At 43.0% G+C, this 134,025-nt stretch overlaps 9 protein-coding genes and 1 non-coding gene across 26 annotated transcripts in view; 6 read left to right on the plus strand and 4 right to left on the minus strand.

Annotated features, from left to right (window-relative positions):
* Nucleotides 1-3,350: 3,350 nt before the first annotated feature.
* uprt (uracil phosphoribosyltransferase (FUR1) homolog (S. cerevisiae)) lies at nt 3,351-8,716 on the plus strand. Of its 3 annotated transcripts, none has more exons than XM_024394147.2 (8): nt 3,351-3,934; nt 4,480-4,522; nt 4,621-4,690; nt 4,828-4,890; nt 5,121-5,282; nt 6,051-6,149; nt 6,295-6,382; nt 8,592-8,716. In XM_024394147.2, exons 1-8 carry the CDS (start codon nt 3,645-3,647, stop codon nt 8,674-8,676), a joined length of 900 nt encoding a protein of 299 aa, XP_024249915.1. In that variant the 5' UTR covers nt 3,351-3,644; the 3' UTR covers nt 8,677-8,716. The 3 variants fall into 3 exon arrangements, with proteins under 3 accessions (XP_024249915.1, XP_024249918.1, XP_024249916.1); XM_024394150.2 differs by lacking the exon at nt 8,592-8,716 and adding an exon at nt 6,757-8,506 and having other exon boundaries at nt 3,357-3,934; XM_024394148.2 differs by lacking the exon at nt 8,592-8,716 and having other exon boundaries at nt 3,358-3,934; nt 6,295-8,506.
* A 7,111-nt stretch (nt 8,717-15,827) lies between these two features.
* Nucleotides 15,828-54,085, minus strand: rb1 (retinoblastoma 1). The gene is made up of 27 exons (XM_024394145.2): nt 53,794-54,085; nt 52,552-52,672; nt 52,243-52,346; nt 50,167-50,301; nt 49,881-49,919; nt 49,640-49,689; nt 49,275-49,385; nt 48,895-49,040; nt 47,245-47,322; nt 46,459-46,568; nt 46,274-46,348; nt 44,948-45,035; nt 44,703-44,819; nt 44,166-44,222; nt 44,041-44,072; nt 43,806-43,882; nt 43,306-43,523; nt 28,629-28,744; nt 18,671-18,816; nt 18,409-18,554; nt 18,196-18,300; nt 17,901-18,014; nt 17,608-17,756; nt 17,347-17,377; nt 17,103-17,245; nt 16,943-16,989; nt 15,828-16,743 (listed from the first exon to the last, which is right to left on the minus strand). Exons 1-27 carry the CDS (start codon nt 53,898-53,900, stop codon nt 16,673-16,675), a joined length of 2,733 nt encoding a protein of 910 aa, XP_024249913.1. The 5' UTR covers nt 53,901-54,085; the 3' UTR covers nt 15,828-16,672.
* On the plus strand, nt 29,856-32,209 carry LOC112228650 (lysophosphatidic acid receptor 6). The gene has a single exon (XM_024394146.2). It carries the CDS (start codon nt 30,478-30,480, stop codon nt 31,783-31,785), a length of 1,308 nt encoding a protein of 435 aa, XP_024249914.1. The 5' UTR covers nt 29,856-30,477; the 3' UTR covers nt 31,786-32,209.
* A 516-nt stretch (nt 54,086-54,601) lies between the features above and the next one.
* slc6a7 (solute carrier family 6 member 7) lies at nt 54,602-62,446 on the minus strand. 2 transcript variants are annotated; one of them, XM_024394144.2, is made up of 14 exons: nt 62,179-62,446; nt 59,888-60,116; nt 59,196-59,327; nt 58,837-58,960; nt 58,335-58,473; nt 58,059-58,193; nt 57,789-57,892; nt 57,576-57,700; nt 57,208-57,320; nt 56,958-57,095; nt 56,788-56,887; nt 56,521-56,639; nt 55,840-56,013; nt 54,602-55,576 (listed from the first exon to the last, which is right to left on the minus strand). In XM_024394144.2, exons 1-14 carry the CDS (start codon nt 62,245-62,247, stop codon nt 55,382-55,384), a joined length of 1,896 nt encoding a protein of 631 aa, XP_024249912.1. In that variant the 5' UTR covers nt 62,248-62,446; the 3' UTR covers nt 54,602-55,381. The 2 variants fall into 2 exon arrangements, with proteins under 2 accessions (XP_024249912.1, XP_024249911.1); XM_024394143.2 differs by having other exon boundaries at nt 58,837-59,044; nt 62,179-62,444.
* An 8,678-nt stretch (nt 62,447-71,124) lies between these two features.
* Nucleotides 71,125-79,384, plus strand: LOC112228646 (ribonucleoside-diphosphate reductase large subunit). Its single transcript, XM_024394142.2, has 18 exons — nt 71,125-71,287; nt 71,915-72,003; nt 72,115-72,292; nt 72,524-72,684; nt 72,782-72,821; nt 73,012-73,174; nt 73,340-73,481; nt 73,706-73,789; nt 74,007-74,168; nt 74,351-74,430; nt 74,523-74,724; nt 76,856-77,005; nt 77,131-77,352; nt 77,501-77,577; nt 77,715-77,850; nt 77,996-78,091; nt 78,251-78,439; nt 78,713-79,384. The coding sequence occupies exons 1-18, from the start codon at nt 71,269-71,271 to the stop codon at nt 78,899-78,901; spliced, it is 2,379 nt and encodes a 792-aa protein (XP_024249910.1). The 5' UTR covers nt 71,125-71,268; the 3' UTR covers nt 78,902-79,384.
* LOC112229151 lies at nt 73,836-73,914 on the plus strand. Its single transcript, XR_002950127.1, has one exon. It is a non-coding gene; the product is annotated as a small nucleolar RNA SNORD83 (small nucleolar RNA).
* Nucleotides 79,385-86,010: 6,626 nt separating the features above from the next.
* Nucleotides 86,011-91,243, minus strand: zgc:110224 (uncharacterized protein LOC550335 homolog). 3 transcript variants are annotated; one of them, XM_024394129.2, is made up of 9 exons: nt 91,180-91,243; nt 89,776-89,917; nt 89,490-89,645; nt 89,172-89,341; nt 87,601-87,686; nt 87,215-87,480; nt 87,029-87,116; nt 86,736-86,899; nt 86,011-86,614 (listed from the first exon to the last, which is right to left on the minus strand). In XM_024394129.2, exons 1-9 carry the CDS (start codon nt 91,222-91,224, stop codon nt 86,373-86,375), a joined length of 1,359 nt encoding a protein of 452 aa, XP_024249897.1. In that variant the 5' UTR covers nt 91,225-91,243; the 3' UTR covers nt 86,011-86,372. The 3 variants fall into 3 exon arrangements, with proteins under 3 accessions (XP_024249897.1, XP_024249898.1, XP_024249896.1); XM_024394130.2 differs by lacking the exon at nt 91,180-91,243 and adding an exon at nt 90,916-91,172 and having other exon boundaries at nt 89,780-89,917; XM_024394128.2 differs by lacking the exon at nt 91,180-91,243 and adding an exon at nt 90,182-90,324.
* LOC112228645 (RING finger protein 121) lies at nt 90,397-100,448 on the plus strand. 12 transcript variants are annotated; one of them, XM_024394138.2, is made up of 14 exons: nt 90,397-90,510; nt 91,948-91,985; nt 92,226-92,367; nt 92,643-92,797; nt 93,323-93,430; nt 93,642-93,762; nt 93,851-93,984; nt 94,708-94,809; nt 97,629-98,686; nt 99,001-99,066; nt 99,197-99,241; nt 99,326-99,391; nt 99,601-99,730; nt 99,940-100,448. In XM_024394138.2, exons 1-9 carry the CDS (start codon nt 90,439-90,441, stop codon nt 97,747-97,749), a joined length of 993 nt encoding a protein of 330 aa, XP_024249906.1. In that variant the 5' UTR covers nt 90,397-90,438; the 3' UTR covers nt 97,750-98,686; nt 99,001-99,066; nt 99,197-99,241; nt 99,326-99,391; nt 99,601-99,730; nt 99,940-100,448. The 12 variants fall into 12 exon arrangements, with proteins under 12 accessions (XP_024249906.1, XP_042165686.1, XP_042165688.1 ...); XM_042309752.1 differs by having other exon boundaries at nt 97,629-98,352; nt 98,557-98,686; nt 98,932-99,241; XM_042309754.1 differs by having other exon boundaries at nt 97,629-98,352; nt 98,557-98,686; nt 99,001-99,241.
* A 3,955-nt stretch (nt 100,449-104,403) lies between these two features.
* nlrc3l1 (NLR family, CARD domain containing 3-like 1) lies at nt 104,404-110,279 on the minus strand. The gene is made up of 7 exons (XM_024394127.2): nt 109,993-110,279; nt 109,585-109,875; nt 109,316-109,429; nt 108,990-109,064; nt 108,657-108,774; nt 108,283-108,523; nt 104,404-108,067 (listed from the first exon to the last, which is right to left on the minus strand). The coding sequence occupies exons 2-7, from the start codon at nt 109,788-109,790 to the stop codon at nt 106,452-106,454; spliced, it is 2,370 nt and encodes a 789-aa protein (XP_024249895.1). The 5' UTR covers nt 109,791-109,875; nt 109,993-110,279; the 3' UTR covers nt 104,404-106,451.
* A 12,980-nt stretch (nt 110,280-123,259) lies between these two features.
* The window catches only part of LOC112228640 (connector enhancer of kinase suppressor of ras 2-like), a 49,109-nt gene continuing 38,343 nt past the window's right edge, over nt 123,260-134,025 (plus strand). Inside the window, exons 1-2 of the mRNA XM_024394125.2 lie at nt 123,260-123,724; nt 129,959-130,122. Coding sequence (XP_024249893.2) covers nt 123,661-123,724; nt 129,959-130,122 — 228 coding nt within the window. The 5' untranslated portion in view covers nt 123,260-123,660. The remainder of the gene's footprint in view (nt 123,725-129,958; nt 130,123-134,025) is intronic.

The raw sequence follows: 134,025 nt of genomic DNA on the forward strand, positions 1-134,025 counted from the left end.
TCCTCGGCATACACATCACAGACAAACTGAATTGGTCCACTCACACAGACAGCATCGTGAGGAAGGCGCAGCAGCGCCTCTTCAACCTCAGGAGGCTGAAGAAATTCGGCTTGTCACCAAAAGCACTCACAAACTTCTACAGATGCACAATCGAGAGCATCCTGGCGGGCTGTATCACCGCCTGGTATGGCAACTGCACCGCCCTCAACCGTAAGGCTCTCCAGAGGGTAGTGAGGTCTGCACAACGCATCACCGGGGCAAACTACCTGCCCTCCAGGACACCTACACCACCCGATGCTACAGGAAGGCCATAAAGATCATCAAGGACATCAACCACCCGAGCCACTGCCTGTTCACCCCGCTGTCATCCAGAAGGCGAGGTCAGTACAGGTGCATCAAAGCTGGGACCGAGAGACAGAAAACAGCTTCTATCTCAAGGCCATCAGACTGTTAAACAGCCACCACTAACATTGAGTGGCTACTGCCAACACACTGTCAATGACACTGACTCTACTCCAGCCACTTTAATCATGGGAATTGATGGGAAATTATGTAAATATATCACTAGCCACTTTAAACAATGCTACCTTATATAATGTTACTTACCCTACATTGTTCATCTCATATGCATACGTTGATACTGTACTCTATATCATCGACTGCATCCTTATGTAATACATGTATCACTAGCCACTTTAACTATGCCACTTGGTTTACATACTTATCTCATATGTATATACCGTACTCGATATCATCTACTGTATCTTGCCTATGCTGCTCTGTACCATCACTCATTCATATATCCTTATGTACATATTCTTTATCCCCTTACACTGTGTATAAGACAGTAGTTTTTTTTTTTGAATTGTTAGTTAGATTACTTGCTCGTTATTACTGCATTGTCGGAACTAGAAGCACAAGCATTTCGCTACACTCGCATTAACATCTGCTAACCATGTGTATGTGACAAATAAAATTTGATTTGATTTGATTTGTTATAGTTCTATTTAAAATTTAGATATTGTTTAGTCATTATTCATAATATTCCTAACAGTTGGCTACTCTCTTGGAGTGGCAGGCACATTAAATACACTACAGCTCCGAGCTGTACTGCTGGCCCTGCAGTCTTTTCTTCCACATCTGAAGGGAAGACATGTCCTGGTGAGAACGGACAACGCAACAGTGGTGCCTTACATCAACCATCAGGGTGGACTGAGGTCCCACCATCTTATGGCACGGGAGCTCCTTCTCTGGGCTCAGGGCCATCTAGTGTCTCTACGTGCAGCGCACGTACCTGACATCCTGAATGTGGCAGCAGATATTCTCTCCATGGAGGGCCTGCCACCTTGGGACTGGAGCCTACATCCCCAGGTGGTGCAGCACCTGTGGGACAAGTTCGGGAGGGTGCAGGTGGACCTGTTTGCCTCCCTGGACAATGTACACTGCCCACTGTGGTACTCCATGTCGGAGCCACCAGGGCCTCTGGGCTTGGATGCTCTGGCTCACGATTGGCCAGAGCTGGAGCTTATGCATTCCACCCTTTTCTCCTGATCCAGGCTGTGCTTTTCAGTACCAGGATGACGGAGCATCGTCTGCTGCTGGTGGCCCATACTGGCCCAGACGACCCTGGTTCAGCCTTCTCCTGTCCCGGTTGTCTGGGACACCTTGCTGTCTCAGGCCGGGGGAACTCTGTGGCATCCGAGACCGTACTGCCTCAGTCTGTGGGCTTGGCCGCTAAACGGCACCAATGGTCCATGTTAGGACTACAGGAGGGTGTAATGTACACCATGCAGATCGCAGGGGCACCGGCTACAACCGCGGCATACCAGTTGCGCTGGCGGCGGTTCTGCTCTTGGTGCACTAGTATTGAGGTTGTGCCCGAGTCATGCGGTGTACAGTATGTCCTCCAATATCTGCAGTCTCGCGTGGATGAGGGCCTCAACACAGAAGGTATTTGGCCACTATATCTGCCTGCCATGTAGGGTGGATGGACATGCCAGTGGGGCACCACCCCTTGGTCTCCAGGTTTATGAAGGGGTTCGTCGCCTGCGTCCAGCTAGGATCCACTCAATAGCGAGCTGGGATCTGGATGTGGTCTTGGCAGCTTTGGCAAAGCCGCCTTTTGAACCGTTGGAGTCTGCCTCCCTGAAACCCCTAAGGTGGCTTTCTTGGTAGTGATTGCTTCCATGAAGAGTGTGGGTGAGCTCCATGCTCTTTCGGTAAGTTCTGAGTGCTACTGGATGGACCCCGGTGGGAGGAGTATATCTCTCCGCCCCAACCCTTCATTCTTCCTGAAGGTCCTCCCTCTGTGGTTGGTTTGATGTAGAGAATGTGTGTCGCAGCCATGAGGTCTATATATAGGGGCGGACCCCAGCTGTGGACACGGGAGTAAATCTGCAAATCCTCATCTCGGATGTATCCCTCGGCTGCGGAGTGATACCAATATATTGGAGTGATCCATATAGCTCACACAACCATGGTTAACCATTTTGTTGTAGGGTTCTTGGATAAACAGCAAAAATAAGTGGTTAGTAAACACAGGCTTAGAAGATCTATGTTTTGTTATATGATATAATCTTCATCAGTTAACATCACTTGTTGTGAATGTTAAAGCATTTATGCAATCAAAACAAGTACAAAAGCTTCATAATTCATAAAGGTCAGGTTAATGGACTGATATCATCTCATAGAACAAAACTTGTAAAATCTCCTAAACTGTGTAAACCTAAAACCTTATTTTCAGTGTTTATCCCAAACCCCATTCTTTCCCCCGTAGGAACAGTCATGTCTAGATGGGATACAGCTTTTCAAATTGGCTTGTTTTTCTTTTTTTTTGTTGTTGTTGTGCATTTTAGCTAAGCACAACCCTTTTCCTAACCTTAGCCTAATTATCCTAACCTGCCACGTTAATTCCCCTAACCTGCTACGAAAAGCCAAGTTTGACAAAAGCTGTACCCTTCTAGACAAAACCCATAGGAATGACTGAACGAACCATAGGTAACTAATTTTCGTTTTTTAGGACTACAAGCTGGGGAGCTCTGTTAGGGGTTTGTGAATGGTGCTAATTTTTAAAAGAATGGCACTTGACTGTCATTGAAAATAGTCTCAAGCGCTGACAGAATGCTCCCGGTTTCCACTAGATGACACAGTCAAACTTTCACATAAGAACTCATTCATGCAATATATGACTCTGTGGCTGTGTTAACTAGTGTCGATCAATGAGCTCTTAAGCGGTACTAGACCTACATCATTCTGACCATTATGAGGCTAGAATCCGGTGTGACGTTACTTCCTGTTACAAAGTTTATGTTCCTGTAGGTTTATACTAACATAGATGTATTTATAATGACGAGATACTCGTCTCCGCCCTAACAATGAGTCGTTGTCCCAAAAGCGGGAAGGCAGGCGACATGGTCCAAAATAAGCATATAGAAACGCTAAGGGAAACGCTTCTATTGAACAGATTTAGGCGAGAGTGAACCCTCTCGTTTCGCCTCTTCCTCTCTGGTTTTTGCAGCGGCCACCCAATGGCCGCGACCCAGAATCAGAGAAGACAAAAAATGCCCAACAAGACATTTAGCTATATGAATAGCAAAACCGCAGAGCGCCTAAACTACTCAACTATTTAGCGTTTTGTTAATTCTATGGAAACGTATTTTGAGAGCGGAATTGGTACGGAAATCAAAATGCCTTGTCAAAATCAGCAGCTGAACAACAATGACAGACAAGAACACACGGCAATGAGCAGCACCAAGCAGGTTCGGTTTGCTAGCTGCGGAAACAGCGTTCTGACAGAGTCCAATAGAGATGCAGAAGTAGCCGAAACTTGTGAAAATGTATTCAACAGTGAACTACAGAGGCAGATCGGATCGCAATTAAAACTGCTTCCTTTGAATGACCAAATACGAGAATTACAGACCATCATTAGAGACAAGTGAGTCATCATATTTTGTCAAAGATAGCAACCACATTATCTGACAGATAATGGACCTGTATTATAATGCACCAGATAACTGTCTAATGATGTGGAATTGAATGATGCATTGTAAACCAAGTGAATGGCCAATCGACGCCATGTTACTATTTATAACTGTCATATTACACTGCACTTATATGGTTACGGTAGCGTTATCTGGGATCTTTGTTACCCAGAACTGTAAATACACCTGGTTATTTCTATGAAGACCTAGGCAAAATGTCATTGTAGTCTGCCCCATTAATCCGTAGTAGCGTAAACGTGGCCACAACTTCCTTGTCTAGCATGAGGTTTAATTTCAAATCATGTTAGACCTACTGACAACAATAGACGATAGTGATAACAGAACATTGAATGAGTACACTAATCACAATTTGAGTTTCTGTTGTAAGGTGATACCACGAATAGGCCTACATTTTTGGGGGGTGAAAGTGGATCATGCATTGATTTCCTCTTATGTAGCCCTTACTGTAAGCATACATGTTATTCTTGTTCTTTTACAGGTCTACTAGCAGGGGAGATTTTGTATTTTGTGCTGATAGATTGGTAAGAAACTGTCTTGGTTCAATTGACACTGTTGTTTTTATTCTAGGTTAAATACTAATATATTATGTTTTTAATTGAATGACTCGGTTTGTCCACAGATCAGACTAGTGGTTGAAGAGGGACTCAATCAGCTGCCATACAGCAAGTGTACAGTGACCACTCCCACAGGTTAGACCTATTAGATGAAATTCGTCAGAAATGATAGAAATTGGGCGAATACTATGTATTACAGGATTACTGTTACATTTCTCACCAAGAACAGAACTGTCTATTTCAATCGCTTCCCCCTTCCCCCTCTTCTTCAGGGCATAAATATGATGGTGTCAAGTTTGAAAAAGGCAACTGCGGTGTCAGCATTATGAGAAGTGGTAAGGCACTGATCATATAGGATATTAAAGGAAGATTCATCTGAATTGGTCTCTGAATAGAATCCCTGGCTGGTGGACTTGCCTATACCTGACATACCTAGTGCTATCCACTCAACTGTTTGACCTATCAGTTTGACTGTTTGACTTGCTCACCATTACTACATCTTGTATGAGGTTTCCCTTGAATTAATTTAGTTTAATGCAACATCTATTAATTGCTGTGTGTGTAGGTGAGGCCATGGAGCAGGGCCTCAGAGACTGCTGCCGGTCCATCCGTATCGGTAAGATCCTAATCCAGAGTGACGAGGACACCCAGAAGGCCAAAGTCTACTATGCAAAGTTCCCCCCAGACATCAGCAGGAGGAAAGTCCTCCTCATGTACCCCATTCTCAGTGAGTATGGATATACAGTACTTGTGTACCCCATATTCTCAGTAAGTATGGCGAGAGTAGTACTCACATTCCCCATCCTTAATCATAGTCCATGGGGATTACACGCATGTAAACAACGAATGTCTTTACATGTCTTTAGGCCAAGTACGTTGTAAAACCCTGCCGTGGAAAAGCACTAATAGACAGTCTCAATACAGTACTAACTCCTCTTGAGGACAAAGAGTTCAGGTGTAGTGTTGCCCTGCCCTGGGCCTGAAGAACTGTCTCTTTTTAATGAACCAGAAATGAAGACTTAATTGCTCCCGTTAGCAAGACAATAGTGTAATCATAGGCATCCTCTAAGATAATTGTGGTAAGGTGTCTTTTATTCGGCTCTGATAATGACCTTAGTAGTTAGCATGCTGCATATTTTTCAGCATAATTTACCCCAAGAAAATAATTACAAGTTTATCTGCTTGGAGTAAACCATGAAGAGCTCACTGCAAGGCCATGAAAATGATAAATAGGACAAATGAAGCCACCGAGAGAAGTAATGTTAATCTTTTTGTCCTCTAACTAACATCCCTCTCTGAAAGGATGAAAAACTGCCTTGAGAAATCAAAATTACATTTTGTTCTTTTATAGAAAGTAGCAGCAGATGAGTCATAGTAATGATCACAAGGCTAGTAAGGGCAGACTTTTCTTCAATACTTCTATAATGTTGCCTGTTTTGTCAAGTCACTGATATCTGTCCTGTGTTTATGCTATCTATACATGTTCTGCCTTCAGGTACAGGTAACACAGTGATTGAGGCTGTGAGAGTTCTGACTGAACATGGTCTTCAGCCCAAACATATTATCCTCCTGAGTCTCTTCTCCACCCCTCACGGTACGCCTCACCTACAGTTCCTTGCTTAATATCGAAGTAGATTCTGTAATGTTCAAAATTATGGGGTTTCATACTACAGCATGTTTTCCATTCATTCAGTTTTATTGAAAGCATTGCAAGTCTAATGGTTGTGTCATCTCACCAGGTGCCAAATCCATCATTCAAGAGTTCCCAGAAATCACCATATTGACCACCGAGGTGCACCCTGTGGCTCCCACACACTTTGGCCAGAGGTACTTTGGGACAGACTAGTCAGCCCTCTAGGGCCATTCAATGGGACACCATACTATGAGAACCAACCATTGAATGGTCCCTCTGTCAGTTTGTCCACTTATTTCAAAAGGAGTTGTTACCCTGCTGAAGATTCTTGCTTTGCTGTGTACTCCGCCTTAACCTGTGCTCCTCAGTCTGACAAACAATGCAAAGATTTTCCTGGAAACAACAAAAAAGCACATTCCATGTAGGTCTTTTAGGAACTAGTCTAGCGAGCTTGCATGTACTGCTGCCGTTTTATTTATTCAGTAATGGTAGTTCATTCTAGGTTGTTTTTCCTCATTAGAAAGTCTAAATAATTTAAATATATTTTTTCAATATATTCTATTCAAAGTATGTGAGCGGAGTTGAGCAGACGGAAATCCTGCTCGTCGCTTATGGAGCGGTGCTCCACGTCCTTTCCAACCACTCCGCAACAAACCTCTCCGCTCTCACAGGGGGAAAAATGCCGCTCCAAATTCTTTCCAGTCATTAAAATCACCATTTAACCAACACGCATCTATTTTTTTGACTACCTGGACCTAGCATTTGGTTTTGAAGTATTGAAACCAAACCATATGATTTGAGTAAAAAGTATTATAATAAACATGAAAAGGTGAATGTAAGAAGTGCTCATCATTTCAAATAGGCCACATGTCATATTAAACAACATATAAACACTCAAAAGGTCAGGAGCCTAAGAAGGAACAAAAAAAATATTATTTAGGCTATATTATTTCAATTATTACAAAGAAATACATTGTGCGGCATTTGCGAGTGCAACACAATAGGCTGATAGGGACAAAGCGCTCAGCATTTAAACAACGTTTAGTTGTATTCAATCATTAGTCTATAAATTGTGCTTTTAGGCTGTGACTTAGAATTAAATGAAAACATTATTAGGCTCAGTCTACAGTGCCTTTGAATTTATTTTTTTAGAAACATCAGTTTGTGGCTTCATGCTCATGTGATGATGCGTGGAGAGCAGGCCAGCAGCAGAGAATATCCTCTCTGCACTTGCAGAGCCACTGGGGATGCTAAACACCCTTTTGGCCACTCTTGCCAGGCTGGGTAGTGATGCAGACTTGTATATTTATTTTTCTATCGGTAGGCCTAAAGGTTTTTAGGCAAAGTAACCCAATCAAAACAGAAAGTTCCTTGAATGTTGGAATATGCCAGGCTTATTGGGCCAAAATCAATTATGGCCTATTGTGTGTGTGTGTGTGTGTGTGTGTATAGAGCTAGATATATGTAACAGAACTTTTAAGATATCTTATTTTTAGTTTATAAATACTTTGCTACAATGACACACTTAGTTCCTTTCTTTTAGCATGTGCACTTAATAAGTACACCATCGTGCTTTCAGGATATGTTTTCAGTTTCCACAATGATTCTTTAGTTGTGGACACTACATCACCACAATCCCTCTCTTGCTCATCATCTTTGTAAGTCACCTTGATTTTGCACCTGTGTGTTTTATCAGTTTCTTTATGAAAATATTTAGTGAGCTATAGCAGCACACAAGTAAACTACAAATGCATGCTACGCCAGCCATGTCCTTGAAGTGAGTGCTACTTGAGCGAAATTGGAGCGGGTGAGAAGGCCGACGTTCCAGCCTTTGGGAATCTCGCTCCGCGCTCCAGTCAAAAGGGCACGCTCCGCTCACATACTCTGATTCTATTGTCTTGTCTTTTTTTCTTTCTTTAGTGTTGTCATTATTATTGCCACAAACAGTTTTAATGTATCATAACACTGAAAAGAAACAAACCAATCAAGAGAAACTCTGACCAGATCTGAAGTGCAATTTGATGGAATATGCCATTTGGACATTTCAGAGTGGAAAAGGCTGGAAAAAGAAGCTCAGAAATACATTGCCCTTATGACATCTATGTGTAGTTAAGGAATCATCAATCCTCCATCGTTAACACAATGGAAAGGTCAAATGCTTTATCTAAATGTTGAAAGTGCGTGGGCGACAGAGAAACAAAACAAGGCAGTTTGAGGCCGTGATGGGGGTGTGACGTTGAGGTTTCTGTGTGTCTGTATGCTGTTTGTACGTTTTGTATCATTCAAGAAAAAAATAAAGAATACACAGATAAAACCCATATACAAAAATAAGTGATTAACTACATTGTGATAAATTATTCAGTCTATTGGATGTATTGACAAAGCATACCCCTTTTCTTTCAGAGTGAGTTTGAGGTTGGAATGTATCATCTTTGTATGGGAAGAAGAGTCATCTTCACATATGCCTGCCTGGCCCAAATGCTGTTGAGACAAACAAGTTACTACTAGCTAATAACCACAAAGAAGTAAAGGTTTGGAACATATTCCTCATATCATGCAAACACTTAGAATAAAACATTATTGACACTGACAGAGAAGTCCCTCACCAGATTCTACCAATCCCACTTCATAGAATGTCTTTCTCCCTATGACTCACTGGCTCTGTTATTGACATCAGGGAGGTCTCTCAGAGGTGCTGAAATCATACAATAGATCAAATGTCAATACTCCAAACACAGACAGAAACAACACAATACCTCTGCAAACACATTTCAGTCCCCCAGTTCCTTGTTTTCTGAGAAATTATTATGCACTTTGTCAGCACTCACCATGACAAACCTTATGGCCACTAGGTAGCACTACACCTGCACATGTTCTGGTGGCCTGGCATGATTTTCATGCACATTACATTGTGTTGAATGTCATTCTTAAGTCTAAGTGGCAAGGATAGAGAGCATGATTGTTTTTAATCATCAGTCGCCAGTTCATCATGCACTGTGACAATTTGACTTCTAAGGAGTCTTATCTGTCTGGCATAAAGTGAGAGGAAAATAACCACTTAATCAAATTAAGAGTGTACTTTCCAAGAGCTCAGAGAGAAGGAGCCGTCTCATCCACAGACCATTTAGCAAGGCTGCCTGTCATCATACTAACCAACCTATCCTATTTCAGGACTGCTTATTACATGTAGATTACCAATAGGTACACCAGTGAACAAACATGTGGTGTGTCTTTACAATGATTGAGTGAGTTCCCGTAATTAGTTTATATCAATACGTACCTCACAAGTCAATGAGTGAGTGTGGTTGTTCCTGGACTGCTGGTAGTCATACACTTAGGTTGATGAATTAGACATTAACAACGAACATGATGATTTCCCAAAACAAGGGATCAGATTCAATCAAGACAAAGGCCCATTAGAATAGCTTTAAATATTCACCAATGAGAGACTGCTTTTATATCAAGTCATTTTTTGGTTCCGTGACCACCACCAAGGTATGTCGTCATTGTCAGCGCAACTAGTCTCTTAGGTTTCTACCAAGTACTGTATTAGCCATTAAATCAGGGAGAAAAGCATAACTTCCAGTTGCCATAGACACCTAGAAACTGTTTACCATATTATCCTTCCTATTGCTCCAAGGGCTCACTAAATGTAGAAGCCATTCACCCAATCACAGGCAGATGAACAGTAGCTGGTTATGTAATCCTGGTTGCAGTAACTGTGAAGTGTTTTATTCTATTCTAATGACTGGGACGGTTTCCCAAAAGCATCTTAAGGTTAAGTTCATTGTTAGAGCTACATGGTTCTAATGATGAACTTAGCCTTAAGATGCTTTTGGGAAACCGGGCCCAGAGTATCACCTTGGATTCCCCTGGCCTGCTGGGTTCGACTTACCCAAGCTCTCCTCTTCAGATCCTGCCTCCCTCTCCCTCCACACCCCATTAGCTAACAATGGATTGTGGGATTCATTGTTGCTCCTGGTGGGAAAATTGTGTCTGTCACCCTGGCTGGGAAACAAACACAGAGGCCAGATTCAAGATGGAGGAAGGAACACAGCCTGGAATGATACTTACTAAATTGTAGGTATCAGAGGTCCTATTTCCTGCCACAAAGAATATTCAAATCAAATTGTATTTGTTACATGCTTCGTAAACATCAGGTGTAGACTAACAGTGAAATGTTTACTTAAGAAGGGTAGTTCCAAAAAATGCAGAGTTAAAGGTAATAATAAAAAATAAATAGTGAAGAGGAATAAATACACAGTGAATAACGAATAGCAATAACATGGCTATATACAGGGAGTATCAGTGCCGAGTTGATGTGCAGGGGTACAAGGTAATTGATATAGCTACAGTACGTACTGTACATATATGGGGCGGCTCCCGAGTGGTGCAGCGGTCTAAGGCACTGCATCTCAGTGCTAGAGGTGTCACTACAGACCCTGGTTCGATTTCAGGCTGTATCACAACCAGCCGTGATTGTGAGTCCCATAGGGCAGCGCACAATTGGCCCAGCGTCATCCGGTTTAGGGTTTGGCCGGGGTAGGCCGTCATTGGAAATAAGAATTTGTTCTTAACTGACTTGCCTAGTTAAATAAAAAATATATAGGTAGAGGTAGTGACTATGCAACAGGATAGATAAGACAGTAGCAGCAGCGTATGAGGTGAGTGTGTGTGGCGTCAGTATGCATTTCTGTGTGTGTGTTATGTGTTCGGGGTGCTGGGGTGTCAGTGTAAGTATGTGTGAGTGTATGGGTAGACTCCAGTGGGTGTATCCATTTGATTAACTATTTAGCAGTCTTGTTTAGCAGTTTATAGGCGTAGGGGTAGAAGCTGTTCACGGTCCTGTTTGTTCCAAACTTGGTGCACTGGTACCGCTTGTCGTGCAGTAGCAGAGAGAACAGTCTATGGCTTGAGTGGCTGGAGTCCTTGACAATTTTTGAGGCCTTCCTCTGACACTGCCTAATATAGAGGTCCTGGATGGTAGGGAGCTTGGCCCCTCTCGCCACCCTCTGCAGTGCCTTGCAGTTGTCGTACCAAGCAGTGGTGCAGCCAGTCAAGATGCTCTCATTGGTGCAGCTACAGAACTTTTAGGATCTGAGGACCCATGCCAAATGTTTTCAGCCTCCTGGGAGGGGAAGAGGTGTTAATTTCTTAGTGATGTGGACATCGAGGATCTTGGAGCACTCGACCCGCTCCACTACAGCCCCATCAATGTGGATGGGGGTGTGCTCGCCCCTCTGTTTCGTGTTGTTCATGATTAGCTCCTTGGTCTTGCTGACATTGAGGGAGAGGTTGTTGTCCTGGTACTACAATGCCAGGTCTTGGAACCTTCCCCCTCCCTCGTCGTCGTGATCAAGCCCTCCACCGTTGTGTCATCAGCAAACTAGATAATGGTGTAGGAGTCGTGCACGGCCTCACAGCTGTGGTTGAACTGGGAGTTCAGGAGGAGACTAAGCACACACCCCTGATGGGTCCCAAGTTGATAGTCAGGTTGGCGGACGTGTTGTTGTCTATCCTCACCCGCCTGGGGGCGGCCCATCAGGAAATCTAGTATCTAGTTGCAGAAGGTGGTGTTCAGTCCCAGGGTCCTGAGCGTGGAGGGGACTGTGGTGTTGAATGCTGAGCTGTAGTCAATGAACAGCATTCTTACATAGGTAAACCTTTTGTCCAGGTGGGTGAGGCCAGTGTGGAGTGCAATAAAGATTCCATCGTCTGTGGATCTGTTGGGGCGGTATGCGAATTGGATTGGGTCCAGGGTGTCTGGGATGATGGTGTTGATGTGAGCCATGACCAGGCTTTCAAAGCATTTCATGGCTATAGGTGTGAGTGCTACGGGGCAATAGTCATTTAGGCAGGTTACCTTGGCATGGGGACTATGGTGTATTTCGTCTGGCCTGTGGCCTTGAAAATGCTAACCTGTTTAAAGGTCTGACATCGCTACGGAGAGCGAGATCCTACAGTCATCCGGAACAGCTGGTGCTCTCTTGCATGGTTCAGTGTTGCTTGCCTCTAAACGAGCATAGAAGGCATTTAGCTTGTCTGTTAGGCTTGCGTCACTTGGCAGTTCGTGGCTGGGTTTCCCATTGTAATCTGTGACAGCAAGCTTTATTTCATTTCTTGATTCAATTATTATGTCATACTGTAAGGTGTAATGGAGGGATGTAGCTGTAAATAAAAATCAGTACGATGCAAGAAAACTAACTGCATATCATGACTTTTGGCCCTAATAGCCAAGCACACCTTGAGAAGGTAAGAATGAACCAGGGCATCTTATCTTCTCCAAACACCTGGAGGAAGTTATCCAAGAGCCCAATGTTGAAGCCATTCCTGTCAGGAAAGAAAGGAGCAGAGTGGCTCTGAGGGAGGGGAAGAGAGCGGAAAGAAGACGATGAAGACAAACACACCGTTCCATAAAACAACACCCAAACCTCTGCATGTTGTGAACCGATAAGAACATGTAAAAAATCTATAGCATGCTTAAAACATCTTTGATTCAGCTAAATGTTTATATCACATATCAAGCTGCAGTTGAGTGTAGCTGTAAAGGCAGAACACTCTGGGTATTTATACTTACCCAATGTAGATTTGTTCCTGGTCACCAGTCAGCAGTGGTACCCAAACAGGAACAGAGTCGCCAAGAACATCAGAGCTACCAGCATGAGGAAAAGGAACATGTAACTTAGCAGGCCTATTAGGGAGCCCCCTCAGAGAGAGAAACAGAGGGAGAAAGAGAAGAGAAAAAAGAAAGAGCCATTAAGATGACAACACAGAGCCATAGATGGATATTAATGCAACGGTTGCTCTGCCTTCAGACAAACATCCTCAAATCACTCGCCACCCAGTACTTAAAAATCAAATAGAGTAACACTGTTGCAGGTGAGGAACAGCAGAAAGAACTTGGAGAATCCTACACAGTTGTTCAACCTGGGGATAAAACAGGAGTGAGAGAGGTGACAAACAGTGAAATTACAATGAATGACTTCCTCTGCAGTTTGAGTTTCTAATAGCATTCTGGAATTACACTATATATACAGAAGTATGTGGACACCCCTTCAAAATAGTGGATCCTGCTATTTCAGCCACACCTGTTGCTGACAGGTGTATAAAATCGAGCACACATCCATGCAATCTCCATAGAGAAACATTGAGAGTAGAATGGAGAGCTCAGTGACTTTCAACAATGCACCTTCATAGGATGCCACCTTTCTAACAAGTCAGTTCGTCAAATTTCTGCCCTGCACTGTAAGTGCTGTTATTGTTAAGTGGAAACGTCTAGGAGCAACAATGGCTGAGCCACGAAGTTGTAGGCCACACAAGCTCACAGAACGGGACCCCCAAGTGCTGAAGCGCATAGCGCATAAAAACTGTCTGTACTCGGTTGCAACACTCTACCAAGTTCCAAACTGCCACTAGAAGCAACATCAGCACAAGAACTGTTCGTCGGGAGCGTCATGAAATGGGTTTCCATGGCCGAGCAGCTGCACACAAGCCTAAGATCATCATATGCAATGCCAAGCATCGGCTGGAGTGGTGTAAATCTCGCCGTCATTGAACTCTGGAGCAGTGAAAACACGTTCTCTGGAGTGATGACTCACGTTTCACCATCAGTCTGATGGACAAATCTGGGTTTGGCGGATGCCAGGAGAATACTACCTGCCCGAATACATAGTGCCAACTGTAAAATTTGGTGGAGGTAGAATAATGGTCTGGGACTGTTTTTCATAGTTTGGGCTAGGCCCTTTCGTTCCAGTGAAGAGAAATCTTAACGCTACAGCATACAATGACATTCTAGATGAGTAAAGCCAGTGTGTCTATGTATACGGACGACTCATCACAATACAAGTCAGCTAGTACAGCGACTGAAATGACTGCAACCCTTATAGGACTGCAGTTAGTTTCAGAATGGGACTATTTAGAACTATAAAAAAAAAACTAAAAGCATTGTATTTGGGACAAAATCATTCACTAAACCTGAATTAAATCTTGTAATGAATAATGTGGAAATTGGGCAAGTTGAGGTGACTAAACTGCTTGGAGTAACACTAGACTGTCAAATCAAATGTATTTATATAGCCCTTCTTACATCAGCTGATATATCAAAGTGCTGTAGAGAAACCCAGCCTAAAACCCCAAACAGCAAGTAATGCAGGTGTAGAAGCATTGTAATCTGTCATGGTCAAAACATATTGATACAACAGTAGCTAAGATGGGGAGAAGTATGTCCATAATAAAGCGCTGCTCTACCTTCTTAACAGCACTATCAACAAGGCAGGTTCTACAGATTCTCCAAGTTCTTTCTGCTGTTCCTCACCTGCAACAGTGTTACTCTATTTGATTTTTAAGTACTGGGTGGCGAGTGATTGGAGGATGTTTGCCTGAAGGCAGAGCAACCGTTGCATTAATATCCATCTACGGCTCTGTGTTGTCGATTTCAAGTCTCATAGCAAAGGGTCTGAATACTTATGTAAATATGGTATTTAAAAAATCTTTTTTATACATTTGCTAAAAATCTGGTTTTGCTTTGTCATTATGGGGTATTAAGTGTAGATTGATGAGGGAAAAAATGTATTTAATCAATTTTAGAATAAGACTAACATAAAATGTGGAAAAAGTCAAGGGTCTGAATACTTTCCCGAATGCACTGTGTGTAGCGCCCGCTGGCGGTGAACAGAATTGGTATGATGACATACTGGAGCCAGTACAAAGTATAAACATTTCATATATACACTGAACAAAAATATAAAACACAATATGTAAAGTGTTATTCCCATGTTTCCTGAGCTGAAATAAAAGATCCCAGAAATGTTCCATACGCACAAAAAGCTTATTTCTCTCAAATGATGTGCACACATTTGTTTACATCCCTGTTATTGAGCATTTCTCCTTTGAAGACAAGCCATCCACCTGACCTATCCAGACAAGCCATCCACCTTATCCAGGTGTGATATATCAAGAAGCAGATTAAACAGCATGATCCTTAATTACACAGATGCACCTTGTCCTGGGGACAATAAAAGGGCACTAACATGTGCAGGTGTCACACAACAGAATGCCACAGATATTTCAAGTTTTGAGGGAGTCTGCAATTGGCATGATGACTGCAGGAATGTCCACCAGGGCTGTTGCCAGAGAATGTAATATTAATTTCTCTACCATATGCTGTTTTAGAGAATTTGGCAGTATGTTCAACCGGCCTCACAACCGCAGACCATGTGTAAAAATGCCAGCGCAGGACCTCCACATCCGGTTTCTGCACTTGCAGGATCGTCGAGAGACCAGCCACCCAGACAGCTGATGAAACTTAGGAGTTTTTCTGTCTGTAATAAAGCCCTTTTGTGGCAAAAAACTAATTCTAATTGGCTGGGCCTGGCTCCCCAGTGTGTGGACCTGGCTCCCAAGTGGGTGGGCCTATGCCCTCCCAGGCCCACCCATGGCTGCACCCCTGCACAGTCACGTGAAATCCATAGACTAGGGCCTAATTCATTTATTTCAACTGTATGATTTCCTTATATGAACTATAACTCCGTAAAATCGTTGAAATTGTTGCATGTTGCGTTTATATTTTTGTTCAGTATAAATACCTACGTAGTAAATGTTACTGGGTTTGCTACTATAAAGAACTCAACTGACAATTCATATTTACCCAAAATGTTATTTATTGGTGTCTTTGGGATAACTTCCAATATAACATTTGAGTAAATACCTGGTCTTTTCTGTAAAATAAAGTGCTACCAAGTCCCTTTGAACTGTAAAGAATGTCCTTAATACAAAAACCAAACATTCCTATGTAGCCATTCAACAGTCAATGTGAAGAGATATGAATACAAGTTTATGGATTTGATCTAATGAAAAGGTATTGTTGCTAATGATACAAGACTGTCACATCTTTAATGCTCCCGAAAGCAAATTAAGTTCCAGGGTATACAGTCACATCACAAGATTTAAAACATGTCAGATGTCAATGAAGGTAAGGTGTGTTGATTGTTTCTGTAAAAAAACATTACGCAGGTCTGCCTGTTCAGAATCCTTGAGGTTATTTCAAGTCAGGTTCCTACTTCAAAATAGACCAGGAAGAGATATGTAATACATATTGCATCAACCACCCTGACTTTATGAAACTCCAGAAGACCAAGTCAAAACAACAATTTCTTATAGCATACCTTTAAAACTAGTGTCCCTCTATAAAACATGGTAATACTCGCTTGATCTTTTTTAAATGTATTTTTTTAAACACTCCGTTAAAGAATCCACACTGAACAACAAAGAGAAACAAGACTCCTCTGTATTCACAAATTACTCTCAAAAGAGTATCGCTTAAATATAAAACAGGCCAAACTAAAATATAAAAAAACAAAAAGCACAGAAAAAAAAGTATTCCTTTTTTCAAGGGATGGTTGGGGGTCTAGCATGTCAGGGGTAGGGAGTAGTCTCTGGCACCTGTACACTCAAACAGTGCTGGACAGTAAGTCCTTCAGTGAAATTCAAGGCTTGTCCTTTTCGGACTCTGCATCATCCTTCATCTTCTGTTCCTGCATACGGGTCCGAGTGGAGCCTGAAAAACAGAGACAACCTTGAGTTTCATGGCATACATACAGAACAGACAGTTGACAGACTACGGCACTTGAGGCAGATAAAAGCAAAGTCTATTGGATTACAATGTTTGAGGGATGGTAAAAGAAACGTAGAACTGATAATATACGAAACGAAGGATGATGAAAGCAGAATTCAGGTAAAGCCAGAAACAAACGTACCTATCTCTGCAAGTTTCTGTATCAGTCTCGACTCTTCACCAGGTTTGCTGTGAGGAGAGCAAGATGAGAACAGCAACTTATTTCAACCGTGCCTCACCTCTGCATGAACAGAACATTCTGCAGCCTAGTATAACCAAAATTAAAGATAGCCATCTCCTACCTCTCATCAGCTTCATCCTGTCCTTCGACATCAAAGCGCAACCTCTTCAGGGGCTTGGGGGCAGAGCTCATATCCAAACTCCTCTTCAAGGACCTATCACTGCTGTTCACCATCGCATTGATCTTCTGGAACTTATCAGAGGTCTGCAGAGGAAACAAGACAGAACATCATTTTAGTGCACTGGACACAATGCCCATTTCAGGAAAGAATATTTTCCACTATGTTGATGAAAATGATCACTTACTCCAAACGATTCACCGATCGATACCAGGATTCTGTGGAGAACAAAACACAGGGTTTACATTTACTAGTTAATAACGCAAACAATTTAACAGACATTACCATAACAAAATAGGAGAAAAATTCACAAAATTTGCTAATATCTTTGCCAGTTTGGAACTGAAACATCCAGATAATGAAATGTGCCTCAGCTATAAAATCGGTTCATCACTAAGCGCATACAAAACAAGGTGTCAGCCTGGTTCATGGGTGGGAGGGTACTGACCTGGTACGTGGGGTCATGACTGGAGACATGCGTGTTGGGCTCTTCATGGGAGAGATATAGACGTTGTTGCTGCCAGGCACTCTCAGGGGGGAGTTGGGGAACTTGTAGGGGCTGCGGGGGATGTGTGGGATGGGAGACAGTGTGGGGGGCTGGGGGAGAGAGACCGTAGGGAGTGTGTCAGTAGAGAATACTAGAACATTAAGAAGGCAAGCATTTTGAAACTGCGTGTGAGAGATCAGGACCATGTGAAGTATGTTGCAGTGCCACATGGGAACACTAACTGTCCGTCTCACCCTGGGAGAGGCGTACTGCAGGATGTTGGTCTTCAGTTTCTGCATGAACACCAGGTTGTAGAAGACAATGATGGAGTCATACTGGCCCTCCCGGATTAACACGTGCTTAAATGTCTGCAAGAAAGACAGGGAGATGAGATGTTCTGCATCTGTGGTAATCCTTCCTCTCATCTGACTTAATAAAGCCTGCCACACTAGCCATATGGAGCAAGTCCTTTTCAGTCCCTCATGTCTACACTACAGCTCCACAGCAGGAGTAGATAGTTCATACCCCTGTGTACCCCTGTGTACTCACCTCTTGGTTGGTGTTGGGCATGTTCTTGTAAGCAGTGACGATGGTCTTGAAACGCAAGTCCACGTTCTTCACCTTGCATATGGCGTACATGGCCGACATCATCAACTGTTTGGGGATAACAAGCCACAGGTGTCAAAGTTGTACATGATCATGTACAGAGTGTTTTAATCGCACAATTTGCATCAGAGTACGTGTGTGAACACAGCACAGTACCTGGTCCAGGTGGCGGTCTCTCATCAGTTCATACTCATTCTGCAGTGTGTGCTGGAACAGAGTCCACATGATTGGCTCCAGCTCAGGGTGAGAGGTCAAAAGTTGTGTGTAAAGCATCTTCAGCCTCATGTAGGCCAGCCGGTACACTACAGGAAGAACACAGAACGAGTTAGAAACCGGGTTACAAAGACAGACAACCAGTCATACACAAACAACACCCCACCGACGACTGTAGACCAACTACCAACTCGTGAAATCTTACATTTTTTGTAGAAGAGGCTGAGAGAGTTGGACTTTGGGTGCCTAGGGGTCTGATGGGGCGCCGGGGCAGAGGGCTGAGAGGAGGGTGGGGCTGTAGATTCAGGGGCCGGCAGGGTACGGCTACTGGGCCGCACAGGGGAAAGATACCTGCCAGAGAGGAATAACAATATTAGAGAAACCATAGTACAAGCTTCAAGCATAACAATGAGATGGATCAGTGACGCACAATTATTTCTTAAACCATGTTCTAAAAAAAGGTTAAATGGTCAATATCCTGGAGAGATCTCAACAGGTTCTCAACCTAACCTCTGACCAGTCTTTCCCAAAGCCTAGGGCTTTGATATCAGTTACTGTTGGTCAGTGTTCATGTGGCTAGACAAGCCCATTATCCCCCACCCTGTTCACTTCACCCATTCACAGACTTAACATTCCACAACTACTTAGTTCATGCTTTGTCAGGGTTCCGCAAAACAACTTCGATAAGATACATGTTGTTCCTAAATGCAGTTACAAGAAGACAAGGCTGAAAGTGTACCGTGCTTTTTTTGTGAGCATTCAAATGCAAGAGCATACCAATCCAGCTTAATATCCTCAAATTGGTGGTTATCAATCCATTGGGCAGAAGTACAACTTGCGTGCCTTCCCAAGCCTGAAAGGGATGCCATTTGAAAAACAAACAACATTTACTACTCAGATCTCTGGCACCCATCCATGCTTGACCGGATCTTACTCCAGCTTTGTAACAAAAACATTGTAACAAAACAACGGTCAATGAAAATGGGGTCATACACTCACAACCTAAGGTTGGGCAATATTACGATAGCATCGTCTATTGATGATGCTTGACATAGATCGTCGATGATGACATTGAGAAGTGACAAATTGTACCAACTTCTGTGTTCATGCAAGCGACCCATTGAACAAATCCTCACTTATCAGTATCTGCAATTTGGCAGTAAGCCCAGACCTTGTTTTGAGAACAAAAGCGATCAGTTTCAAGGTCTCAAAATAGAGAGAAGAAGCCTCGTGAGGTATTGGTCGGTCACAAGAATGAAGCAAACGTTAACCAATTATGAACGATGAATAAGCTAAATCATGCAAATTTGACGTATACTGCAGATAAGGGAATGGGACTGCCCCATTCAATGGTGCATTACGTTTGTTGGAACCTCTCCAGCGTGCTGACAATTATTAATTTAAGATGGACTTAGAATGTCCCTGTGTAAGAATTTCCACAGCAGCTTTCTCACAATGAATCTAAGTTACATCTCAAAAGGTTGTTTGAATATATATATATATATTTGTAATAATGACAATTACAACAATACTGAATGAACACTTATTTTAACTTAATATAATACATAAATAAAATCTATTTGTCTCAAATAAATAATGAAACACGCTCAATTTGGTTTAAATAATGCAAAAACAGTGTTGGAGAAGAAAGTAAAAGTGCAATGTGTGCCATGTAAAAAAGCTAACGTTTAAATTCCTTGCTCAGAACATATGAAAGCTGGTGGTTCCAGTTCTTCAATATTCCCAGTAAAGAAGTTTTAGGTTGTAGTTATTATAGGAATTATGGACTATTTCTATACCATTTGTATTTCATATACCTTTGACTATTGGATGTTCTAATAGGCACTTTAGTATTGCAGCCTAATCTCAGGAGTTGAAAAATGGCACCGGAAGAAATGGCAGCAGTTTTACAGGAGCCCAACCAATTTTACTATTATGTGTTTTTTTCCCCGCGTTACTTGTAACTTATTTTATATATAATGTTTCTGCAACCGTATCTTACGGCAGAAAAGAGCTTCTGGATATCAGGACAGCGATCACTCACCTCGGATTAGACAAAGATTTTTTTTAACAACAAGCAAGACTCACATGATATTCTCCAAACACCCGGCAGGCCAGACATCCCAGTTATTTGCAAGAGGAAGCGACGCAAGTACAGCGGACGAAGAGCCGGATGCCTCGTGAGGACCCGCAGAAGGCGAGTAGGAAAGCTGCCGTTACCGTCACTATTACTAGCCAACGTGCAATCACTGGACAATCATTGGACGAGGTATCCTACCAATATCCTATGTTTCATGGAATCGTGGCTGAATGATGACATGGATATTCAGCTAGTGGGATATACGCTGCACCGGCAGGATAGAACAGCACACTCCGGTAAGACGAGAGGGGGGGGGGGGTCTGTGCATATATTTGTAAACAACAGCTGGTGCACGAAATCTAAGGAAGTCTCTAGATTCTGCTCGCCTGTAGAGTATATTGTGATAAATTGCAGGCCACACTACTTGCCTAGAGAGTTCTCAGCTATACTTTTCATGGCTGTTTATTTACCACCACAAACAGATGCTGGCACTAAGACAGCACTCAGTCAGCTGTATAAGGAAATAAGCAAACAGGAAACCGCTCACCCAGAGGCGGCGCTCCTAGTGGCCGGAGACTAATGCAGGGAAACTTAAATCAGTTCTACCAAATCTCTATCAACGTGTTAAATGTGCAACCTGAGGGGAGAAAAATAAATAATAATAAATGAAGATCACCTGTACTCCACACACAGAGACGCGTACAAAGCTCTCCCTCGCCCTCCATTTGGTAAATCCGACAACAAGTCTATCATCCTGATTCCTGCTTAAAAGCAAAAATTAGAGCACGAAGCACCAGTGACTCGGTCTATAAAAAAAGTGGTCAGATGAAGCAGATGCTAAACTACAGGACTGTTTTGCTATCACAGGCTGGAACATGTTCCGGGATTCTTCCGATGACATTGAGGAATACACCACATCAATCACTGGCTTTATCAATAAGTGCATCGAGGACGTTGTCCACAGTGACTGTACGTACATACCCCAACCAGAATCCATGGATTACAGGCAACATTCGCACTGAGCTAAAGGGTAGAGCTGACGCTTTAAAGGTGTGGGACTCTAACCCGGAAGCTTACAAGAAATCCCGCTATGCCCTGCAACAAACCATCAAACAGGCAAAGCTTCAATACAGGGCTAAGATTGAATCATTCTACACCGGCTCCGACGGTGCATTCTACACCGGCTCGTTGGATGTGGCAGAGCTTGCAAACTATTACAGACTACAAAGAGAAGCACAGCCACGAGCTGTCCAGTGACACGAGCCTACCAGACGAGCTAAATCACTTCTATGCTCGCTTTGAGGCAAGCAACACTGAGGCATGCATGAGCATCAGCTGTTCCGGACGACTGTGTGATCCCGCTCTCCGTAGCCGATGTGAGTAAGACCTTTAAACAGGTCAACATACTCAAGGCTGTGGGGCCAGACAGATTACCAGGACGTTTTCTCTGGGCATGTGCTGACCAACTGGCAGGTTTCTTCACTGACATTTCCAACATGTCCCTGATTGAGTCTGTAATACCAACATGTTTTAAGCAGACCACCATAGTCCCTGTGCCCAAGGACAAAGGCAACTTGCCTAAATGACTACAGATCCGTAGCACTCATGTCCGTAGCCATGAAGTGCTTTGAAAGGCTGGTAATGGCTCACTTCAACACCATTATCCCAGAAACCCTAGACTCACTCCAATTTGCATACCGCCCAAACAGATCCACAGATGATGCAATCTCTATTGCACTGCCCTTTCCCACCTGGACAAAAGGAACACCTATATGATAATGCTGTTCATTGACTACAGCTCAGCGTTCAACACCATAGTACCCTCAAAGCTCATCACTAAGCTAAGGAACACCTGGGACTAAACACCTCCCTCTGCAACTGGATCCTGGACTTCCTGACGGGCCGCCCCCAGGTCGGGAGGGTAGGTAGCAACACATCTGCCACGCTGATCCTCAACAATGGAGCTCCCCAGGGTTGCGTGCACAGTCCCCTCCTGTACTCCCTGTTCACCCACGACTGCATGGCCAGGCACGACTCAAACACTGAGCTAAAGGGTTTGCAGACGACACAACAGTGGTAGGCCTGATCACCGACGAGACAGCCTATAGGGAGGTGGTCAGAGACCTGGCCGGGTGGAACAACAACCTATCCCTCAACGTAACCAAGACTAAGGAGATGATTGTGGACTACAGGAAAAGGAGCACCGAGCATGCCCCCATTCTCATCGACGGGGCTGTAGTGGAGCAGGTTGAGAGCTTCAAGTTCCTTGGTGTCCACATCAACAACAAACAAGAATGGTCCAAACACGCCAAGACAGTCGTGAAGAGGGCACGACAAAGCCTATTCCCCCTCAGGAAAGTAAAAAGATTTGGCATGGTTCCTGAGATCCTCGAAAGGTTCTAAAGCTGCACCATCGAGAGCATCCTGACCGGTTGCATCACTGCCTGGTACGGCAACTGCTCGGCCTCCGACCGCAAGGCACTTCAGAGGGTAGTGCGCACGGCCCAGTACATCACTGGGGCAAAGCTGCCTGCCATCCAGGACCTCTACACCAGGCGGTGTCAGAGGAAGGCCCTAAAAATTGTCAAAGACTCCAGCCACCCTAGTCATAGACTGTTCTCTCTGCTACCACACGGGAAGCGGTACCGGAGTGCCAAGTCTAGGACAAAAAGGCTTCAACAGTTTTTACCCCCAAGCCATAAGACTCCTGAACAGGTAACCAATTGGTTACCCGGACTATTTGCATTGTGTGCCTCCCCCCAACCCCTCTTTTACGCTGCTGCTACCCTCTGTTTTATCATAAATGCATAGTCACTTTAACTATACATTCATGTACATACTACCTCAATTGGCCTGACCAACCAGTGCTCCCGCACATTGGCTAACCGGGCTATCTGCATTGTGTCCCACCACCCGCCAACCCCTCTTTTTACGCTACTGCTACTCTCTGTTCATCATATATGCATAGTCACTTTTTTCAAATGTCTTTTTACTGTTGTATATCTTTACTTACCCACCCACACACCTTTTTTCCCCCACACTATTGGTTAGAGCCTGTAAGTAAGCATTTCACTGTAAGGTCTACTACACCTGTTGTATTCGGCGCACGTGACAAATAAACTTTGATTTGATAGGCTTGAAGTCATAAACAGCGCTGTGCCTCAAGCATTGCTAAGAGCTGCTGGCAAACGCAGTAAAGTTTGAATGAATGCTTACGAGCCTGCTGCTGCCTACCATCGCTCAGTCATTCTGCTCTATCAAATCATAGACTTAATTATAATATAATAAACACAGAAATACGAGCCTAGGTCATTAATATGGTCAAATCCAGAAACTATCATTTTGAAAACAAAACGTTTATTCTTTCAGTGAAATAAGGAACAGTTCCATATTTTATCTAACAGGTGGAAACCCTAGGTCTAAATATTGCTGTTACATTTCACAACCTTCAATGTTATGTCATAATTATGTAAAATTCTGGCAAATTAGTTAACGAGCCAGGCGGCCCAAACTGTTGCATATACCCCGACTCTGTGTGCAATGAACACAAGAGAAGTGACACAATTTCCCTAGTTAATATTGACTGCTAACATGAATTTCTTTTAACTAAATATTCAGGTTTAAAAAAATACACGTCAGTGTATTGATTTTAAGAAAGGCATTGATGATTATGGTTAGGAACATTTGTGCAACGATTGTGCTTTTGTTAAATCATCACCCGTTTGGTGAAGTAGGCTGTGATTCGATGATTAATTAAACAGGCACCGCATTGATTATATGCAACGCAGGACAAGCTAGTTAACCTAGTAATATCATCAACCATGTGTAGTTAACTAGTGATTATGTGACGATTAATTGTTTAAAAAAAATAAGTTTAATGCTAGCTAGCAACTTAACTTGGCTCCTTGCTGCACTTGCATAACAGGTGGTCAAGCCTGCCATGCAGTCTCCTCGTGGAATGCAATGTAATCGGCCATAATCAGCATCCAAAAATGCAGATTACCGATAGTTATGAAAACTTGAAATCAGCAATGCCGATTAATCGGTCGACCTCTATTTTGAATAGCCTAAAAACGTAACGTAGCCAGGGGACTAGGGCTGACCCCAATTATTTGACTGGTCGATTGTTTGGTCAATAGGCTGTTGGTCGACCAAGATTTTTTTTTAGTCGAGAAGTACCGAAAATATATTTTATGGGACAAGAGACACCCATCTCATTCACACCCATTTCAGTGAACTAATCTGAGGCAGACTAATCTATTGCAGAGGCTGCGGGGATGGCACAGTCCAAGAAAGGGAGTGTGGCTGGACAATGCAGGTCTCCCTCCAGAATTCACTCTCCCCCACCAATTTGTGCACATTCATTGTTTCATAACTTCATTGTGTAAATTGTTTGCTAATTCCTAATCGACAATGTTTGTTTGGTTACGGTAATGCATTCAATACATTATTCCTTTTACCGTTCTCATTGTCAGAGGGAGTGGACACGTTTGCAGAGCGCACAACCTATGCTACACCTGTGAGAAACAAGTTTTGGTTTATTTCATTCTTTTTATGAGTTTTGTCAATTTAGTCATTGTCATTTGTTTGGAGCCTCCAGTCAATGTGGAGTAAGGATGCGCACATGATTATGCATAGAAGTAGGCCTATAGGCTGCCTGGTCTGCGTGCAAATGTAGGCAAAAAAAGTGTCCATTTGGGGATCTGATTGTATTTCTGATTGGCTTAATGCACAACCACTAATGAGCTGTGGGGCTTCTCAAAGTAATGTTTTCTTCACCTCAAACAGCAAGCAAAGTTGGTTTTTACAGCCATTGAGATTTTTTAAATTTCACCTTTATTTAACCAGGTAGGCCAGTTGAGAACAAGTTCTCATTTACAACTGCGACCTGGCCAAGATAAAGCAAAGCAGTGTGACACAAACAACAGAGTTACACACATGGAATAAACTAACGTACAGTCAATAACACAGTAGAAAAAAATCGATATACAGTGTGTGCAAATGAGGTAAGATTAGGGAGTAAGGCAATAAATAGGCCGTAGTGGCAAAGTGATTATAATTTAGCAATTAAACACTGGAGTGATAGATGTGCAGAAGATGAATGTGCAAGTAGAGATACTGGGGTGCAAAATAGCAAAAAAATAAATAACAATATCGTCATGAGGTAGTTGGATGGGCTATTTACAGATGGGCTATATACAGGTGCAATGATCTATGAGCTGCTCTGACAGCTGATGCTTAAAGTTAGTGAAGGAGATATGAGTCTCCAGCTTCAGTTATTTCTGTAATTTGTTCCAGTCATTGACAGCAGAGAACTGGAAGGAAAGGCGGCCAAAGGAGGAATTGGTTTTGGGGTGACCAGTGAAATACACCTGCTGGAGCGCGTGCTATGGGTGGGTGCTGCTATGGTGACCAGCGAGCTGAGATAAGGCGGGGCTTTACCTAGCAAAGACTTTTAGATGACCTGGAGCCAGTGGGTTTGGCGACGAATATGAAGCGAGGGCCAGCCAACGAGAGCATACAGGTCGTAGTGGTGGGTAGTATATGGGGCTTTGGTGACAAAACAGATGGCACTGTGATAGACTGCATCCAATTTGCTGAGTAGAGTGTTGGAGATTATTTTGTAAATGACATCGCCGAAGTCGAGGATTGGTAGGATAGTCAGTTTTACGAGGGTATGTTTGGCAGCATGAGTGAAGGATGCTTGGTTGCGAAATAGGAGGCCGATTCTAGATTTAATTTTGTATTTGAGATGCTTAATGTGAGCCTGGAAGGAGAGTTTACAGTCTATCCAGACACCTAGGTATTTGTAATTGTCCACATATTCTAAGTCAGAACCATCCAGAGTAGTGATGCTGGACGGGCAGGCGGGTGCGGGCAGCGATCGGTTGAAGAGCATGCATTTAGTTTTACTTGCATTTAAGAGCAGTTGGAGGCTACGGAAGGAGTGTTATGGCGTTGAAGCTCATTTGGAGGTTAGTTAACACAGTGTCCAACGAAGGGCCAGAAGTATACAGAATGGCGTCGTCTGCGTAGAGGTGGATCAGAGAATCACCAGCAGCAAGAGCGACATCATTGATGTATACAGAGAAAAGAGTCGGCCCGAGAATTGAACCCTGTGGCACCCCCATAGAGACCGCCAGAGGTCCGGACAACAGGCTCTCCGATTTGACACACTGAACTCTATCTGAGAAGTAGTTGGTGAACCAAGCGAGGCAGTCATTTGAGAAACCAATAATGACAATAGCTCCTCAATGTTTTTGGAAAATCTTTCCTTTCGATAACCTATGTAATGCTCAGAGCTAGTGGAAATATAACATAGGCCTACTTAATTAATTATTATCCCTTGAGCAAATAGCCTACAGCGGTGTCAGTCCCGAGCTCACTGGCACAGGAAACTGAAATATTTTTTTTACCTGCAGGCTGCAATGTTTTCATTTGTTGGCTTTATAGGCTATTTTTACATAGTTGGAAATAGATAGATTAACCAAATGAAATTGATTGAGATACAAAGACGTTGTTATAAATTAAATGACAATGTTCCACGAAAATGTTCATATGAAAACCACAAGAAGTGGCGCACATATCGGTAGAAATGGTAAGATAAATTGGCATTCCACATGAGAAAGTTTACCGACTCCTTGTGTAGCCTATTACCGGCAACTTCAGGAGAGTAATGGCAGAATCTACAAAAGCCAGTAGGAGCGGGAGGAGAATGGTCAGGACAGCTTCAGTTCTCCCTCTTCTTGTTATCTTGATCTCTGGTTCCTTCTAGTCATTTGTGTCTTATTTCATCAAACAGTGAGCTTAAAGCATCAGACAAGCTCAATGCATATATAGTTGATTTTATACACATAGGGTGTAATATGTTTTAATTTACAGTAAACTTTTAATCTCAGATTTTTTTATTATATATAATATCAAAACAAAATGTATATATATATATATATATATATATATTATTAAATTGTAGTGATTCACATGATTTCAGGATAAATCCAGCAGTTCCCTATGCTGGGTAGTGAGTATCAAAGCAAACACTCAACCATGAGCACCACGGAGCCTTCAAAAGAACTCCGGGACAAAGTAGTGGAAAGGCAGATCAGGGGTTGGGTATAAAAAGATTTCAAAAGGCCTTCAATTAAGAAGTGGAATGTGTATGGCACCACCAAGACCCTGCCGTCTGTCAAAACTGGATGACCGAGCAAGTAAGAGACTGATCAGAGAGGCTACCAAGAGTCCAATGGCAACTTTGAAAGAGAGATCGGCTTTTATTGCCAAGACCGGTCAAAATGTGCATGTGATAATATCCCAAGCACTCCACCAAATCTGGTATGTATGGTAGGGTGGAAAGAAGGAAGCCATTACACAAGAAAGCCCACCTTGAATGCAGTTTGAATTATGCAAAACAACACTGGAGCTTCTGTAGCCATGTGTCAAAACGTTGTGATGAAACTAAAATGGAACTTTTTGGCCTAAAAGCAAACGTTACATTTGGCGCAATCCCAACACATCACCCAAAGAACCCAATCCCAACACATCACCCAAAGAACCCAATCCCAACACATCACCCAAAGAACCCAATCCCAACACATCACCCAAAGAACCCAATCCCAACACATCACCCAAAGAACCCAATCCCTACACATCACCTAAAGAACCCAATCCCTACACATCACCCAAAGAACCCAATCCCTACACATCACCCAAAGAACCCAATCCCTACACATCACCCAAAGAACCCAATCCCTACACATCACCCAAAGAACCCAATCCCTACTGTGAAGCATGATGGTGGCAGCATCATGTTATGGGGATGTTTCTCATCGTCTTATCAGGATAGAAGGAAAAATGAACGGAGCATTATACAGAAAGGTCCTTGAGGAAAACCTGCTACCCTCTGCAAGAATGCTGAAACGGGGACAGAAGTTCACCTTCCAGCATGACAACGATGTCTGGGGTGTAGACTTTTTATAGGCTCTGTAAACTACACATTAACAGTCAGTCTCCCCAGACATCATCATATTTCACAATGGGGACTGTGAATAAGGTGCGTTAGTGTCAGATGAGGGTGGGGACTTACAGGTCCGCTGCAGTGTGGTTGTGCTGTAGGGGCTGGTTGAGGGTGGCAGGGGGCTCTGCCTGCTCCACTGGACCCTCCTCACGGGTCCGTTTCAGCAGCTCAAACAGTGGCGAGTCCTAGGGAGAAACACACGGAACAGCATTCATTAGACAGGCACTACAGCATTTCACACATGCACCGAAGCACTACAAACACAACAGCAAGTAATACCAATTTCATGGAACTTGTTCCTAAAGCTCAATGTTATAATCAACACAATGTACATTACACTATGTGCCTAAACGTTATTACATTATACCTCCATTATTGGCAATGTATTACATTATCAGAATTTATTCCAATCGCATTTTATAACATTTGTTGCTACAGGGTTAACATCCCGTCCTCATGCCACTGGTGATATTGGGTTTGACCTTTGGAACATGGACACTCCCTAAGCCTCTATGTATTAGATCTTATCAGACACACGTAATATTCAATTCAACTATATTCATACAAAAGGGTGGGTGTGTTTATGAAAGCAGGCCTATATGGTTATCTACGCTAAGACTTCACCAGGAACTCCACATTCAACACTTTGTTGTTCCCCGTGCTATATGCAACATAAAAGGCAGACAAACTTCCTGTGGCTGTATGACATTTATTGAACACTCACATGCACGCCCACACTTGCACACAAATAGACGCATACAGCACGGCTCTGTATCGGAGTCAGTGAAAACCGCACCTAGTCGCCTGCCTCATCACGTTAGTCTGCAGGCTCAGGCTTGCCATCACTGGAACCTTCCCCTTCCTGTCATTCTGAGGCAGCTGCTTCGGTGACGCCACTGACTCCAAAACAGCTCAAGAAAGTACACTGGGCTCTGGGGCTGACATGAGAGTATGACTTAACTGATTCCTTTCACCAAGCAGAGCCAAATGAAGGCGTGCTCTGTTTGGGAGTAGGATAGCTCTTAGATATCAAACAAAATAAAGACTAAATAATACACTACATTTCATTGCTTGATATAAATGTGATATTTTCATGAGATCCTGACAGCATGCTAAGGGCACAGAAAACAAGCTAACATATCTAGAGTTACTTCAGCCTGGGGATATAAGGGGTTAAAGATGACATTTTCAAAACAAAACATCAAGAGAGAAAGTGAGCGAGAAAGACTGTAGGTCTTTCAGCTAAAGCTGTGGGCTGGGCTTGGGGGCGTGGTGGCCTACTCCTCCCAGTGTGTGAGCAAACAGTCGGTTAAGCTTCAGTCTAAAGGTAGAGCTTCAGAACAGAACACTGACTCCACTGAACTTAAGGCTGCATCACCGGTGGACAGGCAGGCTGCAGCAGAGCCGCTGTCAGTTTCCAAGTGTAGGGTCAGTAGGAACACCATGCCCCCAAGGGCTGCAGCAGGAAGAGACTGGAAGAGGGCTGCCAGAGGCAAAGCAGGAGGCCGGGAGAGAGGGAGGGACCCAGAGGGGCAGCAGAAAGCCTCTCAGCTCACAGACCCGAGGAGAGGCACATGACTCCCCCCTCTTTCACTGGAGCAAGGAACACCACTGACTCTGGAGTGAGAGAAGAAACTCTCCAGACTCAGAAAAGACAACCTCAAGGCTGTTCACAAGAAGACCACAGGACATAAAAAACAGACCTGGGATCTTACATCTTACTCCTGCCAATGGATTAACTGAGAGGACTGTTATCTTTTTGGATACTAGCACAGGTATTGACAGAGTTGCTTGCTGTTCTTTTTAAAACGCTGGGCTTTCTGAAAAAGCAAGTTGACGGTGGTATTTGCATCAGAGCACATTATTATGCTTAAAAACCATTGGATAGAATGAAAATGGTGTACTTTTATGCTTGGGGATGAGGCTAAAGCTTAACTGGAAATTACATAGATTACATCAACGGATGTGTACCCCTGAAAATAAGGAAACTTATTTTGTACTCTATTCTTTGGAATTATCTCGTACAAGTGATTGCTGCTTTCCACAGAAACGTTCCCATTTTTTTTTTGTATTGACATTCATCAACACTCCCATCCTCCAAACCCTACACCACTCCTCCCGAAAGATGTATAACAGCACTCTGGAGACTGATAGCATCAGTTCTCTGGGCTTGAGCCAAAACAACACGAGCTGCTTTAAGAGTGACGGCTTCAAGTACACCATGTACACTTCAGTCTTCAGCCTGGTCTTCATAGTCGGGTTGCTCTTCAACATGGTCGCAGTCTACATCTTTGCCTGCACGCTGAAGCTGCGTAACGAGACCACCACCTACATGATGAACCTGGTGGTGTCCGACCTGCTCTTCGTCCTCACCCTGCCCTTCAGGATCTTCTACTTCATCAACAGAGACTGGCCGTTCGGCAGGGTGCTCTGCCAGCTCTCAGTCTCCCTCTTCTACACCAACATGTACGGCAGCATCCTCTTCCTCACCTGCATCACCGTGGACCGCTTCCTGGCCATCGTCTACCCATTCCGATCACAGGCGCTGCGGACAAAACGGAACGCCAAGCTGGCCTGCTGTGCCGTGTGGGTGTTGGTGCTGTCTGGCAGCCTGCCGACGGGCTTCCTCCTGGACACCACCTCGCTCAGAAACGAAAACTCCAACTCCTCCGTCAACTACTGCTTCGAGAACTTCTCCAACAACCAGTGGCAGTCCAGTCTGTCCAAGGTGGTGGTGTTTATTGAGACAGTGGGATTCCTGATTCCGTTGTTACTCAACGTCTTCTGCTCGGTCTCGGTCCTCCAAACACTGCGCCAGCCCCAGGCCATCAGCCGTGGTGGCCAGCTCAACAAGACGAAGATTCTGAGGATGATCGTGGTTCATCTCCTCATTTTCTGCTTCTGCTTCATCCCTTATAATGTCAATCTGGTGTTCTATGCCCTGGTCCGCACCAAGCTGCTGGAAGGCTGCACTGTGGAGTCAGTGGTGAGGACCATCTACCCTATCACCCTCTGCATTGCGGTCACCAACTGCTGTTTTGACCCAGTCATCTACTACTTTACATCTGAGACCATCCAGAACTCCATCAAACGGAAGTCGATGGCAGTTCGCAACAATAAGATGTCCGTGAGGCTTCAGACAGACACGCTGAAGAGCCACAGCACCATGCAGAACAACCTGACAACTCTGAGAGAAAAAGTATTTCACAATGAATCCACTGTGTGACGTCACCACCTTGATGAGGCATCAATATTTCAGGTGACTCTGTGTTGGTGCAACACACCCAGATGATCTAAAGCAAAAGATGGGAGATCGGTGGTCTGGAGTGGATTCTATAAGAACCATAGCATCACAGGAAGCAAGTGCAGTTGCATTAAGGGTACCCACTAAGTCCACTGACTCAGCTCTGAGTGTTGTCGTGTTAAGGGCAATTCCACGGTATCAGTGACACTAACTAGGTTTCCATTCAATTGGCAAAAGATTTATGCAAATATTCTAAACATCTGCACAAATAAAATATGTGAATTTACCCACCAGTGGTGCGTTTCCACCAAACAAACTGGTGGATAGATAGATATCTATCTCTCTCTGTGTAATGCCATACTGCACACAAAATGTAATTTCTCTTCATTTTCATGTACCGAATAAAAATCTAAAGTTCAAAGTGTTTCCATCGCATTTTCAACTCCACCGATAGTTGTCAAAAACTGTTGCGTTAAATAGCAAATGTGTCTACTCTGGTCTTGGCACTTGTGCTACTGCCAACAGCTGACAGAAACAGTGCGGTTAGGCTAGTCTTGTGAGATTATTCTGGATAAGAGAGAATATTTTTTGTAAAACCGGCAGTCAAGCAACGGTCATCATGTCAACAGAATAAGAGCCGCAATATTTACTGGAAAGAAGCGTGAAGATCAGGGTGCACTTTCACCACACTGAAGTTAATCATTTATTTTAATCTGTAGCCTAATAAAACTTCATGGTTTCCCGAGTCGTAGTGGGAGGACCACACATTATCTCGACTCCAAGTTTACTTCGACATGATGGTTAATTATATCAACATTTGCGCATGAAGGCATTTCCACTGCCATTTCTCATATAATTCATTTTACAGACAGAAAAAGATCACCACGTCGAATGAACAAATTAAAATTGTTACCAAAAAGTTGTTACCAAACTTCGTATCTACACGGTTCTTCAAGTAAATGTGTTTTTGTAAAATGTTCAGTGGAAATTGTTAAAAGTAGTCCTTGTGCATAGTTGTATGGTTTGTTTAACTTGGCAATCGTTGGTTTTTGTTTGACAAAGATTTAAAGTGAAAAATATGAGTCTCAATATCCCTCTGTTACCATGGAATTGCCCTTAAGGATTGCATCAATAGCGGTGTTGGCGGTCAGGATTTTCCTACATGATACAGGTCTGGCGGGGAACCCTGGACTGTGGTGCTACAGATTTACAAAACAAAAAGTGTGAACATTTACCCACAACACACTTTGTGACTTGTCAAACAGTGACTCAGGTGTCTAAATGTGGCTCTATTGAAATACTTTATACCAGGCAGTGGTCAGTATTTTCCCTGCAACAATAAGTACAGAATATTGTATAATAAACTAAAATAATGAAATAGCACTTTATAGAGCAACACATTTTACTTGCACCCCCCGCCCCCCCAACAGTGATTGTGACACCAATTTAAAAAATAATAATAATGAAAGCAAACAAGTTCTCATCTATTTTGTTGAGTCACCAGAAGTGAACAGTCGGTGGTAAATATGTATGATATTACCCAGGTTTACCTTTGCACGCCATATATTGATTTGTAGGTAATAAAACAGAGTGAGATATTTAGAGCATTTTACAAAGACATGTGGTTATCAGTCCTTCAGGTTTATGACGCCACCTCACTAGCTTAGCGATAACGTTCTCCTTTGCTCATATTAATCATACAACTGAACGACTAAATAGCTAGTGCACACAGAAACCACCTCAAACCATTGCCAAGCATGACAAAGAACGTCTGGCTAGCTGATGACAACTGAGTTAAGAAGGATTTGTTTGCTGTTGATGCAGTTCATCATGCGTGTGTGAAATCATTTTTTAATTAAGTTGAGTGTCACACCACAACTAAATCTCGCCTTCGAGACCATAAAATTGAGTTCAGGGGGTGAAACAAAAACAAACGGAGTAAGAAAGTAGATTTAAGACTGATCTAATGAGTTGCTGGGTGGTTATTTTAGAACAAAAAAAAAATGAAATAATATATATTTGAGAAAACCAAAGAGAATAAGGCTGTGAACACATTCTGGCCCTGTTCAGCAACATAGAATAGCTAGACTACCACAGCCAAGGGCTGCTACCTGAAGAAACATTTACTTCGACAGCATCAGCCATGAAGGAAATGTGAGAAGCATCTGGCCTCTGTTATACAGCCAGAGGACAGAGGTATGTGAAACCTGTGACACTGACTAACTATGCCAGTGGTGGGTGGCCAAAATGTACCAAAGTCAACCAAAGTGAATACAACATTGATTCAACACTCAATGATTATGGAAAAGAAAAACAGCTCAATGCTGTATTTTAGGGCATCAACATCTTATTCATACACTGAACAAAAATATAAAAAAGGCAACATGCAACAATTTTACTGCATTACAGTTCATATAAGGAAATCAAATCAATAAGACCCTAATCTGTGGATTTCACATGACTGGGCAGGCGCACAGCCATGGGTGGGCATAGGCCCACCCACTCGGGAGCCAGGGACACCCACTGGGGAGCCAGGCCCAGCCAATCAGAATTAGTTTTTCACAACAAAGGGGCTTTATCACCGACAGAAATACTGGGTGGCTGGTCTCTAGACGATCCCACAGGTGAAGCCAGATGTGGAGGTCCCGGGCTGGCATGGTTTCATGTAGTCTGCGGTTGTGAGGCCGGTTGGACTTACTTCCATATTCCTTAAAACGAAGTTAGAGGCATCTTATGGTAGAGATTAAGAGATTAAGATTAAATTCTCTGGCAACAGCTCTGGTGGACATTCCTGCAATCAGCAAGCCAATTGCATTCTTCCTCAACTTGAAACATCTGTGGCATTGTGTTGTGTTACAAAACTGCACATTTGAGTGCAATTTTATTCTCCCCAGCACAAGATGCACCTGTGTAATGATCATACCTTTTAATCAGCTTCTTGATATGCCACAACTGTCAGGTGGACAGATTATCTTGGCAAATGAGAAATGCTCACTAACAGGGATGTAAATAAATTTGTGCACAAAATTTGAGAGAAATAAGCTTTTTGTGTGTATGGAACATTTCTGGGATATTTTATTTCAGCTCATGAAACATGGGACCAACACTTTACATGTTGCCGATTATATATTTGTTCAGTATAGATTGGGTTTTAACTGGGTAGTTCTGTACAATAATCTTTTACCAAACCCATATCAGGGTTTCTTATGAACACTTTGTAAGGGGGGGGGGGACTCCATACAGGGCATTCGGAAAGTATTCAGACCCCTTCACTTTTTCCACATTTTGTTCCATTTCAGCCTTATTCTAAAATGTACCCTCAAAATCTATACACAATCAATAGCCAACAATGACAAAGCAAAAACAGTTTTAGAACTTTTTGCAAAAAACTGAAATACCACATTTACATAAGTATTCAGACCCTTTACTCAGTACTTTGTTGAAGCATCTTTGACAGCGATTACAGCCTCGAGTCTCCTTGGGTATGACGCTACAAGCTTGGCACACCTGTATTTGGAGTTTCTCCCATTCTTCTCTGCAGACCCTCTCAAGCTCTGTCAGGTTGGATGGGGAGCGTCGCTGAACAGCTATTTTCAGGTCTCTCCAGAGATGTTCGATCGGATTCAAGTCCGTGCTCTGGCTGGGCCACTCAAGGACATTCGGAGACCTGTCCCGAAGCCACTCCTGCATTGTTTTGGCTGTGTGCTTAGTGTCATCGTCCTGTTGGAAGGTGAACCTCCGCCCCAGTCAGAGGTCCTGAGCACTCAGGAGCAGGTTGTCATCAAGGACCTCTGTACTTTGCGTCGTTCATCTTTCCCTCAATCCTCACTAGTTTCCCAGTCCCTGCCTCTGAAAAATATTCCCACAGCATGATGCTGCCACCACCACCATGCTTTACCTTAGGGATGGTGCCAGGTTTCTTCCAGATGTGACGCTTGGCATTCAGGCCAAAGAGCTGAATCTTGGTTTCATCAGACCAGAGAATCTTGTTTCTCATGGTCTGAGAGTCCTTTAGGTGCCTTTTTTCAATCTCCAAGCTGGCTGTCATGGAAGCCACTCATTGAAAGTCACGTCTGGCCACTTTACCATAAAGGCCTAATCAGTGGAGTGCTGCAGAGATGGTTGTCCTTCTGAAAGGTTCTCCCATCTCCACAGAGGAACTCTGGAACTCAAGAGTGACCATCGGGTTCTTGGTCAACTCCCTAACAAAGACCCTTCTCACCCGATTGCTCAGTTTGGCCGGGCGGCCTGCTCTACGAAGAGTCTTGGTGATTCCAAACTTCTTCCATTTTAGAATGATGGAGGCCACTGTTTTCTTGGGGACCTTCAATGCTGGAAAAGAGCGTTGGTACCCTTCCTCAGATTTGTGCAGCGACACAATCCTGTCTCGGAGCTCTACGGACAATTCCTTCGACCTCATGGCTTGGTTTTTGCTCTGACATGCACGGGAAACTGTGGGACCTTATATAGACAGGTGTGTGCCTTTCCAAATCATGTCCAATCAATTGAATTTACCACAGGTGGACTCCAATCAAGTTGAAGAAACATCAAGAATGATCAATGAAAACACCTGAGCTCAATTTCGAGTCTCATAGCAAAGGGTCTGAATACTTATGCAAGAAAGTTTTTTCTGTTAAAAAAACAACAAAAAAACAGTTTTCGCTTTGTCATTATGGGGTATTGTGTGTAGAGTTAAGAGGATTTTTTTTTCTCTCCATTTAATCCATTTTAGAATAAGGCTGTAATGTAACAAAATGTGCAAAAAAGTGAAAGGGTCTGAATACTTTCCGAATGAATTGTACATTTGAGCAATCTATGGCTTTAACTCAGTGTGTTGTAGTACTTGAGATCGGTCTTGGTCGAGACCACATTGAGTGTCTCGGTGTCGGATACATTTGAACCCGGTCTTGACTCTGTCCTGGACAGTGAGGAAACGTAACTTCTTCCAGAGACCAGCAGAGTTAAAAAAGAAAAATGATCCGCTTCCGTGCAGTAAGAGCATAAACCCGCTTCCAAATAGATACACTCCTTTCTTGAAACAATACCTATTATAGACATGTTTGCACAGTGGTGAACCTATTGGACCTCCAGTGTGTGACAAGTTTGTGATGCTTAAAAGGACAGCGACGGTAATACCAGCCACTCATGTGAGAGTGCACTTTCTGTAAAACACAAAGGGCCAGTGGTGTATTGGAGGCTATACTTTATGGGCATTGCTTAAACTCACTTAATCCCCACTGATACACATCAAAGTAGTGTAGTGGAGGTATATGACTTACCAATTATGTAGTACATAAGTGAAATCATGCACAAAGTAACCTACATGAAATATATTCACGTGTGCTGCACACGGCCTCGTTTCTGCAGAATATCATCTGCAGGCAGCAAGAGCGCTCAACTGGTTTTGGCATGGAGCAGCTCACAGAAGAATGACATTGGTAGCAGGTGGGGTAGTTATGAAAGACATTTCAACGTACGATATTTACCAGTAATTGCTAACTAAGGCAACAATGGGTACGCAAACCAGGTATTGAAAAGGTTTAGTCCTAAATCTTGGTTAGTAGGCTATTTGTGATGTCCAATTCAGTCATCATGCCTGGTTTGCATCAGAAGCGTAGGCATGGGTGGGCACAGGCCAACTCACTGGGGAGCCAGGCCCACCCGACCAGATTGGGCAAAAATAATATAAATTCTTCCCAGACCTCCAAAATGTTCTCCTGGTGTAGTTTAAGCATTGTGGACTTAAAAAAAATGTTCTATGTTGAAAAATATAGCATATTTCACACAGGGTGCTTTCCTTCACTGGGGAGGCTGTTTGGGAAATTTTGGGCATAATGTTTGTACCCATTTCTCCAGGCACCACTACATAGCACCAATGGAAAGACAGCAGGCACACACAGCATGATGTTCAGGATAAGCAGTCCATTCACTCTGCCACTAGGTCCCGGGAGACAAGGGGTCCAAGGCAAAGTCAAGACCAGAAAAAATGTGAGTCCAATAAAAGACCATGATTGTAATGTTGTCAAATCACCACCACAAGAGTTCAAAATGTCCAGTATTTCTGAACAACATATGGATTCTTTAGACATTCAGAATAGTGAATAAATGCTGCTGAGGAACAATAGAGCCACTCTACAAATTATTACTAACCCAAACACGCATTCAGAGAATGGCTAAGGATTTATAAAATACTAATTATATTACTTTCGATGATGTTCTGATTTAATATCTTGTTGTTGGATTAAGGATTAACACCGAAGAGAAAAAAGATCCAATAAGGATTTTTCTTCAGTGTTCTCTGGGGAGCTAAAATCAGCCATTGGCTAGACCATCAGAAGTAGTGTAGTGGAGGTAGATGGCCATACCAGGCAGTGATGCAACCAGTCATACCAGTCATAGATGCTCTCGATGGTGCAGCCGTAGAACCTTTTGAGGATCTGAGGACCCATGCCAAATCTTTTCAGTCTCCTGAGGGGAATAGGTTTTGTCGTGCCCTCTTCACAACTGTCTTGGTGTGCTTGGACCAGAAGGAGAGCACTGTATGTCTGTCAGATAGGGCACTGGGGGTTAACAACCAATCAGGAAAGCAGGGACTGTTTGTTGCTCACACTGACTGCATGGTGCTCTTATAGCTGAGAGCAGTGTTGGAACCCTCGACTGGTCTCGAGACCACATCGAGTGTCTCGGGGTCAGACACGTTTTTACTCAGTCTCGACTCCGTCTCAGACAATGAGAACATGTCATTTCTTCCCAAGACCAGCGGAGTAGAACTCATACAGTAATTATCAGCTAACATTCAGTCAACGCATAAAACCATTTTGCCAGGCCAAATATATATCTTATAGCTTATTGAAACCTGGACCTCCTACTTAAATCATAACATTTACTGTTCTTTACTTTTTGTTAAAAAAAATATCCTCAAACTTTGTCATGCTCGTCAGAATTTCCTTGGTTAGCTGGTAGGGAAGAGTGGGGAAATTATTTGAAAGTTGCATGCTCACTATTCGTAAGGTGAGACCGAGGGAAATGGTAAGTCGATCTATTATTATTAGACCTTCAGTGGGGGGGGTGGAACATGTACCAAAATCATTTCACTGTAATGTCTACTACACCTGTTGTATTCGGCACAGGTGACTAATACAATTTGATTCTCTACTCATCTGATGGGAAGGATTGTGAAACAAAAGCAGACGAGTGAGCACACGTCCGCGTGGGGAAAGTATGCAGACTCTAGTTTGGCTTTGGCACCAATCCTCAAACATACAAGGTGAGGTAAATCTGATACAAGTCAAATAGGCCTAAACATCCATAAATAACACTGGAAAAGTGATAGGTTGTTTCAGTCAGGTACAGTACTCAGATAACAGCCTTATTAAAACACTGACACTTTAACTACATAAAACTGACACTTTAACTACATGTAGATTGAGATAGAAGATCAGGCAATTTCCCTCTGGTGCCTGTTATGTGGAGACTTTACTAGCAAGCTCCAGGATATTGACTTGCATCAATGTAATACCATACCACTTAACAGGTCAACGACACCACGGAGGTTGTCTGGGATTTGGGCTAGTGACAGTGAGGTTAAAGAACACTATTGATTCAGTGTGACCAGAGAACATTGAATTAGTGTGTGTGTTGGAGAGATTATTTTTTTACCTTTATTTTACTAGGCAAGTCAGTTAAGAACAAATTCTTATTTTCAATGACAGCCTACGAACAGTGGGTTGCCTGTTCAGGGAAAGAACAGATTTGTACCTTGTCAGCTCGGGGATATGAACTTGCAACCTTTCGGTTACTAGTCCAACGCTTTAACCACTAGGCTACCCTGCCACCCTGATAATGAATGTACAGTATGTATTTGGTATGTATACACCACTGACCATCAGTCTAACGGAATAAGAGAATTTGGATCACAAATTTTCTGAAACATAAGGTAATGTGCTCCTTTCCTCAATATCTGTTCAAAGATGACTCTTTACACACAATTCCTGTAGCCTCCTAAAAAATTGGAAGTGTCATTCAAGATTGTTTTCCTGCATGGGATTTATAATAACTACAATATACAAATATAAATAACATCTCTGAGGAAACTATTGAGATGTTGCACAGCTAAGAATATCAGGCTGTAGAGGCTGTAGTCTATAGAGGCTGTAGTCTGTAGTCTATAGAGGCTATAGTCTATAGAGGCTGTAGTCTATAGAGGCTGTAGTCTATAGAGGATTGTGTAAGAATTCCTTTTCCAAGGAACTAGGAAGGAGAGACACTTGGGATAAGGGTTGTTCTCCAGGTTAACATGGAGTAACCACATCAGCATTTGTAAATATTTTCTCTGCCTGGAGCATGTGCTTCAGGATCTCTGACCGACACACAATACAATTGAATGGGTGAAATGTCATGTAAGTTCAAGTAAAACATTGACATTTTTGTTACTTCCTACATATACATTCCGTGACTCATCTATCCACTTAAACATCTATTTTTCTTATACATTATAAAACAAAATGCACTCCAACATTAAACTCACCAATAATGTAATACCTTATAAAATAAATGAAAACAAGACTAATGTGTGGAAATGAATGAGTGCAGTCTGCACTAGAGTAATGGTGCTTGATCTGCAGTATGGACTCTAGGCTGCACTAGCGTAATGGTGCTTGATCTGCAGTATGGACTCTAGGCTGCACTAGAGTAATGGTGCTTGATCTGCAGTATGGACTCTAGGCTGCAGTAGAGGCTGTGTGCCTCTGCTCCACTGACTGAAAAAAAAACATTAAAAAAAAACAATTCCCTCTAGATTACTACACTGCTCAAAAAAATAAAGGGAACACTTAAACAACACAATGTAACTCCAAGTCAATCACACTTCTGTGAAATCAAACTGTCCACTTAGGAAGCAACACTGATTGACAATACATTTCACATGCTGTTGTGCAAATGGAATAGACAACAGGTGGAAATTATAGGAAATTAGCAAGACACCCCCAATAAAGGAGTGGTTCTGCAGGTGGTGACCACAGACCACTTCTCAGTTCCTATGCTTCCTGGCTGATGTTTTGGTCACTTTTGAATGCTGGCCGGTGATTTCACTCTAGTGGTAGCATGACACGGAGTCTACAACCCCATACAAGTGGCTCAGGTAGTGCAGCTCATCCAGGATGGCACATCAATGCAAGCTGTGGCAAGAAGGTTTGCTGTGTCTGTCAGCGTAGTGTCCAGAGCATGGAGGTGCTACCAGGAGACAGGCCAGTACATCAGGAGACGTGGAGGAGGCCGTAGTAGGGCAACAACCCAGCAGCAGGACCGCTACCTCCGCCTTTGTGCAAGGAGGAGCAGGAGGAGCACTGCCAGAGCCCTGCAAAATGACCTCCAGCAGGCCACAAATGTGCATGTGTCTGCTCAAACGGTCAGAAACAGACTCCATGAGGGTGGTATGAGGGCCCGACGTCCACAGGTGTGGGTTGTGCTTACAGCCCAACACCGTGCAGGACGTTTGGCATTTTCCAGAGAACACCAAGATTGGCAAATTCGCCACTGGCGCCCTGTGCTCTTCACAGATGAAAGCAGGTTCACACTGAGCACGTGACAGAGTCTGGAGACGCCGTGGTTCTGCTGCCTGCAACATCCTCCAGCATGACCGGTTTGGCGGTGGGTCAGTCATGGTGTGGGGGGCATTTCTTTGGGGGGGGGCCGCATGGCCCTCCATAGGTAGCCTGACTGCCATTAGGTACCGAGATGAGATCCTCAGACCCCTTGTGAGACCATATGCTGGTGCGGTTGGCCCTGGGTTCCTCCTAATGCAAGACAATGCTAGACCTCATGTGGCTGGAGTGTGTCAGCAGTTCCTGCAAGAGGAAGGCATTGATGCTATGGACTGGCCCGCCCGTTCCCCAGACCTGAATCCAATTGAGCACATCTGGGACATCATGTCTCGCTCCATCCTCCAACGCCACGTTGCACCAAAGACTGTCCAGGAGTTGGCGGATGCTTTAGTCCAGGTCTGGGAGGAGATCCCTCAGGAGACCATCCGCCATCTCATCAGGAGCATGCCCAGGCGTTGTAGGGAGGTCATACAGGCACGTGGAGGCCACACACACTACTGAGCCTCATTTTGACTTGTTTTAAGGACATTACATCAAAGTTGGATCAGCCTGTAGTGTGGTTTTCCACTTTAATTTTGAGTGTGACTCCAAATCCAGACCTCCATGGGTTGATAAATTTGATTTCCATTGATCATTTGTGTGATTTTGTTGTCAGCCCATTCAACTATGTAAAGAAAAAAGTATTTAATAAGAATATTTCATTCATTCAGATCTAGGATGTTTTATTTTAGTGTTCCCTTTATTTTTTTGAGCAGTGTATATTCAATGAGGACATTGTGCAATATTTAGATTCTAACTAATGTCTGAGTCTTTAAAGGAAATTAAGTTCATGTATATATAATTTGATATACAGAAGAATATACATAACTGTCTTATGATTTAGATTATCTTGTTTAGTACAGGAGGAATTTGACTGCCATCTTCTGTCCCAGTAAATCACTGAGACACCAAAGTCCTAGGTGATCCCTTTACAATACAGATGATTATCATGGAAATTAAAATGCAAATCAACCACTAAAAGGAATGATTCTTTTCTACAGGACATTGAAGTTAATTACACACCTTACAGGCACAGTGTGTTTTATTAGGGAGAACAGTTACTGGGATGGAAATTACCCTGATATAGCCCATGTGTGTGTGCTTGTGAGCTGTAGACTTTTCACGTCCCATCCGGCACATTCAACACACCACAGCTGTGCCAGCAGACCGCTCTCAAGATCACCGCTCTCAAGATCACCGCTCTCAAGATCACCGCTCTCAAGATCACCGCTCTCAAGATCACCGCTCTCAAGATCACCGCTCTCAAGATCACCGCTCTCAAGATCACCGCTCTCAAGATCACCGCTCTCAAGATCACCGCTCTCAAGATCACCGCTCTCAAGATCACCGCTCTCAAGATCAAGATCACCGCTCTCAAGATCACCGCTCTCAAGATCACCGCTCTCAAGATCACCGCTCTCAAGATCACCGCTCTCAAGATCACCGCTCAACCTGCTGGGCCACACCCTGACCCACGTAGGCCTGCTGCCCAGCTGTGGCCTGGCTCGGACCACCAATGCTCTGCACCCAGTTGTGTTGTCCCTGGCCAGCTCCAACCGCTGTCTCAACCCACTCACCTACTACTTGGTGCATAGGGAGCCTAACAGCAGCACAGGCAGCTGCCAATGATGACCAATGCTGGGGCTGCCCCCAGAGAGACTGTCGATTCTATTACAGTACGATCTATAATCTATACATGCAGAAACAAGTCCCCCTGACATCCATAAAACCAAGAACTGCTCTGGTAGCACTGGCTTGGAGGTGTTAAACTGCTGATAGAAAGTGAATGCAACCTGTCCTTGAGTGCTGCAGTTATGTCATAATGTAACTACGTGGTGATAAGACTTGCTGTGTGACCTACCTCCCTCCAGGCGATGGTCTCCATGATGAGGTGTTCGCAGCGCTCCAGGTGCTTGACGATGTCTTTGCTCAGGCTGGGCTCAGCCTTGATGAAGCTTTCGATGACCTTGTAGAAGTCAAATGCTGTCAGCTGGAACACATCCAGGATCCATGGGAAGCACAGGTCCGTCTCCACAGGAACGCCACCGTTGCTGTAGCCACCATTCTTGAAGGTGCTCCCTGATTGGAGGACAACAGAGGCAGTGAAATCATGACTCATAGCTCATCAGTGTTATATTGATTATGATCCTGTTTAGAAATGTTATTAAAAGGGAAGTAGTTACAACTAATGACAGACTGCATTGTAACATATATGCATGTTGCTAATTCTATTAAATACTATTAGAGTGTCCTGTGAGAAGTGAGTATATGGAAACTAAAGGGCGGTAGAATAATCTATACGTTCATCCAGACGACTGCATCCATTAGCAGTGAGTGAATGTGGCTTCTGAAGAAACTCACCACCATAGGTTGCCATGACGACCTCCAAAGCGCAGGCCAGGAGCGAGGTGTGGAATGTGGAGTCATTGAGTAGTTTACTGGAATGGAAATCACATGATTTAGGTCAGGGAAATGGGCAGTACACTGCGGTATAAATTCTGCAGCTATATTATTCAAATGTTTGCTTGTTGAGGGTAATTAAAGAGCAAATCCTTTTAATTCTGGTGAGAGGAGCACAGTTTGTTCTCTTGCATACCTGAAATTCTGCACAGACAGCCTTTTTTCTTCCTATTTGGGGAAAAATAGATTTTTCAGAATATGTCAGACATTTCAGAAAATATAGAGGTAGAACCGAAATAGGAATAAGACCAGGTCATTTACCGATTTCAGCATGGACTCCATGACTCTGTAATACAACCGGATGCCAAGGGTGAACCTCTGATGAAAAGAAGGAAAAGACATGAATGAGTTTAGGACTACACAGTATCATATAGTGTTGTCTGTCTGCACTGTATCATGGGGTGAGTTTAGGACTACACAGTATCTTATAGTGTTGTCTGTCTGCACTGTATCATGGGGTGAGTTTAGGACTACACAGTATCTTATAGTGTTGTCTGTCTGCACTGTATCATGGGGTGAGTTTAGGACTACACAGTATCATATAGTGTTGTCTGCCTGCACTGTATCATGGGGTGAGTTTAGGACTACAGTGTCCTATAGTGTTGTCTGCCTGCACTGTATCATGGGTTGTGGTGTATCAACCAAACATTATACACCAGTTTCACAAGGTGGCATGATAAGTATTTCTGTCAGGTCTGAAAGTGGAAAAACCCCTCTGTATGAACAGTTTATACCACCCCCTTGTCTCAAGTAGTGCAATTCCTCTGTATAGTGTGCTGTATTTAAGCCAGGTGGTACCTGTTTGCCCAGCCCCACACAGCGTGGTCCCACAGCCTGACCAAACCTCTGGCTGAACAGCAGACCCAGACTCTCCACACGCTGCAACACCTCCTCTGTTGGGTCCACTGTGCAGTTCTGTCACAAGATGGGAAGGAGGAGAGTGTTAAAAGGGCAGGAACATGCCCCCAAAATGACTTGAGCTATATGATTCAATGGTAAGGCAGGTGTGGTTAACCTTTAAACACAGGCGTGGTGAAAAATACCTTGAAATACACTGCCAGGTTGGAAGAGGGCTGGTCGCCAGAGGTGATGAGATCAACCCTCAACTGTGCGATGGAGTTCATGGCAGCTCTGCAAAGACATGGGGTGAAACAGACATGATTAATATAATGTTAGGACTCTACGAGACAGAAACGGTTTAATCAACTGACATGCTGATTAGAATGGACACACGCATGCATCCACGTGCGCATGTTAATTTTGTCGATCCACAGACGCGATCAGGACACTGGTTGAAATATAAAAACAAACTCTGAACCAACTATATTGCTAGCCAAGTTGTCCTGGAATGTAAATAGTGTTATTAAGATCTTTGGATCGTTGTAGAATTATGACCCATTTTGAGTCCTCTACTTCGACAATGAATCCACAGATAAAAGGGGAAACCTAGTTCGTTTCTAGTAATCTCGCCTCCATGAGTCTTCTTCTGTGGACTTTATATGGTGGTTGGCAACCAACATGAAGGTGCATTACCACCACCAACTGGACTGGAGTGTGGACCTCAGTTCATTTTCCAATCACCCACAAGTTCTATTTTAGAGTCTGGCTACGCAGACGCTCGTTGACGTGTGCGAGAAGTTTGGATGAAATGATTATCTTGTACATTTATTTTGCAACGTGGCCAACATGTGACTTGTATACCTTTCTAGGGACACAAGATTTAACACTAATTTTAGAAAACCTGAAGTTAGCAGGAGTGTGAAATATCTACACGGGACTAAAATCCAAAGCCATGAACTGAGTCATTTGTGTGTGATTTTCAACCCCTGACCCTTCAGAGTGATTGACAGCGGTGTTGGTTTTTTCACCTTGTCGGCTCAGGGATTCGAACCAGCATCCTTTCAGTTACAACGATCTAACCACTAGGCTACCTGCCGCACAAATGAAAACACGCGAGAGCCACGTCAAAACATCAAAGCAGATCTCTCCTTGTGGTATTCAGGGTCACGTGAACTGATACATATAGATTTACAGACTCAACGCACACCCATACAGGTAATCCCATTTATAAAGAGAAGAGGTGGAAGTAATTAAGAACCCATTTCATATCACCAGGGTTTTTCTATCAATAGTTTCTGATTAATACACATGACTTTGAGAAGGCAAAACTACCTATCAAACATCATAGGTAGGTAAGCCTCGTTTGAGCCAGAACAACCCATAGGGCAGGAGCTCCTTGTTCTGTAGTGTGAAGCGGTTGATGTGCAAGTACACCCCAGTGGACAGGACTCTCAAACATTATCGGAGTAAGTATCTGTTGGTCCAGGTGAACACGCTGTTCTAGCCAGTGGAGGTCAGAGGGGGCTCACCTGACAGGCGTCTGTGGGGGGATGAGAACAACATCTTCTGGCAGGTTCTTCCTTGGTGTCCTTTCCACTGGCATTCTGAGAGGTGAGGGGACATTATACACTCTGAAGTACTAGGTATAGCGAGACTTTGTCAGAGAAAATACTTCAAAAATTATGTAAACATCATTACTTGTGGTTCTACTTACGGTTCTACTTTGGGAGTGAGAAGGGTCTCGTCATTATCCAAGAACAGCCTACTGTCAAAGTCTCTACTCTTGAAGTAGAGTTCCTCATACTGCTTGCTGAGGTCAGTCGCCTGAAACGTCAACAGGAGGTCAAGACAGGCTCTGACAGGAATTCAGTAACATCATGGGTATTCCAGGTAAATTTCACAATTACACAGAAACTGCAGCAGTTTAGTATAAAGGTGTGGCTTTGTGTTTGGGGGGTGGAAAAGACCTCTACCATGACGATTTAGGCAGACTGCCACCATGAATCATAATACCCATGACCGGAGACCATTCGTTATCGAGTCGTTACGACAAAACAACATCACACGTCAAATGTAGCTACTGTCCTGGCAGAGATCGGATAAATAGCACATTAAACTGCCGCCTTTGTCAATCCTTGTGACTGTTTCCCAAATCGTTGTCAATTCAAAGTCTATATTAAAACCTATTTCTTCTCCATACCTGCCCCTGTAATATACTGTCCTGAGATACAACATCTAATGAAAATCCAGCTGCCAAACATTGCAGTACAAACACACCCTGACAGAACAGCTTTCAGACACGCACACTGCCTGAAAAACACTGATCTGTTTTGCGATGGCTGTCATATAGTTATGAAATATGGTGGGTCTGCTAGAGATATTACTACTAGCAACTTGCCATTGATTATTGAACAAAACACCATTGTTATTGAACTTATTTTCTATATAACCTGGGTCATAGCAATAAGCTCCAGCATTTAATGTAGTGTGTGGTTCCTACCTGAGGAAGGTCCCGAGTCCCAGAGAGGCTCATGGAGTCCAGGAAAGCAGAGAAACTAGTCTGGTACACGCTCTTCACCTTGAACACAAGTACAACAGACAACCAATGAAACCAATGAGATGACACCCAAACAAACACAGCCATGTTAATTTACAAGATTTCTAAAAAGCTTTGTCATTATGGGGCATTGTCTGTAGATTGGATTAAATAATTTTCTCATTTTAGAATAAGTCTAACATAACAAAATGTATAAAAAGTGAAGGGGTCTTCACATTCCGAAAGCACTGTATTCTTCACATAGCTCATTCTAATACATCTACTACTGTACATATCATTCTTTGTATATATTTCTGCTGTATATAAGCATGGATTACATTTGGATTACTGATACAGTTTTGTTTGGGTTAACTAAATTCACCCTGACATTTGTGATTTCGTGTTTCTATTTTTGATTATTATTATATTACTTGTTTGACTGCACTGTTAGTAACAAGCATTTCGCTGCACCAACTATAACATCTGCTAAACTGTGTATGAGACTAATAAACGTTCATTTGAATTTTGTCCTTAAGTGGATTGGGTGTTTGTTTATTTGGATCCCCATTAACTTTAACAGATGCAGCAGCTATTCTTCCTGGGGTCCACAAAAAAAAACACATGACAAGTAACAAAATATTGATACACTTAGACAAGGACAGTCACACACACGTAAAATGGCAGGGCTCTAAAAAGGCAGGGCTCTAAAGTAGGACCAATACCATATATTTTGCTGTGCGACCAGGAGTTTTATTTTGGGAGCACTGTGATAACAATCTGCCAGATAATACCTGTTGTAAATAAAGGCGTCGCTGTACCGTTGTTTCCAAGTGCCCAAGAGAAACAAGCGAGTGCAGATTCGTTAGCGTCATTGTTGTGCAATTACTACAGCAAAAACGGCTTGCTTCTAGCCCGACAAGTTCATATGATCTGACCCATAGTACCAACAACTGTATCTTCCTATAGCAGATCGCCGGGGACGATTTTACTTTCATAAACCGTGTCGTGGGCAGTTCTAAAACCCCCGCATTAACCATTAGTTTACACTTTTTTCAATGTTACCTCATTGGCTAGCTAGCTAACAACTTTACCAGTATATCCAAATATTATTTGGGGACACCGAAAGAAAGGTATAGCTTCTTCTTCAGGAGATCAATGATCATAGCAATAAATAAATGACAGATTGCTTGCATGTCGTCACCACAAATTTGATGTTTTTAAAGAGACTGTGCACAATTTTCAACATGCACCTCAAAAAGGAAAATAGTGTTTTTACACAATTTAGAAACCTAATATTCCACAAGTGACTGTCATTTCGATGACAGGTATTCATATCAACATTTTAGCTTTTATTTAAAGAAAAAAAATGTATTTGATGTTACATATTAGTGTCTAGGGCACAACATGTGCTTTAAAAAGTAGTTACAACTTATATTGGGCCTCAATTAATTCTATCTCAAGCAATGTAAAAAATATTTTAAGTTGGGAGCACCAGTGCTACCAATTATTTTTTATTTAGAACACTAAAGGGGTAGTGAATTTTGACGACTGGGATCTAAAGCTACAACAAGCTTGACAAGCCACGAGTGTAAAGAGTGAAAACGTTGTGTGAACCTCTTCCACGCTGCAGTCGTTCTCTTTGCAGAGGGTCTCCAGGAGCTGCACATCCACCTCTGGCGGGGCTTGACGGGGTTTGGCTTTGCTCTGATTGCGACGGGAGGTTCTTGTTGGGGGGCTTTGGGCTGTGCTGATGACCGATTCTGAGGGCAAGGGTTAAAAGGTTAGATAACCATTCATCTACAGAACGTATCAGACCTGTGGTAATAGAACACACTGAACGTATGTGTTATGTTAAAAAGGTAACTTTCCCGTTTTTTGTTGAGTAATGAGAGTGATAATATATTCATAGGGGCAGTTGACCAATGCAAACGGAAGAGCATGTCTATCCCAGGGCCTGAAGCTTGCAGTAGTAGAGGGAAAGGAGTCGGTCTTACGGTAAAGTGGTTGCAGAAGGCTGGGCGGGCAACGCCTGATGAAGAACTCCAGAACACACACCATCAGATGGAAGGATATGACCAGGTCATCCTCCATCTGCAGAGCCCTTCCTGCAGACAGTAGACACAACGCACATCAGGAGCAGTATCATAATACCGGCCAGTCTTATCAGCGTCATGGGAGAAACAGACCGATGGCCAGAAACCTGCTGTTTATCTCGCCAGAACTATTGAGTAGACATGGAGAGGGAAAACATAACGAGTGGAAGATGGAAACAGAGCCCTACATCTACAAACGTGTATGTTGTTCTTCGCCTTGGAAAAACCCCATTTACAACGGTAGTGATCAACAAGTGCTGACCCACCCTTAGCCAAAAGGAACATTGTCCAGCAGCTCCGCAGTATTTCTTTCCCCCTGGAACAGAGAGCATTATTGACATTACACAACATGTTGGGAGCAAACTCCCCATTATCAACATTGACCCTCATTTACTATTGGATAACCGGGACTGAGTGAAGACACGGTTTAAAAGATAGCAATGATCAGCATTGTGGCAGGGATTATCATTCAAATTAGTGGTATTCCTGTACTTTTTATTCACTTACTTTGCTTCTGAGTCTTCTGCATAGATTTTGCTGCATGTCCTGAAGCAAGATAAGTGGTGATAAATATTGCATTTCAAAACCGTTTTGGGAACATAATTACATTACTAAACAGCTCAAGTTCAGGTTGTGTACTCTGAAGTTTGCATTTTTGTGAAAATCTAAAGTTGGATAACAATAAAAGCTGACAAAAGGGTCCAGAGAAACTACACTGCCATCTAGAGGTACAGCACAGTTAGATATCAAAACTAGGCATTAGGAAACATGACGTTACGATATTCCCACGCACTTCTCAAACCTCTGGTAGAGTGCCCGTGACACGTCATACTTCTTCTCCAGGCGTGTCACTGCGGAGTTCACCTTGGTGCTGATGGTGTCCAGGTTCACATCCATCTTCTTCAGCAGGCCCAGGAACTGCTTCACGCTGCACATAAGAGGACACACAAAACTGCTAGAACTGCATCTAATTGTAAACAAGAATTGGAATGTGTTCACTTGGCCGAACACCAGTTATGCTTGCATTAAGACCTGAACTTTCAACAGAGACTTCGGCTGATATATGCATTCCTCATTATAACAGAGGCAGGCACATGCACAGATAGGGCTCTACTGGAGCAGAGCACTTCCAGTCTCCAAAGTTACCTTTTGGGTGGTAGTACAATCCCCCCCCAAAAGAAAATGTGTTGTTGGTGTCGTAACCCACTGCCTGCAAGTCATTGTGATGCCGTCAAGTTCGCCGTCCCCCACCTTGTCCGTTGGTTGGTCTGTCCTGTACGGAGCTCGCACACCCGGTTTATACCCGTTTTCCAGTCTGTCTCCCGGTATCCAAAGATGCATGGCTTGAGAGATGCGGTCACCAGGCAAGTCCCTGTAGTTAGCTAGCTAGTTTAAATATCCACAGTACTGCCACAGCAGCATAACATTTCATTAACGCTTGATATACTTAATTTAGCCTACATCATCAATATCCATCCAGTTTGTCTAATGCACACAGCATTAAGAGGCAGAAAAACAGAAGAGCGGCTGCATCAACGACTCCCCGACCAAACTCCACGGTTTGTGGGAAACGAGCAGGAATAGGCTATTGTAGGCTAAAGTTCAAGCTGTCTTTCAATGGCGCAACTGCTGTCGGCATCGAAAGATTATCCAATTTGAATAAAAGTTCTGAGGTAATGACAACAGCAGTGAAGCCTTCGGGCAATACAGATTTACATTATTGATATAGCTACAAAGTGCATTGATGTGAATCACACTGCTGTTCTCTCATTTTAGCTATTTGCCCCTTACAGATTGTAGTTATGGATGGCTGTTCACAAATGTATGTGTATTTTAACCCAATAATAGTTGAATTGAAGAAGTTTAAGCTGCCCATCAATCCTTGTTTTTGCAACCAGGACAGCCAGTGAACCACCTGCATAGTGCGGATCCCAGCCAATAGAATAAAAGTTTGAGGAAGTTCTCTTTTTATTCTCAATACTGTCAAGAACCAGCTTAATTTAAGAAGACCATGAGTGGGGCTTTTATTTATTATCTAATTCATGCAACAACAAAAAAGTCCATAGGCCTAACAGACATATGCTCAAACTCACACTTTTGATTATCTAAATATCACCAACAAAAACATAATCAATAGATCTATATCAAATGCAGCATATGGAATACATATTTCACATGCAAATAGCACTTTTTGGTAGTGCTCAAAGCATACCATTCCGAAATCAGCATTTATTTTCCAACTCAAAGCAATGGGTCCAATCAGTTGTTCATGACAACAAAATCAAGAACAGAGCACGCTAACAAGTCCTTCGTTTTTGGGTTATGCTCAGGTAAAACAGTTTGGCTAATCTATATTTCCATGTCCTATTATTGAAGATCAAGGGGTATTAAATGAATTGTAATGACAGTAAATCTGACAGATGTTGGGTAATAATGTAAAGACAGCCTAACTGTGTTATCGGTTGTAGAAATAAATGGGTTAGAAGAATCCTCCATAACCAACCCAGAAATTAAAATGGAACATCCAATGATGGTCATCTATGTAAACTTTAATATTGATTTATCCTGCAATAGATGTTCAATTGGTAATATTCATTTTTGTCTTCTTCTAATGCCTCTTAAGGGGAAAGTCATCTGAAAGTAATTTAAAGTAATCAGATTGTTACTGAGTTTGAGTAACCCAAGTTGTTACTGATTACAATTCTGGACAGGTAACTAGTAAATGTAACGGATTACATTTAGAAAGTAATCAACCCAACCCGGCCAGTGAGTAAGCGACTCAAAAGAGTGTTGCCAGGGGAAAACATCAACTGATCTGGGAACTGGTACTGACAAAGGCCCTACTGGAACACCTGAATCTAGTACTTACTTCAGATCCACTGCCTTCAAGATTTGAGTAAAGGTAAAACTTGCAACTTCCAAGTCTATCACAGCCACAAACAGACAAGCAGCCCAAAGCCTTTTTTGAGTGTCCTGTGTCGAGAGAGAGAAGTAAAACAATGCATTGTCAGTCTGTGTGAATAGCCTTGAATATAGTTTATTTCAGAGACAGAGAGTTATGGTTCAGTTGTTTATTCACTATAAGCTTTCAATCATCAGAGCAGACAGAAAGGGTATCAGTAGGTAAAACACATTGTATAGTCTACTAGTAACTTGGAGACAATGGGTGGATACGTACAAGAACTTTGTCCACTGAGGCCTGAACTGCCTTCCATATTGTCCAAGCACGATCACACACAGCATCTATCACCTGGAGACTCTGACACAGAGTCATAAAGTCCGCATCCTTCTCTTGGTGCCTGATGATTCAAAAAAAGAAAAGAAAAGTCAGACACATTTAGATCAACCATACTTAGTTTGGACATGGTGCACTCAGAATAGTAACAAAATCACTTTTGACAGTCATGATTTTGTGAGGGGTGTAGTTGTTGATGTAGAATTAGTGTGTTTTGTCATTGTCTTGCTATATCCATTTTTTTAAACTTCTAAATGAATGATATATACCCATTGATTCTTAAAGAATATAACGTATAAATGCCTCATGAGCTTAGTTCAATTGTTGCACCCCATCAGAACCCCAAATATAAGCTTGTTTTACTCCAATGTTTATAAATAACGTGAATGTAAACAAACGATATCGCCTCAAAAATGCTTAAAGCTATACTATTGATATCATGGATGTTCAGTCCTTGCATCCATAGATGGTTATGAATATGAGAGCAGATATATTTTCTCATATTTTTACCAAAACAGAGGCAAGGGGTTCCCCTGTGTTATGGTTTCAACTACGTACTCTAGCTTTAACACCATCATTCTAACACTCAATGGTAGGCCTTGTAGTTCAGACCCAAATGTTGCGGTGTCCATTCTTACTAACGTTGAACACGATTTCTGAAGTGGGAAATAATATTTATGAACCGTGATCAGGGGCTCTATGAAAGTTGTGTTCCCATTAGTGAAAGTGATGACTGTCGTGAGATGGCTATAGTAGCTAAGTTAGTCATTTGGCAAAATGATTAGCTAGCTAGTAGCTAGCTACCGAAACAAATTTATTTTAGAATCTAGCCATCTAGCCACCTAAAATAGCTAAATAGCTGGAAAATAACAGCTTGATGTTACTAAACTTAAAAAGTAAACTTGTAACAAATGAGACAATAGGCATGTCACATATTCCCAAATAATAGCTAGCTAGCTACTGATTGATAACTAGTTAGCATGTTTTCCCAGCTGTTCGTCTTGACTTGTTTTCGTGGGGGGGGTGTTGTTGGTAACGTTACGTTAGCTAGCAAGCTAGCAAATAGTTAGCAAACGATCGTTTTACGGAAAGAAAATAACGTTACATTGTAGTCGGTAACATAACCGGGTACGTTATATGTTAACAATTATCTTGTTAAATACGATGGATGGACGGGCTGCTTACTTTTCAATTGATAAATCTGGATTCTCCTTGTCCGGGGAGGCGTTTTTTATGCTGGGCTTCATTTCCTTGTTCTGTGCTGCTCCAGAGTTGCGTTTTTTGGGAGGCATCTTTGTGGGTTATCAGATTATTAAAGCTAAATTATTAAATGGATCTGTTTTCTATTGTATGGCCTTTTTAATAGTTTACTTCGTTTATATCCCAATTTGGTCCCGTACAAACCCCGGTTTTACTTGTCAGCTTCCTGAAATCCTACTACGGTTTCACGTCTTCGATTCTCAGAAGAAAGAAACCGCGGGAAAATGTCGCATACGTGACATCCGCCAGACGTCATCTCCGCGCCAATCTGACATTCGTCTTTGGCGCCATCTGTGTGTAGGTCCAAATGTACCACCACCAGAGCAAATTAATACATTGTGTCATGGACGAACTGCCTTGTATTGGGGCAAAATAATGTCTTAGTAAAAACTACACAAAAAAAATCATGTTTAAGAGACACCAAACATGTGCTGCTGCCATGTTGTGTTGCTGCCATGCTCTTTATGTAGTGTTGTGGTGTCACTCGTCATGATGTGTGTTTTGTCCTATATTTTCAATGTTTTACCCCAGCCCCCTCCCCGCAGGAGGCCTTTTGGAAGGCCATCATTGTAAATAAGAATTTGTTCTTATCTGACTTGCCTAGTTAAAAAAGGTTCAAATAAAATAAATCTCTGTAGTCAAAGTTTCACCTAGCTATACAGTCAATAAAGAACTGCCCTCTGTATACCCACCACCAGCACGAAAACATGACAAAAACAGATGTACAGTAGCCTAATATTAAAATTGTTTTATTTATTTGCACAGCTAGTCCTCTGGTGAGCTACAGATCAGAATAGAGATGAGATGAAGACCACACACAGTGATTCTCGTCCTATAGCACGTCTCTTTGTTAGCGGACACTGAAACAGCCCTGCACCGCTACATTTGTCCTCTCATGAAGAAAAACATGGGGTGTAATCATTAGACCAAAACATTTGGCAACAGAAACAATTTATTTCAAATGAAAAATGTAGCCTAACAGTTAATAGCATTGGGCCAGTAACTGAAAGGTCACTGGTTTGAATCCCTGAGCTGACAAGGTAAAACAATCTGTTGATGTGCCCTTGAGCAAGGCTGTAAGTCGCTCAGGATAAGAGTGTAGACTCAAATGCAGTAAAAACTAGTTTCTATTGGAGCAATTCCGGTAGGTCCCTCCCCGTTTCATTCTGTTAAGTTCTTAGTGAAAACACCCATGGTCTCTGTGTATGCATGCTGCAGCCATGGCCTGTAGGCTATATACACACTAACAAAATTGCAAATAGACAATGTAAAATGTATTTTTAAAGCATAAATAAAACCAACAATTCACATTGTCCTGAAGGACAATCCGATACATTTTCTAAGTAGTCTTTGTTTTAAAAATGATCTTTAAAGTGTCAGTATAGCAAATGGCAAAATGGTATCCTTCTGGCTGGCAGGGTATGATGCCTGGACAGTGACATCCTTACTTTGTCTCTTCATACAAAGTTCTGCAGGTGATGATATACTCTTCACCTCCACCAGTGAGGAAGGGTCATGCCTCTGTCCCATTTTCCCAGGCTATAGCTGTGAAATCCACCTCGGTAAGGTTGACAGTGTCTCTGTCTGTCAGGTTCACCGTGAACGGTGCCTCCATCCTCTCCGGCTCTACTCGTTCCTCTCCTCCTCCACTGTTGTTCAAGTTGTTCCCCCTCCAGGAATTTAGAGGTCGAATGGATTTCTTAAAACGCTGAATGGAGAGAGAAAGATTAATAAAGAGATTTTTAAACTGAATGGCATGTGACTGTTTATTTTCATAACTGATGTAACCCTTAAATTATTTGCACACTGGCAGCCTTTAACCTATCAAGTGTTTAATGTGTTCTTAGTGTGGCTTCAGTATTCAAGTAATTTCAATACAGATTTATTTGTCCCCTTAGGACAATTCGTATAGCCATGTAACATGGCTTGTGTAATGACAGACAAGGGGAAAATGGGGCGGACGGTACTGACGTTTTTCAGTGTCCCAGATTCCTTGCTGATGGCCACGATGGCCCAAATGGGGATCTGCAGACAGCAGGTGGCGCCCATGCACACGCCCAGTGCCTTGCCCCAGCGAGGATACACATAGGCACCATACTGCAGCGGGGTGTTGTACATCTCAATGAAGATATAGGTCAGAATGATCTGGATGCACAGGAACACAAAAACAGAGGGGCATGTGAAACAAAGGCAACTACACTAAGAAAGCTTAACAGCAACCATGGAATCAAAGCAGTGATCAAAAACTCACAGTAGCTTTGGAGAGATAGACCAACACCCAGACAGGCGCAGCAGAGTGCGGCTGAGCATGCACAGACTCTTAAACAGACGTCTGTATGATAATCCAGGCAGAGCCTCTATGGTATGATCCATTCTCTCTTTCTGGCTCAGGACACTTGGTTAGTTCCCTCATTTATGTTTCTATTCAACAGCTACTACATATGTTTTTATTCAAATACACATATCAGACATACTGTGCATACATGAGGGGTGATTGAAAATAAACCCATAGAGAACACAGCCAGGGGAAAAGGGGATAGAATGTCAGTCTCTTTAAATTATTCACCACTGTCAGGGTGCAACAAAGGGTGGATTTTAGACAGAGGGATGCTTTTTCAGAGACATAATGTAAAGGTAGAGGGTCTGACTCACCAGTAGGAGAAATGGGGTGCAGAATATCCAGCATGCTTTAAAGTAGAGCAGCACTTTGCTGCACCAGGGAGGACAGCGACAGATCATGTCAATGATGTCCTGGCAAAACTGGTTCACTCCTGTGAATGTTACAGAATGCAGACACACATGCATGCTGATTAGTCAGAGTATCTGAAGACACTATTGACATACAGTAAGTGTGTGGCATGTTTAGTTAGTATGTGGAATGTAGCATGCAGGGTATGGAGCTGGAGTTGCATGGTGTACCATAGAAGAAGGAGATGCCAATGCACATGAAGAGGGTGATGATGATGAGGCCGAAGCTAGTGGCGAAGGAGTCGATGAGGGTGAACCAATAAATCCCTCCCTATGGAGAGACAGACATCAGTACACACACACACACACACACACACACAAATACTTCAATACAAACTCACATCAGTGATCAACAGCAGTCCCATTAGATAGAAGCCGAAACACAGCAGTCCCAGGAACAGAGACTTCTGCTTCATGTTAGCTCTGAGCTGTGGGAACTCATCCAGCACGGCCGTGGTGATGCCCTCCATGTTACCAAACTACAGAGTGAAAACAGGGCCAGAAGACAGGGAGCGGGATGTTAGATGTATACGTTTTGTTAGTTCAAAGACATTCAATACAGGTTCAATACAGAACAAGGCTGTGGTTTACCAGAGTGTCGACCCCCAGCATGAAAAGCATGAGGAAGAAGAGGATGGACCAGAACACCGAGCCTGGCAGTAGAGCAAGGGCTTCTGGGTACGCCACAAACGCCAAACCAGGACCTGGAGCAAGAACAATAATGAGCTTATTTTTGCCATAAAAATAGCTTTTTAATGCCATGATAATAACTGGGTATATTGTTATGACCATGTCATAACCGTAACAGAAATGTGCTTCTACATCTGCATTGCTTGCTGTTTTAGGCTGGGTTTCTGTATAGCACTTTATGACATCGGCTGATGTAAAAACGGCTTTATAAATACATTTGATTGATTGCTTGTTAATACAAGTGGAGTGACTGGCTCATTGAGAGCTACCTGTATCTGCCACCTCGCCAACAGGCACTCCCTTCCTCCAGGCCATGTGACCCAGGATTGAGAATATGGCGAAGCCCGCAAAGAAGCTGGTGCTGCAGTTCCCTATGGTGATGACCAGACAGTCCCTGAAAGCAACACAATGTTCGATATACTCAATTTCCCAGCATGCCTGTAGCCTCAGAGAGAACAGTAGTAGAGTAGAGTACAACTGACCTGATGACATTGTTGTCAAACTTATTGTAGGAGGCCATGGAGAGCAGCCCCCCAACACCAATCCCCAACGAGTAGAAGACCTGTGAGGCAGCATCGTTCCACACCTACAAGGTGAACGGTGACAGTTAAGACATGCTGTCTACTTTGTTGGCCAGCACCAAGAGCCTTGACACTCATCATTACAGGTAGACAAATACACACAAAAACAAACTAACTTGACTTTACTCTAGAGATTCTACCAGCCTGTCTCCACTAGGGGATGTAGTTTACCTGTGCACTGGCCAGCCGGCCCCAGTCAGGGGTGAGGTAGAAGGCCACACCCTGAAGTGACCCCTCCAGTGTAGCACCCCTGATGATCAAAACGATCAGCACGAAGTACGGAAACGTCGCAGTCACATAAACCACCTACAAAGTTAAAGTAACAGCTCTTAAGTACATCGCAACACCAAGTGCAAGGATGTTTGTTTTGAGGGCATGTTTGCGTAACATGAGTATGTCTGTGTTTAAAGGTGTGTGTGTATTCTGATGACGTGTGTGTTATATCACCTTGCCAGAGCTGCGGATGCCCTTGAGCATGCAGAAGAAGATGATGACCCAGGCAGCCAAGAGGCAGAGAGCCAGGGGCCACCTGACAGGACCAGGGTCATGGAGGCCCTTACTGTTCACCACACCCAGAACACGCTCACTGGAACACAACACACCGAGCAAACACACACAGAGTATTCAGACCTCTAGCCAAAACTAGTTGGATCGACCCAGCAAACAGAGACATTTTTAACAGGAGATAGATGTTACATCATATAGTAAAGTCAGCTCATCTCCTTAACGACATGAACACATACAGCACAGTGTACACACAGCACAGACTTTTTGAAGGAGAACATTTCAGGCATTTCATGGTCATCAATATTTCAATACAGTTGAGGGCCAGCATGACGCTAATTCCTCCATGATAAACCAATCCTAATCTGAATTCAATCATGCAAAGGACATTCAATCATTTTTTAGCAAAAAACACTCTACTCTACAGTGGTGGAAGAGCCCTTACTTCCAGAAGACCTCTGAGGGGCTGAGGGCTCTGCCAGAGGAGCTGTTCAGTGTGGCGTTCCCACAGAGGTAAGCATTGGCTGGGGCATCACAGGACCAGGGCAGGGGGCTCTGGAAAGAGCTGCCTAGGTAGTAGAAGGTCCAGGCTATGATCACGTTGTAGTAGAGGCACACCAGCATAGACACACAAAGCATCCCAATGCCAATGCCTATAAAGAGACACACAGGCAGATTGATGTGTGTAGTCCAGATGGGGGAGCTTTCGATGTTGGTGAACATAAGATTGAGGCTAATCAGTCTTGGTGGACAATTATGGAGTGTTGAGAGGACAATGGAGGCATGGGGGTCGTGGAGGTTTACCTTTGAGGAGGGGGCAGCACTTCCACACTGTGATTGGTCCAGCAGCTCCATACTGGCCTAGACTTAGCTCCATGAGAAAGAGGGGGACACCGGTGAAGAAGAGCATGATGAAGTAGGGGATGAGGAACACACCTGGGGACAGAGGAGGCCACAAGTCAAACAGGAAATGGGATGATACAAGAGGCGACATCCCTCATTCATTTGATTGTTATAACACTGAGCTGCTAGTTACACGGATACATGGCATGTACGGGTATGTCCTACAAATAGCACTATGGCTATATAATCACTTACTACATCTGGAAAGCTGCCAGCCAGCAGAGGGTTTTTCTATCCCTCAACTATTGAAGTCTCAGCATGTGCTAGCTTCACATGGGGAGCTGAAGTTTGTTTACTATAGTTTTGAATGAACCATTCAGTAGACTGTCTTAAGGTGTGTTTTTCTGTGCACAGGTGTGTGTTGGCTTTCTAGCACCACTGGCTGCCTGTGATTGCGTGGCTTTGGTTTCCGCTCTCAGATGAACTCTGCAGCACAATCCACAGAGAGGAGAGGACAGTGCAGACCGGAAGGCCAAGGTAACATAATACACATCCATTTCAATACAATAATACAGCTTCATTCATACTTAGAGTCTGAGGGGCAGTGTGAAGTGTATGAGGGCTAAAAGCCAGCTTGGCTGTGGGTTACTCACCTCCTCCATTGCGGTAGCAGAGGTAGGGAAACCTCCACACATTCCCCAGTCCCACACAGTAGCCGATACAGGAGAGCAGAAACTCATACTTCCCACCCCACTGCTCTCTTGGGAGAATAAGTGGGTCTGGTGGGGGTGCAGGGGACGGGGGGCGGGACTCAAACTGTGGCTGGGATGAGGGATTGGTGACATCATGAGCTAAATTAAACCCATTCAGCTGTGCTGGACTCTAGAACAGATAGAACACATTCAAAACTGTCAGACAGATCCTCTATCAGAATAACCTAGAACGATGTCATGCCTTAATGTTGAAAAGTTGGATTCCATGTCACAAGTAAAGTACCCCCCTCTATTTTAACTTGTATGAGACACTGGGACTGCACATTGTTTAAGTTGAACACAGTCAGTGACAATGGTAGGCATAGCTATAGAGTCCAGGTTTATAGATATGGGTGTGGTTCACACATCAGGAAATATGACATTGTCATGCAGTCTTTGTAAACCATTGTGTGTGACCTCTAGAGCTGTCACTGTTGTGCCATCCAGTGCAACAGATGCAAGCACTCATTCTGCTTCCTCCCCTGCGGGGCAAAGAATTTAACTCACAACAAAATAGGAACTATTGCCTCTATTTATGTGTGTGTGTTGTCAGTGGACCAGTCGGCTAAACAGACAGAAAGAGAAGAACTAAGGACACCAAGAGGACAGAGGTCAGGTGAAAATGGCAGTTCAGTTTTGAGAACTGCCATTCATTTGATTTAGGCCACTACCATCTGCCTGCCTCATCATCATCATCATCATCATGATACATTGTAAGTCATAAAAGGATTAGAAAGAGTAGCCTACAGGTAGTTGTTATACAATGGGCTACAATAGGTTATGCAAAACAAACAATAAAATGAGAGCAATGTGATGGATTGATGATAAGTCTGTATCAACTGAAATGTTGATAGTCTTAACTTTGATTATGTCTCTGAAATAAACATTGAGAGGTTTATACCCAAGGTAGTTTTATATTGGATATTTGAACCAGGCATGCCATCACTCTGAAGATGGTATATTCTGAACGCACCATGACAATGACAATTATATATAGAATTGTCATTGTCATGGCACACTTTGTGTAAGAGCTATTGAAGATTGAATCCCCTACCCTCCAAAAACAAAATCAGAATTTCCAAAACCAAAAGCCATTTTAATCCATCCTCCTCCCGATTCAGAATATATAATTTTCATAGTCATGGCACGTTTTGTGTAAGAGCTATTACAGATTTTTTTTAAAGCTGTGGGTTTTGTCCATCCTTCCCTGATTCAGAATATACCATCTTCATAGTTATGGCATGCTGGTTCAAATATCCAGTATAAAACTATCTTGGGTATAAACCTCTCAATGTTTTTTTTACTGACAAGTCTGGTGTTTCTATGTCAAACAGTTTTGTTATATTTAGTGATGTATATAAAAAGTAATATTGCAATGCAACTCAAAATTGAACACATTTAAACTATTGTTTTAGGCCCATAACCATGTGTGAGGTGTATACTTTTGTTTCAAAGTAGATTTGTTTAAGACTACTAAGAATCACTCTGTGTGGCCCTGGTTTAGCCCACTGCATAAAATGTTAAATAGCAGGTTGGTGAGATGGAGGAGGCAGGTGATCAAAATTAAAATGTTTAAAAACAAAAGCTGTAGATTTTTGTAGATCCTCCACCGATGCAGAATATATCCTTTTCATAGTCTCGGCATGCTTTGTGTTAGTGTTATTAAAGATTGAAAGCCTCCCCACAAAAATAAAATGTAATTTGAACAAAAATAGCTGTGAATCTTTGTCCATCCTGTTCCGATTCAGAATATATCATTTTCATTATCATGGAATGTGTTGTGTAAGAGATATTAAAGATTGAAAGCCCCACATTTCAACAACAAAAAGAGCCGTGAATTTTTATCCATCCACTCCTGATTCAGAATACATCATCTTCATTGTCATGGTATGCTTGGTTCAATAGCTATCTGGTAGAGAAAACCGAATATCCAGTACAAAACAAATTTTACTGAGGTAGAAAATGGTGACCTATAGGCTAGTAGGGTGTTGCACTTTCCACTACATCGGATGTCAGAGGAATGAGGACATACGGGTTAGATTACTTTATAGAATTACAAATACAAATAACGATGGTTCCATTCATTTTCCATAAATTCCAAAACAATCCAATATTCACAGAGGTGAAATTAGACCTTTTAACGACGTTTAAAAAGTTTATGTTAACTAACAACAGGTTGTTTCCTTGCTTACCCCTTGTTGATGTGTTGATTTTTTCTCTGTAATGTTCCCAGGTGCCGTTTTTGTCTGCTCGCTCGGCATTTTCCCGGGGAGAGATTCACTTGGTTTCTTTGGATGTTCGATACATTGTTCAGATGAAAGTTAATGGTAATATATTCGTGCTTTGACGGAAATGTTCGTCAGTGATGACTGAAATCGGCACTTTTGGTAGTGACCGGGAAATTACAGTAGAGCGCAGGTGCAGTCACTGAGGGGATTCGATTAATCTGGCCCGGGCGCCCGTTATCGTGTTTTACACCGGGTGAAGCTTGATTGCATTCGTGAGCCCGTTTAAAGCCCACAGCGAAATTTGCCCAAAACAAAAGTGACATAATTAAGCACGTGGAGTAACGAGTAGGATTCTGTATTTTCAGATGTAAAAGTGATTGCTTTTGATAAAAACGATTTATCCGCCTTCCCAGTTAAAATTAGTTTGACAATTCAAACATATATTTTATGGAAAAGAGATGTATGTTTCTGGATGATGCACCATGCTGCCTTGTTGACAACATGATGGAGCTGCGCAGATTACTGTTCATTTAAGAAGGGCGCTCCTGTCTCACTGCTTTTGCCCGGAAACGTCATCGGCCATAGACGGGTGCACCGCAGTTCAGCATAATCGAATCCGCCCATTGAACAAAAGGGGGAAACACACCCTCTTTTTAAAACACCTTTACTGAGCCACACCCTTTCTACAACTGCACCCCTTCACTAAATGTTTTGCCTACTGTATCTGTCTGTCTCAATCTATTTTCATCAGGTTATTGAGCAGCTACAGCACGTCTAATCAAACCCTGATTCTTCAAAGAAGGTCTTTTTTCTATTCTGAGAAAGCGTTGCTCAGAGCACCAGTAGAGGAAACCAACTGCAACAGCAGGAAATTGCAGCCGTTGCTTTCTCCATGAAATGAGAAACCACATATTAAGCTCCCCTGTTTTGTTGCATGGCCAAGAAGATGGAATTGTGTATGTAACATGTAATATGATATCTATTAAGAAAAAAGCAAACAGCAGACCTTATGAACAAATTGGCTAAACGAGGAAAAAATAGGTAATGCCTTAATTTGTATGGCATCTTGGCTTGCGATGGTCCTTGGCCATAACTTTAAATCAAATCAAGCTTCATTTATACAGCACATTTCAGACACTGAATGCAACGCAATGTGCTTTACAGGGGGAAAAAAATAATAATGAAAATAAAAGCTAAAATATTTACTACAAAACAAACATAACATAAAAAACAAAATAATGACAAATTGAACAACTAAAAAGCACCCTAAGGAAAAGCAAAGCCAAAAATAGATGTTTTAAGATCACTTTTGATTATGTCCACAGTTTCGGCTCCCCTCAGGTTCTCTGACAGGCTATTCCAGAGGCTGGGGGCATAGTAACTAAAGGCTGCCTCTCCATGCCTCTTGGTCCTAGGCTTTGGGATGGTTAAAAGGCCAGTGCCAGAAGACCTTTGGAACCTACTGGGTACATATCTTAAAAGCACATCTGACATGTATTGGGGTGCACAATCGTGGATTGATTTAAAAACCAATAGAAAAATCTTACAATTAATTCTCAAACTCACAGACAGCTAGTGCAGAAACCTTAAAATCGGTGTAATGTGTGCTCTCCGTCTGGTCTTGGGACCAGTGCTGCAGCATTCTGTATGTTTTGCAGTTGACCAATGGCTTTCTTGGGTAGACCAGACAGGAGAGCATTACAGTAGTCAAGCCTGCTTGTAATAAAAACAGGGATGAGACTCTCTGTTTCAGCCTGAGAGAGAAAGGGCCTCGCCTTGGCAATGTTCCTCAGGTGGTAAAAAGCAATTTTGGTCACATTCCTAATGTGTGATTCGAAATTGAGTTCAGAATCTAAAATAGCACCTAGGTTTTTTATCTGGTGTTTTATCTATGTTGCCTGTGAATTAAAATGTGCGGCTAGATTCTCTCTCTGTGCTTTGGCTCCAACAATAAGTACCTCGGTCTTGTCTTGATTTAGCTGTAGGAAGTTGTGAGCCATCCAAGTATTTAAATCACTAATACAGTCTAAAATGTATCCGTGGATAAAATCCTTTGGTGACACAGAAATGTAAAGTTGTGTATCGTCTGCATGACAGTGAAAATCAATGCTTTGCTTTCTGATATCATCACTATCATCAAAAATATTGTGCCACCTGGAAAACCCTTGTTACAGAAACCTTTACAGGAAAGTCCCAGTCACTTCACACCAAGGTAAGCGACATTGGCAGAGATGCAGCCTTTATGAACCATGCAGCCAAACCCGCCAGCTACCAGTCTGTAACCTCTGTTAGGGACAGCCAGCAGAGAGGAAGAAGAAAAGCCCAAGAATGACTTTTGAGCCTGAGTTCATGACCAGATAGGGCTCACGTAGTCTAAATAGCCCAGGGCCCGTATCCACAAAGCATCTCAGATTATGAGTGCTGATCCTGCATCAGTTTGGACTTTTAGATCATAATGAATAATATAACATGGACAGATCCTAGATCAGCACACCTACTCTGTGGAGGATGTGCTTATGATGGTTATATTATTATATGTGACTGACCACCTTGATTCGGCCTTATGTAGCAACATTTTACATTTATTTTTTTACATTGGATAAAAGCAGAGACACAGAGCTACAAAATGGTAACATACACTGCATTTGAGGAACAATGGGAAAGTAATCATCCTTTGAAAGTTGATAAACCTGAAACCCCACTTTTGAGAAAATGGCCCTTGAATGTTTTGGTACACCTACTGGAGAGCTCTTCTTTGTCTACACCCATTCAGCATTGTTCACACCCTTAAGACAGCCCCACCCAACAAGGATTCACATGTGCGGTAATGTGCTAAACAGTGAGTAGTGTAGTAAAGATCAAGACTATAAGTGGTAAAAGTAGTAGCCTACAGTAAGGACAAATTCCAGGTAAACTGAAAGTGTCCAGACAAAAATATGTTATAAATATTAGATGACATAGTAGCAATATCAAAAATAGATAGTGTCAATATAAAAAAAGAACAAGTGTCAATGCCAGTAGAGAAATAATTACATAATATACAGTGTGTACAAGAACAATATCAATAACCATATCAGTGATACTGGTGATAGATCAGGTAGTAATATGCATACAATAAGGGGTAAAGTGGCTGAGCAGCAGGATAAAATAATAAATAGTACCAGCAACATATGGCGTGTGTGTAAGGAGAGAGTAATTTGAGTAGAGGCACTGCAGATAGTGCTGATGACTGGTCCGTGCGAACCACATATGAACAAAGGAATCTATATTCAGAGAGCCTGTTTTTGTCCTGCCCTTGACTTTGTTGCAGGGCATGTGATGTCAATAGCTTTTTTTGTCGCAAAACCCCCTGATCTTCTCAAAAATATACGTTTGTTTAGCTGTGTCCAGTCCAGGTGGTGCTTGTACAGGCAGACCGTCTATGGGAGGAAGGATGTCAGCAGCTGAAACCTGGTCCTGACTGAGTCCGAATGCTCTTTGGTGACAACAACACCAGGCTCCAGAGCATCGAAGCTGTAAAACAGGAGATAACAACAACAAAAAAATTTAGAAAACATTACAACCTTGCATAACATCAATTCACCTCCCAAGTTTAAATAATAAGAATAATCTCATACAATCAGTGGTGATTTTAGCAGGTAAATCTTGGTGGGGAGAAAAAAAAGAAAATGTGGGATGCATGTCAGCAAAGCCACTACACAACACAACAATTGCACTATAACAATGACAAACGGTTCCCACAAACTGTTAGGGACTGCATAAAGCTGTCCCAACAGCAGAGTCCCAACAGCAGAGTCCCAACAGCTGTCCCAACACCTTACCACTGCTACACCTGGCTATCAGCAGAGCCTTGTCTGTCAGAAAAACAGTTCAATCAGCCTAATTTACTGCCTTTTAAAAAACCATGATAGCTGATGTGGCTGACTTGCTTAAACAAATGTGCTTTCTACTGACATTTTTAGATGTACACATTATGGTATGAGGGGACAACAAGCAGATAAGAGGCCATCTGTAATTTCAATTAAGACATTAATGAGCGAGCTAGGATGAACGTAGTCAATATGACTGTTTGTTCAGCACTTTTGAAATGTACAGCGACAGAATTCAGAACATGGGCCATTCTTACAGTGGGCCATTCAGAACTGCCAGATAAATAAAGGGGGCATATAAGCAGACAATGAAATCACTTATAACATTTGTTGATTACATTTCTCTAAAACAGGTTATAGGCTACATGTGCACCACCAAGTCGGAACAGTAGGCAAAATTAAGAGGGGAAAATTAAGGTGAGGCACATGGGCTACTAACAACTAACTACACAACATACACTTAGTATTACTTTCTTAGTTACAGTATACATATCTCGCTGGCATATAACAGAATTTATGCAGAAGCATACAAGACATTTTTGGACTCACCTTGTGGTGCTGTGCTCACTTGAACAGGAAGGTTGCGCGGCAGTACTTCGTGGGCAAATTTTGTCATCAAAGCCTAGCTTTCTCTGGATTTATGGTGCTTTCAAGACAATTGGGAACTCTGAAATAAACCAGGTTGAATTATGATGACGTCAGTGATCTTCATGTCGTAGCTCTAGAAAGAGACCCGAGTTCTGGATTTACACTTCAGAGTTGGATGACTGTTGAAAACGTATTTTCCCGGTCGGAGCTCGTTTTTCCGATGTAAACAGTTGTTTTAAGCAAAGCCCAAATCATGCTGGATTGACAGCATGGCCAATGTTGAATGTTTATCATTTTATGCTTGGAAAAGAGACCTTTAATCCAAGATTTAGGACCATACAGAACCCTCACTGGATATCAGGCCAGTGATGGCATTCCAATGCTTGCAGTTAGCCACTGATTTCATCCAAACTACTTATTGTTGAATTTGCGATTTCCAACCTGCTGTGTAATGTTTATGTCCAATGGCCGATGAGAACGGATACGTTTGATCTATTCTTTCTCTTCATTACTTCTCTTCATATGACAAGGATTAAAAAGGATTTGCCAGTAGATTAACAGCTTGATTCATGATGATGACGGCTAGCTAAGATTCTGAAAGTATGATGTTGACATGTCCAATTTATTTATTTTAATTTTACCTTTATTTAACTAGGCTAGTCAGTTAAGAACAAATTCTTATTTTCAATGACGGCCTAGGAACAGTGGGTTAACTGCCTGTTCAGGGGCAGAACAACAGATTTGTACCTTGTCAGCTCAGGGATATGAACTTACAACCTTTTGGTTACTAGTCCAGGTCTGGGAGGATATTGCAACAACACCTGCACAGGATTGGTACATTCGAACATCACACCTGCGGGACAGGTACAGGATGGCAACAACAACTGCCCAAGTTACACCAGGAAAGCACAATCCCTCCATCAGTGCTCAGACTGTCCGCAGTAGGCCGAGAGAGGCTGGACTAAGGGCTTGTATGACTGTTGTAAGGCAGGTCCTCACCAGACATCACCGGCAACAACGTCGCCTATGGGCACAAACCCACCGTTGCTAGACCAGACAGGACTGGCAAAAAGTGCTCTTCACTGACGAGTTGCAGTTTTGTCTCACCAGGGGTGATGGTCGGATTCGCGTTTATCGTCAAAGGAATGAGCGTTACACCAAGGCCTGTACTCTGGAGCGGGATCGATTTGGAGGTGGAGGGTCCGTCATGGTCTGGGCCGGTGTGTCACAGCATCATCGGACTGAGCTTGTTGTCATTGCAGGCAATCTCAACTCTGTGCGTTACAGGGAAGACATCCTCCTCCCTCATGTGGTACCCTTCCTGCAGGCTCATCCTGACATGACCCTACAGCATGACAATGCCACCAGCCATACTACTCGTTCTGTGTGTGATCTCCTGCCAAGACAGGAATGTCAGTGTTCTACCATGGCCAGCGAAGAGCCTGGATCTTTATCCCATTGAGCACGTCTGGGACCTGTTGGTTGAGGGCTAGGGCCATTCCCCCCAGAAATGTCCGGGAACTTGCAGGTGCCTTGGTGGAAGAGTGGGGTAACATCTCACAGCAAGAACTGGCAAATCTGGTGCAGTCCATGAGGAGGAGATGCACTGCAGTACTTAATGCAGCTGGTGGCCACACCAGATACTGACTGTTACTTTTGCCCCTCCCTTTGTTCAGGGACACATTATTAAATTTCTGTTAGTCACAAGTCTGTGGAATTTGTTCAGTTTAACACAGTGCCCTTCTTTGGACACTGTGTTAACTAACCTCCAAACGAGTTTCAATGCCATACAACACTCCTTCCGTGGCCTCCGACTGCTCTTAAACGCTAGTAAAACCAAATGCATGCTTTTCAACCGTTCGCTGCCTGCACCCGCCTGCCCGACTAGCATCACTGCTTTGGACGGTTCTGACTTAGAATATGTGGACAACTACAAATACCTAGGTGTCTGGCTAGACTGTAAACTTTCCTTCCAGACTCATATTAAACTCCAATCAATCTCCAATCAAAAATTTAATCTAGAATGAGCTTCCTATTTTGCAACAAAGCCATCTTCACTCCTTCAAAGTCGCCAAACATATCCTCGTTAAACTGACTATCCTACCGATCTTTGACTTTGACGATGTCATTTACAAAATAGCTTCCAATACTCTACTCAGCAAACTGGATGCAGTCTATCACAGTGCCATCCGTTTTTTCTCCAAAGCCCCTTACATCACCCACCACTGCGACCTGTACACTCTAGTCGGCTGGCCCTCGCTACATATTCGTCGCCGGACCCACTGGATCCAGGTCATCTATAAGTCTATGCTAGGTAAAGCTCCGCCTTATCTCAACTCACTGGTCACAATAACAACACCCACTCGTAGCACGCGCTCCAGCAGGTATATCTCACTGGTCATCCTAATTGTCCCTAGGATTTCTAAGCAAACAGCTGGAGGCAGGGCTTTCTACTATAGAGCTCCATATTTATGGAATGGTCTGCCTACCCATGTGAGAGACGCAGACTCGGTCTCAACCTTTAAGTCTTTACTGAAGACTCATCTCTTCAGTGGGTCATATGCTTGAGTGTAGTCTGGCCCGAGGTGTGAAGGTGAACGGAAAGGCTCTGGAGCAATGAACCGCCCTTGCTGTCTCTGCCTGGCCAGTTCCCCTCTCTCCACTGGGATTCTCTGCCTCTAACCCTATTACAGGGGCTGAGTCACTGGCTTACTGGTGCTCTTTCATGCTGTCCCTGGGAGGGGTGCGTCACTTGAGAGGGTTGAGTCACTGACGTGATCTTCCTGTCTGGGTTGGCCCCCCCTTGGGTTGTGCCGTGACGAAGATTTTTGTGGGCTATACTCGGCCTTGTCTCAGGATGGTAAGTTGGTGGTTGAAGATATCCCTCTAGTGGTGTGTGGGCTGTGCTTTGGCAAAGTGGGTGGGGTTATATCCTTCCTGTTTGGCCCTGTCCGGTGACATCATCGGATGGGGCCACAGTGTCTCCTGACCCCTCCTGTCTCAGCCTCCAGTATTTATGCTGCAGTAGTTTATGTGTCGGGGGTCTAGGGTCAGTTTGTTATATCTGGAGTACTTCTCCTGTCTTCTCCGGTGTCCTGTGTGAATTTAAGTATGCTCTCTATAATTCTCTCTTTCTCTCTTTCTCTCGGAGGACCTGAGCCCTAGGACCATGTCTCAGGACTACCTGGCATGATGACTCCTTGCTGTCCCCAGTCCACCTGGCCGTGCTGCTGCTCCAGTTTCAACTGTTCTGCCTGCGGCTATGGAATCCTGACCTGTTCACCGCACGTGCTACCTGTCCCAGACCTGCTGTTTTCAACTCTCTAGAGACAGCAGGAGTGGTAGAGATACTCTTAATGATCGGCTATGAAAAGCCAACTGACATTTACTCCTGAGGTGCTGACTTGCTGCACCCTCGCAACTACTGTGATTATTATTATTTGACCATGCTGGTCATTTATGAACATTTGAACATCTTGGCCATGTTCTGTTATAATCTCCAACCGGCACAGCCAGAAGAGGACTGGCCACCCCACATAGCCTGGTTCCTCTCTAGGTTTCTTCCTAGGTTTTGGCCTTTCTAGGGAGTTTTTCCTAGCCACCGTGCTTCTACACCTGCATTGCTTGCTGTTTGGGGTTTCAGGCTGGGTTTCTGTACAGCACTTTGAGATATCAGCTGATGTACGAAGGGCTATATAAATACATTTGATTTGATTTGATCCCCAAAGCCAACACCTCCTTTGGCTGCTTTTCCTTCCAGTTCTTTGCTGCCAATGACTGGAACGAATTGCAAAAATCGCTGAAGCTGGAGACTTATATTTCCCCTCACTAACTTTAAACATCAGCTATCTGAGCAGCTTACTGCAGCTGTACATATCCCATCTGTAAATAGCCCACCCAATCTACCTACCTCATCCCCATATTGTGCTTATTTACTTTTCTTATCTTTTGCACACCAGTATCACTACTTACACATCATCATCTGCTCATCTATCACTCCAGTGTTAATCTGCTAAATTGTAATTACTTTGCTACTATGGCTTATTTATTGCCTTACCTCCTCATGCCATTTGCACACACTGTATATAGACTTTTTTTTTTCAATTGTACTGCAGGGATGGAATGTAAGTCACAGAAAATTGAGGTTGTGGTGGCAGCTGCAAAGAGGTATTTGGTGTGTGAGATTTGACATCAGAAGAGTTACAGGGTGTGTTAAGTGGTAATGTCCCATCCTTTCAGGATGATTGCATGAGGTAGGAATACATACATTTAATTAGTGGAGTAGGGTGGTGTTAATTTGATTTTATATCATTTTGAAATTAGTGAGTGTGGTGTTAGATGGTAGGGTATTTATTTTAATTTTTCAAGCAAAATATAAGGAAGTTGTACTCCAATCTAGTAGGTGGCGGTAATGCAACAAATTGGATGCCAACCGCTGTTAAACTTCATAGAAGAAGAAGTATTTATTCGCGGTTTATCTTCTGCACTTGAAGTCTTCGACGGCTGTTAGTGTGAGACTCTCTCTGTACATTCTAAGCTATATATCAGTGTTCTTATTTTTCGCACTTTCTCTGGAAAGAAAACAACCCTTGTCAACATGCATGTGATAAAGCGAGGTAGGTCATTTCTAGTAGGAATAATAGCAAAAGCTCTAGCTAAGTTTGTAATTTGACTGACTCTTGTCTTTTTTTCTTACAAGCAACCTTTTGAACGTGTATTATTATATCGTTGGCTACTGTACTGTCATTAACCACGTTGAATGACTTTCCCTAATTAGGTAGCTAATGTTATTGAATGCGTTAGCTAGCTAGAGAAAGACCGCTGTCGTGTCGTTTAATAAGAACGATCAAAACAGGTTATTGACAGGCTTGCAGCAATGTTCCTTTTGTCAAACTTGGCGCCAAATTTGTCAACGTTTTGTAGTTTAGCTTGCCAGTTAGGTGCTTCTATCTAGGGCATTTGATTGGAAGTATCCGTGACTATCACATCAATTAATCATATAGCTAGTTAACATTTTCAAGTATTTATATTATACTTTTACCCCCAAAACAGCATTCTGGGTTACACAACAGGACGTTGGCTAGTATCCGTGACTATCCCATCAATTACATAACTAAATTAACTTAGTTTTTAAGCTTTGTGGCAATTACTGACATTAACTTGTAAATTCCTTTTCAATGGCGCGCACATATATTTTATTGTTGATTTTCTGCTTAACACTTCCGTCATTACATCATTTTCAGATGGGCGCGAAGAGCGTGTCATGTTTGACAAGATCACTTCCCGTATTCAGAAGCTGTGCTATGGACTCAACTCTGACTTTGTAGATCCAGTGAGTCAATATTTTATGTTCATTGTATTTCCGTTGTTTGTTAATTCTAGTGTTTCTGTGTGCTGTGTTCCTCTAACGCACCCTTTACCCTACCTGTTGTCCCACGTTTAGACCCAGATCACCATGAAGGTAATCCAGGGTCTGTACAGTGGGGTCACTACAGTGGAGCTGGACACACTGGCTGCAGAGATTGCTGCCACCCTCACAACGAAACATCCCGACTATGCCATCCTGGCTGCCCGCATTGCCGTCTCCAACCTGCACAAGGAGACCAAGAAGGTGTTCAGTGGTAAGTCTCTCTTGCAAGTTATGCATATTTCTCCATTATCAGGCTCACTCAAAGTAGCCAAGATTCAGCCTGTCCACTCATTCAGTGGCACAGATGTTGAATTTGCCAGTGAGCTGACAATCGCACTTCTGGTAACTGAAGAAATTGGTACCTAAAAGTAATTTCTAAACCCTGGGTGTAAAACTAAGGTATCTGGAAATCTCTTAATTTTTTCTGTCAATGCTGTTTTAGATGTGGTGGAGGATCTCTACAACTATGTCAACCCACTAAACAGATGCCACTCTCCCATGGTTGCCAAGGAGACACTTGACATTGTCCTAGAAAACAAGGATCGCCTCAACTCTGCAATCATCTTCGACCGGGACTTCTCCTACAACTTCTTTGGATTCAAGGTCATTTTTACAGTACACGGTTTATAAACCATAATAATTTAAAAGTAAATTCTGCAATGGTAGGAAAGTAAACACTTTTTTGTGTTTTTCTACATAGACACTTGAGCGGTCGTACCTTCTGAAGATTAATGGGAAAGGTGAGTCAGTTACATAAATTCTGTCCCTGTAAGAATTGACATCTTGTCATGATACGAACCTATGCTGCACTGGATTAGGGCTCCTCACCAGTGGCACCTGGCCAAACAGGCACATTTTCAGAGCTGTTTTTTTTTTATGTGGTTCAGATGAGCTCCATCCCTCATGCTGACCTGTTCTGTTTCTGTGTAGTTGCCGAGCGACCCCAGCACATGCTCATGAGGGTGGCAGTTGGGATTCATCAGACTGACATTGATGCTGTCATCGAGACTTACAACCTGTTGTCAGAGAAGTGGTTCACCCACGCTTCGCCCACACTCTTCAACGCTGGCACCAACCGCCCACAACTGTCCAGGTAAGCACTTCATATTTTGGATCTACTTTTGCCATTCTACTTGAAGCCATTCCGCAGGCTATGATTACTGAATTGCAGAAAATACTGACATCTTTGACAGTTCTAATTGCAAACCAGAAAAGCGCTTGATCGGTTTTAAATTATTGTCCTTTTTTGACTTTTCAGCTGTTTCCTGTTGGCCATGAAGGATGACAGCATTGAGGGCATCTACGACACCCTAAAGCAGTGTGCCCTAATCTCTAAATCAGCAGGGGGCATTGGAGTGGCAGTCAGCTGCATCAGAGCCACGGGCAGCTACATTGCTGGGGTGAGGATCACGTTCATAAATAAGACTGCCCGACTAAGTGTCAGGAGGGGTGTAGAGTGATGGGGCTATGTCTACGCCGAGGACCCAGAACAGTGGGTACTTGGCGTGATTGATGGCTCTGACAGATTGTGGGGAAAGTTTGTACATGAGAAAAAATGACTCGTGTTTCATTGATGCTTGGCAAGTCACTCAGTTACTGAGGCTTCTTTGTTTTTGTTTTTAAGACAAATGGTAATTCCAATGGGCTGGTTCCCATGCTCCGAGTGTACAACAACACGGCACGCTATGTGGACCAGGGAGGCAACAAGGTGAGAATGAAATTAGATTTGAATATGGGTTTTGTTATTGACTCTGGCCACAGGATGACATCATAGATATGCATTAGCGCTCTGCGCAGAGATGACCCACTATCTATCACCCAAGTCTGATGGCTCTGAGAACATGTATATGGTCTTTCAGACTCTGGCCTGTGTTTACTGTACTGTCATCAGGCATTTAACTCCCGCTCATTGCCCTCCTTCTCAGAGACCTGGTGCGTTTGCCATGTACCTGGAGCCGTGGCACTTTGATGTGTTTGACTTCTTGGATCTGAAGAAGAACACGGGGAAGGAAGAGCAGAGGGCCAGAGATCTGTTCTACGGCATGTGGATCCCTGACCTCTTTATGAAGAGAGTGGAGAGCAACCAGGTATGCAGCAACATTTATCAACTGAAGTATTCAAACCAGATGTGGAATTTCGTGAAATTCGAGCTCTAGTATATTTTGTACATCGCTCTTCAAGGTTGAATTAAAGAAGGGAATAAGGAGTGGTTCTGTTTAGATGAATATCTTGAAAGATATCAGTACTCAATGGTGTATCATACCCACAGGACTGGTCCCTGATGTGCCCCAGTGACTGCCCTGGACTGGACGAGTGCTGGGGGGAGGAGTTTGAGAAGCTCTATACCATGTAAGACCGGCGCTCCTGACCTGGTATAACTGCTCCATACCAGAGTACTCCCTGTGCAATGTCTCACTGGGCCTGTCTCTGTCTGTCGTCAGGTATGAGCAGGAGGGTCGGGTCAAGCGGGTGGTGAAGGCCCAGCAGGTGTGGCATGCCATTATTGAGTCCCAGACTGAGACGGGCACCCCCTATATGCTTTACAAGGACGCCTGCAACAGGAAGAGCAATCAGCAGAACCTGGGCACCATTAAGTCCAGTAACCTTTGTACCGAAATTGTAGAGTACACCAGCCATGATGAGGTGAGGGCAATCGATTACCTAAACTGTTTGAACTACTGAAGCTGTCTGAAATTGCACCCTATTCCATATTTGGTGCACTACTTTTGACCAAGTCCATACTAGAGGTCGACCGATTATGATTTTTCAACGCCGATGCCGATTAATCGGACGATTTAAAAAAATAAAATAAAAAAGTATTTATTTTTACATTTTATTTGTGTAATTACAATTACAACAATACTGAATGAACACTTAATATAATACATCAATCAAATCAATTTAGCCTCAAATAAATCATGAAACATGTTCAATTTGGTTTAAATAATGCAAAAACAAAGTGTTGGAGAAGAAAGTAAAAGTGCAATATGTGCTATGTAAGAAAGCTAACGTTTCAGTTCCTTGCTCAGAACATGAGAACATATGAAAGTTGGTGGTTTCTTTTAACATGAGTCTTCAATATGCCCAGATAAGAAGTTTTAGGTTATAGTTATTATAGGAATTATAGGACTATTTCTCTCTCTACCATTTGTATTTCATATATCTTTGGATGTTCTTATAAGCACTTTAGTATTGCCAGTGTAACTGTATAGCTTCCGTACCTCTCCTCGCTCCTACCTGGGCTCAAACCAGGAACACATCGACAACAGCCACCCTCGAAGCAGCGTTACCCATGCAGAGCAAGGGTGAGTGGCGTTTGAAACGCTATTAGCGCGCACCCCGCTAACTAGCTAGCCATTTCACATCACATCGTTACACCAGCCTAATCTCGGGAGTTGATATGGTTGAAGTTATAAACAGCAGCACTGCTGGCAAAATGCACGAAAGTGCTGTTTGAATGAATGCTTATGAGCCTGCTGGTGCCTACCATCGCTCAGTCAGACTGCTCTATCAAATCATAGACTAAATTATAATATAATAACACAGAAATACAAGCCTTAGGTCATTAATATGGTAAAAATCCGGAAACTATTATCTCGAAAACGAGATGTTTATTCTTTCTGTGAAATATGGAACCGTTTACGTATTTTATCTAACGGGTGGCATCCATCAGTCTAAATATTCCTGTTACATTGCACAACCTTCAATGTTATGTCATAATTACGTAAAATTCTGGCAAATTAGTTCGCAATGAGCCAGGCTGCCAAACTGTTGCATATACCCTGACACTGCGTGCAATGAACGCAAGAGAAGTGACACAATTTCACCTGGTTAATATTGCCTGCTAACCTGGATTTCTTTTAGCTAAATATGCAGGTTTAAAAATATATACTTCTGTGTATTGATTTTAAGAAAGGCATTCATGTTTATGGTTAGGTACATGTTGAAGCAACGACAGTCCTTTTTCGCGAATGCGCACTGCATCGATTATATGCAATGCAGGACACGCTAGAAAAACTAGTAATATCATCAACCATGTGTAGTTATAACTAGTGATTATGATTGATTAAGTTTAATGCTAGCGAGCAACTTACCTCGGCTTCTTACTGCATTCGCGTAACAGGCGGGCTCCTCATGAGGCAGGTGGTTAGAGCGTTGGACTAGTTAACCGTAAGGTTGCAAGATTGAATCCCTGAGCTGACGAGGTAAAAATCTGTCGTTCTGCCCCTGAACAAGGCAGTTAACCCACCGTTCCTAGGCCGTCATTGAAAATAAGAATGTGTTTAACTGACTTGCCTAGTTAAATAAAGATCAAATAAAGGTGTTAAGAAAAAATCAGCGACCAAAATGACCGATTTCCGATTGTTATGAAAACTTGAAATCGGCCCTAATTATTCGGCCATTCCGATTAATCGGTCGACCTCTAGTCCATACCTGTTCCCTGTATCGGGGTCCTGGTTGAAGGTAGTGGACTATACAGAGATTAGGTTGACATTTTGGACGCAACCGGAGACCAGCCTCAGTTTGTGTTATTGACTCTGGCCACAGGATGACCTCATAGATATGCATTAGCGCTCAACGCAGAGATGACCAACTACAGTATCTATCACCCAAGGATGATGGCTCTGATAACATACATACATAATCACAACGCTGTTTGAATGGCATCCTTTGATTTGTATATTGTTGAAAATAAATGTTGGATCACATCAAAGAATGTTTAAATGGCCTAAGTGTGACGCTAATCTATCTGGCTCCTATTTCCCAATCTCAGGTGGCAGTGTGTAACCTGGCATCCATCGCCCTCAACATGTATGTCACCCCAGAGAGAACATTTGACTTCAGCAAGCTGGCCTATGTCACCAAGGTCATCGTCAGGAACCTCAACAAGATCATTGAGATCAACTACTACCCTGTGGTCGAGGTAATGTCTAGCGTTCAACTTTAGTGATACTAATAATATGATCAGCAAGACTGATGATTCTACAGGTTATATCTTCATGTGGACCAGTAACTGATTGCCCCATGCTTCGCCTCCTCTCTGACCAGGCTGAGAACTCCAACAAGCGCCACAGGCCCATTGGTATCGGTGTGCAGGGTCTTGCTGATGCTTTCATCCTGATGCGTTTCCCCTTTGAGAGCGCCGAGGCCCAGAAGCTCAACACTCAGATCTTTGAGACCATCTACTACGCTGCCCTGGAGTCCAGCTGTGAGCTTGCTGCTGAGCTCGGTGCCTACCAGACCTACCCAGGCTCCCCTGTCAGCAAAGGAGTGAGTACCACCACCCTTACACCTAACTGAGATGTTAGATATCCTGTGTAGGGTTTTTGTTTAGGGTAACTAACTTGTCGATAGTTAATTTTGGATTAAGGAGAATGTTCTGGTGTGGGTCTCAGGCTTAAATGGTTATTTTCTCCAGATCCTTCAGTATAACATGTGGGACAAAACCCCAACTGACCTGTGGGACTGGACAGTTCTCAAGGAAAAGATTGCCAAGTAAGTTCTCAACCTTGTCCTCCATTTTCCAACCCAACTACAACTAGTCTCAACACATACATGACCAACCAAGTGGATTTAAATGTTGTCGCCTTTTTGATCACCACATCACTCACCCTTCTGCCCCGTCTCTCCAGGCACGGTGTGAGGAACAGTCTGCTGCTGGCCCCCATGCCCACAGCCTCTACAGCCCAGATCCTGGGCAACAATGAGTCTATCGAGCCCTACACCAGCAACATCTACACCCGCAGAGTCCTCTCTGGAGAGTTCCAGGTCAGTACCACTCTCTGTGGGTTCCATAGACCGTCAGACTTCTGCACACACAGCATACTCAAACACTAGAAGGCTCTGAGTTTGGGAGTGTAAAAAGCTAAAGTTGTGTGTATGTGAGGACTAATGTTCTTTGTGCACCTTGCAGATTGTGAATCCCCATCTGTTGAAGGACCTAACAGAGAGAGGGCTGTGGAATGAGGAGATGAAGAACCAGCTGATTGGTCAGAATGGATCCATCCAGGTGAGAACCCAGACCATCACAATCAATGAAGACCAATCAGAGTGCAATTATGCCCTTTGACTGTATTTTGTGAAGGTCATGTCTAACTTTTTTGTTAGATTTTAAAAGCGCTATCCTTTTTTAGTAGTTCTATTGTCGTTGTTCTATTGTTACTTATAGGGCATTGCTGAGATCCCAGATGACCTGAAGGAGCTGTATAAGACTGTGTGGGAGATCTCCCAGAAGACTATTCTGAAGATGGCTGCTGACCGCGGGGCCTTCATAGACCAGAGCCAGTCCCTCAACATCCACATCGCAGAGCCTAACTACGGCAAGCTCACCAGCATGCACTTCTACGGCTGGAAGCAGGTGAGTCAGCTTGCCTATTGAAGTTTCTATAAGATTGCATTTTCTTAGCCCAGGGCCATCCTTAACTGGTGTTAAAATGGCTGGCTGATGCTGCCCCTTGAAGCATTGTAGTCCGACTGAAAGTGTCGAGCATGTGTCATGAGGGGTGGAGAGTGACAGGTCTACGCCGAGGACCCAGAACAATGGGAACTTGATTGGCTAGGGAGGCAACGTATGAGGATCAAAGTAGTGCTAAATATTAAATAAACCACTAACCTCTTTTCCGCTCCTCAGGGTCTGAAGACGGGCATGTACTACCTGAGGACCAAGCCTGCAGCCAACCCCATCCAGTTCACCCTGAACAAGGAGAAGCTGAAGGAGTCTCAGTCGGCTAAGAACTTGGAGGCGATCAAGGAGCTCAACAGAGCCGCTATGGTGTGTTCCCTGGAGAACCGCGATGACTGCCTGATGTGTGGCTCTTAGACGGCACCCCACTCCTCCCCGCTCTTTAGTTAATTAACCATAGCAGTGGACCACTGAAGTCCTCAGGATCTTTGAACCCCACTGTCATTGCCTTTAGGTCAGGTAACATTATACAGTAATCTGCCCTGATGTCAGATCAGACTCTTAATAGAACAGGCTCTTATGTTTGTTGTGGGAATGCTAATGTAGCCTAACTATAGTGCTGTACAAGGTGTGCACTGTCTGCTAATACCAGATTATTAACTGTAAACTTTTCTATTTATCTTTCACAGTTACACTGTCTGTGTGGATTTGTTTTGTATAGGATTGAGTTTCCAAACTTTTTGTCTACTCCATTGTTAATATGTAAATCTAAGGATCTCATAACTTGCTGAATGAACTCAAACAAAATTTGTGTATATTATAAGTATTTTGAATTTGACCTGTGGGGAAAATAAAATTGCTTTGTATGCAGAACAAAAATATAAACGCAACATGCAACAATTTGAAGTTTACAGAGTTAATGTTCATATAAGGAAATCAGTCAATTGAAATACATTTCTTGGGCCCTAATTTATGGATTTAACACAACTGGGAATATAGATATGCATCTGTTCATCACATACTGTACCTTCAACAAAAAAAGGCGTGGATCAGAAAACCAGTCAGTATCTGGTGTGACCACCATTTGCTGCATGACATCTTCGTATAGAGTTGATCAGGCTGTTGATTGTGTTCTGTGGAATGTTGTCCCACTCTTCAATGGCTGCATGAAGTTGCTGGATATTGGCGAGAACTGGAACACACTCGTACTTGTTCATCCAGAGCATTCCAAACATGCTCAATGGGTGATCTGTGAGTATGCAGGCCATAGAAGAGCTAGGACATTTTCAGCTTCCAGGAATTTTTGTACAGATCCTTGCGATATGGGGGATCAAGGGCATGACGAAGTGCCTCAGGATCTTGTCACGGTATCGCTGTGCATTCAAATTGCCAAAATTTGTATGTAGCTTATGCCTGCCCATACCATAAACCAACCATGGGACAACGTTAACCTCCGCAAACCGCTCGCCCACACTGTCTGTCATCTGCCCAGTACAGTTAAACTGGGAGTCATCCATGGAGAGCACACTTCTCCAATGCTCATCTTGGATGAACTGTAGGTGAGCATTCCACTGAAGTCGGTTCAAGACCCTGCTGAGGATGAGGAGCACGCAGATGAGCTTCCATGAGACGGTTTCTGATAGATTAGAATGCTCACTAACAGCAATGAAAACAAATGTAACATTTCAGAGAAGCTTTTTGTGTGTGTTGGTTATAATTTTATTCCGTGTAATTATTTTTTTCCCACTTTTATGATATCCAATTGGTAGTTTAGTCTTGTCCCATAACTGCAACTCCCGTAGGGACTCGCTAGAGGTGAAGGTTAATTAAGAGCCATGCGTCCTCCGAAACACGACCCTGCCAAGGTGCACTGCTTCTTGACACACTGCTCGCTTAACCCAGCCGCACCAATGTGTCGGAGGAAACACCTTACAACTGGTGACCGTGTCAGCGTGCATGCGCCCGGCCTGCTACAGCGCAATTGGACAAGGACATCCCAGCTGGCCAAACCCTCCCCTAACCCGGATGACGCTGGGCCGAATGTGCGTCACCTCATGGGTCTCCCAGTCGCAGCTGGCTGCAACACAGACCGGGATCGATCCCGGATCTATAGCGACGCCTCAAGCACTGCAGTGCCTTAGACCGCTGCGCCACTCGGGAGGCCCAATGTAATTAAGTTTGTTCATGCAATGTCCTGTGGTACTTTTGTCAAGGTGTACAGTAGTTTAGCAATAACAGTACATGGCATAATGTGATGCTATTATGTACTTGATGGGAATTGTATCAGGAAGATGGGGCTTCTTTCACTCTTGATATTTTGAAATGGGTGATGTATATCCACAAGTTAATACATACCATTTGAAAAGTAACATATACAAAATGGAGTGTCTTGGATTTACTTATATAATAATATGAAATGCTCTGTCCAGGTTGTTTTGCCTTAAGTAACCATCTTTGTGAATACTTACCAAACGTAACACACCATACTAAACAAAGTACTTCGGATTTACATACAGAATTATACTAAATGCTCTGAGACCAGGTTGACCAACAGAGAAGAGACTGTCAGAGCAGTATAGCCAGTTTTACTCAAATTATTTGCTTTATATAATGAACACACAAGGACATTGTATATATTTTTGTTATTTTAATATTGGTTTGAAAATATGTATTCTAAGTGAAATTGTAATTCTCTATCCTTTCTAATTGTTAGGTTGGAATGTCTATAATGACAATGAATAAGAGTTAGTACCGGTCTCAAACAGGTGGTCCAATGGAGCAGACATCGGTATCACTAGGTGTTCACAGATCATGTTTAATTTGTCTACATCACTTAACAATATTGTATACAGGGTAGTGGAGTATCTGATTACATGTACTCTGATTACAAAAAACTAATCAGTGTACCAGCAGCAACATTGTAATCAGATTACAGATACTTTTAAAAACTAGATTACTAAATTCAGAAAGGATCTTTGTGAATAAATACATTGACACCTTTCTGTTTTCTCAATGACATTCAATTCAGCATTGAAAAAAGGTGCAAGTTTAAGTTTGTTCCACCTCAGTGAGTCTGACCACAAGTCAGAGATCACTATGATGACACACCTGATGCATTTGATGGATACTTTTAGTCTTCTTCTAATGCCTCTTAAGGGGCAAGTAATCTTATTCCAAAAATGACATTGCTTAAAAGTTTGGACAGGTAACTAGTAATTGTAACGGATTACATTTAGAAAGTAACCTACCCAACCTTGCGTGTATATACATGCCTTTGAATGATTTGTAGCTCATTTTACAGCAAAATAGTTTTATGTTATCTACTGCAAGTGTATATTGCTGCTTTGATGTAAAGATCTCATGTAGTGAACCTATTAAGGGACTATGGAGTTGACTGAAACAATGCTAACTGGCTGACACTTCTAATCTGAAGATGATGCACTCAGATGTGCAGTTCTCATTGGTCCTCTGTTGATGGACCCCTCCCTCTCCTGCAAACCTGGTCATAGATGACTGGGCTCTACCCGTTTCTGGTTATAGATGACTGGGCTCTACCTGTTTCTGGTTATAGATGACTGGGCTCTACCTGTTTCTGGTTATAGATGACTGGGCTCTACCTGTTTCTAGTTATAGATGACTGGGCTCTACCTGTTTCTGGTTATAGATGACTGGGCTCTACCCGTTTCTGGTTATAGATGACTGGGCTCTACCTGTTTCTGGTTATAGATGACTGGGCTCTACCTTTCTGGTCATAGATGACTGGGCTTTTCTGGTTATAGATGACTGGGCTCTACCTGTTTCTAGTTATAGATGACTGGGCTCTACCTGTTTCTGGTTATAGATGACTGGGCTCTACCCGTTTCTGGTTATAGATGACTGGGCTCTACCCGTTTCTGGTTATAGATGACTGGGCTCTACCTGTTTCTGGTTATAGATGACTGGGCTCTACCTGTTTCTGGTTATAGATGACTGGGCTCTACCCGTTTCTGGTTATAGATGACTGGGCTCTACCTGTTTCTGGTTATAGATGACTGGGCTCTATTTCTGGTCATAGATGACTGGGCTCTACCCGTTTCTGGTTATAGATGACTGGGCTCTACCTGTTTCTAGTTATAGATGACTGGGCTCTACCTGTTTCTGGTTATAGATGACTGGGCTCTACCCGTTTCTGGTTATAGATGACTGGGCTCTACCCGTTTCTGGTCATAGATGACTGGGCTCTACCCGTTTCTGGTTATAGATGACTGTGGCTCTACCTGTTTCTGATTGTAGTTTACGGCGAGCCTCAGACGGGTCAGGTTTGGGATGCCCTCCTCGAACACTTGCTGGTCAAGGGCGTCCTGGTTTCAGTCTCCACAGCTGTTCAGGATGGTGGTAACCTCACTCTGGTTAAAGACAATCCCCAGCAGCTCCACCGCAAACTCCTGGCACAGCTCCTCCAGACACAGGTACTGAGGCTGTGGAAGAGATAACACAAACAACCACTCAGACAAACAACCTAATAACACTTCACATAACAGCACAGAATAGATCAAATCAAATTATGTTGGTCACATGCAGATGTTATTGCGGGTGTAGCAAAATGCTTGTGTTCCTAGCTCCAACAGTAGTATCTAACAATTCACAATACACACGTATCTAAAAGTAAAATTGCCACGGCTGTCGTAAGAACAGGACCAAGGCGCAGCGGATGTTGAGTTCCACATATTTAATTAAAAGAGAAACTTAAAAAATATATATATAACAATAAACGAACAACTAAACGTGACTACGTGGTGCACAAACACAAAGCAATATCCCCGCAGTCTGAGGTCTTGAGCACTCTGGAGCAGGTTTTCATTAAGGATCTCTCTGTACTTTGCTCCATCCATCTTTGCCTCGATCCTGACTAGTCTCCCAGTCCCTGCCACTGAAAGACTTCCCTACAGCATGATGCTGCCACCACCATGCTTCACCTTAGGGATGGTGGTAGGTTTCCAGGCCAAAGAGTTCCATCTTGGTTTCATCAGACAAGAGAATCTTGTTTCTTATGGTCTGAGAGTCTTTAGGTGCCTTTTGGTAAACTCCAAGCGGGCTGTCATGTGCATTTTACTGAGGAGTGGCTTCCGTCTGGCCACTCTACCATAAAGGCCTGATTGGTGGAGTGCTGCAGAGATGGTTGTCCTTCTGGAAGGTTCTCCCATCTCCACAGAGGAACTCTTTACTGCAGGTGGACTTCAATCAAGTTGTAGAAACATCTCAAGGATGATCAATGGAAACAGGATGCACCTGAGCTCAATTTTGAGTCTCATAGTAAAGGGTCTGAATATTTATGTAAATACGTTGTTTTTTTAATACGTTTGCAAACATTTCTAAAAACCTGTTTTCACTTTGTCATTATGGGGTATTGTGTGTAGATTGCTGAGGATTTAAAAAAACATTTTTTTTTTAGAATAATGCTGTAATGTAACAAAATGTGGAAAAAGTCAAGGGGTCTGAATACTTTCCGAAGGCATATGAGATTAGTACAGCAGTATGCAAACATTATTAAAGTGGCCAGTGATTCCATGTCTATGTATATAGGGCAGCAGGGAATAAAATGGTAATAACATGGTAATAGTATGGTAACAAGTTATAGTTACAATTAAAACATTTATTGCCCAGTACGGTTGTATTCCTGTTCCAGGGTAATATCGGTTTACCCAGAATTTAAATCTTGCATACTTTATTTTTACGTAGTCTGTCCAAGAGAGATTAGTTCCAGGGTAATGCACCACATACTTTGTGCATAGTGACTATATGGGCATAAGCACAAACAGGATCTAACCTTGAACTCAGGTTCCTTCTTGGAAGCTTACGGATCTCCCTTCCGAGGCCGAAGGCACTGAGCATGGCATTGTATGAGGTGATGGACAGATAGGCCATACTGTCAATGCCACGGTAGGTGTTGAGACAGGGAGAACTTCAGCAGGTCATACTGCCGCCCATTCCAGTACTCTACAGGCACAGGTGATCTTGTGTGAACGTGGGATGACGTGGCCCTTCTAGGTCAGCATGGTGACAATCTCATACAGGTCCTTCTGACAGGCCAGGGTCAGCGGGATCATGCCGGTGGCAAACTGCAAGTCGTCAATGGAGTGGTCGAAGATGGTCAGGGAGAAGGATTGCACGTCCATCTTGTTGCTCTTCTCCTGGTCCAGGCAGTAGAGGAGCCTCTTCACCACACAGGGCTGGTTGGTGTCGACGGCGACCAGTAGAGCCTCATGGATCTGGCAGAAGTCAAACTCGTTGCCCAGCTGGATGGACAGGTTGAGGGCCTCCAGCTGATGGATGATGCCGTCGCCAGGCTTCAGCAGGCCACACATCATTATGTTCCCATCCTGGATGGCACTGATCCACGCCTTTTCTTGTTCACCATCTCCTGCTCTAGCTAAAACCACAAGGAGACACAGAGTTCATTGCTTTGATATTTCTGAATCCAAACCATTAATTAATACAAAAATGTATAATAAAACTGCAAAACACAAATTACTATTAAATCATTTGTTTTCACTGGGTAGTCTACAGATGAACATTAAGATATTCATGAAGGGAATTTGTGAGTACCATGCAGTATCAAGGTATGACACAGGATAAAATAGCATTATAATCTGAGAAATTAACAGGAATAAACATTATGAAGACATAAGTCGACACAATGTAATGTTACTATGAGGACCACTCCTAGATGAAATTGCAAGATACTATCAAGACCATCAGTATAAATAGGTTTCTATTCTAGTAAATCTGTTCATATTCATTCGTGTCATTTTTTTCCTTCATTTTATGCATTTTGTTTACGGATTTTTAAATCATTTGTAGTCTCATTGTAAAGCACTTTGAGCTGCAAATAATGTATGAAAGAAGCTTTACAATTCAAGTTTATTATTGTAGTATTAAACTAAATTGACTTACATTCTACTACAAAATTCATACCATACTTCTTTACACATTTTACATCATATTCAATCTGTTTCACATTTTTTCTTTGCTAAGTTTGTTTCAAATACACTAACCTTGAGGTTTCCCAATGTTTCTTTAGTGAAAGTAACAGACAGTAATTGTTGTCCGTAGTGTGAAGGTAACCTCACATTCAATCAGTGGAAATCCAAGCGCCCTGGTTATTCTTGAGGCTAAGAGGTTGGTAGGAGAGAACGGCAGTGAGGTCCACTGACTGCTGTTTGGGCCTACTGTGGTAATGTGCTCTTGGCTGAGTACACAGGTTAGCTTGGTTAGAATGTCTCGCCACAAACCAAGTAACACATCTCTACTCTCCTGGGACAGGACTAATTAAAAAGCAACCATTTCAGTGTTCCACACATGGCAAGACCCAAACCAGGGAGTGGCCCTTGCCTTCCATACCAAGCCTCTATTAACATTATCATTGGAAATGCTCCCCAGTGGAAACGTTGCAGATGAGACACTTAACAGGTAGCAGGAGAAATTAACATTCCCTGTGCAACAAGTTCAATGGTGAAAAAAAACAAGGAACAGCCAACAAGACAATATAAATCACAGTTAATTTAATTGATCATTTCAATTATGTGAAAAAAGATGAACTGAACAGTCTATGATTGACGCGGTTTATAGTATACAATATATTATAGGTCATCATTAGCACATAGCATGTGTAAACAGTGCAATAACAAACAGCCTTCAATGAGCTCAGGAGAGAACCAATCATTCAGAGCAGAGTGGTGAAGAGGTAGGCAGAGAGAGATTCATTATTTGTCCAGGTATATATAGCTACAGAACAAGTCAGTAAAATACAAATATACATACAGTACATTAAAAACAAAAGATTGTCCACGTTTGCTGCACTGCCCACTGATTAAAAGCAAAAACGTGTTACTATACAATGCATTCTTTCCTAGTCCACCCAGATAACATGGGGGTCCACGGGGTCTCCACAGGTGCTGGCGTGCATCTGGATGTGGGACAGAGGGAACTTGAAGGAGCAGAGAGGGCAGGGCACCATGGACTCCTCTAGGCTGGCGGGAGAGACAGGGAAGGGGCGTGGAACAGGGGTCACAATCCCCCCAGGGAGCTTCCTGGTCTCCACCTGCTGGCAGGAGGCGGCGTGGAGCGGCAGGTACTCTGCAGTAAAGAACACTGCAGCATAGAGAAAGAACAGACAACGGGTGTTAATACTACTGTTGATTGTAACAGTGAATCAATATACAGTATGTCATACAGTCCATGAAGAGAGAATAAGAAACCAACATAAACACACCTCCACATATTGGGCATGTGGTCTCAAGGTCACCAGTGTCCTGAGGCTCTGGAGATGGGTGAGGATGAGGGGCTGTGGCAGTGTGTTGTAGAGTAGCTATTGGCCTCTTACAGACTGCAGGTTTTCCGTGCTTACTAGAGGTGGTGCCATTCAGCTGGTTCTGCCTGGGAGGGAGGTAAAGAACAGAGATTCATGCTGAGAGATACTTGTGAGATAGAAGTTGCTCCTATGTGCAGATCCAGGATAAGCTTACCCTCCCAAAATGATCCATGGGGTGGAGTATAGAGGAATACCTGCTTTTGGAGTTTGGTTTTCTCTTCAGCTGTCTTTGAGAAGTATTTTCCTTGGAACTGCGAACTGTGCTTAAACAAGCCATTGAAGCTGAAAAACATCACAACTTATCATTTGTCAAGTTTAGTGTTGCCAAAACAAAATTACCACGCAAAATGCATGGTATTTCTGAGAGCTGAGGTGTTTACCTGTGTGAGGGTGTATATTTCCCATATTTCCAACTGGCTTGCCTTTGTTGTGTGTAGCTGTATGAGCCCCTGGCTTTCCCTGGTTGGGGATATGAGTAGTTGCATCTGGCTTGGCTGTGGGAGGGGAAGAGGTTGCTGTATTCTGAGTGCCAGAGGATGATGTGTGACTGGGAGACAAGGAAGTGGCAGGAAGGGAAAGAGAACGCCTGGCAGCCTGGGACGCTGTGAGGACCATACGAGCTGTCCGGCTCAGAACCACACCCTCCCTGACAGCAGGGGGAGACAAACCAAGGTGTAAGTGATTTTCTGTAAAAGTATTTATTCATTCAATGCTGTCTAATCTGTTTGACAGTGCCTCATACAAAACTTTAAATTCCTCCACTTACCCTTTCGCTCCCCCAAAGAAGGTTCTCTGCACAGCAGGGCTCGACAGCCATTCTCTCACACCTGATGCTGATTTGTCTGGGGTTGTCTGAAAAGAGAGAAGGTCAAAGGAGAGTGAGAATACAAGAACACACTTCTGGCCTCTGATGTTTACCAATAATACATATCTCTTGTATATTCCCAAATTATAAACTGGGTTGTTCGAGCCCTGAATGCTGATTGGCTGACATACTACGGGTATGACAAAACATGTATTTTTACTACTCTAATTACGTTGGTAACCCGTTTATAATAGCAATAAGGCACCTCGGGGGTTTGTGGTATATGGCCAATATACCACGGCTAGGGGCTGTGTCCAGGCACTCAGCGATGCGTCACGCATAAGAACAGCCTTTAGTTGTGGTATATTGGCCATATATCACACCCCCTTGTGCCTTACTGCTTAAGAATACACACACATACATTTTTCATAACAGTCCAAATCGATCACCATAGGGTCGTTCCATTTGATTTCAATCACCTAAAATCAGATTTTCACAAATGTTGGAACTTAAACCCTTACATCTGAAGTGTTTGTGTTGTGCCCGTTATTGGTTGAGACAGTTGAATACAGGGTAAAAGTGAAAAAGATTGAAATCATATGGAACAACCCCATAAGAAGACAAATCTACAACTCTTTTCTGTTTTAAATATAATTCAGTCATTTAGCAGATGCTTGTAACCAGAACAAAACATTTTTTTTTGGGGGGGGGGAATAAGACAGATGTCTTATTTAACATACTATTTGAAGAGGCAGGGTTCAAACCTTTTCCAAGATGGGCAGGGACTCTGCTGACCTATCATCAGGGGGAAGCTGGCTCCACCATTGGGGTGCCAGGACAGAGAAGCGCTTTGACTGGGCTGAGCGGGAGCTGACCACCCATAGGGGGTGGGTGGACCAAGAGACCTGGGCCTGGTTTCCCAAAAGCATCTTAAGGCTAAGTTTATCGTTAGGACCTCCGTAGGAGCAATGTTAAACAAGTGATGTATAAAAAGACGCTTTAAATGAAAATATAAACAGTAAGCTATAGACTCATGTTCAATCATTTTATTTATATTCTGCTACTTGTTGGCTACTGTCTGTAAGTCTCAATATATTTCATGGGTAGTCCAACATGTGGGCAACGATGTGACAAATTGGTGATTTAGTGCATTTTTATAGGGTAAGCATTAGAATAAGCCACCTCGATATTTGCAGCCGTAGGTGATAATATCTTCGTAGTAGCTGTTCCGTCGTCAAGTATTGTGAAATAATTATAATGTTAAGGTAAGATTTGAGTGGAGAAAGCTGACCCGAGAGCAGCACTCCCTTTCTTTTGATCATATCAGTACCAACACACACTAACAACGCACTTAGCGATTGTTCTCTCTGCATGGTGTTTTGGGAAACGCATGTTATATCTTTGACCTTTGTAAGAAAGATGCAACAAGAACTACTGCTATCATGAAACCGGGCCCAGAGGTGTTCTCTGCGATTTACTGTACCGTTCTCTCTGAAGAGTTCACTGCCAAGCCCTCAAGTCTATACACACACCTGACCATGGTTCTCTTTGCAAGTCTGTGTGGAGCCCTCCTCGCTCTCCTCCAGGGGGCTGCGGATGCGCAGGAAGGACAGGCCAAACTGAGAGCGCTTGTTAAAAGGCTGGGTGCAGGTTACTCTCACCCGGTCCCAGCTGTCCTCTGCACCTTCTGACAGGAAATCACCTGAGGGGGGTCAATTGTTTTGTCTAAAGGAGGGTTACTAAAGAAGCATCTTCAGACACTGATTCTCAATCCCTTCATCTATATTGCATGACATATCAGTCCTACTATTGTCATAGGGCTGAGATCCATCCAGTATATCTGGTCTCACCTTTCTTGAACATTCTCACTCCTGTCAGCCCAGTGCCCTGTCGCGATTCTGCTGGACTCATCAGTGTTGCTGTTGGCAACAGGGTGATATAGGGCTGGTCCAGGGGCCAAGAGGACCGGCCGACATCAATCTGAATGAACGCAGATCCACAGTTCCCTACAAATTACACAGCAAGTTGGGAAACAGTCATTAAATTATATGGAACATCAAAACAAAACGATAACAGTGTCCCATTGTGCATTTACTACAATACATAAACTTCATTGTCAATCTTGATGAGCCTTACCCACATCGATGTATCCAAAGTATGAGGCTCGCTCCAGCTGCAGTTCTGCTCTGAGGACTCCACTTCGGTCTTGGGGGTTGCACAGCCACGACCTGCTGTCTCCACCCACAACACATAGGTTCTCCACACAGTTCTTGGGGTCCTGCACCATTTCAATACAATTAGCTAGGAGCTACATGTATAGCTACTCATGCAACCCATGTGACATGGCTACATACGCTGTCCAGTAGTTGAACCAACCTTTCTCATCATGCCAAATGCATTTGGTTAATGCTAGCTGCCTAGATAATTTAACTACCTAACGTTATTGGGCTTCTAACTATAGTTAGCTAGCTACTCATTACTAGCTAGCCATAGTCTACTTGCAGTAAGCTATGTTAGTTGACAGTTAAATACACGAACTTACCTGTGACGTGAATGAAACGACGTGTTTAATTTTCACTGGGGCCATATTAATGTCAAATTAAATAGCTGTCTGTTTATGTAAAATCCAAGAGACCATCAGCTGAACCGTTTGTTCCTCGTACTTTTTCCCCGCCACCAGAAAACAACCAGTGCTGTGAGTGTTGCCAAACGGAAAAGGAACTCGCGTGCAGTGTTTATGGCCCTCCGGTTTTCCAACCCGGAAATGGCATGCGCTAGGAATTGACAGCACTCCCGAAGATGGCGGGGGTGTTTGAGGTGGAGGTTGATGGTGTAGAACACGATCATGGACACCACGATGAACCAAATCAGGTTAGGGTGTTACCGTTGTAGAATCAGAAAAAAAAACATTGCGTGAATTGTAAAGTGCGCACGTTGCTGCCAATATGGAATAGACTTGCCTCTTCCACCGGCGAGTAAGCGTCATACGGTGTTAGTTTATCTAACATCTCAGTTGTCTTCCCATTTTAGCCAAACAGGTAGGCTATCATTGAGTGCATTAGGAAACCAAGTATATATCCAATCATAGTGCAGTCAGCTAAGACAAATGTACAAGGACCATCATCACGGGTATAATTTGTGGAACGTTCCAACAGGAATCTGTTCCATAAACTAAGTAAATAACAAGGTTGCCAACAAACAACACATACAAAGTTGTATAGCGGCAGAATAAGATACCGGGTAGGAGTGGGCTATTTAATTAAGATTTTCACTCACCACGTTTATTCGAAAAAATGTCTGTCCTCACTCTGGTAGCCCATGAATAAGCTACTTGGTGAGTTGATGCTTATTCGTTAGCTAGATTAATTTATCTCCTTTGTATGCGTTGTTTGTTGGCAACCTTATACTTTACGAAGTATTCGGAACAGATTCCTGTTGTAACGTAATACATTATACCCACCATCAGGCCCTTGCCTTGTACTGTACGTGGTAGTTAACGCTAGGTAGCCACAGATAGTTAAATGGATAATTCTGGTTTACCTGCCCCAAATTCGCTGCTTTTACTTGACAACCCTTTTTTGTCATATTACGACAGCAATTGAGACAATGATGTAGCAACGTTAGGGTTGTCACGAAACCAGTATCGCGATAGCATATTTTCCATGACGCGTAAAGGAATACACAAAGCAGACCAAACTCTTTGGTCCTTTAAAAAAACACTTCTGTATGTCAAATATTGTGTGTTATAGTCTGGAAAAGAAACATGTGATTCTGGGTGACACACAAGGCTGCTTGTTTCCAACATTAGGACTGCTTTCCTCAGGAAATGTAGTAGTTTGTTTCATGGCCAAGATACCGCTGAGTATTGGATACTAGTATCGTGACAACCCTATTTTAGCTAGCACTCATTAGATGGCATGTCATACAATGTGGCAGACTGAGTCACAGGTCATATCCTGGCAGCTCGAGCTCTCTAATCAATGCTTTGTACCAAAGGCCAATTTCTTTCACCATTTAGCACTTAATGGACAGAAACTGTGCATGTTCTCTTTGTTGGACAGCAGTGTTCATTTCTTTTAGTGTTCACATCTGTCCACTGTCAACAGCCTACCAATTCACATAATCACTGATCAGATTACAGACAGTTTTGTTGACATGGCCATTTTTTTAATGCATGCAATCATTGTATTTAGTAGATGAATTGTGACAGTTTATTTACAAGGTTCTAAATGAATGTATGTAGAACATTACTAATGGAGTTAGAAGCCTTTGGAACTGTCGTGATTGTCTGGCTTGTTCTCACTTCAGGTCGACCTATCCCATCTGTCACCGGAGGAGAAGTGGAGGTCAGTCTCAAAACACAATTATTCATTCTGCCTGCAAATTAGATTTGTGTCACACATTAAATCACAAAAGTCAAGTGAAGTTAAACATGATAAACTAAGGGCTCTAAAGTATATCAACAATGGTTCCCTCCAATGAAAACTGGTAATGTGTTACGAATATGTCGATTTATAAGAATCTATCCAGATACCCAGGCCTGAGCAGTAGGTTGATTGTTGTGTGTGTGTGTGTCCATACGGTAGGTTGGAGCATGCCAGGATGCATGTGAAACACAAGGGCCATGAGGCCATGCACGCTGAGATGGTGCTTATCCTCATTGTCACCCTGGTCATCGCCCAGCTGGTCCTTGTGCAATGGAAACAGAGGCACCCCAAGTCCTACAATGTAAAATAATCTCACTCTCTCTCACACCCACACACATACACACTGCACAGTCATGCTCACGCAGACACAAACACATGCTCTCTTATGGGCAGAAAGAGGGAATAGACAGCATGCCTGCAGGCAAATCATACAAATCTCACTTCACATACTGTATAGACAAACTGTCCACAGACCAGTTCCTTCCACTGTACACAGTCTGGTTCTCAGTGTTATTCAGTCTCAAATTTACCCAAGTGTGTCTACTTTAAAATGTGTGTTCTTTTTTATTTTTGTAGCTGGTGACTCTGTTCCAGATGTGGGTGGTTCCTCTGTACTTCACCACCAAGCTTCACTGGTGGAGGTTTCTGGTCACGTGGTTCATCTTCTCTGTGGTCACTGCATACGTTACCTACCGGGCCACACGCAAGCACCTGGAGTGCACCACACCCAGGTAAGGCCCCATACACAAGCCCAGGTAGTGTCTACACCCATCCATATTACACCTCATATATGAGGCGGCAGAGCCTAGTGGTTAGGAGTGTTGGGCCAGTAATCAAAAGGTAGCAGATTCAAAACCTTGAGCCGACAAGGTGAAAAATGTGTCCATGTGCCCTTAAGCAAGGCACTTAACCCTAATTGGTCCAGGGTTGCCGTCCAATAATGGCTGATACCTTGCTCTGACCCACTCTTCGAGGGTGTGTCAGGGGGAGTGGGATATGCAAAAAAAAACACATTTGCACTTCTACATGTATGAAATAGGAGAAATGTAAGCACCCACCTAATTATTTTATACCGAATGCCTAGGTGATGCATGATAGAATAGTCATGGTAAGAGGGCCACCAATCCAAGGCCCCAAATCTAACCTGCCATGCAGCCAGTGCTGCTCTAGGCAAAATACTGATCTATGTTTCTTCACATTACCTCTGCCAGTTAGCTGAAATATGTCTGAATGTTCCCTTGTATTTCTGTGGACAGGCTGGTCTACAAATGGTTCCTCCTCCTCTACAAGATCAGCTATGCCACAGGGATAGTGGGCTACACTGTCGTCATGTTTACACTGTTTGGCATCAACTTGATATTTAGGTATGTTCTGGTTATTTCTAGGCACAATTGTGTATTTATGGACAATACCAGTGGTTTACAAGGATCGTGCTTGTGTAGTTAGTAACTTTCTCTCAAAAACCTTCAAATAAGTTTAGATTTTCAGAGGAGGTGCCAGAGCTTCTTTGAGAAGTAGTAACATGTTGATCATGCTAATAGTATTGATGATGCTTTTGGTTGACTTTGTTTCCAGAATCAAGCCAGAGGACGCAATGGATTTTGGCGTGTCCTTACTGTTCTATGGTCTGTACTATGGCGTCCTGGGTAGGGACTTTGCCGAAATGTGTGCAGACTTCATGGCATCGACAGTGGGGGTGAGTATACAAGTTCTCGTTTTTTGTTGTTGTTGTCAAGGCTGTGTATCTGTCCAGCCACGTTATATTGTGTCCCTGACTTCTCTAGTTCTATAGTGCGTCTGGAATGCCCACCAAGCACCTCTCAGACAGTATCTGCGCTGTGTGTGGCCAGCCCATACTGGTTGATGTCAGCGACGAGGGAATCATCGAGAACACATACAGACTATCCTGCAACCATGTGTATTCTTTTTCATCGAAGACAAATGCTCTAGATAAATATGAACATATTTGACCTAATTTGAATAACACACAGGAGCATGATGTGGTAGAACTGATTTATCTGTTGCATAAAAGCCGTAACTGGCAGTCAGTCAGTCGTGGAACAGGTGGTTTACGCACACAAACACAAAAGGGAAATGGACCAAACAAATGTGCGCATGAACTTTCTCTGACATGTGACTGTTGTTCGCATGACTCAATAACACTATACCATGAGCCCGTCTCACTTCCTGTTTCTGTAAATAATGTTGCCCTATGTCATCTCCTGTATTGACTGCCTGTACTAGACTTCCATGAGGTGTAATGTCACATGTTTCATGGCATTTGTGTGAACTATGTTCACATTTGGAGGACATCAGATTTGAATAGCTTACTGGTGATGTTGCTGATATGTTTATTACAGTGTGCCACAGGGAAGTAGAAAGAAACTTTCCAGTATGCCCTTACGCTATGCCTACAGCATTTGACCCAATTTCACCTAATGTTTCATATTTGGCCTCATTTTGTAGTTATTCTAATGTTTTTAGGGTTGAATACATGATTTCCGTATTTTGAAAGTTATCTATCTTAACTTGATTGCTGACAAGAAAAACATTTTGGGACTATGTCAACAATGGGCTACTGAAACAAATACCAAACTATTGTTTTTTGGGTGGAATTTTCCCTTAACTCTCTCTGCCTCAGATTCCATGAATTCTGCATACGAGGATGGTGCATCGTGGGAAAGAAGCAGATATGCCCGTACTGCAAAGAGAAGGTGGACCTGAAAAGGATGTTCAGTAACCCGTATCCTTTACTCTTCTGCTCTCATATGACATGTTTGTGTGTTTTTAAAATTTAGTTTTCACTTTTATTTATATAGGTAAGTCAATTAAGAACAAATTCTTATTTAAAATGATGACCTGTCAGGGAGCGAGCACAGCACATATAACACACAGGTTAAGTAATATCCTACAAACAGTCAAAAATACACAATGCACAGCCAGTAAAACATTCAGTAATAGGCAGCATTTAAGAGGCAGGGGGAAAACACATGCAGTTATCAGTTAAAATCTGTGTGCTTGTCTATTTAATATTCTCATCTCTTGTAGTGTGTCTTGGCGTGTTACTTTTTTGTGTTGTGTGTCTTTAAGATTCAGATGGTCTCTCTCAAAGTGGCCCTTTGTCACTCATTGTTTCACCCACTCTCCCTCTGTTTGTCAGCATGACTGGAATTCGCACAGTCCAAAGCACATAAGATGGCAAATGTTGAAGCCGGGTTATTTTGCTTGGCTGTGATGGGAATAGGTTGTTCCCTGTAAATGCTTCAGAATTGGAGCATTTATACAGTGATGTTGTTCATGGGACTTTTGAGCCACATTGATATGTAAACACAAACTGGAACAGGATATTATGGGAAGGGACCTCGGGTGAAGTCCTCTGAAAACAAGGTTAGCCATTGTCTGATAGTTGTGGCTTTGTCTTCATGGATACCTTTCATAAAGTAGTTCCAGTTCCTATTTTGCTGCTGTAAAAACTCAACAGGCGCAGCTGTCTGCCATTTCTGATTTAGGGGAAAGGGTTTCCATTGCAACCACTTAATACACAAATCCTTTATTGACCAACACAGCATACATACCGCATTTAATTTCACACAATTTCTACTAAATAACACCCTAGAGCAGGGGTTCTAAAACTTTTTCAGCCTGGGACCCAAATGAGAAATTCTGTGTTTTCCTGTGTCCCAAGCTCATGAAAACATGCCCCTTTTTGGGGGCCCAAAGCGAGATTTGTGCCCCCCAGGGATCCCCGTGGTGATCAGGGCCCCTGGGCATGTGCCCGGTTGGTATTCGGCCATGATTAGTACAAGTTTAGTTAGTCTAGCCAGCTAACTTACCAATCTAAAAATTGTGAGTTACTGACATAGCAAGAGAGAAACTGCTGATGCACAACCAAATTTTGAAATTGCACCTTGTGTATTCAACTGTTCTAACTCTTAACAGTAAGTTGAGACCCTGACTGAGTCCCCCCCCCCCAATTTATTTTAATTTTTATATATCAATAATTTTTTACTTTGACATGTCGCGGCCCACCATTTAACATGTCTGAGACTATACTTTAAGAAAGGCTGCCCTAGAGCAGAGTTGTTAATTGATGTTAAGAAATGGTTCATCATATCCAGTGCATTCGGGAAGTATTCAGACCCTTTGACTTTTTTATGAGCCTTTACTCAGTACTTTCTTGAAGCACCTTTTGGCAGCGATTACAGCCTCAAGTCTCCTTGGGTATGACGCTATAAGCTTGGCACACCTGTAATAGAGAAGTTTCTCCCATTCTTCTCTGAAGAAGCTCTGTCAGGTTGGATGGGGAGCGTCGCTGCACAGCTATTTTCAGGTCTCTCCAGTGCTGTTCGATCGGTTTCAAGTCCAGGCTCTGGTTGGGCCATTCAAGGACATTCAGGGACTTGTCCCGAAGCCACTCCTGCATTGTCTTGGCTGTGTGCTTAGGGTCTTTGTCCTGTTGGAAGGTGAAACTTCTCCTCAGTCTAAGAACCTGCTCCAGAGCGCTCAGGACTTCAGCAAGGATCTCTGTACTTTGCTCCGTTCATCTTTCCCTCAATCCTTACTAGTCTCCCAGTCACTGCCACTGAAAAACATCCCCCCAGCATGATGCTGCCTCTACCATGCTTCACCGTAGGGATGGTGCCAGGTTTCCTCTAGATGTGACACTTGGTGTTCAGGCCAAAGAGTTCAATCTTGGTTTCATCAGACCAGAGAATCTTGTTTCTCATGTTCTGAGTCCTTTAGGTGCCTTTTGGCAAACTCCAAGTGGGCTGTCGTCCCTTTTACTCAGCAGTGGCTTCTATCTGGCCACTCAACCATAAATGCCTGATTGGTGGAGTGCTGCAGAGATGGTTGTCCATCTCCACAGAGGAACTCTAGAGCTATGTCAGAGTGACCATCAGGTTGTTAGGTTGTTAGGTTGTTTGACCTCATGGCTTGGTTTTTGCTCTGACATGCACTGTAAACTGTGGGACCTTATATAGACAGGTGTGTGCCTTTCCAAATCATGTGCAATCAATTGAATTTACCACAGGTGGACTCCAATCAAGTTGTAGAAACATGTCAAGGATGATCAGTGGAAACAGGATGCACCTGAGCTCAATTTCGAGTCTCATAGCTAAGGGTCTGAATACTTACGCAAATAAGGTGTTTCATTTTTTAATTTGGAATACATTTGCAAATTTAAAAAAAAAAAATCTGTTTTCACTGTGTCATTATGGGGTATTGTGTGTAGATTGATGAGGAGAAATGTATTTAATCCGTTTTTAGAATAAGGCTGTAATTTAACAAAATGTGGAAAAAGGGAAGAGGTCTGAATACTTTCTGAATGCACTGTATGTATTGGGAAGATGTTATCCATTCCCCAATATCCAGCCTCCAATATCCAGCCTGATTCTAGTGGTGTCCTGAAGGATCTATAATAATCATATTGTCACAGGCTGGATGTGTTTTTATTACAACTCTAAATGAATTGCTTAGTTAAGGTTTGGTTGGGTCAGATTGGTTGGAATCAGGGGTGGGGTAGTCACTTAATTATCTGCCTCCTTGACCTATCATCTGAAGCTGGGAGAGGCCACATGTCATGTATGGACAACTCCTGGACTGGCTCCGCTACCTTGTCGCTTGGCAACCAGTAATCATTGGACTTGTGCAAGGCATCAACTACATCCTGGGGCTGGAGTGACCTGGGAGAGTGGGGAAGGACACACAAGCCATATGGAGATGGTAGATAATGCACTGGCCTGACTAGGAGGCCTCACCATGGACTTATAAGAACATCTATTATAAACTGTGTCTGTACATGTACTATTTGTATATATGTATAGGCACATAGTATCTGTATTTTAGATGTTTTAGAATTTGACTAGTAACCTGGGTTTGGATATCCTTTTATTGTATTTTTGTTTAGTCAATCAAAACGTTTTAAACAAATGCAGTGTACATTTCATTGCTTAGTAAAATGGTCCTCAGCTTTTTGGAAATGTGGCTGACACGGCCCAGATACGTGAGTGGAGCGTTGTAGAATGCCAGTCTTCGTTTTGTGTGTTAAATCTGTACCTTTTGTTAGTGGAGGTCCTGGTTGAATGTGGCTGCTGGGGTGAGGGTTTCTAGTCTCTCAGGAGCACTGGGCTCAAGACAGTGTGTCCTATCCTACTACAGACTTCATCTCTTTTAAGAGGGGAACTACAATATGTCCCCCTCACGCCTCCCTCAGACGGCTGCTCGTGTCTGTGTTCAGCCCAGATGACTCTCAAGGAATAGGTACCGTAAAAGACTATGCAAAAAGGTGAATATAATTTGATCATTTTGGTTGTCTATTTACTTTTTTGTCATGTTTTTGTTCTTTTGATTGTCTGTTATTAAACGTGACACAGTCAAGATCAGGTGTAGACATTACTTAATTCAGACCAGATCCACTAGTATAGACCCTTCATGACCTGGGGGATTTTGTGTATAATTTCCAGAATATTATACTTCCTGTTCCGTTAAGATGCAGTATAGTTCTCGTCATATGAAGAAACATACCAGACTGATGCCAGTCATGCCACCCTGGACTAGGATTGAGTGTGGCCATTGAAATATGACGTTCTTCTTTTAGACTGCTCTTGTGAAGAATACAGGTAAGCAGTGAAAGTATGTGTATTTCACCACAATATTTCACATTTCATATATGATTCATATCCATGTGTTAAATGAGTCGCACTTAAGTCATATGGTAGAGGGTATATTACACTTAAGAAATGTGACCTGCATATATCAAAGTAACATTTGAGGTCAAAATGTCTAACTAATTTAATCTTGATTGTGTCTGACATAAATATGCTAAATAACTTGATAGGGAATTTCCTTGTGTGTTCTTGGTCAGCGTGGGTGAGTTAAGAGGAAGTAACTGTGCATATATAGTAAGTAAATGAGACGGTGTTGTTACAACTAGCTTTGTTGACCAACTCGCACAGTAGTCGGACAGAAGCAAGTATGCAGTTGACGATTCTTCTCCTAGGTAAGAGATCCTCTAACATTCTCACTGATGTATGGGAATGTGGATGTTTCTGCTGCATATGTATTTACATTTCTGTGTGTATGTGCCTGTGTTACGCAATGGCTGAGGGTGTGCTCCATCTCTTCTACAGCCTTCATGGGGTTTTTTGGGGTCCTGCGCTCAGAGGCCACTGCAGGTGTGTGTGTGTCCGTCTATCTTCCTGCATACAACATTTTTTTAATGTTTCAAAGTGTCTCTAACTTCAGTTGATATTGTCCAGGTTCCACAGAGGTGCCATCTCCCAGAATCCTCCAGCCCCATAGGTCCAAAATAAGAGCTGTTCCAGGTAAAGAATTCTGCCATCTCAGTTTATTATTATTTTTTATTTTTCATGAGTGGCTTATCAATCATGGATACTCTTGAGTGTTTGAACTCAAAGATTACCTGGCCTTTACCTCCAGTGTTCCTGGTTGCTGGGTGTGCGGTCAGATAATTCTATTCTGGTGTTGGTTAGGAACCACCGTTTTTAACAAACAGGATGTTTGTCATACACAGGAGAGCAGTTGATTATTGAATGTAAAGCAGACCCAGGCCTTCCTGATGACTTTACCCATGTCTACTGGCTGGTCAACAGAACCTTCCCAGAGGTAGCCTTCACTGATGGCAGAGTATCAGAAACAGAGGAGTAAGTACTGGGGGTTGTCTTCACATACTTTATTGGAAGCTTTTGAAATCCACACTAAACCATGTCCCTTAATGATGCTGTTAATACTGTACTGCTGTTTGTATATTTGAACCACACATGTAGAGTAGGCAAAGTCCACAGTGTGAGTTCTGTTGATGTTATACTGTGGCGGGAGAATTGGCTAAGAGTTGTAAATGTGGTGGTTTCAGATCAGTATCAGAGGACGGCAGGGTGATCCAGAGGAGTCTGGTGTTAAAGAACGTGACTGCAGAGGATTTTAAGTCCACTTTCACCTGTGTAATAAGTAGCCTAGCTGGGCTTGACCGAAGGACTGTCACACTGATGCCCAATCACAAGGCTAGTTTTCCCTCACTACCTCACGTCCTCTCCCTTCGTCCTTCACTCACTCCCAACTCAAAACACCAGGGGAGACCGAGAAAGGAATTTAAGAAGAAACCTAGAAAAAAGGATCAGGGGAAAAAAAAAAAAAACACGCTAGCAAGAAATTAGGTTAGATGGATTGTCTTGTACTTAACCCTTGTGTGGGTTAATGATACAATGTAATTATTTTTTTCAACCTGTTCTTGGCACATTTTCTATGAACAACATGCAAAATAACACTTTCATTGAGTGCACACTGCACCCCCCTACACATTTATATTACATATGTGGTGTTCGATTCACTGGACCCGAGGGTAATAAAAGTGCCTGTCTCCCTGCCTGTCTCCCACTCTTTACCCTTTGTAGTGTGTGAAACGACACAATGTCTTGTGGGAACCTCCACAATGTTATTTCAATACATTGTAGAAAATGCAGTATTTTCCCACACTACCCCAGCCAGGTGCAAGTTGGGGGAGGAACACAACAAATAATTAGCTTTGTATGTATGGCTCCTTACCACAATCAAACATTATGGAAAAAATTATCTCTGCTCAAAGGGCCTTAGAAACATTTTTTGCAGAGAGAAGCTAGTGTGGACTGAGCATCTTCAACTTTGGAAGATGAAGAATTTTCAGAATATCATGTCACTGTCAATTCGGAGTGAGACGGTGAGTTGGAAGAAGAGGATGAGATTGACCCTTAGCCAGCCCGTCAGCAGCCAGGACCAGCCTGTCAGCAACCAGCTCATCAGCAGCCTGCAGGACGAGAAATGTGGTTGTAAAAAAATTGTGAAGTTGAATAGTCTTGCCCAAGGAATGAGCCACCCAGCATGGCTGCCAGTGTGATAAGGATGCAACCAGGCCAACGCGAATGGCGGTTACTCATGTGCAGTGGCGACTCGTCATTCAGGGTAGGTTAGGTAGAGCCCCACCTGTTTCGAGCCACACATTTTAAGCAAAAAAAAGTCATCAGTTTGCACACCATGTACAAAATATATAGAATTGAGTAAATAAAGCCGCATTACAAACAAGGTCTCTTTTTTTAAAGTTTTTTTTTTAGTAGGGCAGCTCCAAAATGCAGGAGTTTCAGACTAGCTCAGTGCTTTCTGTGTTGGTGGGGCAAGCCAGCAGAAAATATGGAGAGCGTTGTGCCGAGATTGGTCTGTGGTCTGTCACTCATGGGGACACTACGTCACTGCCAAGTCTAAGGGTAGAGCTAGAAAATTCAAGCCCCTTGGGTGCTGCCATAGAGTTACGTTAGAAGTGAAGGCTCAAGTTCATTGGCCACAGATAAAATGACGTCAAATCACGTTATATCTTTGATTGGACTGATCATGTCAACATCATACTTTCAAAATCTTAGCTAGCAGTCATCATGAATCAAGTTGACAATCTACTGGCAAATCCTTTCTAATCTGTGTCATATGAAGAGAAATAACGAAGAAACCTATCCGTGCTCATTGGACATAAACATTACAACAAGTTGGAAATCGCAAATTAGACAATGAGTGGTTTGGAAGGAATCAGTGGCTAACTGGAAGCATTACAATGCAATCAATTGCCTGCTATTCAGTGGAGTGGCGGTGTGGGTCTCTTTTCCTTGTTTAAAATGATAAACATTCAACATTGGACAGACTGTCAATTAAGCAATATTTGTACCACGCTCAAAACAACTTAACTCAGAACTGCAAAATCGGACTTTAGTGAGTTCAAGACAGCTGGAAACTTGCGAAAAACAAGATACGGCCGGGAAAATACGTTTTGAACTTTCATCCAACTCAGAATTGTAAATCCGGAACTCGGGCCTTTCTAGAGCACCAACCTAAAGATCATTGACGTCATCATGATTTTTCAGAGTTCCCAGTTGTCTTGAAAGCACCATAAATCCAGAGAATGCCAGACTTTGATGACCGAATTCGCCCACGAAGGACTGCCGCGCCATCTTCCTGTTCAAGGGAGCACAGCACAACAAGGTGAATCCATAAATGTCTTATAATGCTGCTGCATAAATGATGTAATATGCCAGGGAGATATGTATACTGTAGCTAAGTAATACTAAGTGTATGTTGTGTAGTAAGCTGTTAGTAGCCCATGTGCCTCACCCTAATCATTTGGTCCATTTTCACCTCTTAATTTCGCGTACTGTTCTGACTTGGTGGTGCACATGTAGCCTATAACCTGTTTTTGAGAAATGTAATCATTGAATATTGTCAGAGGTTTCATTGTCTGCTTATAAGCCCCCTTTATTTATCCTACGGTTCTGACTTGGTGTACAGGGCGAAAGAACACTAAGAACAGCCCATGTTCTGAATTCTGTCGCTGTACATTTCAAAAGTGCTGAACAAATAGTTCTATTGACTACGTCCGTCCTTGCTCAGTCATTAATATCAATCGAAATTACAGATTGCCTCTTATCAGCTTGTCGTCCTCTTATGCCATAGTTTGTACATCTCAATTGTCAGTAGAAACCACATTTGTTTAAGCAAGTCAGCCATATCAGCTATGTTTTTTTTAAAGGCAGTAAATGAGGCTGAATGAACTGTTTCACTGCCAGCCAGACAAGTCTCCTCTGATAGCCAGGTGTAGCAGTGGTAAGGTGTTGGGACTCTGCTGTTGGGACAGCTTTTTGTAGGCCCAACAGTTTGTGGGCACCGTTTGTCACCGTTATAGTGCAATTAATGTATTATTTAGTGTTGTGGCTTTGCTGGCATGCATGCCACTTTTCTTTTTGCCCCACCAAGATTTACATGCTAAAATCGCCACTGCTCATGTGCAGGACAAAGTCTTCTTTTGAACTGTTCATCCCAGACACCATCCAGAAAATCATTCTGGACTGCACTAATTTGGAGGGAAGGTGTGTTTTTGGAGTGAGATGGACCAAACTCATTTACATGCATATTTTGGGGTTCTTATCCTTGCTGGTGTTTTCAGATCCAATGAGGAATCCCTGTGGGATGCAGAAACTGTCAGGGAACTTTTACCTGCAACAATATCTCTGGAAAACGCCATTATTTCCAGGATTATCCGCTTCAATAACCGAGACACCAGACAAGCTAGCTGCAATCAGGTCAGTGTGGGACAAGTGGGTGGACTGCCTTCCCGTTTTATAACCCCGGGCCCAGCGTTACTGTTGATGAGCAGCTTATGCCATTTAGGGGCCGCTGCCCCTTCAGGCAGTACATACCGTCTAAACGTCTACCGCATGGAATCAAAGTTTGGGCTGCCTGTGATGCTGCTTCATCGTATGCGTGGAACTTGCAAGTGTATACAGGGAGGCCAGATGGAGGAGCCCCTGAGAAGAACCAAGGGATGCGGGTTGTCCTGGACGTGACACAGGAACTCTGTGGCCATATCACATGCAATAACTTTTTTTTACTTCGCACAAGCTGAGACAGGAGCTCAAGAGGAAGCTGATGATGGTAGGAACAGTATGGAAAAAAACAAGCCAGAGGGGATGTGAACGCTGCGTAGGGATGGTAAAATCTGTGACCAGGAACATCAAAAACCAGAAATGGATTACAATGCCACAAAAGGAGTGGTGGACAATTTAGACAAGCTGGTGACTGGCTACCGCTGCAAAAGAAGAACTCTATGCTGGCCACATCTTGGCGTACAACGCGTTGGTCATCTGGATGGTGTTGAACCCATATTGGAACAGAGGGAAGCTCCAAAGGAGACATCTCTTTCTCGAGGAGCTAGGCAAGGCATTGGTAAGACCTCAAATCCAGAGGACGCAACATATCCCAAGGACCCCAGCTGCATTGTGAGGAGGATTCAGGAGGATGCTGGTGCCCCATCCGCCTGACCCACAGAAACAACAACTCCAATACCGGAAGTAAGTGAGTGATGTTGCTTGTGTGTGTGTGTGTCTTACTCTCCTACCATGGCCTGCTGTAACTATATATGTGAGTGAGATGTTAGTAAAATTCCTGAACTAAGTGTTTTCATCCATCTAGATTGCAGCCGGTAGTAACAAGAAAAAGCGCTGCAATGCATGTTGACCCAAGGACAGGAAGACACAGTACACATGCATGAAGTGCAAGAAATACATTTGCAACACACACACAGTAAAACTCCGTCCCTCGTGGTGTGTAGGCCGGCCTTAATGTGTTCAATGGGGCACATTTAGAATTTCCATAAAATACTAAGTCAAATGTATCCTTCCAATTGGTTCAGTTCAAAGCAATAAACATCAAGTGAAAACCTTGTTTCTTTTATATTTGTTCAAGATCAACATGATTTATTCCACCCATGTCTTGATAGATTAATTTACAAAAATCACAATTTAAAATATAAACTAATTGCGCTTTTATTGATGTGTGATCTAGCAGAGGTAAATGGCAAATGTTAACCATGTATGCTGTCTACATGAAGTATTTTTACAAATTGTTATGGCTGTGTTAACCCAATAATGTTGTGGGTCCATCAGACCTGCAAACATTGGATGATAACAAAACCCTTCTGTGGTGTTCATGTTTAAGAAAAATACTTTAAAGTACTACCCTAAAAAACTACTTAAGTATCTGTACATTACTATTTATATTTGACAACATTTACTTCCCTACATTCCTAAAGAAAATATTGTACTTTTTGCTTCAAACATTTCCCCTGAAAACCAAAAGTACTTGTTACATTTTGAATGCTTAGCAGGACAGGAAAATTGTAAAAATTCAAGCACTTATCAAAAGAACACGTGGTCATCCCTACCGCCTCTGGCCTGGCAGTCTCAATAAACACATGCAACTTTCGTAAATAATGTCTGAGTGTGTACCAGGCTATCCATACATTTTTAAAATGGTGCTGTCTGCTTTGCTTAATATAAGGAATTTTAAATTATTTATACTTTTACCTTTAATACTTAAGTATATTTTAGTAATTACATTTACTTTTGATACTTAGGTATATGTAAAACCAAACACTTACTCTATTTTACTGGCTGACTTTCACTTTGACCTTTTTAATAGAAAGTTACTCAAGTATGATAATTGGGTACTTTTTGTACCACGTAGAATTTCTATTGCTCCATCTAGTGATAATAGTCAAATATGGATTCTAATGCGATCTTGAGAACTCACATAATAGGGATAGATAAATACATTAAATTGTTGACTTTTTTTGCCACAGACTCAACCTAGATTAGACTATTTAGTTCAGAGGGAACTTCTCTTCATCTGCTCTTCTGTTAGAAATGGATTCAATTGTGTTTTATATGACAGAGACCACAGCTGTTCTGGAAGTAGACAGCCATTGCAAATAAGGTTGCATCATGTCATTTATGTGCACCTTGTAAGCACATGTAAATGCATCATTAGTGTTTTATATCAGCTCACCATTGTGTAAAGCAGGGAGGCCCCCCTTCTGTAGGCCTGCGAATCAATTCCCAAATGTTTTTGTATTTTTTTTTTAGGAACTCAGTTGGGATCTCAACTTGCTGTGAGTTAGAATAGTAGAATACACAAGGTGCCAGGGTTGGAGTCAATTCCATTTCAATTCAGGAAATACAATAATTCCAACTATCTTCTTATGCTTTTCAATGAGGAAAATGTGGAATTGGGTTTACTTTCTGAATTTAAATGTAATTGACCCAACCCTGCAAGGTGCAATTTTGAAATTTGGTTGTGCATCTGAAATGTCACTTAATTAAATTGGTAAGTAAGTCTAGCCAGCTATCTAAAGTTGTAGTAATCATGGTCAAATTACCATCCAGGGGCCCCCTGATTTTATTAGTAACTCTCACTCAGATATCATATTCAAAAACTGCTAACATTTCTCTCGACCGCATGGCAAAATGTGTAGGATTGCCGAAAACTTGCTTTAAAACTGGAACATTTGCTGTAAGCCCCATGGCAAAATGTGTAGAATTGCAGGAAATTAAATTGTTTCTCTTCCTTGTCGAGGGGTCCACTAAAATGTTTTGCCCGCAAAAGGCTTGGGGCCGGCTCTGACTGCATGTGTGGGTACACAGACCTGTGCGCTACTGCGGCCTGTCGTGAGTTAGGATTTTGTGACCCCCCACCCCCATCAGTTGCACATACCTGGTTTAAAACATCATCACAATGTTATATTAAGTATACAGTCAATACATGTGACTGCCTATGAATATGTAATTTGTCACACATCCCTTTCACTCTTCTGTGTCTCAGTCGTATAATGCTACTGCCACCTTGTGGCTACTTATGACATATTTCCACAATACTACCACAGTTGAGTATTGTTACAAAGCAACCCTGAAGTATTCATACCTTTCTTCCCCAATTCCCTTATAAAAGTTTAACTATACAACCCACATTTCAAACCTAATATATACATCTTTATAAATACTGTAGTCAGAGTATTGTCAGTCATTGGCTCTTCACAGAGTTTGAGCGGCTGCGTCTGGGAGCTTCAGCACCAGCACCAAGCTCGTCCAGGCAGCACTGCAGGTTGGCGTTCCTGTCAGGGTAGTGGTTCTCTTTAATCTTCTTCCTGATAATGGTGGCCGTCTCCTCAGAGGCCGACGAGCATTTGTTCTTATCAGGTAGGAAGCGTTGTAGCAGCTCCTGATTGGCTGTCTGGGCCATGCCCAACAGGAAGCGCAGGAAGACATCCAGGTTTCCATCGGGGCTCTGTAAGCTTCTCTCTATAGCACTGCGGTGCATGTCCAGCAGCCCGGGGTCCTTGAACATGCGTGAGAACTTGCTATTCCGTGGCTGCTGCAGGACGTTCTGCCCCGTACACCTCCAGGTGAGGAACACGTAGAGGGCAGCCAGGTATTCTTGGATGGTGGGGTGGATGAAGGTCTGGATCCTCTCCTGGTACATGACAAACTGCTCGATCAGGAACTCAATGCACAGGCCACTATTGGTGACAGCCTCAGCGACATCCACGCCGCAGTCCTTCCAGGTGGCCTTGCCAATGACCATCTGGTTTTTCTCCAGCATTGTAAAGGCTAGTTTGCCCAGGTTCATCAGGAAGTCCCTCTCCTCTTCCGGGGTGCGGGAGGCTGAGCCCCTGGCACCACGCACATGCAGGTGCACCAGCAGCAGGCGAGTGTACATCAGGGTCAGACCCTTGGGCAGCTCTGCATCCGGCCCCTTCTCCCTAAACGTGTGCTGGAAAACCTCCCGCACCACACAGCAGAACATGGGCAGATGGCACATGATGTGGAGGGTCTTGCAGGAGGTCAGGTGGGCAATCACCTTATCGGCCTGCGCCGGGTCCTGAAACCTCCTCCTGAAGTACTCTTCCTTCTGTTCGTTGGTGAAGCCACGGACCTCCAACACCTGATGCACAGACTCTGGGGGCAGCCGACTGGAGGTGAGGGGGCGAGAGATGATCCAGAGGAGAGACGAGGGGAGCAGGTTGCCCCTAATCAGGTTGGTTACCACCACGTGCATGGCGGCTGGTTCAGTGCTGTCACACCAAGTCTCGGTGCGGTGGAAGTCCAGGGAATGTGCATACTCGTCCAGCCCGTCACAGATGAACATGACCTTGCCTTCGTCACACTCGAAGGTGGGCAACGCCTTGGTCTCGGGGTAGAGAGTGTGGACGATCTCCAGGAGGCTGATCTTCAGTTTCAGCATGAGGTTGAGCTCTTTGAAGGGCAGTGGGAACAGGAAGTAGACATGATTGTGCTTGCGCTCCTCTGCCCAGTCCATGATGAACTTCTGCACGGCCATAGACTTCCCTACCCCGGCGATGCCGTTGGTCACTATATGACTCACATGCTTCTCATAAATCACATCGGGGTCAAAGATCTGGCTACATGTGATCCGCTTCTCTTTCTTGCGATTGGTGGACAGCTTGTCGATCTTTCTGACCTCGTGCTCGATGTTGGGCCCAGCATTGCCTCGGTCTGTTATATAGAGCTCATTAAAGATACTGTCAAAGGCCTTATGCTCTCCCTGCTGGGCAACACCCTCACACATCCAGCTATACTTCCTCAACAGAGTGCCTCTCAGCTCATAACGCACCTCATCTGCACAGAGAGAACACAGACACAAAAAAAGGCACAGTCTAATATATTTCCTGTTCAATGGCCATTTAAATTCAATTTTAGTGTATAACCCATTGGTTCTTGAAGTACTGTATAATGTATAAATAGCTCAACTATTACCCTATCATAACTCAAAGTATACATTTGTTACTTATCATTATTACATGAATCAAATGAAATAAAGCCAACGTGCATACTTTTCTTGCAGAGGTCCGTGAGGTAGGCATCCAGGCGTTTGAGGCCCAAGTCCTTCAGCAGGGCCTTGGTGAGCTGCAGGGCCACCTCTAGGTCATAAAACTCCAGCAGTCCATCCACCAGGTCCACCATGTCCATGCCCTGGGGAGGAGAGCTGAATGACTCTGGGTAGCGCTTCCACAGCGTGATCTTAAATGTCCTCAAATCATCCTTCCCCAGTTTCTCCAGTGTCTTCCTGATGGCCTGGGGTCCACAGAATACAATTAAAACAAGAGAAAAGCAATTCTCATCCACTACACTTAACTTTAGGGACATGTTAACATTTGTTGCTGAACATACAGTACATCATCTAGATTAGAGTGAAGTGTGAGCCCACCTTGAAGGTGAAGTCTACAGTCAGGGCAGGGTGCCTCTTCTCATCTGGGTTTTTGATCAGCTCTGGTCTTGGAGGTTCCACTGCAGGACCCTCTTCTTTAGGTGCAGCGTCTTGAGACCTGGAGAGGCGGTGGAAGATTAAATATTGCTACACATACTAGTGCATGAGCCTATCCACCGATTTGACCATTTGTAAACAAATGGACATACATGCACCAACGTTATACTCAGGAATAAATACTCAGATAAACGTATGCATAATTACACCCTAATAACACACTTCAACCGATTGCATCCTGTCTGTGCCTGATCAAACATGGATGACTTTTCTTACTTCCTGGTTCTGGTCTCACAGTCACTGTCCACAGAGTAGCCACTGGAATAAGACTCTGTTCTTTCCAGCTGGACTCTAAATAGAACATCACATGGAAAATGAATTAATCATCAGCAGTAGTGAACTAGTGCTGCTTCAAGGAACCGTTCACATAATATAACAAATATGTTCACATACTGTAGTCCTTTAACGGTCTGTGTTCCTGTTTCGTGTTAATACTTTGTAAAGAAAAATGTAAAGCAAGTGTATGTATTTTTTTGTGACCGAATGCTTTTCATTTTACTGTAAGTGTATGAGTGTCTATAAATCAACATGTTTTAGTGTACCTAGTAGCAGACAGCTCAGTTTCTTCATCCAGTTCATCAGATGGCCAGAATTGTGTATCACTGTTTACCGAATTGTAGCTGTAGACCGGGGATTGAGCCCTTTCCACATCATGCCTGCCAAACACACCAAATAAACACACACACACACACACACACACACACACACACACACACACACAAACTATGAATGATTGAGGATGGGGAAAGGGACAAGCTTATTTCTGGGCACATGACATGTGCTGTGTATTGTGGTATGGTCAGTGTCTCACCGGTGAGTAGTGTCCATGGGTCTCAGGCCATCTCCCAGGTCCAGGGAGGGTCTCCTCTCAGGCACATAGAAAGCCTCCTCTCCCGCATCAGACATAGAGATTGTACTTCTTCCACGGCCAGACACACCCTCTCCCAATGGAAAACTGACATCTGATATAGTTTCCCCTCCATCATGCTCCATCGTGTCAGAGCCTCGCCCAGCCATCCTGGAGGACCTCTAGTGTACAGGTTCCGGGTCACAGTTCAAAGTCTGACGTCAATGGCTACTTGAATGTTGCCAGACAGAAGACCTGTGTTGCAAGAAAATAAAAAAACACCCATACCAGTCGATCACATTTTTACCATTATCATAAGTAATACTATAACAATTACAGACTTGTTGCAACTTGCGAATAGGTCTCTCTTACCAAGAAAAAAAGCTGAAAATATCGAAGCTTTCTGTTCCCGAGGCGAGCTTGTTTTGAAACCTCTGGCCTACTAAATTCACCTGTTTGCCTCATTTATGGCGATTCACTTTACTAAAGCATAATGTGTACGCGTTCAAAATAAACGTAACATAACCCTAGAGCTAATAAACGGCAAATGTTCCCGGTTAAAATGCTAAATATAGACCACAGACAGGGCCGCAGTAACTTTTGACTACGACAAACAGGAACAGTAAAGTATGATCACAGATATAACAATGAGACAGATATTTCACCGGATGTTTAAATGTGAAGCATCCGGTTGGCGTTTCCACTCACTGCCAAATATGGTAGAGAGGAAGCCCAATGGCCGGCAGTGGGAGAAGATGGAACGAGATACATTTGGCCGATATTCTAATGATTTACTCATCGATTAAACGTTTAATCTCAATTTTTCTGTTCCCAGAACTACAATCTGTTATAGACAGAGTGGACTAAGTTTTGTGAACTTTACCCTTTGCCAAAGTTTCACAAAATTGCGTTGTTTAGAAGAAGTGCAAAGGCGAATTGAGTTATTGCACACGCGCACTTCACAGAATAGGCGTTCCCCAACGGAAATATGCAAATATGGTCTAGAACGGGCCAATAGAATCTTGCTAGTTCTGCCCACTATGGCTAATTTGTTCCCATTTGAAATGACAGGCTGTGGTATATCTTGGTTTAGTCATAAAAATCTTTGGTACTATTCTGCCAGTAGCATAACGCTGACGTCACTTTAAAAGAAAATGTTTTATGATGAAACCTTCAAAATAAAAGCCCACATTGTAATATCATCAGCTGATTAAAAATGTATTGAATGTTATATCAATGGCCACTTGTATTGTGTCAACAAGAAAACATATAAGTAATTTATGAAAACAAATAAAAAATATGGTTTTAAATTATTATTATTTAAAGACCAATAATGAAAAAATACAATGTTGACACTGGTATGTTAAGTACATTGAACTGTAGAGAGAAAACTTTACTACCTGTCTCAGCTAAAGGGGTGGGAAATAATTAGTAGTGTCTACTAACCAAATATGATTCGTTTTTGAGGGGGCTCCACCCCCTACATAGCCCCCGATACAATACATATTGGATTGTAGAGAGAACTTTTCTACCTGTCTCAGCTAAAGTTAGGTGGGAAATACTTAGTATAATTCGTTTTGGAGGGGGACTGTGTCATACATATCCAGGAGCACTTCTCCGCCCCCTCCCTTTAGCTGAGGCTTTGCTCCCGAGTGGCGCAGCGGTCTAAGGCACTGCATCTCAGTGCTGGAGGCGTCACTACAGACCCTTGTTCGATTCCAGGCTGTATCACAACCGGCCGTGATTGGGAGTCCCATAGGGCATCGCACAATTGGCCCAGCATTGTCCGGGTTAGGGTTTGGCCGGGGTAGGCCGTCATTGTAAATAAGAATTTGTTCTTATCTGAGACAGGTAGAAAAGTTCTCTCTACAACCCAATATGTATTTAATATATAGTGTCTTGCGTTGGGTGCTATGGAATGGGTGGAGTAAAAAGCCAGCAGCAGGTCGTGTGACACAGCCTCCCTCAAAAATAAACTATATTTGGTTAGTAGAGACCCTAATGAATATTTTCCACCCCACTTTAGCTGAGACAGCTGTATTTTTCTCTCTACAACCAAATGTGTATCCCATGTACATTGCAGTGAATGAAGTGGGTTGAGTAAGGAGCGCTCTGTATTAAACCCATCACTCAACACAAGAGTCCAATTTAAGTTTTTGCAGAAGTAAATGCAATATAGCAAGCAAAACACTGGAATGGTAGATTTGCAGTGGAAGAATGTGCAAAGTAGAGATAGAAATAATGGGGTGCAAAGGAGCAAAATAAATAAATAAATATAGTAGGGGGAGAGGTAGTTGTTTGGGCTAAATTATAGATGGGCTATGTACAGGTGCAGTAATCTGTGAGCTGCTCTGACAGCTGGTGCTTAAAGCTAGTGAGGGAGATAAGTATTTCCAGTTTCAGAGATTTTTGTAGTTCGTTCTAGTCATTGGCAGCAGAGAACTGGAAGGAGAGGCAGCTAAAGGAAGAATTGGTTTTGGGGGTGACCAGAGAGATATACCTGTTGGAGCGCGTGCTACAGGTGGGTGCTGCTATGGTGACCAGCAAGCTGAGATAAGGGGGGACTTTACCTAGCAGGGTCTTGTAGATGACCTGGAGCCAGTGGGTTTGGCGACGAGTATGAAGCGAGGGCCAGCCAACAAGAGCATACAGGTCGCAGTGGTGGGTAGTATATGGGGCTTTGGTGACAAAACGGATGGCACTGTGATAGACTGCATCCAATTTATTGGAGGCTATTTTGTAAATGACATCGCCGAAATCAAGGATTAGTAGGATGGTCAGTTTTACAAGGGTATGTTTGGTAGCATGAGTGAAGGATGCTTTGTTGCGAAATAGGAAGCCAATTCTATATTTAACTTTGTATTGGAGATGTTTGATGTGAGTCTGGAAGGAGAGTTTACAGTCTAACCAGACACCTAGGTATTTGTAGTTGTCCACATATTCAAAGTCAGAACCGTCCAGAGTAGTGATGATGGATGGGCGGGCAGGTGCAGGCAGCGATCGGTTGAAGAGCATGCATTTAGTTTTACTTGTATTTAAGAGCAATTGGAGGCCACGGAAGGAGAGTTGTATGGCATTGAAGCTCGTCTGGAGGGTTGTTAACACAGTGTCCAAAATGTTGTCTGAAAATGTTGTAGTTAGGGATGAAGATTTCAGAATTTTTGGTGGTCTTCCTAAGCCAGGATTCAGACACGGCTAGAACATCCGGGTTGGCAGAGTGTGCTAAAGCAGTGAATAAAACAAACTTAGGGAGGAGGCTTCTAATGTTAACATGCATGAAACCAAGGCTATTACGGTTACAGAAGTCATCAAAAGAGAGCGCCTGGGGAATAGGAGTGGAGCTGTGTCCTTTTATTGTTCCCAACACAAGGTGCACCTGACTATTTAATCAGCTTCTTGATGTGCCACACCTGTCATCACCTGTCATCACTGTCATCACCTCTACATCACCAGAGGAACAGAGGAGGAGTAGGATAAGGGTACGGCTAAAAGCTATGAGAATTAGTCGTCTAGAACATCCAGAACAGGGGGCGATAAAATAGCTTCAAGGTATAATGTACAGACAAAGGTATGGTAAGATGTGAATACAGTGGAGGTAAACCTAGGTATTGAGTGATGATGAGAGAGATATTGTCTCTAGAAACATCATTGAATCCAGGTGATGTCATCGCATGTGTGGGTGGGAGTATCTGGAGGATCAGCATTTATGGGTTTGATTATAGGCTCAAAATGGCCAGAAACAAATAACTTTCTTCTGAAACTCGTCAGTCTATTCTTGTTCTGAGAAATGAAGGCTATTCCATGAGAGAAATTGCCAAGAAACTGAAGATCTCGTACAACGCTGTGTACTACTCCCTTCACAGAACAGCGCAAACTGGCTCTAACCAGAATAGAAAGAGGAGTAGGAGGCCCCGGTGCACAACTGAGCAAGAGGACAAGTACATCAGTGTCTAGTCTGAGAAACAGACGCCTCACAAGTCCTCAACTGGCAGCATCATTAAATTAGTACCAGTCTCAACGTCATCAGTGAAGAGGCGACTCCATCGATATACAAAATCTCATTCATACCACTGAACAAAAACATAAACCCAACATGTAAAGTGTTGGTCCCATGTTTCATGAGCTGAAATAAAATATCCAAGAAATGTTTCATACGCACAAAAAGCGTATTTTTCTCAAATGTTGTTCACAAATTTGTTTACATCCCTATTAGTGAGTATTTGTCCTTTGCCAAGAGAATCCATCCACCTGACAGGTGTGGCACATCAAGAAGCTGATTAAATAGTCAGGTGCACCTTGTGGTGGGCAGGCATAAGCTACGGAGAATGAACACAATTGCATTTTATCGATTTCATTTTGAATGCACAGAGATACTGTGATGAGATCCTGAGGCCCAGGATTGTCGTGCCATTCATCCGCCGCCATCACCTCATGTTTCAGTATGATAATGCACGGCCCCATGTCGAAAGGATCTATACACAATTCCTGGAATTGTGAAAATGTCCCAGTTCTTCCATGGCCTGCATACTCACCAGACATGTCTCAAATTGAGTATGTTTGGGATGCTCTGGATTGACGTGTACGACAGCGTGTTCCAGTTCCCGACAATATCCAGCAACTTTGCAACAGCCTGATCAAACTCTATGCGAAGGAGATGTGTCGCTACATTAGGCAAATGGTGGTCATACAAGATACTGACTGGTTTTCTGATCCACTTCCCAACTTTTTTAGAGGTATCTGTGACCAACAGATGCATATCTGTATTCCCATTCATGTGAAATCCATAGATTAGGGCCTAATGAATTTATTCAGACCCCTTGACTTTTTCCACATTTTGTTATGTTACAGCCTTATTCTAAAATTGGGGAAGGGTACCAGAAATGTCTGCAGCAATGAAGGCTCCAAAGAACACATTGGCATTCGTAAATGGAAGAAGTTTGGAACTGCCAAGACTCTTCATAGACTCTTCCAAACTGAGCAGTCGGGGGGGGAATGGTCAGGGAGGTGACCAAGAACCCAATGGTCACTCTAACAGAGCAACAGAGTTCCTCTGTGGAGATGGAAGAACCTTCCAGAAGGACAACCATCTAAGCAGCACTCCACCAATCAGGCCTTTATTGTAGAGTGGCCAGACAGAAGCCACTCCTCAGTAAAAGGCACATGACAGCCCGCTTGGAGTTTGCCAAAAGGAACCTAAAAACTCTCAGACCATGAGAAACAAGATTATCTGGTCTGATGAAACCAAGATTGAACTCTTTGGTCTGAACGCAATCATTGGAAAATAAAATTGATGATCTACGATTAAGATTATCCTATCAACGGGACATTAAAAACTGTAATATCTTATGTTTCACAAGTCGTGGCTGAGCGATGACACGGATAATATAGAGCTCACTCAACGTCAACAAACTAAGGAGATGATTGTGGACTTCAGGAAACAGCAGAGGGAACACCCCCCTATCCACATCGATGGAACAGTAGTGGAGAGGGTAGCAAGTTTTAAGTTCCTCGGCATACACATCACAGACAAACTGAATTGGTCCACTCACACAGACAGCATCGTGAAGAAGGCGCAGCAGGGCCTCTTCAACCTCAGGAGGCTGAAGAAATTCGGCTTGTCACCAAAAGCACTCACAAACTTCTACAGATGCACAATCGAGAGCATCCTGGCGGGCTGTATCACGGCAACTGCTCCGCCCTCAACCGTAAGGCTCTCCAGAGGGTAGTGAGGTCTGCACAACGCATCACCGGGGGCAAACTACCTGCCCTCCAGGACACCTACACCACCCGATGTTACAGGAAGGCCATAAAGATCATCAAGGACATCAACCACCCGAGCCACTGCCTGTTCACCCCGCTATCATCCAGAAGGCGAGGTCAGTACAGGTGCATCAAAGCAGGGACCGAGAGACTGAAAAACAGCTTCTATCTCAAGGCCATCAGACTGTTAAACAGCCACCACTAACATTGAGTGGCTGCTGCCAACACACTGACAATGACACTGACTCAACTCCAGCCACTTTAATAATGGGAATTGGTGGGAAATGATGTAAATATAGCACTAGCCACTTTAAACAATGCTACCTTATATAATGTTACTTACCCTACATTATTCATCTCATATGCATACGTATATACTGTACTCTATATCATCGACTGCATCCTTATGTAATACATGTATCACTAGCCACTTGAACTATGCCACTTTGTTTACATACTCATCTCATATGTATATACTGTACTCAATATCATCTACTGTATCTTGTCTATGCTGCTCTGTACCATCACTCATTCATATATCCTTATGTACATATTCTTTATCCCCTTACACTGTGTATAAGACAGTAGTTTTGGAATTGTTAGTTAGATTACTTGTTGGTTATTACTGCATTGTCGGAACTAGAAGCACAAGCATTTCGCTACACTCGCATTAACATCTGCTAACCATGTGTATGTGACAAATAAAATTTGATTTGATTTGATTTGATTTGATTTTCAATGCACCGACAGAACAGAGAAGCTACGTCTGGTAAGACTAGGGGTGTGTTTGTGTGTGTCTTTTTGTCAATAACAGCTTGTGCGTAATGTCTAATATTAAAGAAGTCTTGAGGTATTGCTCACCTGGGGTAGAGTACCTTATGATAAGCTGTGGACCACACTATCTACCAAGAGAGTTCTCATCTATATTATTCGTAGCCGTCAATTTACCACCACAGACCGATGCTGGCACTAAGACCGCACTCAACCAAATCTATAAGGCCATAAGCATACAAAAAAATGCTCACTCAGAAGTGGCGCTCCTAGTGGCCAGGGACTGTAAATGCAGGCCAACTTAAATCAGTTTTACCAAATTTCTACCAGCATGTCACATGTGCAACCAGAGGAAAAAACTCGAGGCCACCTTTACTCCACACACAGATATGCATACAAAGATCTCCCCTGCCCTCCATTTGGCAAATCTGACCATAATTCTATCCTCCTGATTCCTGCTTACAAGCAAAAACTAAAGCAGGAAGTACCAATGCGGAAGTGGTCAGATGATGCTGATGCTACGCTACAGGATTGTTTTGCTAGCATAGTCTGGAATATGTTCCGGGATTCATCCAACGGAATTGAGGAGTATACCACCTCAGTCATCGGCTTCATCAATAAGTGCATCGACGACGTCGTCCCCACAGTGATCGTACGTACATATTCCAACCAGAAGCCATGGATTACAGGCAACATCCACATCGAGATAAAGGTTAGAGCTTCCGCTTTCAAGGAGCGGGACACTAATCCGGACGCGTATAAGAAATCCCGCTATGCCCTTAGACGAACCATCAAACAAGCAAAGTATCAATACAGGATTAAAATTGAATCCTACTACACCAGCTCTGACGCTCGTTGGATGTGGAAGGGCTTGAAAACTATTACGGACTACAAAGGGAAACCCAAGCTGCCCAGTGACGTGAGCCTTCCAGATGAGCTAAATGCCTTTAATGCTCGCTTCGAGACAAGCAACACTAAAGCATGCACGAGAGCACCAGCTGTGCTGGATGACTGTGTGATAACGCTTTCCGTAGCCGATGTGAGCAAGACCTTTAAACAGGTCAACATTCACAAAGCCACAGGGCCAGATGGATTACCAGGACGTGTACTTAAAGCATGCCCGGACCAACTGGCAAGTGTCTTCACTGACATTTCCAACCTCTCCCTGACTGAGTCTGTAATACCTGTTTCAAGCAGACCACCATAGTCCCTGTGCTCAAGGAAGCGAAAGTAACTTGCCTAAATGATTACCGCCCCGTAGCACTCATGTTGGCAGCCATAAAGTGCTTTGAAAGGCTGGTCATGGCTCACATCAACAGCATCCTCTTGGATACCCTAGACCCACTCCAATTCGCATACCACCCCAACAAATCCATAGATGACGCAATCTCAATCGCACTCCACACTGCCCTTTCCCACCTGGACAAAAGGAACACCTATGTGAGAATGCTGTTCATTGACTACAGCTCAGCATTCAACACCATAGTGCCCATGAAGCTTATCACTAAGCTAAGGACCCTGGGACTTAGCAACTCTGCAACTGGACCCTGGACTTCCTGACGGGCCACCCCCAGGTCGTAAGGGTAGGCAACAACACGTCTGCCACGGAGATCCTCAACACTGGGGCCCCTCAGGGGTGTGTACTTAGTCCCCTCCTGTACTCCCTGTTCACCCACGACTGCGTGGCCAAACACGACTCCAACACCATCATTAAGTTTGCTGACGACGAACAGTGGTATGCCTGAACACCGTCAATGATGAGACAGCCTATAGAGAGGAGGTCAGAGAACTGGCAGTGTGGTGCCAGAACAACAACCTCTCCCTCAACGTGAGCAAGACAAAGGAGCTGATCTTGGACTACAGGAAAAGGTTGGCCGAACAGGCCCCCAATAACATCAAAGGGGCTGTAGTGGAGCGTGTCGAGAGTTTCAAGTTCCTTGGTGTCAACATCACCAGCGATCTATCATGGTCCAAACACACCAAGACAGTGGTGACGAGGGCACGACAAAACCTTTTCCCCCTCAGGAGACTGAAAAGATTTTACATGTGTCCCCAGATCCTCAAAAAGTTCTACAGCTGCACCATCGAGAGCATCCTGACCGGTTGCATCACTGCCTGGTATGGAAACTGCTTGGCATCTGACCCTAAGGACAGAGGTTAGTGCGCACAGCCCAGTACATCACTGGGGCCAAGCTTCCTGCAATCTAGGACCTATACAATAGGCAGTGTCAGAGGAAAGCCCATAAAATTGTCAGAGACTCCAGTCACCTAAGTCATAGACTGTTTTCTCTGCTACTGCATGGCAAGAGGTACCGGAGCGCCACGTCTTGGATCAAAAGGCTCCTTAACAGCTTCTACCCCCAAGCCATAAGACTGCTGAACAACTAATCAAATGGCCACGTGACTATTACATTGACCCCTCCCCCTCACACCCCCATTTGTTTTATACACTACTGCTACTCGCTGTTTATTATCTATGCATAGTCACTTCACCCCTACCTACATGTACACATTACCTCTAATCTGCACCCCCGCACACTGACTCGGTACCTGTACCTGTATATAGCCTCATTATTGTTATGTCATTGTGTTACTTTTTTTTTTTTACCTTAGTTTATTTGGGAAATATTCTCTTAACTCTTCTTGAACTGCACTGTTGGTCAAGGGCTTGTAAGTAATCATTTCATGGTAAGGTCTACACTTGTTGTATTTGGCACATGTCACAAATAAAGTTTGATTTGATTTTTGAACTAAGTACTGAGTAAAGGGTCTGAATAATTATGAAAATGGAATATTTCCATTTATTAAAAAACAGTTTTTGCTTTGCCATTATGGGGTATTGTGTTTAGATTGATGAGGGAAAAAACAATTTAATCAAATGTAGAATAAAGCTGTAACCTAACAAAATGTGGAAAAATACTTTCGGAGTACTTTGTGAAGGCACTGTATGACCTTTGACACCTAGGGTATGAGAATAACCTTTATAAATGGCTTTAAAAAGGGAACCCTGATACATTTTGAACTTTGCTTGACAAGCGGTTCTGAAAGGTCATGAAATTACCTTTCACATTATAGCTAAAATAACCAACTTTGAAAGCACTAACTACAACTATTGTTTAAAAATCACCCATATTGTGCCATTGACATAAGATTGTTAGCAGATAGAGGCACCAAATTGCACACTCACAGCTAGAACATGGATTTGTAGATACAGGGCCATCACAGGATTCACGAATTAACCCCACAGAAGCCATTTTCCAATATGGCCTCCAAACAACTCAATGGGATCTTATTGGATCAGTTTCGCATGACCATACATGTATGAAATATAACTGCAGTATGCCCCACAATATCTTGAAAGGTTCGTAGCGATGTAGAATACACAACCAAATGAGCCAGGTGTGCCAGATATATACATATGTTAAAATATTTTTTTAAATGTGCCCAAAAAGCTGTCAGAATCACTGATTTCTGATTATGTTTTGATCCTTAATTGCAATATTTAATCTTCAAACATTTAAAATGGATTCATATGTGTAAATATTCATGGGTGTGGGCTGATTAAAATGATATACAATGCTATCCTATTAACTGTTTTCATTAGGAGGACTATAAGAGAACTATAAGTGTCTCAGCTGAAAATGTAATGTCATGTTTGATTAACTGAAACAAAGATTTAACCTACTGTGAAATATGTACTCACTAATTTGGGAAATACTGTATGTCCAAAAACAGTTGTATACAATTTCAGAGCAGATGAAGAGCCACTTTCAAAACACATTGGGCTAATTCAGCCCAAAACTTAGTTCACAAATCATTCAAAGAAACCTAACAGACTTTTGGATGTAGACTCCGACCCATTTCGGCTCACACCCACTCAGAGGACAGGGACAGGTACGAGTCTACGAGGGCAGAGTAATAATAGCTGGAGAGAAGAGAGATGTTCCTTCCCCAAGGATATAAATTATTCACAGAAAATGGGAAAAATAATAGCGACATAAAAGCCCATCCATTCATAACTTGCAAGGACAAAATGGACTGAACAGCTGTAAGGCTATGGTATTTCACATGCCCGCCTTGCAATGCAGATGACACATTCTTTGGATTAAATTTGTCAGAGATGCTGACAACGATACCCCCCACACAGAGCAAATGTGTTCACATACCCACGGGGGTGTGACAGAGGGACAGGAACCATCGCTAAACTTACATAAACCAAACAAAGAACAAGCCAAGATGCTTTGATTTAACAAAGCAAGACTTGGTTAACAGCTTGTCCTAAGAGAGGCCTATTTAATATCTTATGTCTTGTCTCTTGTTTGCTGTATATCCTCGGACTTCAAACACTACTTTTTTTTATATACATCTTGATTGATATCACTGAGAATTCGTTTTCAAGGCATTTTAGAAACCTAGACTCTTTGTTGTGCCATTATTCTGGACGGAACAAACATTTCTGTTACATGAATAACATGATAGTGTCTAACTTCACCTCAAATTTAACCAGACCGGAGCACAGACTGAAAAAAAGACTGAGCAAAGCCTGAACAGCCTGTGATATTGTGCCCAGGTCAGGGGTTATGGGAAAAGAGTTGCTCTTTGTTCTGATGACACGTCTCTCTCTATGCTCCATAGTCTCTCTCTCTATCTACGCTCTATAGGCTCTCTGAGAGAGGTATTGTGCGTTTGGGTCTAGTGTGCAGGCTAAGGCTGTGAGTGAGGCTCAGCTCTCTGAGTAGAAACTTCCTCACAACAGCCTAACTACCAATACTGAGGATTCTGAAGTGGCTGTGTCCCTGCTTTAGACTAGATTATTAATTAAGGAATTCATATGATTTATAATTGTTCAGTGCACAGGTGTATTACATCACATCTTGCCAAGGCCATGAAAGCCACATACAGTTTGCACATTATACCAGACCACCAGTAAAGCAAAACCACTTCAAAGTAATCTGAGTTTGTTGTTTCTTTAGGCCTACTTCATGAGGCAGCATCTCAACCTATGGTAAGCCTATTCATATTGTGGTAGTGGGATGCATTCATGGCAGTATTCTATAGCTTCCACCTGAGTGAGTGGGATGTCTTTGTTATGTCAAAGAGATTCATTGTAGTCTCGACTGAGTCTTGAGTCTGTTGGTGGATATGTTAAATAGGGAGTGTAATCTATGTGATGTGTCAGCCCCCAGAGCTCTCAATTCTCAGCGAACTGGGCGTGCCTTGCAAGACCCAGGCTCTGATGGGTTACAACAGATGAACTTAGCTCATGAGCATCTACAAGTTATATTCTTCAAGAATTAATGGGTTTACAAAAGTATGTATACAAAAGTATTTGGACACCCTGTTAAATTAGTAGATTTGTCTATTTCAGCCACACTGTTGCTGACAGGTGTATAAAATTGAGCACACAGCCATGCAATCTCCATAGACAAACACTGGCAGTAGAATGGCCTTACTGAAGAGCTCAGTGACTTTCAATGTGGCATCATCATAGGATGCCACTTTTCCAATAAGTCAGTTGGTCAAATTTCTGCCCTGGTAGAGCTGCCCCAGTCAACTGTAAGTGCTGTTATTGTGACGAGGAAACTTCTAAGGGCAACAATGGCTCAGCCAATAAGTGGTAGGCTACACAAGCTCACAGAATGGGACCGCCGAGTGCTGATGTGCATAGCATGTAAAAATCGTCTGTTCTCTGTTGCAACACTCACCGCCAAGTTCCAAACTGCCTCTGGAAGCAACGTCAGCACGAGAACTGTTCGTCGGGAGCATCATGAAATAGGTTACCATGGCCGAGCAGCCGCACACAAGCCTAAAATCACCATGAGCAATACCAAGTATCGGCTGGAGTGGTGTAAAGCTCGCCGCCATTGGACTCTGGAGCAGTGGAAATGCATTCTCTGTATTGATGAATCATGCTTCACCGTTTGGAAGTCCGCCGGACAAATCTGTGTTTGGCGGATGCCCAGAGAACGCTATCTGCCCGAGTGCATAGTGCTGACTGTAAAGTTTGGTGGAGGAGAAATAATGGTCTGGGGCTGTTTTTCATTAGTTCCAGTGAAGGGAAATCTTAACGCTACAGCACACAATGAGATTCTAGACTATTTCTGTGCTTCCAACTATGTGGTAACAGTTTGGGAAAGGCTCTTTCCTGTTTCAGCATGACAATGCCCCCATGTACAAAGTGAGGTCCATACAGAAATGGTTTGTCAAGACACTGTGGAAGAACTTGACTGTCCTGCAAAGATCCCTGACCTCAACCTCATCGAATACTTTTGGGATGAACTGGAACGCCGACTGCGAGCTAGGCCTAATCGCCCAACATCAGTGCCCGACCTCACTAATGCTCTTGTGGCTGAATGGAGGCAAGTTCCTACAGCAATGTTCCAACATCTAGTGGAAAGCCTTCCCAGAAGAGTGGAGGGTGTTATAGCCGCAAAAAGGGGGGGGGGGATAACTCCATATTAATGCCCATGATTTTGGAATAAGATGTTTGGTGAGCAGGTGTCCACATATATTTGGTAATTTATTGTATCATTCATTTTAAGTCTAAAAATCAATGTATCAATTACAGATTTCCCTTTAAGCAAGGACAATTAGTTCATGTTAATAATCAATTAAAATAAACGCCATACGTTCATTATTATCCAAAAATGAATGTAGCAGCAATTGCGGATTGCCCCATTAATAATTAATAGGCTTTTATCAGAAGCTTTCAATAAAAACTCATAAGTGCAAGTATACCATATTATTATACATCTTGTGCTATTAAATTGATTATCTGTTATTTCAAATAAAAATACATTGTAATAGGCTCGTTCTTCTCTTTCATAATGTTAATTAACCAGATCAATTAATGTTTTACTGAATGCCTAAATCTTGCTTCCCAGAAGATTAGAATAAGAGGAGATATTACAGTATTCTCGCTTCAGTTACGAGCGTCGTTTCCATTAGGCTGCGCTTGCTTGTATGATGGAGGCGTGAGCAACGACAAAGACGCGAGGGAAACATGGGCGAGAGGGAGAGAAAGAGGAGGGAGATACAGTGAACGTTCGTCTGGCTAGGGGGAGGGGGAGAGGGAGGGGGGAGCTTGCAAGCGCTTGTGTGACTCACAGATGGGGTGGTAGCAGTCTAGAAGGAGAATGCGTGGACCGCACGGTGCGATTGGGAAATAAACCCACAGACGCCACTACATGCCTTCTCTTTAGGGTAGTATGAGATGAATTGGCGAGAGGGTCGCGGACGGTGCCACCAGAATCGTGCAGCCGCCTGGCATTAATGACAAACAAGGGAGCTATTCGAGCGCACAACACAACAAACACCAACCGCAGAGGAATGTGTATAACTCTATCCGACTCGAATCAAGCCACCCAGAAAATAACATAGTCTCAGATCCGTTGGACCTCCTTCGTCGTTGTTATAAAACAGGAAAACGGATTACAGAACCAAACATTTGAGAATTTTGGGCTTGTTGGAGCGTTTCTTTTGTCAGGCGAGACCCGAAAAACTTCTACAATGGCTCTGGTCATGGAGCCTGTGAGCAAGTGGAGTTCGAGTCAAGTGGTGGACTGGATGAAAGGTACGCCACGGTTTCAAGATGTGCATTAGATGTTGCCAATCAACCTGCACACAAAATGCTGGGAAATATATATTCTCTGGACTCAAGTATAACGGCACCAAATGCGCCTAACACTGATCAATTAACAGTGCGAGGCTAGTGCCATCATTGGCGACTAGGTGAAACAAAAGCACCTGCTGGACCTCAGAAATAATGTATTAAATCATAATGGCAACAAATTGATCATCTATTCTATTATTTACTATAATGGGCTCTCTATACCACTAATGGAATTCAAATTTCAATTGAAATGTGGGCTGTGGAATTGGCAGTGATATACACTTGGACCTGAGAAAATGTCAAAGCACTGGTGGATGAGTTGGTTTATTGGTAATTGAAAGAGTTCTGTATGGAGGCAGTCTTTGCCTTTTAAATAGCATTTCAGATCGGTCTGAATATTGGCATTATGGGAGAAATGATCCACTGAAATGAAGGCATTGGGATGAATGACACTGAAGGGATAAAACTATTTACAGTAAAACCTGTAGGTATTTGAAGTGAAGCAGTTGATGGTTCCGAATATGCAGAATATAATTAATGGAACAAACTGAAATGTCTATAAGATAGACACTAATGTATTTCATTTCTGTGGTTGTGGAGCTGAGATAGTTGTTTGATTCTCTGAGTCCCATCTAAGTGAAAGTCAAAGATGGACTCTAGAGAATATATTACTAATAGCTATTACATCATCACTCTGGGGTGGATCTAGTGCATATACCAAATACATCAATTATTTATTAACTACATCCAAAAATACTATTTCAGATCTGCAACACAGGTGGTGGTAATAATGCAGTAATAACTATATCGTAGATGAAGAAGATAAGATGGATGTGGTGCTACTTCGGGTGATTCATATGAGAGGTGTATTGTGTGTGAGGCAATGGATGAAGGTTGGCAGTAGGCCCATGTTGCTTTGGAGAGATGCTTGACCTGATGGTGGTAGTGCCCTATGTGCTTTTGAGCCACTGTGGCCTGCGGTAACTGCAGTTGGTAAGCCTATCTTTAACACTCACTAGGCTCCCTGGGCCCAGAACCTGTGGCTGGGCCAGCTCTCTGAGATCCAAGCTCAATTTCTTTCAGTCAACATCACCTTCCCACTGGGCACACACTGGTTGAATCAACGTTGTTTCCACGTCATTTCAATAAAATTAAGTTGTACCAATGTGGAATAGATGTTGAATTGACTTCTGTGCCCGGTGGGTCTCCATCTCTTCCAATATGGAATCTCTTTCTCTTCTCTCCATCAGCTCTGAATATCATCATTATTGTCCTTTTACTGTCTCTTCTGTCATTTCCTCTTTCTCTTCCATTACATCCCTCTAATCCTCCTGTTCCTCTTGTCTTTCCAGGCAAAAACACACACACACACACACACACACACACACACACACACACACACCCACACACACACACACACACACACACACTGACGCCTTGACTACTATGTACTCTTGTACTGAAGTCATGAACTACTTTGTGTCTGATCCCAGCAGTCAGGCACTAGTGTGCCTGTCTCAGTCAGCCAGCTGAGCTGTTGTGTACGTTTGGAGATTGACTGAATCTTTGAGTGAGTGTGTTTTCAGGCAGTGGAGGCGTGAATAAGTAAATGAACAAGTGGTTGGAGCATCACTGAGAGGTTAGAATCCTCCACATGAGTACTCTGCTCAGCAGAGACAAACAACACATTACACAGTAATAACGACATATATGAAAACAGACATACACAGGCATGTGATACACACAAAACACATTACAGTAACACACAATTAATGTAAACAATAACATAGAATGGACAGAAAACATACCCTCTCTCACCCCCCGAATATGCATGCCTTTTGGCCTACATTATCTAAACACGTCTGAGAAGTGTATTAAGTGTTGCCGCTCCACTTAATTCTAAACTGGAGTCAGTAGTTCATACAATTCATATTGGAAGAAGAGGATGGGAGGTGAAAAACATCTATTTGAGGTGGCGTGTGTGTGTGTGTGTGTGTGTGTGTGTGTGTGTGTGTGTGTGTGTGTGTGTGTGTGTGTGCGTGCGTGCGTGTGTGTGTGCGTGTGCGTGTGTGTGCGTGTGTGTGTGTGTGTGTGTGTGTGTGTTTTTTGCCTGGAAAGACAAGAGGAACAGGAGGATTAGAGGGATGTTATGGAAGAGAAAGAGGAAATGGCAGAAGAGACAGTAAAAGGACAATAATGATGATATTCAGAGCTGATGGAGAGAAGATATTGCATATTGGAAGAGAAGGAGAGGAGATGAGGACTGGAAGAAACTGAGCTTGGATCTCAGAGAGCGGGCCCTACAGTGGCCCAGCCACATCTGATGAGTGGAGCTGAGACAAGTTTTAGGCCCAGAGTCTAGTAATGGGGATGTGAAGTGAGGGATGTAGGAAGATGCCACAGTCACAAAGGAAAGGAAATGGAGTTTGTGTGATCTTGTCTCGGATCCATTCATATACTCCCCGTCGCAAGGGTCCACAGCATCTCCACCTCATCATTAACATTCAGAGGTTCCATTATTAGCATAGGGCTCAGTGATGTCACCTGAGGCCAAATAGGAGCACCCAGTGACCTTCCCATAATGCCACTCTCTGCATCCTCCTGGCACTGTCCAAGCTCTCTACTCTCTCAGCACCTACAAAGACTTCTCCACTGAGAAACCCCTCCACTTATTTTAAATGAAGGGTGAACTGTGCATTGTGCACATATCATTTATTTACCCATGTATTGCATTTTAAACCAGGGGTTGGAACGTTCTGAACAGAACCACTATTGTTTTTGTTTCGTTCCACTCTTCCGACCAGCAAATAAAGTTCTGAACCGGTTTTAACCCTCAAAAAGTACCTGTTTATATCATTCCTTTCTGTTCCTTTTTTAACCTGTGAAATATATATATATATTACAATTAGCTCATTAAATGACTTCACCAACCAATGCAGATAGAGCAGGCAAGCTACTTGATTACATGCGTGATGGACAGACAAGTGTAGCCTATGGTGCAAGATGCCACTGAAAAATGCCTGGAATGTAAAATAATGTTATTAACTGGTTCCCATGGTTTTAAAATAATGTTTCTGTTCTAGAACAGTATGGATAACTTTTGTTCCTTGAAAATGTTTGGTCTTTTCCAGTTTTCTGTTCCGTTCCCTGAACCGGTTCCAGCCCCTGGTTTAGAAAGCTGCAAGTACTTGGCTAATGTTCAAGCTAAGGGTTTTATGAAAATATATATTTTTTATCTTAAATTTGTTATTTTCACACAAACACCTGCCATAAATTTGTGCTAAAGGCAATTACTGAGATGATTGTCAAGATAGCGAAGCTGTAATGCACTGCCCTAGCAGAATCATGTCGAAAATTGGACCAATTTCCTCACTTGTGTTGGATAACATTGCATGCATTTGATGTTTGAATATTATTATGTGATTAAAAAACATGAGCTGGTGCACACCCAGAAAAATGTGTTTGTGTGGAGGTCCTGACTTATGGCGAATAAACTTTAAACTATCAAAATAAAGAAAGTCACACTGGCCCTGAGGAAGGCACAGTGATGCTGAAACGTTGGTAAATACCCATTACATTGCTGGTTTATACATGGAGTGGGCAACTTTCTTTATTTTGATAGTTTATTGAATATTATTATGTGCCATATGTTGGGTAAGTGAGTGTATGTATAGACTATAGAGTATGTGTGTACACATTTACAGCATGTTTCTCTGGTTAAAGTGTGTTTATCGTCTTACACTTTGAGTGTGTGTGTGTGTGTGTTTTGATCTGACTGGCTGGCACCCTGCCCATGTCTCTTGACATTGATAAATGATGTAGATTAGCATAGTGCCCCTCCCCTACAAAGCCAACACAATAATGTATCACAGCACTAAACACAACTTACTCACCGCAGCCTCAATTGCTAGCAGATTAATAGTCTCTTAATCAGATCTCTCATCTCATCTCTCTCTGTGTCTCTCTGTGTGCTCTTCCCAGTCAGGGTGGCTGTCTGTCTCATCCATTGGTCTCATCACAAAGAATAGCTCTGTTTGTTTAGGGAGGCCAGGCCAGTTGATTAAGGGGGAATTTCTCTGCAAAGTGGGGGGAAGGCTCTATGCAAAGTGGGGTAAAGCAAGGCTAGTTTGTTATAGAAGGGTTGCTCTGCCCATTTAGAATGACAAAGCCCATCTCTGAATTGAGGTGTAATACAGGTGTTTAAAGGACAAATACGTATTTGTCCTTTAGAACAGATTACTGTGTTTATGTAGGGAGATAGCTCTGTTATCTGGCGAGGCACAGCATTCATACTTTAGACAATGTCCCTGCTTGTTTTGGTGGGAAGACGTTAGAAGGGTCTTTTCTTTCTCTCTACCTTTTCACTTACATGTTTAGTTACAGTATTGTTGGCTTGTTGTCTTGCAGGAGCCACTACTCCAAACCCCACTGCATGGTTTCTATAGCAACATGGGGATTTCTTCATTGACAAATGCTTCTTGATTAACTGGGTAAATAGGCTGATTTGTTAAGGCCTTAAATTGTATGCAAAGCCATGGAACTCTCCTCTTTCTGCTTCTCCACAATTTCTCTGCCAGCTGAACTTGAGCCGAATGCTTCATTAGGTCCAGGCCAGAGAACACACTGAGATTGAATCAAAAGGAGGAGATGAGGGCTCCACAGCCTTCTTTGTGGGAGGCTGACCGAGGGAGGAGAAAGGGGAGAGGGAGTGTGGGATGAGAGTGGATGAAGGAGAGATTGAGAAACACTGAGACTGAGAGAGATGAGGAAAATTGTATATGTGTGTTTAAACATGTATATGTGTGTTTACGTGTGTGTGTGTTTATATGTATATCGGTATCTTTCGGTAGCCAATGTGAGGACAATGTCAACATCCATGAAGAGCGGGGGGCGTTTCCATGACAACATCAAGCTCTGCCAACTAGGTCTGCCCCTATTTGAGGCAACGGTCCTTGAGATGAGATCCATGATGTGTGTGTGTGTGTGTGTATGTGTGTGTGTGAGACAGCAGTGTGTGTCAGTGCTGGAGCGAATGTGTGTGTCTCCGTGAGTGTTGAGTCCAGATTGAGACAGTGACAGATAGCGTTTGTACAGCTGTGAATGAAAGCTTTCAGAGATAATGACAGAGATGGTGCTATCGCTGTGTTTGCATGCCAGTGGGATAGGAGGATCAGTTTGAACAGCTCCTCTGTTCAAACTGGGGAGGGAAGGACGGAAGGAGGGAAGGACGGAAGGAGGGAAGGATGGAAGGATGGTACTGTGTTTCAAGTGGGTTTAGTGTGGGGCTAAATGTTTACTCATGAATGACCTGTGCCAACTGTTGGTTATGAGTGGGCTGTAAGTGTGTAGTAAATGTGAGAGTGTTTGAATGTGTCATGATCTTAATAAAGATATTATACTTTTTGTGTAGTTCTTTGTGTGGAAAGAACTACACAATAATAGTAGGACGGTTGTATGTAATGGTATGCGTAGGGGTTATGCGTATGTAATGGTATGTGGAAAGGGTTGGTTGTTTGTGGGTTTTACATACCACTGTAATTTGTTGGACATGTGTGGAGGTCTGTGTGACGTGGTTGATTAAAGCTTGGTGAGTCTGTGTGTGTATATCTGTTCAGCGATGCCCAGAAAGGCACTATGTTCATCTCTGAGATCTATGTTTGTCCATTTTCGTTAAACCAAGCACTGGCACACACTCACAGGCTGCAGTTTCAAAGCCCAGAAATGAGAGACACAAACACACACACAGTCAGAGATAGAGAGAAAGAGTGGGGGGAGAGACAAGGTGGAGCGATAGAGTCACTGTAAACCCCTCTGGACTGCAGAGCTGACAAGAGAAAGTTTCTTCACACTGCCCCGACCAGATAACATAACATCTTCACACACGATATTTAGAGTGATGCCTTTGAGGGACTGAGGTCGTTGGAGCTTACATTTGAAACACACTGCCTGCATTGGTCTTGGTAATAATCTGGATAGATTGAGTTGATACCAAGATTACTGTTACTTAAATGATATTATGTTGTCTCTCAAAACAATATGCTAAATATGCTATTTCTCAATTATACATGAATCAGTACTTTTATAAAGCAGTAGCAGATAGCAACAGAGAGGAGTAAGCCAATACAAATCTGTTTATCTGAACATATCCCTATGTAATGAGACTTTTCACCGTGTCATTTCCTCCTCTCCCTCCAGGGCTGGATGACTGTCTGCTGCAGTACATTAAGACGTTTGAGAGAGAGAAGGTGGGAGGAGACCAGCTGCTTCGTATCACCCACCAGGAGCTGGAGGAACTGGGGGTCACCCGCATCGGACACCAGGAGCTCATCCTGGAGGTTGTGGACCTACTCTGTGCCCTGGTGAGTCCTCCATCCCTTTCACTCAGTCATTTCATTCCCCTCCAGATCAGGGGTCTTCAACCTGTTGTTACCAAACTTTTTTTCCCACATCTTGTCTTATCATCAGGTGAATGATAATGGCAAGGCGAAGTAATCAACATTTATTTTTAAAATGAATAGATATGGTAAATCGTTTTTCACTATTTTGACCTCCCCACATTATAATTGGAAGATGAAGTGTAAACTCTCAACTGCCTATTAGCTAGAAAGTTAAAAAATAGCAGCTAAAAAATAGCAGCTGTTTAGAGCTAAAATAGCAGCTGTTTAACTGGTTAAACAAAGGTTAGCCATGTTTTTGCAAAAAATGATTTACCAAGTCAAGAAAGCTTACCACCAACCAGTAGCATTTGCCACACTAGTAAGCTATTCGCGGGGTCTTTTTCAAAGTCTATGTCAGATACTCCAGTGATTGTAATTTGCTCAATATTAGGAGTTGAGAATCATTGAGGACTGATGAACCCACCAAAGAGTGTGAATCAAGTCAGGAAGTCAGAGAACCATCCTTAGACCAACTCAAAAAGTCTAGGTCTAGGCTTAATCTGTGTCCGGGAAACCAACCCCTTATTTTTTGGCCACAGTGAAGACCCCTTTCTGGAGAGGTCAGACAGGCAGCTGGCGTAGGGCTCAACTGTAAGAGTCTTTACAGTTTAGGAGTGAAGTGCTGGGATATGTTTAAGTATTTCTGTGCTGACAGCATTTCAGACTCTTGTTCCATCTTGTATGTTTTGTTTGTCTGACGTCTGTGTCCATTTTAGGACATTCTATCATTCAATATTCCCTTTAGGTTGGATTTTCTTTCTGATTTATTGATAATTAGTTGTTGACATATTCACATTTGGCTAATATCTGTTTTAGGCTGACAAGTGTTGTGACAGATCAGGTAATTGCCCTGTTTGTCAGTTAATTTCCCTTGTTCCACCTGTATGCCGGAGGGATAGTTACTCACAGAAAATAAACATTGATAATCTCTGATAATCCCCTGGACTAATTTTCCATTCTCTCTGCCACCCCATACTGTACAGACACAATCACACCACCCCAAACACACAACACAATCACACCAGCTTCTAGGGTGGTTTGGGTGGGTGTGACACATGGACGATAAAGAACGATGACCAACAGAAGATAATAGATATAGAGAAAGAGGGGGAGATAGAGGATGAGAGAGAAGAGAGAGGATCCGAGTAAAGATTGAGTGGGTGAGATTGATGGGAATAAAGGGAAACGAGTGAGGCGGGATATCTATTTAACTAACTATTTAGCAGCCTTATGGCTTGGGGGCAGAAGCTGTTCAGGTTCCTGTTGGTTCCAGACTTGGTGACTTGGTACCATTTGCCAAGCGGTAGTAGAGAGAACAGTCTATGACTTGGGTGGCTGGAGTCTTTGACAATTTTTAGGGCCTTCCTCTGACACGGCCTTGTACAGAGATCCTGGATGGCAGGGAGCTCGGCCCTAGTAATGTAGTGGGCCATACACACTGCCCTCTGTAGCGCCTTGCAGTCGGATGCCAAGCAGTTGCCATACCCATCAGTGATGCAGCCAGTCAAGAAGCAGTTGTATATGGTTTAAATGGTGCAGTTGTAGAACTTTTTGAGGATCTGAGGGCCCATGCTGAATCTTTTCAGCCTCCTGAGGGGGATGAGGCATTGTCTTGCCCTCTTCACGACTGTGTTGGTGAGTGGACCATGATAATTCCTTAGTGATGTGGACACAGAGGAACTTGAAGCTCTCAACCTGCTCCACTACAGCCCCATCAATGTGCATGAGGGTGTGTTCGGTTCTCTGTTTCCTGTAGTCCACCATCAGCTCCTTTGTCTTGCTGATGTTGTGGGAGAGGTTGTTGTCCTGACACCACACTGCCAGGTCTCTGAACTCCCTGTAGGCTGTCTCATATACTGTTCTCTCTACTACCACATGGCAAGCGGTACAGATGCACCAAATCTGGAACTAACAGGACCCTGAACAGCTTCTACTCCCAAGCCATACGACTGCTAAATAGTTAGTTAAATAGATAACAAATACAGTTGAAGTCAGAAGTTTACATACACCTGAGCCAAATACATTTAAACTCAGTTTCACAATTCCTGACTTTTAATCCTAGTAAATATTCCCTGTCTTAGGTCAGACAGGATCACCACTTTATTTTCAGAATGTGAAATGTCAGAATAACAGTAGAGAATGATTTATTTCAGCTGTTATTTCTTTCATCACATTCCCAGTGGGTTAGAAGTTTACATACACTCAATTAGTATTTGGTTGCATTTCCTTTAAATTGTTTAACTTGGGTCAAACGTTTCGGGTAGCCTTCCACAAGCTTCCCACAATAAGTTGGGTGAATTTTGGCCCATTCCTCCTGACAGAGCTGGTGTCACTGAGTCAGGTTTGTAGGACTCCTTGCTCGCACTCGCTCTTTCAGTTCTGCCCACAGATTTTCTATAGGGCATTGTGAAGGCCACTCTAATACCTTGACTTTGTTGTCCTTAAGCAATTTTGCCACAACTTTGGAAGTATGCTTGTGGTCATTGTCCATTTGGAAGACCCATTTGTGACCAAGCTTTAACTTCTTGACTTATGTCTTGAGATGTTGCTTCAATATATCCACATAATTTCCCTTCCTCATGATGCCATCTATTTTGTGAAGTGCACCAGTCCCTCCTGCAGGTTATGCATATATAGGACTCGTTTTACTGTGGATATAGATACTTTTGTACCTGTTTCCTCCAGCATCTTCACAAGGTCCTTTGCTCTTGTTCTGGGATTGATTTGCACTTTTCGCACCAAAGTACATTCATCTCTAGGAGACAGAATGCGTCTCCTTACTGAGTGGTATGATGGCTGCGTCGTGCCATGGTGTTTATACTTGCGTACTATTGTTTGTACAGATGAACGTGGTACCTTCAGGCATTTGGAAATTGCTACCAAGGATGAACCAGACTTGTGGAAGTCTACAATTTATTTTCTGAGGTCAGGGCTGATTTCTTTAGATTTTTCCATGACATCAAGCAAAGAGGCACTGAGTTTGAAGGTAGGCCTTGAAATACATCCACAGGTACACCTTCAATTGACTCAAATTATGTCAATTAGCCTATCAGAACCTTCTAAAGCCATGACATAATTTTCTGGAATTTTCCAAGCTGTTTAAAGGCACAGTCAATTTAGTGTATGTAAACTTCTGACCTACTGGAATTGTGATACAGTGAATTATAAGTGAAATAATCTGTCTGTAAACAATTGTTGGAAAAAATTACTTGTAGATGTCCTAACAGACTTGCCAAAACTATAGTTTGTTAACATGAAATGTGTTGAGTGGTTGAAAAACTAGTTTTAATGACTCCAACCTAAGTGTATGTAAACTTCCATAGTCAACTCTAGTTACCCGGGCTATTTTCATTGACCTTTTTTGCACAAACTCTTCTGACTCATCACATACGCTGCTGTTACTGTTTATTATGCACTGTGTACAAAACATTAGGAACATGACATAGACTGACCAGGTGAATCAGGTGAAATCTATGATCCCTTACTGATGTCACATGTTAAATCCACTTCAATCAGTGTAGATGAAGGGGAGGAGACAGGTTAAAGAAGGATTTTTAAGCCTTGAGACATGGATTGTGCATGTGTGCCATTCAGAGGGTGAATGGGCAAGACAAAATATTTAAGTGCCTTTGATCGGGATATGGTACTGTAGTAGGTGCCAGGCGCCCCGGTTTGTGTCAAGAATTGCAACACTGCTGTGTTTTTTACACTCAACAATTTCCTGTATGTATGAAGAATGGTCCACCACCCAAAGGACATACAGCCAACTTGACACGTGTGAGAAGCATTGGAGTCAACATGGGCCAGCATCCATGTGGAACGCTT

The sequence above is a fragment of the Oncorhynchus tshawytscha genome, linkage group LG30, assembly GCF_018296145.1.
Source record: "Oncorhynchus tshawytscha isolate Ot180627B linkage group LG30, Otsh_v2.0, whole genome shotgun sequence".
Taxonomy (NCBI): domain Eukaryota; kingdom Metazoa; phylum Chordata; class Actinopteri; order Salmoniformes; family Salmonidae; genus Oncorhynchus; species Oncorhynchus tshawytscha.

What these genes read in the sequence shown, in the direction of transcription:
- zgc:110224 (XM_024394129.2), bottom strand. Translation starts at nt 91,224, where the DNA reads ATGACAAAAAAGGGTTGTCAAGTAAAAGCAGCGAATTTGGGGCAG. An exon ending in TTCTTTGGGGGAGCGAAAGG is followed by an intron (nt 87,481 to 87,600) that starts GTAAGTGGAGGA and finishes CCCTGCTGTCAG; the next exon opens with GGAGGGTGTGGTTCTGAGCC. An exon ending in AAATATACACCCTCACACAG is followed by an intron (nt 87,117 to 87,214) that starts GTAAACACCTCA and finishes GATGTTTTTCAG; the next exon opens with CTTCAATGGCTTGTTTAAGC.
- slc6a7 (XM_024394143.2), bottom strand. Translation starts at nt 62,247, where the DNA reads ATGCCGAGCGAGCAGACAAAAACGGCACCTGGGAACATTACAGAGAAA. An exon ending in CTGCTACCGCAATGGAGGAG is followed by an intron (nt 59,328 to 59,887) that starts GTGAGTAACCCA and finishes CTCTGTCCCCAG; the next exon opens with GTGTGTTCCTCATCCCCTAC. An exon ending in TTTGACAACAATGTCATCAG is followed by an intron (nt 57,701 to 57,788) that starts GTCAGTTGTACT and finishes TGTTGCTTTCAG; the next exon opens with GGACTGTCTGGTCATCACCA.
- LOC112228650 (XM_024394146.2), top strand. Translation starts at nt 30,478, where the DNA reads ATGAGGCTAAAGCTTAACTGGAAATTACATAGATTACATCAACGGATG.
- LOC112228646 (XM_024394142.2), top strand. An exon ending in GACCAAGAAGGTGTTCAGTG is followed by an intron (nt 72,293 to 72,523) that starts GTAAGTCTCTCT and finishes ATGCTGTTTTAG; the next exon opens with ATGTGGTGGAGGATCTCTAC. An exon ending in ACTTCTACGGCTGGAAGCAG is followed by an intron (nt 78,440 to 78,712) that starts GTGAGTCAGCTT and finishes TCCGCTCCTCAG; the next exon opens with GGTCTGAAGACGGGCATGTA.
- nlrc3l1 (XM_024394127.2), bottom strand. Translation starts at nt 109,790, where the DNA reads ATGGCTGGGCGAGGCTCTGACACGATGGAGCATGATGGAGGGGAAACT. An exon ending in CCCATGGACACTACTCACCG is followed by an intron (nt 109,430 to 109,584) that starts GTGAGACACTGA and finishes TGTGTTTGGCAG; the next exon opens with GCATGATGTGGAAAGGGCTC. An exon ending in CACGGACCTCTGCAAGAAAA is followed by an intron (nt 108,068 to 108,282) that starts GTATGCACGTTG and finishes CTCTCTGTGCAG; the next exon opens with ATGAGGTGCGTTATGAGCTG.
- LOC112228645 (XM_024394131.2), top strand. Translation starts at nt 90,439, where the DNA reads ATGGCGGGGGTGTTTGAGGTGGAGGTTGATGGTGTAGAACACGATCAT. An exon ending in GGCACCCCAAGTCCTACAAT is followed by an intron (nt 92,368 to 92,642) that starts GTAAAATAATCT and finishes TTATTTTTGTAG; the next exon opens with CTGGTGACTCTGTTCCAGAT. An exon ending in TCATGGCATCGACAGTGGGG is followed by an intron (nt 93,763 to 93,850) that starts GTGAGTATACAA and finishes TGACTTCTCTAG; the next exon opens with TTCTATAGTGCGTCTGGAAT.
- rb1 (XM_024394145.2), bottom strand. Translation starts at nt 53,900, where the DNA reads ATGCCTCCCAAAAAACGCAACTCTGGAGCAGCACAGAACAAGGAAATG. An exon ending in TGGAGTCCATGCTGAAATCG is followed by an intron (nt 44,073 to 44,165) that starts GTAAATGACCTG and finishes TTCCCCAAATAG; the next exon opens with GAAGAAAAAAGGCTGTCTGT. An exon ending in CGATCGGTGAATCGTTTGGA is followed by an intron (nt 17,246 to 17,346) that starts GTAAGTGATCAT and finishes TTTCCTCTGCAG; the next exon opens with ACCTCTGATAAGTTCCAGAA.
- uprt (XM_024394147.2), top strand. Translation starts at nt 3,645, where the DNA reads ATGGAAACGTATTTTGAGAGCGGAATTGGTACGGAAATCAAAATGCCT. An exon ending in TATTTTGTGCTGATAGATTG is followed by an intron (nt 4,523 to 4,620) that starts GTAAGAAACTGT and finishes GTTTGTCCACAG; the next exon opens with ATCAGACTAGTGGTTGAAGA. An exon ending in TACAGTGACCACTCCCACAG is followed by an intron (nt 4,691 to 4,827) that starts GTTAGACCTATT and finishes CCTCTTCTTCAG; the next exon opens with GGCATAAATATGATGGTGTC.